Genomic DNA, 144,179 nt, shown 5'->3' with positions numbered 1-144,179 from the left:
TAATCGTAATTGTTTGTATCATATTATATTATAAGGTTAAACATTGTTGTTCTTTTATCAATAAAAATATAACCATTATACTACAGAATACAAACTACGCAAATACGCAATAAAATCATCAAAACACACTATTATGAATGTATATTGTATATAAATTAAATTTATTTGGAAATATGTAGGTTATTAAGTTTAGTATACCCCCTTATCTTTTTTTACTCACCTACAGTAAACAACTTATTAGTTATTACAGCTGTTTAAAAATCATTACTTTTCATAAATTATTAATTTTATTCTTCGGGTCAAAAAGCTTGAAAATGTAATACATAGGGCTTCTAATATATTGTTACAATGGCAGTTGAAAAATACATAGTAACAATTTTTTTTTATAATCATTCAGTCGAATTTTGGCAAATTACGTAAAAATCACGTATAATATGATTCATAAAACCCAATAACATAGTATAATATAAATACATATATATTATACATGTGTTTTAAACTATACAAGTCATCTGTCGTGTATTCACACATAAATCACTAAAAAATATTGCACGCAAAAAGACACCAACATATTATAGGCAATAATACTGTATCACGAACACGTGTAATACATTAATAAGGTCTCCAACCAACATATGTCGTAACTCGCAAGGGTCAGCGTTGTATATAGTACACCACCATGCAAGCGCCACTTAAATACTTTAATTATGTGCACAACATAATTGGTCAATGCTGTGGACTATTATACTGCACTTACAATATAACCAATTACCTAATTATATAATTATTGTAAAACACTGGTCAAGCGCAAGTAAGTATATCGTCACACGATATAGTATCATTGGTTATTGTATTATGGACGATGCGTGCGTTTAAAACTTTAAAATTTAATATACCTATTAACATTACTGTCTACTTATAACTGATGTAGTGATGTCGCATTGACTTTTATTTTAATTTCGAATTATACATTATGTGTCAATAAGTCCTCCACGCGTATATATAATAGTCATCTATAGTCAACATAGATACTATATCTACGATACAATTTTTTTAAGAGATCAAGCTGCTAAACCCACGAAATACGATAGATACCTATAGGTATGTATAGTCAGGGTATAGTTAGGGTATGTATATACCTAATAGTATATACGAACCGTATATACGAACCTGCAGTGAAGGATTTAGCGGTACTTTAATCAGAAAATTCGGACAGGGCATCTGCTTATGTTTTGTTTTAGGACCCATCCTAAATTATAGCCAAAAGATTAGGTACGTAACTTATATTGTCTCGACTATAGAAAAGTCCTAATACACGACCTTGGCCCCTCGTAATAGTTTTTCCTACTCGCATTTCAATCTTGAATCCGCCACTGATACAATCGATTACCGCTTTTATTTTCTGACAGAAAAAAAATGCAGGATTTATCATTACAAGTCTACAACCTATACATATCGAAAATGTATGAGTTTTCGTGTTGAACAAATCAATATATTATATTATACACTGCAGGTTTTTAATTTTAATTTTAAATTTTTTTTTAAATCAAACATACGTACAAATTTATGAGAAATAATATGTTGAAAATAAAATGTCCATATATTTTTTGACTCCGGAAAGTGAAAAGGATTTCGGCCTCGCGATTATAATATATAATGTATATAGTGCGGATACCTCATTGGGATATACCTAATATGTACCCTCCAAAAACATATGATATATTATTGCAAAACGCTGTCGTACACGCGTCTTATATATGCAATCCAGCTACCTATACGGTTAGGTTAGGATATGATATGATCAACAATATATCCAGACACAATTATATACGCTGGTGTGCCGTATAGATACGCCTCCGCGGTAGGATATTGAAATCTATCCATCATCGACCGCGTAGGTATATACACGCTGTACCACTATACGTCGGTTTGACGTAGGTACCGCGAGGAATGCTGCAGAGACTTGTACCTATACATTATATTATTTATTATTATTTTTTGTTATTATTATGCGCCCGCGCGTCGGTAGCCATACCGGCCTGTGCGTTGTATACCCGCCGTGCCGCAGTCGTTATTGCGGTAAATTGTATATTATATTATACGCCTAATTATTGAGCCCCGGGTGATGAGATAGAGATAGAGTGTGCGAGATTGAGAGAGAGAGGTAATCGTAATATTGTGTCGATACGTCACTCGTCACTCTTCGTCGTGCACACGACAGCGGCGAGGCAGAATAATATAACGCATATCATAAATAATAAAATATTACGTACCTACAATAACAATAATAATAATAATAAACGACGACCACGACCGTGGTAGACGACGGTAATGGGAAAATGGCTACCGGAATTATTGCTGTTGTCAGCTGCAGCAGTAAACGACGGCGATTTTTCATGCCCTCGGTCTCGCCGCGCCGCTGCAGTTCCCACTCATCGTCGACTTCGTTGTCGTCGTCGTCGTTGGATTCCACCGCTATAGGTGCTCGTTATTATAATAATATTAATAATGTATAATATATTGTACACGGCATTATTATTATTACTGTTATTATTATTACCTATATACTTTTTAGTGTTTTCGCTCCATCACCACAACACACACACACACACACACACACACCTATACGCGTTACACACTCTGGCACTCGAATTATATTAACAGCTTCCTACTTACTTATACTCACTGCAGCACTGCTACTGTAAGTTATAATATATTATAATATATTTTAGACAATATAATATATTATACCGCCACGGTGAACAGTCTCTCGTAATAATTCGTTTACTAAATTACCAATTATCACGACGCGCTCCCGTAAAATCCCGCACACCACATACGTCATAATATCTGTGCGTATATATATATATATATTGTAGGCCATAGCGTGTAATATGTACGGCGACAACGTGTTAGAATATACCAGATGTACAACACGAGTATCTGTGTGTACACGAATAGGTACTATTATAGTATTATAATAATATACGATATGTTATATTATAAGAATTAAGAGTGTGGTAAAACATTGACCGCCGGCGATAGCTGTCGTGTTGTATACGCGACCACGACACGTTTTACTACTATTTTAGTAGGTATTTTACCGGGGCTATAAAATAATATGTACTACACAGTACGCCTATATATAAATATATATACAACTATACAAGGTATCTCACTGGTCATCACCGACACACTCACCGCATGTAGTTTGTCGCCATAAATAATACTTTTTAATATTTTTGAAAGGCGATTTAGGAAAATGTTCCAGAGATTCACGCTTTTCAAGATTTAAGCAGGAGTCGAGTAGATCAGTCCGATCAGTATATATTAGTAATATTATCTTAGTTATGAGTTCAGCTAGCATAGGAGAGCCGAGCTTTTATGTATTATTTCTATAAAATATATTATAGTACCTACTACCTAATACCTATGAATAATAATATTTATAGTTAAATAAGAACTTAAATATGGTCTACCAGTCATAAAAAAAGTCATGAGAGGGAGGAGGGCCCGAGGGGTACGAGGGAAGTATAATAAGCCACGGGTAAAAATACAAACTTGAAACAATGAAATCTGATTAATTGTACATTATCAAACATAAAATGTGCCAAACAGTTATAATTTATCAAAAAGACATAAGCAGTGAGATTTTTTTGTAATTTTTTAAGTAACCTATAGTCTATTACTATGATATTGTTTTGACATTACTAATTATCTTTAGAACGAACAGCCAGTAACAATTCACGAGTTTTTAAATAGTTGGCAGTTACAGCAAAATGTTCAATTTGAACTTTGAAGGATATATTTTAAAGGAATTTCTCCTGCAGTAAATTCTTTTTAACAAAATGTGTTATTATATCGAATTTAAACTGCAAATGTGCCTACTATGTAGTAATAATGTATGTATATAATTATGTACAAAATTATTTTGATATTCATCGGTATTCGACACTTACTATTTAAAAAATGCCATACATATACTGGACACTGAATCCACCATATTATATTTTTATAATATATTGAACTGACATCCATGTACAATTATTTTTCAAATGAAATAATATTATAATTCATGGTATAATTTTTTTATTTAGTATAATACCGCAACACTGGTATTATATATTGCTAGCAATCTAATCAGATAATGTCTAACTATATTATATTGTTTTAGCAGTATCGAGTCCAATATCCCTCCGTATCCCATTCCTGGAGAAGTGTGGACCGTTCAAAATAAAATATTATCTACCCCCCAATGGTGACGTTGGTCTTCGAAAATGTCTGCTTTAGATTATCTCCGATCGAAAACTATTCAGGTCGCTATTCAACTCTGCGATCAAAACGAAAGAAATGACGTTCCTTTATGGGTATTAATACCCAATATTTAACCCATTATATTCGTCGCCACCTAAAATCGATTACGCAGTATAGCTTAAACGAATACAAATACATATCACTCGCGATCTATACAATAAATTGTTTTTTAATCGTAGGCACCTACTTAGCTACTTGTATGTAGGTAGCATGTGTATAATGTATATATAGGTACTAGATATACAATAATATACGCAGGAGATATAGAACAGCATTTAACCTATAAACTATAGTGACTAGTCTATATTATTATAATGTAATGGTAATAATATTATATGTGTATAATAGGCATATAGTAGAAACGTAATAGTGATGTGTAATTAATAAATTCGAGCTAAATGGCTATAATACGTTATATTATATAATATCTAGTGCGAGTCGTTAACGATCGTTTTATTCGAGTGTGTGTGTGTGTGATACTTATTTCTTTAAACGACTATGGCGGGCCTTATATTATATTATATACACGCGCAATTAGGCTCTGGACTCGAAAATAGATAGTGGGCGGAGAGAGATAGACGTGAAGTTAAATGCCGATTAGTCGAGTTTACGTTGTTAATTAATCGACCATCGCCGGAGCGTTCCTCTTCCCCTCAGTCACCCCAGCAGGGGCTGTTGCGCCGCCGAAGGCGTCTGATTTTCTAAATTGTATTTAGTTCCTGAAATAATGTTAGGTACCTATACATATAATATATTACTATATAAGTATATTGAAAAATTGTATTATTAGTTAGTACATAACGATATTATAACTCTATTCACATGCGACGAAGGCTCCTCGACATCGTCGCCGCCGTCATACTAGTACCTATACTACACAAGGTCGCCAAAACAACAACAATTAATATTCTGTTTCCGACAAATCTGCGATGAATAGCAACAATTCCACGAAATTTTCTAAACTGTCAACTAGTGACATAATGTTCGTCAAGCTTCTGTTGTTTCTGGAGACATTTTCCTGTCCGCTCAAAAACTGTAAACTTCAGAAGGTTTATAATGTTTTCTTTTTTTTTTTTTAATGATGTTTATTATTTATTTTATTTACAATGTATATGCCAAACGGGTAAACGAAACTAGTTAATTAATAAAACAATTCAAACAATAATTTTATAAATATAATTATGAATATAATAAAAATATACATATGTAAAAATATTGAATGTAGAGTAAATCTAGAAGGTGTGAGTCAGGAGGTAAATATTCTGAATATGTGGTGAAGTGCCCAGGTAATGGCCGTAAGAGGTGATGTAACTGGTGATAACGAAAGATAGCTTGTTACGGGTAGCGTACGACGGAACTCAAAACAAACTCTTACAAGACTCTTACAAGAAGGTCTGGAGCATCTAGGGACCCATTCAAAAGAGAAGAGATGAATCTTTGGTCAGATTCAAGGCGGCAGAGGTTTTGTTTTTTTATTTTTCGAGACCTTGTTTATCCGGTAAAGGTCATAGGTATATTGAATATTCTATATTGACGTTGACATGTCCAAAGCACAAAATATAATTCTATAGCTATAATAACACCAAATATTGTAATACACATTTTTATTTGGCACTTCATTTTCGAGCTAAGGCTACATTGTATTTTGGTTACGACAGGTTACTACAACAACTATCATTCATATTTGTAAGTTAACATTTTATACAACTACCAAATTCAATACAATCAGTAGTTAAAAAAATACCAAGAATTTTCATAGTGACCAAATATTAGTTTGAATTGAAAATAGAGATAACATTATGATCTTACACACAAATTAATTAGATGCTTAAATACATAAATAATAAGGTACTATTTTAGGTACAAATTATTGTTGAATTATTTGTAAATATAAAAAAATAAGGATAAATACATTTTCATTATGATCAATCAAACCTTAATAAAAGGTAACTAACTTTAATATATATAGTAACCTTAAGGCTTTAACCAATAATAAGCTGAATACTACACGTTTTGTCTATGTTGTGCGTAGATTAGATGGATAAAAAGCAAATAGTATGTTAACATTTTTAACAAAAATCTTGATGCAAAAGACAAAGAAAGGAATGAAATAAAGAATGCATGTCTATTGTCTATATTCTATAATAACACAATACCTATAGCAAAAACTGAAATCAATTGTTTAATGTACCCTGGTTTGAAGAACTTGGTAAAGTTTTTCACTATATTATACTTACAGTTAATGGAATGTGTAGAAATAGCCTGTATATACTTATTTACGTACAATTTACGAAATTTAGGTATTAATAATTGATAATTATAATTTATTATTCTTATAGCAGCAATACGTCTTATACGACACACTGGGATCACTTATTTCTCCACTATAGTATATATAATGAAGTTTAAAATAAAACAATTCTACACTCTACGGGGTGAGTGTTGATAATTCGATGATATAAATATATATAAAAAATATTTATAATAATATAAAAGATACATAGTTTACACTTTTGAAATATTACGTAACAGTATTTAACTGTTTTTTTAAAATTATTATTATTAAACATTTAAAATAAAACAAGCTGTACAACAATTGAATAATGTGGTACAATAAGTAATTTTGACTATATTATATAATTGTAAAAGACGTTAGAAACATGATGTAACATTGTAACCCATAGGCAATAGGGAACCTACTATAACAGTTTAACCTAACAGCCAACCTTATAGTACTATGGCATATTAACTATTTCAAATTAAAAAATTGTTTGGTCGCTAAATCAGTAGGTATTTGTTTTTATTCAAATTTGTTCACATAGCTGATAGCTATTGTTTAAAGTGATTTGACGAACTAACAAAAAAAAACTTTAATTATGATAAAAATATTGATGAATTCGAATAAAAGTAAGTATTTTAAATCGATTAAAATGAGAATCGACCTATCCCAAAAAAGGTTATGAATAGTAAATATTTTCTGGTACCTGTTTAATATTATAACTAAAACGGATTGTAATATTGGTTATTGGTTTACTTGAAGATCGAGAATTTATAAAATACTATAATCTATATAATCCTTTTTATTGAATAATTGTTGGGTTTTTTTTTTTACAAAACCATAATTATAATAATTACAAGGTGTACATAATATATTATTATACACTTAAACCTTTAATATATTAAATACATTCTTACATATCTTAATATTTATAAATTATAATAAATCGAATGGAAATAATTAAAAATACAATAAACTGATTAATGCCTAAAGGCTGTAATTTATTATGATAATCACCTTTCTTTGTGTTTCTAATAGGTAAGTATATAGGTCACAAATGCATTTTATTATTTTAACTGAACATAATTATTTTGTTACGTATTACGTGTCAAGTTTAGCTTTTAATGCTCAAGACGTGTTGCGATAATATTATAGGTATATACAATATACATTATATTATACATATGTACACGTAAATATTCTGTTAACGATAATTATTGTCATTCAACACTAATACACAATATATCATAGGAAACGACTAATTACTGTAAGTAATTACTAATTTGTAATATAATTACTAATTTGTAAATTATCATAAGAAAAATACAAACAAAAAATACTAATTATATGCTGGTATTTATTATAAACGCCGCGTGCATATTCCTGTAGTACATAACATTACGTCTATATACTCTAATTTATTGTAATCGCCGTGCGTAACGACCCAACGGCGACGATTGCCTCTATATAGGTTTTTTTTTTTTTCACGATTATTTATTGCGACGGCTCGTGGTGATTTGCAGCTATTTAGTACCTATAGGTATTTGCTGTTGTGACTGGCCGTGTATAACAATACAAACTATTATTATTTTACTACGCGCAGACAATATCGACAACCGTAACTATAATATAGTATGACTATACATATATATAATTTATATTTATACATAGTGCGGAGCATTAAAACTATTTAAAAGTGTTTAAGTGTTAAGCACCTGCTATAGAGTATACTCTATGGGGCAGGTATATACCGTGACAACGACGACGTCACCTGCGCCACTGGTTTTTTCTATTATACCATTCCTAATTTGTTACAGCTCGTGTTTTCGTATACGCTTTTGTTGTAAATGTCCTCTTAATAATATTTATTATTACCCATCTTTGTTTTGTTTTAATTTACAGTCAAATTATATTTATATGGTCGCTTGGCACTAACAATACTTACCTATAATACATTAACACCGTTGGTTACTTTTCACAAAATAATAAAATACCTACTGTATTGTGTTTTTTACAACCCGATATTCAATTAAACGATTTTCGATTAATCCGTTTAAAAATACCGCTCTAATATATTATATAGCAATGAGCAGTATGCACATTGACGTGCAGACTGGCCATCGAAACGGGAGCTGCGTAACAAATCATCATGGCCCACGAATGTGGAAGATATCGCTGTCCATCACATTGGTGGCTGCTATGGGGGAAGGAACCGTTGACCCCCTTGTTAAACTCCATGTCTGTATGTTATTTGTTAATTTGGTATCATATGCATAATGTATATTGCATATCATATAGTTAGTAAAAATATATGTATTTATCTAGTAATATTATAGTATGCTATTGACGATTGAAAGTGATAAGATGTAACGTGGACGCTGTGTATCATTTTATATGTTATTTTACTAGTTCCCCGTTACAGAGCCACCGCCGCCGGCCTGATAATTGATAAGCTTTCAATCGCCAATAGGTAAATGAAAATAGAGAGGGATACATTAATTAGGAGTTAGGGTATATCAAAATAAGCAAGCCAAATATACTTTAATTAGTCCTTTGAATTTTTATCTTACCCCTGGTGGAATTTTATCTTGCGGAAGCCTATATTACCAATACTCTGTTCCAAAAAAAGAAGACGATATTTTTAACTGGACCGAACCTGTCCACAACGGTCAGATCAGAACGTCATGATCATAGTGATTACGTTTGTGTTAAGGTACGCACTTAACACTCCAACTCCCGACGTTATTCAATTGGTAAAAGGCAAAGGGGGCCATTAACTTTGATAGACTTAACGGCATGGGGTTTCTACAAATTCCCTACAAATACGAATCTTTTCATGCCAAATTTTGTAATTTATTTACTTCAGTACATCCAAACATTGCAGTTTTCATTAAAAAATAAAAATGTATTAGCTATACAGAAGGATTAACACAAAAATAATATACTAGTTATAAATAAAAAATAGATTTATACAACGACTACCAAATTGATAAATATAATTTTAACTTACATTAGATACCTATAATTGTATTACATTTAATTTTATACCAACGACGACAATCTTTTTGTAAATTGTCTTACAGGGATTCGATACCGTGATTTTCTGTTTTTGTCTAACACACGCGCGACATAGTAATTTTAGACGTGTTTTTTGCCAAACACACCAATTGATCTAATGAAGCGATAAGAATTCTAAAAACAAATTTGAATTGGTCGTCAAGTCTGCTGGAAATCGATTTTCCCACATTTCTGATTTTTTGATTTTAACTTCTTCGAAAATTGAAATAGAATAATTTTTAAATACTCTTTTTTTAATATAACATTTTTAGGAATTTGGGGGATAATATCAAAAATGTGGGAAAGTCAATTTCAAGTAGACTTGACGACAAATTCAAATCTGTTTTAAGAATTCTTATCGCTTCTTTATATCAATTGGTATTTTTGGCAAAAAACACGTCTAAAAACGTCACGCGTGTGTTAGACAAAAACAGAAACCCACGGTATCGAATCCCCTTAATTATTATTAGTTTTATACTACTTAGATGTATATCTTATGTAATATAAATGCTAGTGATACATCGTCAATAGATTACGCTGTTTAGGGCGTTTCCAGTATTAGGTACCTATTTATTCTAAAATATTATTTTTATTTAGCTTTAATATAATATTATATTGTATTTAAACAATAAATAAATTAGTACAATAATAAATACCTATTATGTGTATTGTGTATATTGTGTGCGGAGTTAGACTAGATAGTTTAAGTTAACCATTTAAATATTGAAATTTTTAATTTTCTATACATTTCAACAGGTACCTAAGGTACTGGGTACTTACCCAGTATACCTATTTATGAACATTTTCATATTTATCTCCTGATAAGTAGTAATAATAAAGATCACTTGGCTCATATTGCCATTCTAATAGGTAGATTAACCTACATCGTTTTACAATGACCTTTTTAGTTATAACCTACACAAACAACCCCCCGTTACAGCCCATGCGGTGTGTAAAAACCGAAGCAAAGCACCGTGAAATTTGTCTCACGAAAACTTACACTCCCCCTCGTGGTTCGTCCGGCTTTAAGACTGCCTGTCATAAAAAAAAAACTTATAACTAATAATAATAACGACGAACGACGATATAATAATAAACGATCGCGGTTGATTTTTATTTTTTTTAATTAAATTTCCCACACCGCCGCGCTACCGCTTATAATAACATAACCCGGTGGTGTGTATAGTAATTATAGGCCAAGGTCAGCGGCGGCGGCTTCGGTTAATTCGTTGGAAACGCTAACGAGTATCCGCGACCGCGCCTCGGCCGCCGCCGCCGTGATTATAATTAAATTACAAAATATTACTACAAGGTACCCGGGCGGCGCGCGCGATATTATGATTATTATTTCGTTTATTATATTATGGTAATGAAGGACGCCGGCGGCAGCGACGACAACGATGACGACGACGACGACGACGACGACGGACGACGGACGACGAATAACTAGTTTCTACGCGCGCATCGTGCACCTACATTATATAGGTTCTCCGAGTAGATGTTATTATACGTAAATAATATTATATCGCAATGCAGGTACCTACTGTTATTACCTATTAGACGGTTAATTTTTTTTCTCTTGTGTATAGGTAGGTACACCCCTCGCCTACTCGTTCGCTACTAATTTTTCCATTATTATTCTCGCCGTCATTACCCCGTCGCCCACCACCGCCGCCGCGAGTTTGGTTAATGAAATTCTCCGGCGTACGAAATTGGGCGTAGTCCGCCGCCGCTCATCGGCACGATGTATAATATTTTAATCTCGGCACCGGAATATTCGGTATTTAGATATAATATATTATATCTAAAATAGGCATACGTATTATTTAGTACCTATATGGGTATAATATAGATTACCCTATCGCTGGCTCGCTTGCACACCCAGTCCGGGCGACGGGCCACTAATCACTGAAAATTATAATTATTATTGTACGTTTGTACGGATTGTATATTATGGAAATTAGAGAGTTCGTATACAGCTAATGAACCCTGCAAGTAAGTGTATTAATTTTGAAGACGCGCGGACGGGAGGAAATTTATTTTGCTTAGACGTACACATTCCTCTGTACGTCTGTACCGGTGGCTATTATTTGGGAGGGAAGGGTCTGGATAAAGATAGGTACAGGTCACCCCATCACAAAACAACGATTCTAAAAATATTTATGCGGACAAATCTTTTCTATAACCCACTCGTATACCAGTGTATTCACAAACTATGGTACGCGTACCACTGGTGGTACGCGGAAGGCCGTGTGATGGTTGTACACTAGTACGGGAGATTAACAAACAATTATTTTTACTCATGTTTTTAACAGATTTAATATTTTTTTAGGTTTAATGTAAATAGATACTAAATAGTAAATACTGATATATTGTTAAATGTACCAAAACTATTGTTTGTATACATTATATTATTATTACCGTTATAAATCTATTGACATTTTGAATAGTTCAATTTTTAGTCATAAGTGCCAAGTGGTACACGACTGATTCGTAATACACATGAGTGGTACGTGAAATAAAAGTTTGAGATCCTCTGTAGTATACGCACTATATAATATATTATACAATTTGAGTGTATATACTGTGAACACTGATGCGCTTGTAATATGCTTTACGTCGATACTGATCGTTTTTAATTTCTAATAATATTATCAAAACACCGGGAAAATTGATAAAATGCCAGATAAAACACTTTTTCCGGAAACGAAAATACCTATAGAGTACAGTCTAATTTTTATCGCTTGTGTTCATTTATTACATTTACATCATATCATTCATAACTATTGCCGGAAGTACCCATTACCTGTAGTGAATAATTCTATAAAAGTATAAAACACATACATGTTATGCATGTCAATAACATAATAATTGTTGACATCTAAATCTAATCTTTACGGTGGACCACATTTCCAGTAAAAAAATTAATTTTACCAGTCTAACCAGTTGTAACCAAAACACAAGAGGAAGGGAAATATTACAATTCGCTACTTTCTCCCCTTCCTATGAACATTGTATAATATTATTTATAATGTATATCAATTATTATTAAATAAAACCTCGGCCCCATTGACCGGTAACCCTACTGCCCACCATAGGTCATTACCTAGACACCTACACGTCGTGATTGACAACGTCAGCTAATCATGCGATTATCGTAATTAAATTCATCGTATTAATCGTTACATACATGTGTCGTGTATGTGTGTGTGTGTGTGTGTGTGTGTGTGTGTGTGTGTGTGTGTGTGTGTGTGTGTGTGTGTGTGTGTGTGTGTGTGTACAGCTGTATGCATTACGATTTACGAATTTTTACATTAGTTTTGGGTTCTATTACTTCTTTAAATTCATCACATAATCACATTACACACACTACGCTTAATTGTGTATTGTATATTTTATAGTAATATTTTTGCACAATTACTTACCGTTTACTTGTGTTGTGATTATTGGAGAATATCTACTCGCCACAATAATAATTAATCAATTATAATTTATAAGCCCGTGTATAAATAGTAGTTCTTACACATGTTAGGAATCAGGACTGCGTGTGACTACGGTACATAAAACGATGACCGCCAACCACTGACTGTACCTTACTTAATAATTGCTAGCAGTGGCCTGCAATGATCTACGACCTGAGTATTGTATAGTGTTGTAACTTGTAACTCGTAGGGCGTATTGACGTTTAGCGTAGCGCATGTTTAGGCCAACATGTCATAAAATCGTATATAGGTAATATCAAGAATCAAGATGTATCGGGACATAAGCATTATTTATATTAACTTAACTAATATTGGATTAAAAACATAATAATATAGTTTTATTCATTCACGTCAATCGCCTCCGACCTCCTTTTTAACTATAATAAACCTATTAAAATAGATTGCTAAAATAACTAATATTATATTGAAAAACAAAAAAAATAAGTGTACTACTTGGAAGGGCGCACATAAGGGGGTGCAAGGGGGGACATGTCACCCATCTAGACAAATGTGAGATGATACCTAGTATTTTTTTTAATTGTAAATAATCAAATATTTTAGATTCTGAGCTGAGCTATGAACGTATTGATTTTACAATGATGTGTTTTAGATTCTGAGCGAAGCGATGAATGTATTGGTTTTACAATAATGTGTGTTTTTTTTTTAATTTTTTTTTTTGTGTCTGTCATCACCTTTTAGGACAGTAAAAGTGCTTGGATTTTCTTCAACAGTAACTTTTCTGATAGGATAGTGAATCTAGTTGGTACTTTAGGGGGTCAAAAGTAAAAATTTCCCAATAGTTTTCAAAAGCGACGTGAAAAACAAAAGAAAAATTAAGGAAAAACGGGAATTTTTACGCAAAATCTGTTTTTGAGAAAATCGATTTTGGTTTTTGGTGTAACTCTAAAACAAATGACCGTAGGGACATGAAATTTTGACTGAATGTTTATAATTGTATTTCCTACACACCATAACATTTTCCAAATATTTTGACTTATTTTGAGCTGTTTACGGACATAAAATAAGTTTAGACCATTGACGCTAATTACTATAAAAACCGTAACCGAAATTGCTTAGAACATAGGCGACCTGCGAAGTGCAGAGTACTTATTGGTAAGTGCAGGTAACAGACCTATATAAAATTATATGTATGGTTGTCTTGACAACTGTCGTGCATAGTGCATTTACAACAACATACAAATAAATTATTGGGTTTCTGTGTTGCTTATTGGACCTCTCTTACGCCTGCACTATTAGTCGCATATAAATTATAAAGTGACGGTGGCGGTCGTTGCACTGTAGGGTAGTGCACGCGTGCATTACACACGAGCGATTAACCACCGCTTCGTTCTCAATCTCTATTGATCATCCACGTAAAAATGTATAATAGAATATAATGTGTATTATAATAGACCACCTGATCACCTTCAGATGTTATAATATTATACACGGGGCAACGGGGCGACACCGCTATTTAGAACTATATATTTATATAAAAACCTTCCCCGTATATTGTATATAGTTCCGGCCGCTCAACAACGACGACGATAATTAGACACTTGTAGCATTGATATGCATATATATATATATGACGACGGCTAGATAAGTAATGTCTTGTATAGGACGTAATTACTTACAGCTCATTGCCTCATTGCCTCATTTTTAAATCAATTTAAATATCTTCAAAAGAATTTAGTATAGGCTATTTACCAGCAAACTCGCTTTATAACAATACAAATCTAGTTTATTCGCCATACTAAATATGAAATATAGATTCATCACACGGATTAAAAGTATAATATTGATTAATGAATTGTGTATACGATTTAAAATGTATCCAGTTATTGAGAAACAACCAAATTTTTGCAGTCTTGTAGTATAATGTAGTACTATTAACTTGCAATATAATTATCTTGATCTTGTTTTCACTTAACTCGACTCAACTTGATACAATTATTTTCATTTAACTTGCCAAAGTTTAAGAATAATATTATGTAAAATGTATTGCATACCAATATAGGTAATTATATTCATTTGTATATCATAATAATATTTTTTTTGGAAGGAATAATAAAAAGAATGTGTATGCAGTTGTAAAATACATAAATTATATAGGCACTAACACAAGCGATCGGATCTATTATCTATATCATGAAGATTATACAGTATATCCTATAATAATATAATAGACGTAAAATCGTGTAGGTACATATTGTAAACAATTAAGGACAGGACTCAATAGCACTATTCGTCCTACTGATAAGTGATAATAATATTTAGTGTTGGACGAGTATTGTTTTTTAATTTCGAGTCGAGCCGAGTTCAAAATACAAGTACTTGACAAATGCCGAAAATTAAAAAAAATCAAGTATTCGAAAAAAGGCTCGAGTATTTTAAATTGTACTAGAAATAGATTTTCTAAACATTTTTAATTTTCTTTCATACAAACCTTGCCCTGAAAATTACTAACATGAAAATTTAAACTATCAAGTGTCACACCTTCCTGGTATTCAGCTTATCGGAAATATTTGGGTTCTTTCAGTTAATTATAGTTTTAACATTTATTGTTGAATAGTAATTATTATAATTATTTAAATTTTAAAAATAGTGAAACGAGTATTCGCTGCAGGGCCAGGACTCGATTGAAGTCGAGTACTCGTAACTACTAGTATAAAAAAAATGTTGTCGGGTCAAGTCGGGTAGTACTTGAACTCGACTCGAAAATTTTTCCAAAGTCAAGTACTCGACCTGCAACACTAATAATATTATTATGTGCCTATGTGTACCTATAATAATACACGTACGTGTATGTAGTTAGTGAGTTGGTCGGCATGCAAGTATACGTATATACGTCAAAAATAACAACAACAACAACAACAACAACAACAATAATTGAATATTTATTGTACTTAGGTACTACGCGTACATATATACAGCCGGGTCCGTATTACAATAATTATCGTCGTTATTTAATGATATTTAGTAATCGCGGGCTCGCGCACACATAATATATAATATATATTATTATTATCTACTACTATTTATGTATACTACACGCGGTATTTTCGTCGTCGTTATTATTAATCATCGTCTAAATTACATTGGCCCGCGGCGGTCTCATACCTACGTTATGTAGAACCGATGATGGACAACGGACGGACGGACGGACGGACGGCGGCGGCGGTCCTCGACCATATAGGTATCTCGACCTCGGGGTGGGGGTGAGACGGAGACAGCGCGATCGACGGAAACAGAGAGATCGTATGAGAGAGAGTTTGAGTGACGGATCGACGTTAAGAGAGACGGAGCGATCGATGGAAAGAGAGAGAGTGACGGGACGGACAGGCAGACTTGGAGATAAATGGAGAGAGAGAGAGAGAGAGAGAGAGAGAGAGAGAGAGTGAGTGAGAGGCCGACCGCAGCTAACTAACCGGCTAACTAAATCGATTAGCGCGCGCGCGAGAGAGCTGCTGCTGCAACCGATCCGTCGTATAATAATATAATGATGATAATATCGTTGCCGCTGCTGATACCCGCTCGCGCGCGCGCGCGCGCATGGCTCTTATCGTATAATAATATAATAGTTATTAACTCTCGAGTTCGGCAGCGGCGGCATTAAATATAAATTACACACGTACGAGCCGGCATATACGTGATATTATGACGCGTCCGTGTGTGTGTTGTGTAGTTGTGTGTGTTGTGCATGTGTGTGACTGTGTGAGTGTGTGTATGTGTTGTGCATGCGTGTGACTGTGAGAGTGTGTGTGTGTGTGTTGTGTAGTTGTGTGTGTTGTGCATGTGTGCGAGTGTGTTGTGTAGTTGTGTGTTGTGCATGTGTGCGAGTGTGTGTGTGTGTGTTTTATACTTATATACATGGGTAATAATGTGGATATGATATTATAGCAACTCATGTGTAATATATGTATATGTATATTATATATTTTGTTATAATATGCGCGGTTGGAGCGGGCGACGCGGAGAGAAAAAAATATTATTAAATTCGATTAATATTTAATAACCACCGACTGCGAGACGTTTGAGTGCGCGTGCGTGCGACCAAGTGTGTGTGTGTGTGTGTGTGTGTGTGTGTGTGTTTTTAGTTTATTAATATACAGCTGCAATGAAGACAACTACTGTAGATTATAATTTATAATAATATTATAATAACATTACCGGCGGAGAGGGCGACGTCCGATCAAAGCGGTCCGTCTGTATGAATACGTCAAAATATATTACAATATATAAAATATTTCATATTATTTATTCACATTTATCATTATTATTATTAATATGTGTTATTGATAATTGGTAATGAGAGTTTTTGCAAACGATTTGTATTGTACCTACATCTGTATAAAATATAAATAATATATATAGGCACCTGCTTTATACTTCGCCCGGGAAAAAAATGAACAAATATAAAATTCGGTGCTATTTATTCGACGTACCTCTGTTTTATTGTACTTACCTAAGTTCACGGGCAAACGCCAGCGTACCTTCACTTTGTGAAGTATTTCGAACGAGATATCGGTAAGCTATCTGCTATCAAACCTACGGACCACCCTGTTTAATTTATATAACGTTTTCCGTTTTTCCATTATTCAATACAAATATACAATACCTGTGTAAACCCAGTTGAAATTACGTGTTTCATGCAATATTAAATTTAATCGTGTACGTTTAAAAATTACAGAGTACCTATACATTTTGAATACTTTGAATTTGTAATACTCAAGATAAATATAAATTAGATCGTAAATAATTTCAAAAGAGTCAATTTTCCAAAACTTTTTGGTAAGCCATGGGATAAGTAGAATGTATACGTACAATTTTATAGCCATGCTTTCCCTAGAACAGGTGACATATAAATTGATTGTGAGAAAAATAAGGGTTTTCCAAAGAAATCTCCAGCACCATTTTTCATATCAAGTTCTCATGAAAATACAAATGCACAATCATAATAACTATTTTATTTTCTGTAACCAATTACCAATATCAACCCTTTAATAAACAAACGAAAAAAATATTCGATTTTCGTTACCCGAAACAAAATTATGTGTGAGTCAATTTAGGGGTTGAATTCCGTGAAGCAAAACATAATTTTTTTAATGGGACTCGTTCCTGAGATCAAATAAAAATTTGTTGATCCTGTATGTTTGATTTTCTGAAAATTGACAAATTAACTAATAAATAATAATATTAATTTTAAACAATTTCCCATCAGTAAATTATTACTCCTAAATCCTAATTCAGAATAAAACGTTAAACATATTTTTTTGCACAACTGAGGCCACTGAGGGGTAGCCGGATAGGTACCTACAACTGACAACACAGACGTCTTGAGGTAAATTTTCTGGAGAAGGAGAAACTATAAACCTTATATTTTTGAAAAAGACTTAAGACATAAACAATTTACTTATATTAACAGAAATATGGATATTAAATGGCACAGGGAGGGGGCAAGGGGACGTGTCTGGCTGACAATGAAATAAATTATATAATCTACTGTGGTCTGTGATGAAGTATATATAAGACATCCATCGCAGACCAAAGTTTTCTGGTCGATGAGATACAAGCATGTTACCACGACGATTGCTTAAGAGGATGTCAGCGCACTATTTGTTTTCTCTCTCTAGCCCACGCGCAACATAGACAAAATGCATTTGCGCAGAATTGTTTTCTCTATGTTTTTAAGTAATCTTAGAGTAAAATCACTCATTATCAAAAAGATAGAGAATAATATTTTTGAAGGAATGACATTTCGATATCTCTAAATATTGTTTCAAAACAATTTCAACATAATTTAAATTTTCAAAATTTTTTTGTTTATTTCAAAAGTCGAATACAAAGTCAAATAAATAACAATAAAATATAAAACCGATATGTCGGTTTAAATATTAATCTCTATATTTTTTGTAATGAGTGGTTTTACTCTGAAATTACTTAAAAACATAGAAAAAAATGTATCTGCGCAAATGCGTTTTGTCTATGTTGCGCGTGGGTCAGAGAGAGAAAATAAATAGTGCGCTGACATCCTCTTAAGAGGACGCTATACCCGTATACGTTGTCTCCGTCTTACATATGTACAACATAGCAAAAAAAACTGTTTTGCGCGGGATAGAACCACTTCCTCGGTATTTATAGTAGAATTACCAAAATTCTACAACGCATAGGGAACAATTTTATCTGTGTCGTAGCTTTTTTTTATTTTTTTGTTAGCATTTACCAATAATTCTTAATAATTAAATGAAAAAAACAAAAAAATCTTATGTTCTCAAACTGATACCTTTAATTTTATTTATGTTATCCTAATAATAAAAACGCTACGACACAGAGCTGTTCCTTATGCGTTGTGGAATTTTTCGTAATTCAACTATAAATACCAAGGGTTCAATCCCGCGCAAAACAGTTTTTTGTTTATGTTGTACATTTGTAAGACGGAGACAACGCATGCGGGTATAGCGTCCTCTTAAAAATCGAGCAGGACGTTTCACTTTTTCATTTTTATAAATTCCTATAGTCTCTTGTATCACTTTATATTTAAGTCATACTTTTACTATATACTAAGTGTATTTTTATTATTTTATTTTTGCGTAAATACGTTTTATCATGTTTAAATGGTTTTTAGTTCAGTAAACTCAGTGGCCCGTGCTAATGCTAAATGTGTAGACAATTATATAACAATAATGTTATTATAACACCTACGTTGTATACTATATTATATTATAGTTACACTGTACGAGTACGGCTGTTGAAAACTGCAGTGTTATTTATTAATGTTAACGCCCATGAGGGTTCAAGTACAGTATAATAATACCACAATCTTAAGTTTAAATGTTTAATACAAAACAAAATAGACATATTAATTATCTAATAATAGAGATCAATGATAGATGATTACTAGAACAAATAAAATACATAATTTAATATAAGAAATTCTTAAATTATTTTCTACTAATAAACGAGATCATAGAGCATATTATGGTTTTCCGCTAAAATATACACAAACATCCTTTGGGAAACTTGTTGTTAATTATCTGGGTCCAACTTCTCAAATGCCTACAGTGTACAAAAAAAATATTTATTCTGGTTGTTTTATTGAGAGAAAATTGGTTTATATTTGGCTGTTTTCAAATTTATAATATGATAGTAATTACCTATTAAAGACAGCGGTCGAAGTGGGGGTTTTTGTCTAGAATAACGCATCCCTCCTAAGACTTGTGTTGTAAAATTAAATATCATATTTATATTTATATATAAGAAAGGTTTTATTTTTTCGGTGAAAATAATATTGTTTTATAATATTGAGGCCCGGCTATCGTTGTTTAGTATAGGCAGTTTCGCCTATACTAAAAATGATACGCGTTGATAACAAATGTTACGTCATACTATCTGCCCGTATATCACAGAAAAATAACAATATTGATGATAATAAATAGGGACGTAGCAACTAACAATATGCTAAAATATCAAAACGTAATTTCTGACAATATCTTGTTGATAAGTGATAACTAATAAGTAGATGTGTAATATGTGCGAGTTGATCAATTTCTAAATTTAGCCCATGGATAGAATACTACTATGTTACTCCTTAAGTTTTTTTTTTATTTACTTTTATTACTTAATTAAGAAAAAGTGATGCTAAATTAAGTAGAAAAAATGTTTTATTTGAATATTAATAGATTTTGTTATATTACATATCATATTTTTAGTATTAATTACAATTTAACTATATAACCTTAAATCTATACAGAAAAATATTAGAAATAAAAATCAGTTTTGACTAAAATTTGAAAAAATGTATTTATTTGTTTAATTTTAAAGATTATTTATGATAAAAAAAGATTGTAGTGTTTTGATGCATAAACAAAACGTGAACTATAAAAAAAAATATTATACAAGGTGCAAAGAATGTTATAATGATATCAGGAAATCTAAATTGTAAGGCATCCCTCAACTTATCTTGAGCCATTTCGACCACTGGTTAAAGATATAATTACATTACTACATTTTCGTATTAAGTTAATACTAAATACATTCGGTATAATAACTTTTATCATTTTTGTTCTTATTAATTCCATATATTCAATTTGTTCATACTATTCTATAGTCGGTTTTCACGTTCTCTCGCTTCTCGTTTCTTAACATGTAAACACTAAACATAAACTGTTTTAGATTCTGAATGGAGCGAGGAAGCTAGTGGTTTTACAATAGTGTTTATATTTTTTTTTTTATATCCTGTATACAAAATGTCTACCAGATGGAGTGCTTCGATTTCAACATTTAGGTAGTACCTTCTTATATTTTAGCAAATTGAATCAAGATGGTACTTTAGAGAGGTCATTTTTCGATTTTCTCAATAGTTATTTAATGCCACGGGAAAACTACTGACAAATTACGAAAAACCGTTAAAATGGGATTTTAATTTCTAATGATTTGTTTATCACCCACCGTAGAAACGAATAAAAAATTATAATATTATAATATTAATTCTACTTAAAGGCTATGATAAATAGTAAAAATTTAAAAAAATCCAGACTGATAAACCGCTTCCACACAGAATCATTTTTCTTATACAATAATATTATATCATTGAATTCAAGTTTAATACAATCCGTTATACATTGTCCCACTTGTAATCTACTGTACAGCAGAGCGACATCCACTTACCCGCTTTTTTTTCTTCTATCTACATTATTAAATTAATTAATTATCATTTTGTTAAAAGGTAACTCTCTACTTCAGCGTTTCTCAACCTGTAGTAGGCATACCAGTACTACTAGTGGTACGTAGAACGCTCGTATGTAATATGCTAAGAAAATCTCCCTTTATAAAAAAAATGGAATAGATCATTCACATTATTCACAATATATATTATTTGGTTTTTTACAAATAAAAGTAACAGTAATTTTTTATAATAACAATTGTACATATTTAATTTAATTTTTATGAATTAAATACTTATATTATCATAATTTTGTGGATCCTAATAAAATTAATTTCAATACATGTAAAATAACGTATTCGGTATTGATATTTGATAAGCAAAAAAACGTTATTTGTCCAAGTGGTACATGACAATTATTATCAAACTGTGTAGGTGGTACGTGGATATAAAAAGGTTAAGAACCACCGCTCTACTTCACCACAAGCCATTAGCTTAAATGAGTAGATTTATTTTATTGTATTTATTAAATATGTCATAACTATATTTTAAATAAATAAAATTATCCAATCAAAAAAAAAAATTAAGGCACCTGGTGCTTAAGTAATTTTATACACAAAAATACGCTCTACTCTAATGACCCTGTTCTGTAAAATCAACCAAATTTTATAATTTTTTTTAATTAATAGAGAGTATTCTACAGGCCACATCAAACTTCGTTTTTCAATATTTTAATCCCAAACTTTATAATATTTCTTCAAAAATAATACAACTTTAAGCGTTTCTTTACAAATTATATTATATGTACCATTATTTCATATATGATATAAAATAAAAAATCGAACTTCAATGCGGCCTATAGGAAGTCTTTTTCTTTCAGATAAAAAAAATAGTTGTCAAAATCCGACAATTCTGGAAGGCCTGAGAATTATTCCCGTTAAGTAATTTTTTGATATAATACACCATATTATATCAACCCCGCTAATAGGTATTGGGCTGTAGATAAGTGAAAAAGCAGTATTATATTTAAGGTGGCAACTTAAATAAAATATTTAATTTTTAAATTTGATAGAATTGCGGAAATTTTGAAAATCTAGCACCAGGCCCCTTAAGTTTTTTCACAATACAATTTGAACTAAATTACATTTTACAATACGCATAAATATGAACAAATTAGTTATTTTTAGATAATTTTCAGTAAATTGTTTCTTAAAATTCTGATAATGGTGAAATTAAAGTATTAAATTTATCATATTGTTTACTCTTACTGCATACGTATTTAGCGTCGTCTGGAGTGCCCCAGGGGAGTCACTTGTCTCCGCTTCTGTTTTCGCTTTTTGTCAATAACGTTAGATAAGTTCTATACCACAGTCACTTACTGTGTTTTGCTGATGACAACAAAATCTATATGATCGAGACGACTGTGACGTAGGTACTACAGAGTAATTTGAGCCGTTTTGTCGAGTACTTCAACTTGTTATGACTATCTCTTAACATTTCCAAGTGTAAAGTTATGACGTTCAGCAGAAAACGATCCCCAATAGTTCACCCCTATACCCCTATATCTGTTGGGCTCTGTACTACTACGTGAAGATAATTATGTCATTAGCTTTGGGTTTAAATTCAACATTTCTATGGGCTCCAGTTTTCATATTGATATATGTAGCAAGGAGTTGAATACTCTTGGGTTCATAATAAGACTGACTAAAGAATTTTCCCTAAATAACACAGTAAAGGCGATATATTGTAATAAGACCCATTTTGGAGTACGTTTCACTAATTTGGGACCCACATACTGCAAATGGTTCTATTCAACTTGAAAGCGTTCAAAGTATATTTTTTAAGTTTTAGGTATTCAGTGTCCCCCTCACGATTACATTCCAGTTTCAAGGATTCTTGACCTTAAATCTCTAGCTGACCGTTGACGAATGTTAGGTAAAACTTTGCTAAGAGGTCTATTATCTAATGATATTGACTCTTCTTCTCTTTTATCCCTTATTAACTTTAAAGTTCCGCAATTTTCTACACGAACACCTATGTCCTTTCATCTTTCCCAATTCAAAAGAAATTATTTGAAAAAAGAACCGTTAAGACGCATAATATCTATTGCCAACGAGAATTCCCCATTAGTCTAGTCTAATATTATACTTACCGTTTAACTACTTTGTAAATTTTTTATTATCTTTTTAGCATCATTATTATTTGTATTATTATGCATTTTCTTATTCTTTACTTAAACTTTAAATGTATTTCCTAATTTTATTCAAATAGCACCGCCATAAATAAATATTATAATGGTAGGTATGGCTGAAATATTCAGCTATTTTAAGTTTTTAAGAATATTCATTAATAGGTAAATCTAGGTTTCATTACAAGAAATCAAATGTTGTCAAAACCAGCATTTATAAATTGGACAATGTGAGCTAAGATTTAGTATTATAAATTCTTAATGTATATTAAGTATTCACGTGTAATATGTGTATACGGTATACCTATAATTAAGATTGATGAATACTAATTTGTATATTTTAATAAAGTACCCATAATTAAAACCATACAATATACTTGTTGATCTAATTGATAAATGTCAAAGATTTATTTGAGTTGTAACATATACTGCTGCGTGTTAAACAATCTAGACAATCCAATCTGCATAATGTATAAATATAATATAGTATAATATCCGGGATCGCGAACTTGCTCGTTGATTATTAATAAATTATTATGTGAAATATCAAAAAATAAATATTGAAATATGAAATAGGTACTCTGAACTACATGCGGTAGACGGTGGTGTGTAACTTATTATTTTGTTTTGTTGGTTGGAGAGGGAACTGTTAATTACGAAAAGGTAAACATGTTTTAACTTGTTTTAATAGGTATGTAATGAACGCACTATTAATTTAATTTATAGAAGTACCTGTAAAAATGTAAAATATATAAACTCATTAAGGAAATGAGACGCGATGTCCATTTAGTGTATTTAGCAGATATCTTATACAATCGTACCTATATTACTATTGTACAATTTGATGATTATAAATGTTAATATATACCGATTATCGATTAGACAATATTAGGCCAGTCGTGATCTACAGGTGGTCTTATATATTATATTATATTTTCAAAAAAGAAATCATTGAACAACATCGAACGTGACGTGTCATATAAAATATCTAATGAGATTATAAGAAAACTACTAATAATTATGACATTAAGCACCTAAGTAAAAACAACATATTGGGGAGAGTTTTTAACCCCCGAGGGCCTACGCACGCTCTAAGTAATACGCCCCAAGGCCCTAATACAGTAATACGCCATTCGTCGTCCGATCTTATCGCTACCGCCAACAACTACATACCGTTTCGTTAAAAATTTTAATCAATTGAGATAATTAATAATAAGCTAAAGCCTGCAACAAAAAAAAAGAGAAAGCATTTTTAATCGCCAATTAATAAATTATGAATCAAATATGCAATGAAATTAAATCGATGACAATAAATGCGCAGATTGTACGTAATTTAATGACTAATTAGTCAATACTATATTGTATTATTATTTATATTGTACTTATAATATGTAGTGATGTATATATTATATAATATAGTATATGGTATGGTAATGACACTATAATATTATCATTTTATTTCCATTAGAACCTCCATTTATGGTAATATTACTTACGCCTACATTTTCTTTTAAAATAACCAGTAATTTTCTAATTTATTAACATTAAAAATAAACCTACACAAAATTTTAATTATATTTACTGATAAATGTGATAAAAAAATACTATTTATAAAAGACTTGAACCTTAATATTCAGCAATGTCTCTAGCATCAAAAATTAACGATTAATTCGTATCAGATGGTCCATATTAAAACGCTCATTTCGCCAGCCCCCCAATGAATGTAAAATTATATTTTTTTTGAGAGGTGGGGTAACGAAAATTTCTCCAGCCCTTTTATATATTTTTGAATTTACGGTTAAACCAATATCGCATAAATTCTGAAAATAGTCACACAAATTCACACTAATTTTCAAAAAAAAAAAACTATTTCAAAAATTGCATTGGGGGGCTGGCGAAATGTACTTCATATTAAACCATATACTATGAACATTTATACATTTTTTTTACTTTTTGAACGACCCTCGTATATTCAGGAATTTTTTTTTTATGTCGAATAATTTGTTCATTGGACTTAAGTAAATAAATCATAATATACAAATCCAATGAGTAATGACTATTGACTTATTTAACACTCAGTGCAACGCTGTAAGTAATAACTAATAAGTACCTAATAATATATAATATTATAATAATTAATAATAATAGACAATAGTAATATACTTATAAAAATTATATAAGTTGGTATAACGTAAAACAGTCTATATAATATTATGTGTACATTTCTTTTGAGTTTTGATTAAAATATATTTTCATAATTCGAAAAAGCGCTATATAATATTATGACAAGTGTTGTTATTGCATTTTAGGCAATTTAAATTTGTTTCAATGTATTTAAAAAAAACTGTAACTGTGAATTAATAATAATAATAAATAATGATGCAGTCATGTTTAATAAGAAAGAATATTGAAAAATTTATAAATTTTGATTGAAAAATCTAATATAAGTATATTGCATTTAAAAACACATAGAAGTAATAAAATCAATATGGGCTAAAAGGCAACATAGATGCCTTCATAGATACTTAATACTTTTATGAACAATTATCAATAATATAAACATATTAGCATTATAAAAAGATATATTTATGTACAATGCATGTTAAATTTTAAAGATTTTATAATTTTTTGATTTGTTTTTAATGTAGGTATAGTTTAAGTGTATTTTATAAGTGCAGTATTTTAATTTTTAGGACATAAATTAATTTTTTTGGAGCATTTACTTAGTCTTTTTAGGGGATCAATTTTCCAGCCTTACACATAAGTACAGAACTCATAAGTACTAATCATTTATATGTGAAAACGTGATACTAAATTATGGTAAGGACGGCAAAATAATTAACGATATTTAATTTTTTTTTCTTAAATCCCTGCAGCCACCGCAACACGTAATTTCATGATGCGTGGAGTTGGTGATGGCGTGGCTGTGGGACTATGCTGTAGTCCGCACCACTACAGATAGGCGACAGTCGAGAATACAGAATATACATATAGGTAGGTAGTTAAATAATGTACTCGGCGAAGGAAGTGGTGATGTAGGTGGGAGGAACAAAGACGAACAATGACGGGCAACGAGAGATAATAGATAATGTAATTAATTTAAACTCTAGATGGTAATTAATTTAATTTAAAAAAAATGTTTAATTTTGTTGCTATCATTATTATTGTAATATAGCGTGCAAATTGTATTACAGTACGTGTGGTGTGTGTGTGTTTGTGTGAGCACTCGGTTAGGGAAATTATCCGACGAAGGCGAGGCGAGGAGACGCATTGTGGCGTGATTGTCGGGCAATCAAGGCCGCCGTGGCCGCCGAAACGTCGTCGGGTATTTTTTTTCGCTATATTCTCCGGTCGGACGAAAAACATAATTAATTAATTAATTGACTAATTAACCAACTGTTCACAAAACTACCGACGACGACGATGACGACAACAAAGACGACGGTCAACATTATTACAGCAATTGTATACGATTTTCAAGGATTCCCGTCCTGCGTGTATACAATATCATATGCACCGGAAGTTCATACCTACCTAAGATTCGGAGCAGTTTTTCCGACTGGACGCGCCGAACAAGGTCTATTACTTAAATGGATACCTACTAATGTATAGTGCTGTATCATATTATATTTTACCAGCCGACGGATGATATATTTTCCCCGTCGAGCAGCATAATAATATAATAATATACACCGCAGACGGTACCGAATCTCGCGATAAATCGTTTCTGATGAATAGAAAATTAATCGAGTATACAGACAGTGTACACGCGTACGCTTATCCATATAAGATGGATTTAATCGAGGTACCTATTATTATCAGAGTACCTATAAAAGGTACCGCCGCACCGCACGTGCGTTGTGTACTGGTTCGCGTCTGTGTACATAATATGAAATTAATCGAGTGTCATAATATATCTCTTATACCTATAATATAATATTAATAGTAAATTATGTCTATCTATAAATAACCTAAATTATATTTATTTATAAATTAAATATTATTACTATATACATTTGGAACCGGCTCGAGCGGTGTGAATTTCGACGCTTATGACATATTACGGTAGACCACGTTCATTGGTAAAGCGCATAAATTGGTAGAAATCCATAAATATTATTTTTTACAATTTTTATGAATCAAATTTCAAACTTTGAACACAATAAGTGATAAATTAAGGCACCGTATAGACACTTAAATTTCATGTATCAAATATAGAGTGTCTGAGTGCAGACTATATAGTATAATAATAATAAGCTATTTCTTTTTTTTTTCACTGGATTAGTGTGTGGCTTACTCAGTGCTCTGTTATTAATATTCTTATGGACGTTTGATATAATTAACTAAACCAATCGTAGCACAAGTCACATCCTGAAAAGCAAAATACGAATATTTCAAGGGATACAGTTATTTAAATGAAGTTATAGGGCTCTTCGGCCTATATCATGTGTTGCACCGTGTAAAAATGTTCACAAACACCACGTGTGACGATTAAATCACCATTAGGAAAACAAACTATATAGTCCTCGTCGGTACATTTTGAAAATATGTACACATAATATTGTTTTAGACTTTAAAATGAAAAAAAACTAGCGTGTCGATGTACAACAAAAACAATACGTACATGTTCATAGGAGAGTAACATATATAAAAAGATGGAGCATACGATTAAAACAGTACAAGCTGGGATAAGATTTTTCCCGGTCGACGATAGAAAATAAATTCACACTGTATAATAAATGAGTGTAAAACGCTATGTAATAACATAATAATAATAATATGATATATATATTATTCGAAAAATGAGAAGTAAACTGGAGTAGCGGATGACTGCACCGCCAACAACTACCGGCGGCGTGGTCAGACGTGCAGTGCATTAGCTGTACGTAACGCGGAGTAAAAAATAATAATAAAAATATTAATAATAAAAATAAAAAATAATTATAATTATATTAAAATACGCGATAATAACACGGTAAATTTAATTAAAACAACCCGACCGACCGGCCGGCCGACGACGGCGCGCGTATAATCTCATCGCGCCCGTCGTATTCTAACGATATTGCCTACGTGTACATATATTATAAAATGCAGGTAGGGTATACCGCAAGCAGCACCGTCCGTGGTATGAGCACAGCGATTATTACAATATTATGGTAAATTTAATTAAACTATATTATAAGTTATAACCCGCGTGCGCCCGGCGTAATCTCTCACGCCAACGCGGATGATTTTTTTTTAATTGACTTTATCTCGTCGTCGTATAATACGCGTACACTCGATATAATATCATAATATTATACATATATTTAGCCATATCTCTTCGTATCGTCGTCGTCGTAATAATATTATTTTATTATTATTATTATTATTTTAATAACGTGTTCGAAGCGTACGGAAATTACGTTTTTACATATTTCTATATTAGACAATATGTAGGTACCTATAATAATATCATAATATTACGAATATTATATATTTAAATCTACGGACACTGCAGCGATGACTATTAATATGGCGGAGGGGGCGCCTCGTCACCGTCTCCATAATATACTCGTCCGCGTTTTTTTCGTTATTCCGTAGTTGATTATAATAGTATAATATAATTTACGTTATAATAATATTCTATACGCCTAAACTATACCATTAATATTATGTATGTTTTACACACCTATAATATACGCAGTATACGCACCTCATAAACGATCGGCGCAGGCGCATTTAACGAGCGGGGGTTTGATCGGCGAATCCCCCGACACATGCAGGCGGAAGCTACGCGCTATATTATATTACTATTATTGTTAATCATTATTAAAATTATTTACGGACAGAACTGATGGCAGCCAGCTGTTTACGCACTTAAACACCCAAACACCCAATGCGTATACGTGTAAATTTAAACGACGACCGGTACCGATATGGGTTATGGGCATCGATACGTATATCCGGCTGACCATTAACGTTTATGTTATTATAGACCTAATAATGCCTAATACGATGAAACAATAATTAACAGACATTCAAATTATGTGTCACGAAAATGATGGTAAATTATAAAATATAATTATAACTAAAATATAAAATTTAATTTTCAAATTTTATAGAATTGTGGACAATTTGAAAAACTGGCACCGGGACCCGTAAGTGTGTTGCTACAATAGATAATTTCTTCATAAATTGTCTATACTCTATAGTTTATGTATAATATTATACACTATTAATATCTAATAAAATAAGATGCAAAATTATGATTTTATACAAATTAAGAATTAAGAATTATACATAGAACTAAAATAATACACACTTGGCATACAATATGCGAGATCTCCCCTCCTAGTAACGGCGGGATATAGGATTATTGGAAGCAATAGCTTCATGTCTCAATGTCTGAAATGGGTGGGTGGGTGTATAAATATATATATAATCATAAGACCTTAACACAAATATCATGGCAAATATTATAATTAATAATTACTAATAGCCCCTGCTGCTAATTTTGGTTCAATGAAGAGTGCGGTGGTAAATTATTTAAAATATACAATAATATGCTTCAAAGCCTCCACAATTTCGCGCCGCCACTGTTCCCACCATCCATAACGTTATTGTACATAAAATAGTTGTTTTTGGTTATCAGAAAAGGTGTGTAAATGTTTATTTAAGAGAATGTCAGCGCAATGTTTGTTTCCTCTCTCAGACCTACGCGCTACGTAAATATAAAACGCTTTCACCTAAAATCGTTGTTTTATGATTTTTGAGTAATCTTAGAGTAAAATCAGCTATATAATAAAATTTAAAGAGAATAATATTTTTGAGGGTATGACATATCGGTTTTATATTTTATTGTTATTTGTCTTTGTATAAGACTTTCCAAATAAAAAAAAAATTTGTAAGTTTAAATGATGTTTTAAGATAATATTTAGACAAATCGACGTCTTACCCTCAAAATATATTGCTCTATCGTTTTTGTAATGGGGGATTTTACTCTAGGATTACTTAAAAACATAATAAAAATGATTCTGCGTACCTAAATGCGTTTTTTCTATGTTGAGAGTGAGCCCGAGAGAGAAAACAAATAGTGCGCTGATATCCTCTTAAAATATAGTGTGCAGAAAGTTAGTTGAAAGAACTGCTATTCCTGCACAAGCTTTGGCTAATAGGGGGCGCTGCAATATTGATAACTATATTAATTTGACAAATTGATCTAATGATTATATTTTTACTGTTGCAATAATGGTATTAATAATTCTATACATAGATTAAAGTATTTCAGTATCTTAGTATCATATTTTACTAAAAAAAGTTGATTACTTCGGTATTGAACGGTACTGTGCTAATTCAGTAGATATTACGGCCTACCGTTCAAATGGTATTTGAGGAGTTACCGGTATACCAATATAAGTAGATATACCTAACAAATCAAAAAACCATAAGCTCTAATTGATATAATAATGTAAATCATTATATACAATTAAACTTGGTTAACTCAATGTTGAAGGGACCGGCCAAAAAGTTTGAGTTATCCAAGAATTTGAGTTAGGTACCCACGGAAATTCTAGGGACCGGGGAAAAATTCAAGGTAACTATATTTCGACGAATTCGAGTTGAAAAGTTCGAGTTGACCAAATTGTACTGTATTACCAATAAATTAAAAAGGTATGAATACTACGGTAGGCACTGGCTAATGGCTACCGTATAATTAGAATTCAGTACCATGCATTAAAGTCTGCAGTCAGCCTAGTACCAAAATTCAAAAATTTGACTTCAAACTATATTGGAAAATTAATAATCAATTTGTAATAATTGGTAACAGCAAAATTAAAATTTCTAACTTTCCAGAGTCATCCATACTATCGTAGATGATCGAATTTTATTAAAGTTTATTATTGAGTGTCTAGTAATAAGTGCGTATTATACCAATTTACGTTCAGCAGTTCTCTGAAAGGTTCATTTTTTTTTAAATATGAGTTTGAATTTACCTATATCATCAAACTTAAAGGTAACAACATACTTTGTATTTTGTTGTTTTTTTAATATTTTAATTTTAAAACGCGTTACTCACATTTTTAAATTATTAATTTTAGACAATTTATGCTCATTCAACCAATGAAAGTTACAACCAAAATGAATATACTTACTAACTTACTATATACTTGATTAATAAAAATAGTATTTCGGGCAGTAGTAGTAGTAGTAATAATAGTAGTATAACGAAATACGAATTATCTGAATAAAATATACTCTAAATATTATAGTTAATATTATAGGTAATATTCTTAGTTAGAATATATTTTACCTTTTAATTAATTCACTTGACTCACATTTTTTGTAATTGACAGAGTGATATATGTTGATTAACAGTGTCCGTTTGTTATAATGAAAGCCATTAGCCATCGACGAAAAGTTTTTAGTTCTAATTATCGAGTGTGTATTTAAACAATATTCTTTTGAGTTATTAATTTACTTGTGCCCTATTTAACTGTACCACATAAATACAAATTAAATGAAGCGAGTTAAAATATTACGGTTGAAAATTTTCATAACGCGTTTCAAACAATATAATATTGGTTAATCTCTTCCAACAAACGACAAAATATGATTTTTCCTTAGAAAAAACTCCTAGAATTAACGAAGCTAAATGAGAATCGCTGAACGTACATTTGCCATGTTACTTAATTTATAGCACCAGCATCTTTATAAGAAAAACACTTATTTGGATGGTTAGTTGGAGGTCAACCATTTTAATTTTGTTGTTATAAATTATAATAAATTGGTTACTTATTTTCTAGAATGGTTTGTCAAAGATTTTATTTTTGGATGCCTGGTTAACCGTTAACGGGACCTCTTACATATTATGCCATAAATACATAGTAGGCACCTACCAATGAATTTTGCAGACTATGATAGTGATAAATAAAGATAGATTGTTGATAACCTAAATAACACAAAAAATGGTATAAATGGCATACATTTAGGCAAAAATGCCCCAAACACATTAAAAAATTAACTTAAAAAAACCAAAAAAATCTACTTGCCCAAGTGAAAACCACTTTATTTAAAAAAAGGTGGGTAAGTGGATGTCGCTCTGCTGTACAGTAGGTTACAAGTGGATCACTGTAATGAATGGTGTTAAATTTGAATTCAATCATATAATATTATTGTATAAGAAAAACGATTCTGAGCGAAAACGGTCAATCAGCCTATGATATTACCAAGTATATTTGATGATATTATTGTGAATAAAGTAATTTATATATAACCTATTTACATGGAGCCTTGTTTTAAATTTTCAATCCTTAGCCATAAAAGTTAAACATTTTATACATTTTAACTACAAAATAATAAATAAATTATAAATTTGATAAATGTTGTCAAAATTTGAACTTTAAATGCTTATAAAAAAAAAATTGTGCCTATGTATTTTTCATATTTTTCAACTGCTATTAGAACGATATATCAGGAGCCTTATATTACAATTTCACGCTTTTTTACCCAACAAATAAAATTTTATTGATATTTATAGAAAAAAAAACTAAAAAAATTTAAAACTGACAATGTCCGTAAACAGCTCAAAAAGAGTCAAAATATTTTCAAGATTTTATGGTCTATAGAAAATGCTAATATAAACATTCAGTGAAATTTTCAAGTACCTACAGTCAATAGAATAAAATACAAAAAAAAATTCAAATTTCAAAAGTCTATAAATAACTTAAAAAGATTTCAAATAATTTGAAAATTTTATCAATTATAGAAAAGTATAAAATAAACATTTAATGAAAATGTCTAGTACTTACGTTGAATAATTTTTAAATAACAACAAATTAAGAAAATCGTTAAACGAGAATTTGTTAATTTATCATTGAATACGTCTAACTTCAAACGCACATACAGAATTAGTTTGACTTTCCAGTAAACATTTTTTTTTTGATTGTAGGCAAATTTTGATATCAAATCTTTTATCTTAGATATACATAGAACATTTTTTATGAATTTCTAATCCGAAATAATTTGCCAATTTTCATGATTATTTTGATGAATTTTATCAAGATTTTTATCACCATTTTAATTTCAGACGCTCATAAACAAATAGTGTGGATTTATGTTCAACCTTATTTGAATTTCCACTAACAACTTATGAGGACCGTTGTATTACATTTTCAAGAGCAAAAATTATTTATCAGCAATAATTTTAAAAAAACTAATAAAACTCAAAATTTTTTTATGCTTTTAAAATATAAATAGTTCAAAAAGAATCACAATATTTTGAAAATGTACATATAAATTGCTAACATGTACATTCTGTAAAAATTTCATCTATAGATATTTTTGTAACAGTTACAAATTACAATAAAAAACAACATAAAAAATCTCAGTTTGTTGTTTGTTTTTACTGCAGACGCTTTTGAAAATTTTTGGGAATTTTTTACTTTGACCCCCTAAAGTATCAACTAGATTTACTTTTCTACCAGAAAATATGTTGTTGACGAACATTAAAGCATTTTTAATATCCCAAACGGTGATAATGACACAAAAAAAAAAAGAACATTGCATTAATCTCTCCGTTCAGAATTTAGAATGCATTATTAAAGCTATAAAAGCCTAGAAGTTTTATAGCCTAGAAAAGCTATAAAAATGTAAAAAAATTCAAAATTTAACTAGTATATTCTGAATCAAGGGAGCATGAAACGCATTTTAAAGGATTAAAGGAAAAAAATGGAAAATCCATCAACATCCTATGTTTAGTGATAAATAATAATGTCAAATTGTTATTTTTTTTTTTAACAAGGTCGATCACAAGTTCATTTAAGTTTGCCACCCCTGATGTATACCTAGGTAAAGTTATGTCGACGCTCCAAAATGTTATCAAGCTGAAGCACCCTGTGACTAACTCTACCGTTGCCCTCCCTCCTTTCCACATCCTTTAACACCGCTCTAAACCAGTTGCACGAAAATCTGAAATTGTACATATTGGATGCTGGCTCTCCTCAAATACCTCAAGTTTTTTCAGCTTAATATTATTTATTATAAACCGCACTACGACCGACGTTTATACTAACCCAACCTATACATGCCTATTGGCTATGATATAATAGGTATTCACTCGTCGTTTCAATCCGGGGCCGGGGACTTGCAGGTGTAGAAAATGTGTATGATAACATAATATCGTGTCTACCGCTGCAGTTCCGCCGCACCGAAAAAATAATAACAATAATAATAATAATGTGCTGTTGTTGTTATTACGGTGTGTTCCAAACGGCCAGACGCGGCGGCGGCGACCCGTGTCCGCAGCCAGCTTTATATATTGGTAGGGTGCATAATATAGGTAATATGGGTGCGAAGACGAAATACGTTTGCACGCGTTGTCTCTTCTCGGAATCGCCGCGCGCCGTCGAATGGGTTTCGTTCGCGGAATCGCTCGTTTTGCGGTCAATTTTTTTACGACCCGAACGCGTCCCCGAGGTAGGCGGTCCCGAATATAATAATATAATAATATTTATTATAATGCCTATAAATCCAATTCGTTTACTCCTCGAACATAATATAATATTATTATTAATAATAATATATTATAGTACAACCGACGCGGCGGCGGCGGCGGCGGCGGACCGGGTCGGCGGCCCGCCAGCCCGCCGACAGATTTATGTGGTGGACGATGGCGAGGGGACGACGTCGGGACGAGGTGGCGGCGGAACGTCGTTCGGCGGAACCTCTCCGCCGGCCACCGCCGCCGATGTTTGTTTTTACACAAATACAATTATAATAATAGTAATAATATTTACACACACACCCGCCGCGCGTCGAACAAACACAATTATAATAAATATTATAAAAATATATTATTCATAAACGCGGCGGCGGCGGTGGTTACACCGCGTAGGTATCATACACACCCGCAGCGCTCGTAATATGTATATTGTATATTATAATATAATGCACACAAGAATACAATAATTATTATTATAGCCCACGTCGCGGTCGTCTCTACACGACTTGGTCCACCGCCGCCGCCGCCGTCGAAAATTTATTACAATAATTTACTGCACACGAGTCCAACTCACTGCCCCCCCCCCCCCCCCACCACCTATCATAACATCTGTCCGTCTAATAACATTGTTCGGATAAATATTATATTATTAGACATTAGACATTACGCACATGTATTTATTAAAATAATGATATAATGAATTGACTATCGAGTATCATACCACAGCATACCACCGTCACTGAGGCATAGGATATAGTCGATTTTTTTTTTTGGGGCGGGGGGGTGTTAAATGTCGGATTTAGTCCAATACTACCTGACGGGAACATGTAAACTCTCCCGGGTCTACTTCAGTACTACTAAGCTAGGGGAGCACGGGGCCCCATTTGTATAACTAATACCGATAGAGTTTACTAGTTTTAAAAATTGGGAGAGTTTACCATACAATCGGGATAGCTTACCACCGCCCTTTAATAGATAAACAAATTCTTCCATCCTTTCTTTTTTTAAGGAATACTCTCATAAATTGAATGTTTTTATTTCCAGAATAATAATAGGCAGTCGAAATGTAAAAGCAGTTACGAAAATTGTATTTTCATATTCCAAAGCAAAATAATTTTGGTACAATTTTTATTGTTGTTTAAAAAAAAAAAACAAAACGTAGGAAAAAACGATAAAAAATAGTTAAATTTGTTCAAAAATCTCGCTAAATAAATAACGACTTAATAATACTATATATGTAAATGATAAATTATTATACTTCAAACGTTGATGCGTTTCTAGAGAAAACATTTTTACTGTTAAAATAATCGTCCAGTACCCACGTCCCACCTATTTAGTGTCTTCATAGATAGGTACCAACGTACCATTGTACCAACCAGTAGGTATAGTATACATTAGGAGGACTTTTTTCCGCGTGCACGGCGCCGCCAATTAAACCACCAAGACCAAGAAGAGACGGCGGCCGACAAAAATGAAAAAAAAGCCGATATATCGCGGGAACTCGCTCATAAAGTACACACGATATTCCCGATGTAATTTATCGTCTCGGTATACATTGTTACGTACGTAAACATTATCGTTACGTTGTAATAATACGATAATAATATTACCGGCCGTACAACGCGTCATAATAATATAATATAATATTATGCTGTGCGGGGGGGCGGCTTCGGCGGCGGCGGTCGAGAAAGCCAATTAGCCGCGCGCTGTACGACAAAACAAACGGACAGACGGACGGTCGGACGGGCAATAAATTAAAAATTAATCTCGCATTTACATATAATATAATATATATATACATAACAGTATACGAGATATATGCGCACGACGTATCGAAAAACGAAATATTTTTGTTTTATTTATTGGAAGGAAACGACGAGGAGAGAGGTACGTAATAAATAAAAATCCGAAACCACCAGACGACGACGACGATAATATTATTATAACGACGACGACGCACGGATTCCGATGACTTTTTGTGACGCATTAGGCGGCGGCGCCCGTTTTCCGCTTTGTACGCCCGACGAACGACAACTAGCGCGCGCGCCGCAGCCGCCGGCACTCCATTCCGCGGATATTATACGACTCTGCTCCGATTCGCGGCTGCCTTCGTGATGTGAGACGCAAGTACGAGACGCTATATACAACAACAACAACAACAACAACAATAATAATCATATCGTCGGCCGCCGTGTGGGAAAAACGCTTTTGAATGTTTGTGAGAGATTTTTTTCCATTTCGCTATGGGTAAGTGTAATATACAGATGATGTTGGGTGGGCCGATGATATTGTTTGTTCGTGATCCGGTCGAGACACGCGGCTCACCGTTCGATCACATTCTTCGCGGGTTACTTTACCGTTTGTCGCGCGAACACCTCTTTCCATCACAACAGACAACACAACCGAATGTAGTTATCACTAGGGGGGGGGGATGCTCGAAAGGCTTAGCCTTTGCCCATAAAAAAATCCCACAAAATAAAATATATTGTTCGTGTGTTAATTGGATAATTTTGTTTGGGGAGGTTTTAGCCCCGATATAATGCGATTGGGTCTCCGCACTTATATGCATACAACTATCGATTTTATAATATACTAATACAGTTTATTAAACAATCAATGAAACAACCTACGTTTACCTGCTGCAGTTCTCTTGATTTCAAAGCAATATCAGTAGGTATATTACATAATGTATGCACACTGGCTGTAGTTGCGCGAAAAGCCTTCTTCGTTCTATTGGATTGAATTGAGACAATTATGACGATAACTATATGAAGAAAAATCAAGAGACTACAATTTATTATACCCTATTTCTTTGCGAGTCTTACAATATTATGTCCCGGTTGAAAATGTGCATTAATTATATCATCCCTGGCTGAGCGTACCTATAAGTGTTCCGTGAGAATTACATTCATGCATGAACTTTTGAGTAATAAAGTTGGTTCATCTACCCTTATCTTTTTAGTCCTTGTTATTCTTTAATGCTCCTCGGAGGGTTTCTAGATATATTACAATTTACAATTATATATCATATAATATTTAAAAAATTACAATATTAAAAAAGGTGGACTAGTGGGTACCGCTCTCAGGGGCGTATTAACATGTTTCCCGCGTGCCGTCCTAAATAACTAAAATAATAATATAATATACTGCGCTAACTGAATTATCATTTAATTAGCTACTATAAAATATATATTAATTAGGCAAATATGCAAAAGATATTTTATTTAAACACTAAATACTATAAATTTGCTGCTGTAAGCATAGGTTAGGCTAAAAATTCTGTTTGATAAAAATAAATAAAAAATCTATTATAAAAAAAATTGATAAAAATCAGTTTGATAAAAAACCAATATTTGATAAACAAAATTATATTATGAAAAAACTATATTAGATAAAAATTAATAATTAATGTTAATTAATGGTTCACGGGCAAAACATTAACGTAGACTCTTTTTTTTTACTTTTGTCTGTAAAATTTATTATTTATCTTTTATATAGATATAACAGTCTTTGAGTCACACACTGCACACAGACTACTTACTTAGTACACTATACCTATACTTAACACGAATGGTTACAAATCACATAATGTCATTTTTTTTTTAGTGTGCATCTTATCGATAATTAGGGATTGATTACTAACGATGAGGGACGTACAAATAAAACATTACGAATGTCAAATAATATAATATTGATATTTATTGATGTTTGAATAAAAACTAAAATTTTTACTGATAAATAATAATAAGATGTATTATTACAAATTTGTTGAACTATTATGGGCCACAACAAAAGGGTTCGCGGCCGCATGTGGCCACAAGTAGACTATAAACTTTAAAAAGTTAATACATCTATAACACAACGTACAGCTCATGAAAGCACAGTGACAGCTCCACAGAAAAATCAAGCGATTGGTCAAAGTCGGGGGGCTACGTAAACTTGGTCCCCCGAAACTTATTTTTGACTCAACGGTTGCACATTTTTTCAAGTAGATTGCTAGAACATGCTAAAAGGTCACTAATTATTGGCATAAGTCCGAAGTCGGTAAGACAGAGTCAGGGAGCTAGCCCCCCGAACTTGTTTCCTGATAAAGTTGGTAAAATAAGATATTGCAAATATATTTAGTATAATCAAAAATTATAAGATAAGTATTATTTAATTTTTAAAATCTTATTAAGTAAAATAATTTTTTTTTAATTATTATTTTTATTTTTATCCGTGGGTACCTATAGAAATTTCTAATTTTATAAAATAGTCAAGGGCCGGTTGGAATACTTCACGGCATGTGCTGACGAAGTCCACGCGACTATGCCACATGCCAAATATGAGGCAATATACTCGCGTATTGTAATAACGTGTATAGTATAGTAGACTTGTATATATCTATATAGTATAAGTTAATCGTTAACAGTTGATTTATATGGTTTAGCCAATTTGTGTATTTTTATCCATCAAGTCGCTACGACTATTGCTGTAGACCAGGGGTCTCCAACCTACGGCCCGCAGGCCGAATCCAGCCCGCCAAGAGTTTTTCACTGGCCCATCAAGCTAATTAATGTTTTGAAAATAATATATTCATTATATTATTTTCATTTGGATTTTATTGTTTTAAATTCATTGAAATAATTAAATAAAATGAATTTATTATTTTTTTCCTCTGGTGTTATTCGTAACAGCTTATATTAGTAATTTATACCTATATATACATACTAAGTACTAACACTATAACTTATAATAGAAAAATTGGTTATAAAATAAAAAAAGCGGGTAAGTGGATGTCGCTCTGCTGTACAGTAGGTTACAAGTGGGTCACTGTATAATGGATTGTATTAAATTTGAATTCAATGATATCATATCATTGTATACGAAAAACGATTCTGAGCTGAGACATTTTGTCAGTCGGATATTTTATATTGTTATTAAATTTTATTATAGCATATAAGTTGAATTAATATTATAAATTACAACAAAATGACTAAAATCGTTATTTTTATTTTTATTCGCTTCTATGGTGATAAACAAAGCGTTAGAAATTAAAATCCCATTTTTAGCGGTTTTTTGTAATTTGTCGGTGGTTTTTCCTGTGGCATTAATTAACTGTTGAGAAAATCAAAAATTACCACTTTTAAGTACCATCTTGATCCAATTTGCTAAAATATAAGATACTATATGTTGAAATCGAAGCACTCCTTCTGGTAGACATTTTGTATACAGGATAAAAAAAATAAAAATAAAAAAAAATAAACACCATTGTAAAACCATTCGATCCGGCGCTCCACTCAGAATCTAAAAAATGTGTAAACAAACATTCATTTTTCTAAATAAATGTTATCTGTTCTTCAATTTCTTAACCGATTTATTCCTCTAAAAATGTTGGGCCGCGATGCCAATGCGCATCTCATTTTTAGCCGGCTGTAAAAAAAATTGGATACCCCTTCTGTATAGACTGTATAGAGTGTAAATACATGGTATTGGAATCCTTCGGGACTAAAATTACGCGTAGGTACACTACCTATCAATATATATTATATTGTATACAATACCTGCGACATGATCCTATATTATGGATCAAACTGTTATAATATGAGTACACAAAACATTTAGCGCAGCATCGCAGTCATCGTTAGTATTCACCACTGGCTCTGCAGCCGGGTTTAAGTTAATATTTGTTTTGTATCTGTATAATATTATGAAAAACCGAAAGACGCAGATTTTTGTACTGCACTGTAATAAGCTATAATAACGCTAATATTTTCCTGTTATTATTTATCGGTAGTATCATGCGTAGGTACCTGTGTTACACATACCATCGGTTGTAAGCACGGTTGTCGTGAAGAGGAGAAAAGAGAAATAAATAAAAACATAATATTCACAATAAAAATATATGCGTCGTTTACAACGCGCGCATCTTATATATTGTTATTATTGTTGTATTTTTAACAGAAAAAAATATGTACACAAAATAATAGGTATGATGATGATAATAATAATAATAATAATAATAATAATAATAATAATAATAATAAAAATAATATTATAATATTTGGCGAGCACGCAAAACAATCGTGTGCACCTGCCGTAAACAATCATGGTCGTCGTTAAAGTCACCAGCTTGTTACAAGGCAGGCTATATATTATATAAATTATATCTATATAGTATATACTTTAAACACACGTTTATTGAATGTTATATTTATAACACATTTACGCGAAATTGTTCACACGGCTCTGTTATAGTAATAATATAGGTATATATATATATATTTATTATTCAAATTTAAAATGTATGGTATTATAATATAATAATATGTATATGGAATGTAAATATATGCGTAATCGTAACAACATTGATAATATAATTATAATAAAAAAAATTGATCGTACGACATTTGTCGATTGAAACGATCATTAATAATTATTACACTTTAGTACACTTTCGTACATAGGTACATAGGTAGGTATACTAAAAAACATCCACGTGTAACAATAAATAGGATTAAGTACATGATAGGTATTACAAAGTTTATAATAAAATAATAATATGGGTTAACAAAAACTTATAATAAACTTAGGCTGATGATAAAAAAATATGTATATTCATTATGGGCGTAAAAGTATAATACTATAATGCATATATATATATATATATACATATGGTTCATAGATAATTTATGTACAATACTCACACGACTATTGGGACTTTGGGAAGTCGCATATCTCTACCTTTTATAATATACAAACGTCACGATGGACACCAAACAACAGAAACAAAACGAAAAATAGGCGACCACACGCGTATCACAAGTGCATTGAGATGATAATTGGATCACTTGGCTCGACGTCGCCCAAATATATATTTTCCCCTTAGTCTATAAGTACCATTATCGTACATTATACGATTATATAGATACGATGTGCACGTGCAGCATACCGCTTCTACATCGTCCCAATAATAGTGGTGTAATGGTGTATAATATATTATATTATACGGTAATACTATTATTACCACGGCCGCCGTATCCGTGAAAACATAATATTATAATATAGCAGCCACTACTTCATTTTTACAATTTTTAATTTAATTCCGCGTTGCACAAACAGACCATATACGGGCTACAGTGAAATGTATAATTATATTAGGTATATATATACATATTAATCGCGAAAATGCGATAGTAAGATAATTACATTATGATTATTACTACTATATACTGCAAGTCTACAACTATAATACATACTACTATACTACTACTACTACCTACTAGTTACAGGCACTAGGTATAAACACGATAATATCGTCGTCGTCGGTTTACTGTATAATTACAAGAAGTTTCGATTAGCGCGGGCTAACCTAATGCCAGACACCACTGCTTACTATAATAATAATCTCGGGGAAAAAAAATTGAAAACGTATAATATTATAATACAACATTTAAGCACAACGGTCGGATTTTACCAAGTACGGTTAAACGACAGTGCAGCTAAGCCATATAGAGACCTTATATATTATACTCATAGACCGGTCCAGTGAATTCAGATCAGATCCGTGATAGAGGACGCTGGTGACGGATTAAACTACAACTATTTTATAATAATATTATATTAAATAATATTCAATAATGTTATATAATATAATTTCGTGTGGTCACTCAGTAGCGCCCTATATCTCTCTGCTCACGAATCACGACCCACAATTTTAGAAAAATATAGGCAGAGCTGGCTTACGAGTCAATAGGTGGCCTATATATAATGATGGGGGGCTGTATGAACCACAAGTATGCCGTAAGATCTGCTGTAGCCGTATAATATACTATAGGTATTAATAGTATCTATATATGATAAATCGATAGCTCATAATAATAAAGTCGACCAAGATTACGTCGTTCTGTTTTCACGCCGTGTGCTAAAGTTTGGATAGTGATTTTAAAAATGTTACCGTTGTCTATAATATACATATATATATAAATATACCTATATACTATGTAAATGAACTGATGACAAATGTTTCTTTTAATTAGTTACGCACACATTTACACTGTGCCCATAGTATGAATATTATTATAATATTATGATCGATATGCATGACTTGAGCACGCACGTTAAGATTAACACTGTATCGTGGCTCACCCGAATTTTCTTTCTCTGCGTGCATTATTTTTCGAAATTTCCATCACGAGATCGTAATGGCAAAACTATAATAATATAATGTACAGATTTTCTATGCGCATATAGATAATAATATACCCAACCACCGACGTCTCAACAGCAGCTTACACAGCGGATTCGTGTGGGCGGTGTTTTAAAGCAGATGGGATTCGTTTATGGTTTTTAATTTGATTTCGTTTTCGATTCGTTTTGCGCCGCCGCGCGTCGCGTTCGCTTTTGAGCAACGTCACGTTCGGTTCGTTAAAATACCAATTACCTATCTCGTCGTCATTATATTATATTATATATTATATCGGGAAAATGTTGAGCGTGTTATTATTATTATCATTGTACCTGTGCGTAGGCATGTATGTCGACAGAACGTCCTTATGTATTATATTTTATTAGATCTATCTATCGAATGACTACTGCAGCGGAAGACACGATCGGGGCCAGTACAGATTGTGCCGCTGTTGCAGTTGTCGGGTGGGGCGCGCGTTCAAACCTAACCCATGCTGCAGCGGGAGGCGCAGCGAACGGGGGCGATTTCTCCGCCGTCACCGCCTCCCGTTTCATCGTTGCAGTAATTCGGAACGAAAGAAATAAAAAAACCCACCTAATCGTTATTAAATTTAATTATTTTACGGGAGCGATTCGTAAAATACTACGATAATAATATCATCGACGTGTATACCATACGTACCTACCTATATTATTATTGTATTGGCTGCTGACCGCCGGCGGCCGTTCCAAGACGGTGAAAATTATATTGTAATAAAAATATGAAAATACATGGACGGTAGTAGTAATAGTATCTATACATAGTCACTACAAATTACAGCCGTGTACTAACACCATGTGAAACATAAAACATTTTACAGTAATAATACGATGTCCGAGGTACAAACCATATAACTAATATAAAAGTAATCGCCAACACCTGCGCCTTACCGTCGTCGACCCTTGAGCCTAGTTTCCACTATACCGCGGTGTCTGGTATAGGGTTGAATATATTAAGCTTGAAGGTAACGCGTGTTGCCGACATGATAATGCGTTACCTACATTATATATTAAATACACCGAACACGGCACGACACGGTGTAGTGGAAACTCGGCTTTACAAACAAAACGTACTCGGTCATCGGTGCCTGTGAAGACAACGGTAATCGTGTTCGAGGCGATTAAGACGAGGTGGACGACGACAACGACGACGAGGAAGAACAGCGGCCACCGTTGGCATTGGCGGCATCGTCGCCGGCGTTGCTACCGCCGCGCAAGCGGATCTCATCCCGGTGACGGCGGGCTTTCATGCGGAGCGCCGCGATGCTTGACGACCGACGGTTTAGTTCCGCGGCTGCTGCTGCGGTAGCCGCCGCAGTAATCGGGTCCGCCGGACACCCGTCACCGTCCGACCCGGCCGGACTGCTCCTGTCGCTGCAGCTCCGACTGCCACCGCCCCCGCGAATCACCGCGGCCGGTGGTGACGTGGTCGACGAATCGGACCGATGTGGCGGTGGTACGGCGAGCGGACCTGACGGAAGTGGCGGCGGCGGTGGTGGCGGGTGCAGTATGGCCGGCGGCGTCGTCTGCGAAAGCGGTGGTGACCGAGCACCACCGACGACGGCGGAGGGTCGCATGGCGGCCGCAGCCATGGCCATGTTGGCCAGCAGACTGTTGAAGTGTTGCTGCTGCTGCTGTTGCTGCTGTTGATGGTGATGTTGGTATCCCTGACCACCGACGCCACCGCGAAGGTGTTGGTGATAAGCGGCGGCGTAAGGATGATGATGGTGGAGATGGTGCGCAGACGGTACAGCTGGCGACGCGGCCACCGGTGCCGGATGGTAGAGCGTCGGCTGGAGCGGAATTGTTGGCGGTGGTGAGTTGCTGTTGTGAGCAGGCGGGGTAGTCGAGGTGTTATCGTTTCCGGGCGGCGATCTCTGCTGTTGCAGCTGAGACGGATAACCACGGAAGTTAGCTGCCGCCGCTGCGACTGCAGCTGCAGCTGCGGCTGCGGCGGCTCCGTTACTGCGTTGGTGTTGTTGCTGTTGCTGGAGTTGGAGTTCCATGGCGGCAGCGGCGACAGTCGACAGGGTCTGCGACGTCGGTGGCAGTGGCGGTGATCTGCCTGCGCCACCGTTGCCCGGATGATGGTGCTGGTGATGGTGGCCACGCAATGCAGCGGCCATAGCGGCCGCGGCTTGTAACTGCTGCTGGTGATGATGGTGATGGTGGTGGTGGCCGGCATGCAGTAGATGATGACTGCCCAGACCAATGTTGCCCATTCCCAACGGGCCACCACCGCCCAAGCCCATGCCACCTGTCATCATGAACGGTGGGTTGGCCGGAAGCGGGCTCAACGCGGCTCCAGACGGGCTGTGACGGCCGGCTGACATGGAACTCGGCACGCCCAAGTACGGATTTCCACCGCCACCGCTGTACGGGTGAGCCTGTGGACCGACTTTCTCCTGTTTGCGCCATTTTGCCCGTCGATTTTGGAACCATACCTGGAACATGACATTAAAAATATTTTAGAAAATCGTGGACATTTATACATTTACACTATAGGCTTTAAAAAAAACAACAACATATTTTGTCAAAAAAATATCTTAACTGATATCAAACAAGCAGTTATACATTTAGTTATATATACGGTGGGTACACTATGACATTGCATTGGTATTAGTTAAGGCACCGAAACTATTTTATATAATATTATTATATTATGTATGCTGCATTGCAGGAAATGGATGTTTGCAAGATGATTTGATGTTTAAATTAGTACCTATAACATGGTCAAGTGCAGAGTGGTAAAGACATTGGAAAATATAGGTACATGAGACTATAAGAATGGATAGTATTTATTAATTATTTTTATAATATAATTGACTAATAACCAATAATAGTAATAAGTGCATACAGGCATACCGCATACTATGTTTTTGGCCCTATTTTTCATTCCTAGATCTACCCGAGCCTTTATACAGGTTTCACCAAGAAAGCAAGATTGTTGCAAAATTTTTGTATGTTCTCAAGATGATGTGACAAACAGCAATAATTTAAAAAAACAATTGTCTGGCAAAAAATTCATTACGTATAGTAAAAACAGTGATAACACTGATAACTTGCCCCGATCTTATGTCTACTCTTCTTTATTGTGAATCGTTAAGGAAATTACTTTTTTTAAAATAGAAATAGTTAATAAATAATACAATTTTAAATACTGTAAAGGATAATAGGGCTATACTAGTTTGAAAAATATAGCAGGTAATTAATATTAGATTAGATACTGAAATTGTATGTATTATTACACTAAAAATTAATTATTGAGTATTATGGATGATACACATGCAGGTAGCTCGCCTATCCAATCCGGGCCTGTATATACCTATATTATACTATGTAACGATTATAATGATTATACAATGATAAGGACCGCACGTACAAAACTTAAAACGCATGCACCTACCACTCCCATTCTTCTCACTCTAACCCACCCACAACATATAGCAGATCAACTTTCGTCTAGATACCTTTAACATATAAGAATGCGAATATTATAATTTATAAATATTATTAATATGAGAATATTCTAATATAATTTAGAGTGCTATTATCAAACTTAAATGTACAATTATTATTTGTATGGCAACTCATATGGGCTTATATTGACATTTTAATTTTAATGAAGGTTCTCATTTGAGAAATTATAATATTTTGTGAATATTTTAAAATGTTTGAATAATGAATATTTGACTAATAATAATGTGTAAATATTTTCTCATCATAATAATAAAATATTGTACGAAGTATATAATTGCATAAAAATGTTGACTTAATATTTTTATAAACTTACTGTAAAAATATTTTTTGAAAATATACAATTAAAATGTTTTGTAAATGTTTTTTATAAAATATTTTCAAAAATATGAGCTCTTGGCCAAAGAATATAACAAATATTTCCTAATTATTTATGCAATTTTTTTAAATATTTTGACAACCATATTATTTTCCTGAAAATATTTTTACCATAGTTAAGAAATATTTTTCTGATTAAAACTGTAATATTTTACAATATAGTTATAAGTTATAACTAACTATTAAATCAAACTATCAATAAAAGCCTGTCGGCTATGCGAGGTGCCATGGGCGATGATGTACTTACCGTTAAGTTATAACTTGTAGGTAATAGCAAATGGGTAACTATTGTATCAAAGCCACGTCAACAACAATATAGTAACAACACAAAATTGGCAAGTTGAGCGCGAATTCGTCGTGTTTTATCGTGAACGGATCAGAGAGAGAAAACAATAATGCAATTATGGTGCGCTGACATCACCTACGTATACCACGGTTATACCTACTATACATACTATGGTTATACGTATACTATGTACAGACAATAATATAATAACGGACATTATTATATTATTGTCGTCGACGCGATGTTAATTAAACCGGCGCGTGGAAATCTCACGCTTATTAACAACGCGTGCACCGCCTATATATTATACATAATACTTAACAATAATATTAAATATATAATATTTCATTGGCGTATTATAGTTATACAATGCACGGTACAGAAAACCGTCTCATCATCGCGTGTTATATAATATAATATATAAAGGTGGTGGTACACAGCAGCAGCCGGAATACGGCGGCAATACGCACCACGTCTAATCTAATCTAATCTAATATAGGTACACACGTAAGGTTAGTTGATGTACCTTATATATATATATAAGTTAAACTCATATACATTTTGTATTGTCCTGGTGGAAAAAAATGTGCGCGTACACAACACTCATGCTCACAGGAGCGCGGTCGACTATACACAACACACGTACCACATATGTGTGTATTATATATATATTATATGATATCATCGTTACGCCGGGTTAACCGCGGCCGCGGCGATATTTAATAACAATAATAATATAATAAATAACATTAATACAAAATATCGGTTGGCCGGCACGGTGTGAGAATGTAGAAAAAAAAAATTTTAAAAACGGACAAAAACGCCCAGTCATCGGTAACCAATTTAAACGAGGCCTCTCCGGCGCAGTGCAGTAGGTATAATAACATTATAATAACGTAATATACCTAATATATTATAAATCGTATTAACGTATCGCAATGACGACGACGACCGACCGACGACGGCGACGTTCACGATATATAGCTACGTACATAACTATAGTATAATATATGATACATATTACATGAAATGCGCGTGCGTGTGTTAAAAACCGTGGAAAAATTTATAATAATATAATACATATTATATATACACACACACACACACACACTCGCGGTATGTGTCGAGTACTATATTACATTATAACAATATAACACGGTATATTAAAAAGTATAAAAAAAACTTAATGCGGTGTGTTAAAAAAAAAGAAAAAAAAATGATAATAATAATACGAGGTCTACGATATGACGTAGGTATAGGCGGTACGCATTATTACTATTTATTATAATATAATATAATATATCGTGTTGTGTCGTCGATGGACAATGGACGGCGGTGGCGGCTGCCATATTATATTATATTATATTATTATTACTATATTGTTATTATAAGACTGGCGTGTGTGTGTGTGAGATGAATTCGCGAACGAGTACCGTTTAACGCGCGTTATACATACACGTACGCGATAATAAAATGCCAACACAATGTAATATACGGTTGTTTAGGCGCGACGACGCGGTTTATTGTGCTGCCGTCTGTGCTATAGTGCTTAATGCCTATACACATGATAATAGTAATAATAATAATAATAGTTATATATCGGCCGAATAATAGAGCATAATATTATGACGATAATGTGTATATAACATGTGTGAAAATTTCCACACACGCACATCACGCGCGCGTCATATAAATATTCCGTCCGTATAATTAAATAGATGACCGCGATGTTTTTTGATACGCAATTTTTTATGTCGAATTGAGAGACGGAGAGAGAGAGAGAGAGAGAGATCCCGCCGAAGGAGGCACATATTATTATAGTGCAGATATTTGCACGCGTCAAAATGTTTTTAAATATGATAAACAAATTTTATACGCGAGTATACCTAACACAATATTTCCGTTAACGGTTTTCCGCAGGATCGTTGTAATCGAACGACATTTATGTGGTAATATATTTAGAGTACCTAATATGTTAGTTATATTTTGATATTTCAAAATGTATGATAAATGTATGATAAATGTCAAGTGCAGTCTTTAAAGGCCCAAAATCAAATTAGCAATACTGTGAACAAATTGGTTACCAAAAATCAACACAATAATAGGTATATATATATATTTTATGTATTTAATGCAAGTTAAGGGGAAAAGAGAAGTTGGGCAAGTAGCTTACGAGTCTCTCCAATAATCTCTCTCTTATAATATCATAAGTCCTCATCAATTAGTAGAATTTTTATATTTACAATTTTTGTTTGCAATTTTGTCCCCACACACAGCAGCAGGAGTGGTGGTGGTGGCGGTAACGGTTACGACAAAATGAAGCCGGATACAATTTTACGGTCGGCACCGCCAAGACAAAAGAATTTTACTACCACCGCTGTGTAATAAAGCCAATAATGCGATTATCTTCTAATATAAAATGGTATTAAAATGTAAAATACTTATATTTAAAATTATATTTTCTTAATTCTGTGGATTATTCTGAGAAGTGGGATTAAGTTTTACGGAACTCTATACGATTCATGAAATACGATAAATAATAATAATAATTTATTTACGGAAATAAATTCCAATTACAAAAATATTGTAGTGACAGTTTGTGTTAAGTGCACATAATATGGGTTACAACTTAAAAGTAGTGTGAAAGAAAAAAAAAGTATATGTATACAAATCTTAAATATTAAATAACGATTTAAACTTAAAGATATTATATAAAAGCAGCATAATATGAATAAATAATTATATTGAGAGTATAGTGGTTATAAATATAGGTAGAAGAAATAAAAAGAGGGAAAATATGATATAGAAAGCAGAGAAATAGAAGAGGATAAGAGATGATTAGATCAAATATTAGACAAATTAAATAAGGTAGTGTTAAATAAATCTAAGTCTTTAGTTGAATTAGCTGCTGACATAAGTATATTTGCAGGGGTATATAGCATATAGTTTGAAGAGAAAGAGGAAAGATAAAAAGTGGAATTATTTCTGGAATTAGATTGGTTTACTCTTAAATTTAAACGTTCAAAATGATAAAAATATTGTGAATTTTTATCTTTTTCGCATACAAAATATTTTGATGGTATCGTATCTATAATATACATCATATTATAACATATATTGCGGTTGGAAGAAGCATATTATTTATTTCATGATTTGAAACCGTGACTACAAAATAACAAACCTAAGTACCTATAGGCGAATTAAATTAATAAATTTAGAATAATTGGATTCAATTCTGTAAAACAATTGAGTTTAACAGCCTGATCTTGCCTTCTTCTCTAGTTTCTCATGGGAATCGATTTTTAATATTTCAATTAAAATGTATTGTCTTAAAAATTAAAATATCCTATTTTGATTCTCAAATGTATAACAATTTGAAGCATTCAGGTACTTTGGTTTTATTTTAAAAAAAAATTAAACAGTTGTTCAAAAATCGACTTTCACACGATAACTTAAAAAATTACCAACGACTATTCAAACATTCTATACTGAATTAAAATCTGATCATTCTTTCTTTAGTAGGTGTAATTTTGTCCGACTGGTTTTGGTACTTAATTATGGTTCATCGTCAGAATAAAAAATTATATTTTACCTAATGCAATAATATGTAATTGTAAGTGGCACGTGCCAAATATATATGTGGTGTTGCGATCGATCGACAAACTATCGATTGCTACTCAATGCAGAACAACAGCACACGACTATATTATACTCAGGAGTAGCGACAATTTCCAATCGACTACTCTATTTGCAACAGGTACATATAGATCATAATATAGGTACCTAGATGATAAACGGAAATAAATATAATTTATATTTCCAATTACAAAATATTTAAAATGTAATCGAGACAATCGGGACTTCAGAATATCGAATTTACGCAATTTGAAAGGGCTTTACAAATGTATCTAGATACCTACATAATAATAATGTTATGGCTTACCCATTACGCTTAGTCACGACTAGTATATTATTATATAGGCGCACTATATATACTGCACATCGGGTCTCACTTGCATAGTTTCATCGTATGTTATATTATAGAGTATAATTACTAATTATAGTAGCCATCAGCTATAGTATATAATATAATATTCTATATGTATACGATATAGTATACATACACGTACACTGCGCACAATATCCATATTATATTATGTTGCAAATATAGAGGAAGAAAAAATAAAGAGACGTCTCTCGAATCTCGAGAAGGTATGTAACATTATAGTACTATAATATAATATATAATTTTCGTGTTTATATACACAGCCGAGAGTAGGCACAACGTGTTCGTTTTTGATTCACGAGCATGTCCCATCATTCGTCTGCGATATAATAGATTGGAAAGTGCACATAGACGTCACACTATATATAATATACAAACACACATATATATATATATATAGGACATTTTTGTGAATTCTCGGAAGTTTTTGGTCAATACGCCTTGTTCTGCGGGTGACTTGTCATATTATATGTTATTATTTTACATGCGAAAACGGCTTCTCTCCCACAAATGGAGTCGTCATGTTCCGTGAATGGCTATTATATGAAAATCGATTTCCCATCGACAGTATAATATAATATAACACAATAATAATATGGCATATGCTATTATAATATTTGATGATATTTTTATAATTGCATAGGAATCAATGATGATAAATTTAATAGACAGTACAGTAAAGTGTTATAATAATAAACATAGACGTTGGTTGGGGCTGCCGTCAGTTACAACGGCTCTATTATTGTTGAGTTTTCTTATATTATATATTATATTTCACAATGCGTTCGTCAATTTCCATATCTGCAATAGGTTAGCGATCGGGGAAACTGTCCAGTAAACGAATTCTTCGAAATACCATTTAAATATTAAGATTAAATAATATAATATAATATTGTAGATTATTATTATTATATAGGTGCTACGATGCGACGTTGCCCAAAAAGTATTCACAAACGAAAACACCGTTGCTGTAACAATATGATTAAAAATCAAAATGGGAAACCAAAATTAAAAGGGAATACCTATTGAGAAATCGTTTGCGCAAAACTTAGGATGGCTTGAAAATATGCAGCGAATGTGAACCTACCTACTTGAGAATGTATATACACTATACATAATATATTCGCAGATCTACATATTTGCGGTATGGATATGTTTTTAATTTATATTTAAAACTAGTTTACATACAAATTATATTATTGTAGTCATTTCGGAAACGAGTAATTCTAATTATCAATATTGCATACCTATATATTAATACAAATATGTTTGGTTTTTTTATTTCGATTCCATAATATACATCAAGGTGATCTATAATAATTCATAGATTATCTATGACCCCTTGAAAGTGTACATACATACAACATGTTTGTAAGGAAGGTGGGGAAGTCTTTGGAAAAAATCCAATCTATGTACACATTTTAATATATGAAAATTAATTTTAGGTGAAACTCAGTAACCCCCTCTTCCCTGAAATAATTCAAAGACTTAGTTACACATATGTATATTAATTTATACATAGTTAAATTAATGATCTTATGGACATTGAATATTGTAATAAAACAAACACATGTATACACCCACGTTATTTCAAAATTCTAAACTTAAATACCTAATTAAATTATATAAGTAACACTAAACACCACGTGGGGTGCGTACGTAAGTGTATAATTTAACTCTTAAGTATCAAGAATCGGTCCACCGAAACCGTGGTTCAAACTCGATACATTCTGTACTAAAATAAACAGGCTTGTCGCATTAATAATAATAATTATTATTAAAACCAATAGCAACCATTTATAAACAAAACAAAAATAATAATAATCTCAAAATCCCTGTTTGTGAACTTCCCTGGGTGGACTCTCATTTATCTTTTTTTGCGACAAAATGTAGTCTATCTCTTTTCCCGAGATCTAATCTATCTCTGTACCAAATTTCATCGCAATCGGATGAGCTGCTTAAAGGAACGCATAAAGGATACAGTCAGTTGTAAACATTTTTTGTCTTTTATATCATTGTTGTAGAAGTAATCTATATATTATAATAGATTATTTCTATACAGAAGTGATAGGATTATCGCGTTTCACTATCACCGTATGACGATGGCCGACTTAACAATAATGTAGTAAATTACGGCGAGATCAGCAATATTATATTTATACTGTCTATTTGTGTAGATATGAAATACTATGTAAATAAAGAATTATAGAGTATAAACTGTGTAACAGGGATCGGATCTTCAAATTTTTATTTTTGTAGATTCACTTTAGGAATTCAGGAGGCCATTAAAATAATTTATTTTACATGTTTAGCCAAAGAAATTAAAGACAAAATCAATAAATAAAATTAAGATAGTGAAAATTTTATAATTTTTTGCGTCAGTAAAGCTTATCCACGGCCTACCATTTAGTGACCCTTGCAGCTGTACTGTTGTAGAGTAAATTAGTAATTATTATATGATATTAAACCATATCAAATTTTTTTATATTATATAGGAACTTCTACAGACCACAATATATAATAATATAGGAAATATAATATATATATTTCTAATTTATATAATTACCTATTATAAATAAATGTATAATGAAATAACAATTATTTGTTTTACGTATATAAGAGCTGCCTGCCAAAAGTATTATATTATTAAAATTAAAAACAAATAATAATGAAATGTTCTCAAAAAAAAAAAACACGTTGGAGGGCATTATTATTTCCGCCTAAATTTAGTTTTCGTTTCTGTTAAATCAATTTTCTTCCAAAATTATCGTTTGAGATTTGAAAACCACTGGTCATAATTCAGGTTTTATGTTATTATTTTTTTTTATAGTATTTTGAAAATTATATTTCCGAAAATAGTACGTTTCCGCCCACTAGTGTGATCCAATTTCAATGATTGTTTATACAGGACAACAGATAATTGCGAATCATCCCATATACATTTCAACGATCAGTTCTACCATTCATATCCTAATATTAATATATTAATAACATTTTATGTCAAAGTGTTCAATCTAATGCTTATATACGTCATATAAGCAGTTCTAAATTAAATATCGAAATACCAAAAAGGAAAAACATTCAAAACAGATTAATTAACAAGTCAACTGTAATAAAAAAGTATTAAACCAGAACTATTACTCGTATGGAATTTTAGAAAACAGTACCAATTTCAAAAACTATTGAGAATTATTACTGTAAAAATAACAGTATCAAGAGTCAAGACCAGATAAATATCTATATATAAAATATCTATGCATAAGACGAAATTAAATCAATAGGTAAATACGAATGAAACAATTTGGTTTATGATGTAATTCGTGGTGGCTCATGGGTAATTCGAAGTGGTTCTCCAAGTATAATCCAGGAAGGACTAGATTTGGAGAAAACAAAAATTAAACCTTTTTCATTTTTGCAGAAACGAATTACTTCCCAACTCCATGCATACGCCCATATCCTTACCTATGGGCTATGTGTCTATGGCTATGTATATAATACGTCTACAACTTATGAATACAGGAAGTTTTGCAAATTATATACACCATCGCTCAGTAGGTAGGTATATTATTTATACAACGATAACGCACGCATTTCCGCGTGTTCGGGTCTAGTTTGCCGACGTCATACCTTATTATCAGCTGCATTACAGTATTATAGCATTGTTATTTATTATCATATTTCAATCTGCAATAGGGCAGATATTTTATAGTAATTAATCGAATTATTAATTTATTAATTTTTGTTTCCGTGACCTTAGACTCTAAAGAGTAAAGACCTAGATTCGATCCCAGCTGTGTTTTCTACCAAAATGCAACTATTATATGTATTCGTATCTTGTATTTCTAATGTAAATTGTATCGACTTCATCCTATATAGTAATCGGAGAAAAATAAATTCTGAAAACACGTGTAAAGTATTATCGAAGTTAAAGATAAAAAACATTATCTGTGTTTGTTTTTAATTTTTATAATATTTAATATTTATTTTATTTATTTAACGAAAATTTTTGAAGGGACCTAAATAAGTAAAAATTAAATCGTTGTTTCATAACTGTTGATATACCTACCAATATATCTTGTGTATATTACATCTGTTTTTTTTCTCTCCAATATAGTCATATAAATTATAGGAAAGATTGTATAGTATACATTTGTATGAATTATATTAGTAGGTAGATTAGAGGTTATAACTAATTAATCAATCATTTGATTTTCATGTAATTCTATTAATATAATATTATTATTTTAGTTGTAAGACTTGTAATACCAGAAAACATACTGAATAAATTATTGTGTGGACATGCGGTGACCAATTAATTATATTACAATTTATGATGGCGGCGATAGTGGTTTTCTTCTATATAGGTGACTTCATGTGTGTTTCTTACGATTTTAAATTTTAAAATAATTTTTTGATAATATTTTTAGTAAATCTATCAGTGCATTATATAATGCAGGTACTGTCGCTTTGTTAAACAACGAAAAAGTGCCTTGGTAGGTACTTATTTAACAAATAAACTACTTCTCGATGATCTACTGATTGAAACCATCAATTAAACGGATATTATGTTATATAAAACATCCCATACCAAATTCCAATCAAATACCCATCTCCTAAACTCCCAACTGTTATTTACAAAACACTTCCGGACAATCCTATGATATGCATCTCAAAAGCAGCTGGTACAGTGACATACTTGGCATGTAAAACTTAAATGTAAATAACTTCAACATCTTCAACTATACGAGGAACGAAGATGACTCTACAGAGTCTTCCTACAAGTTAACTCTCAGTTTCATACTAAAAGTATACATTTAAAATATTCAATAAACATATTTTCTAATAAAAGGTAAATTGTTATATTGAAAAGCGTCACACAAGGCATTTTGAATGTTCATAACTATCACACGTCATTTACATACTTGTGGGATTTTGGTAATTCTACTATAATTACAGAGGGACCATAGTTGTCCCGCGCAAAACAGTTTTTGCTATTTTGTACATTTGTAAGACGGAGACAACTCATGCGGGTGTAGCGATTTCCTAAGGATATATGAACCTCGTAATATTATAATTTATAACTTATAAGCTTATAACCTCTATATTGGTTAATAACTCTTCACGGTTAAAAATTAACCACAGTAAATAAACCATTTTTCATTTTTGTGAGGTGGTATGGGATAAACTTTAAATCAACCCATCCGTTAATGAACTTCGGATCAACTTCTGACACACACACACACACACACACACACACACACACACACACGGTCAATTAATGTGAATACAAATACATCGAGTATTCTAGTGTGTACACATTGTTATAATTCTTATTATAATAATAATAATATGTAAATAACGACGTCGGCCGCTCGTTATCTCGTTATTATTAAATATCCAGCGGCGGCTCGTTAGTGCTATATAAATGTTTTAATATCATTGACGACTGTACGATACAATAATGATAATATTATATAGGATAATCCGTTTAATATACGACAACGTACGGAACGCGCGCATAGAATATAAAACATTATAATAATATTATGTACTATACTCAAATGTAATATAGTCGCGACGGGGCGCCGGCGATGTTGCCCCGCAGCCGCCGCCGGCTTTTCAATAATATATTATATTATTATTATATAAATAATAATAAATACCGGCGCGCGCCCAATACATGCACATTATATTTACATAATACACACGTATACTACAGACTATACAGGGTGATTTAATTTGTTTTACCACGGTAAACGAATTTTTTCCTTTTAACTTTTAAGGGTGTAGATATCTGCGAAAACTTGTAAAGCAATATTACACAATATGTTTGCATAATGTGCACCTATGTATAACCTACACGCGACACGCCCTTGAGAGTAAATCCGTTGAATTTCAAAACGTATAGATCACGAGATGCCGGGGGATGTGATGCATTGGTCGGTTCACGATTTATGAAAAAATATCACCACTCTGTATATAAATCATACATACGCTGCCGTCGGGTCCCGAGTCGGCGGCGCAGCGCATCAACCGCGCACGCCGCGCTTAATTTAAAATAATATTAAAAACAAATAAACGACAACGAAATAATAAATACAAATAAATTACCGTCGACGGCGATGATAGTTTTAATAATAATAATAATAATAATAATATTATTATAATTGGAAACGTTAAAAAAACAAACGGCCCGCGGCGACCCGGCGCTATGTACCTACGTTGTACCTCGTTTCTATATTTTTTTTTATGTTTTTTTACAATACAATATGATAATAATGTACATGCGTGTAATATAATTATGTTACGTGTAGACTGTAGACGGTTTGGGTATACTACTAACCCCCCCACCCCCCAAAAAAAAAAAAAACATTTATTGACGAAAAACGCTTATATACCTACTTCAACTCTATAAAGAAAAAACACTGTCACAAAAACTGATGTTAAATTATTGACACGTGACAATGATTGAGTTCGGACGCAGGAAATAGTTATTAAGAAAACGAATCAAAAAAAAAAAAAAATGAGAACTATTCAAGCTTTCCGGAACATCTAACTTCGCGTCATTGCCCAGGCAATTATTACATGAACATCCTGGTATGTATCAAACAAAACCCTTCAATCTGATCTGAAAATCCGTAATCAACCAACGAAAACACCGTTCACTTTTTTTACAAACGCTTCCAAGTAAAACTTTATTCAAATCCCAATACCAAATCATCTCACAAATCACCTGGAACACGTTCCCTGGGAATTCACCCAGACTCTAACTACGGAACTGGTGTCGTGTTCCAATAACTAACCAAATCATCTGTAGGTGTATAAACTATGATAATTCCTTTTATGTCATTCACAATGGTATTCACGAATAAATAAACTAGACTTAAACCTATAGTATATATACTTGCATTTATGGTAATTTTTAAAATTAAACCAATTTTTCGTATACAAAATAATTAGGGATCGAAACCGTTTCAAATGGTTTTGGTTTGGGTTTTAGAACGGTTTTTTTAAGACTGTAGGTTTCAATTGTTTCAACTGTTTTAAAGCTTTAACATACTAAATGTTATAGGTATTAATATAATGTACAATTTATTTTACTATATTTACTAAACTAAAATACTAAATAGTAATAGTAAGTTACCTGTATTCTGGCTTCGGTCAGTCCAATTTTCGACGCCAGTTCCTCCCTATAACAATGCACAAGCCCATTTAAAAATTTTACATTGACTGTCAACATGTATGATGTATATATAGGTGTATTTTACTCAGGCCCACACAAATCATCTGTTTTCAATCAAATATATAGCCCGATATGTACGTAAATATTGTTGATTGTTTATTATATTTATAGTACCTTAGGTTTCCTAGTTGGGAAAAAAACCATTGGCCGACTCAGAACAAATAAACCCAACGAGTTTTTTTTCGAGGATGAAGACGAAAAATATCAAAAAAATATAAATCTTTTGAATTATAAGTCAGAAGATAAATTGAAATGAAATAAGATTTATAACAAACCAAATTCAGTAGCTAAAAAAAATAAAATTTTAAATGAATAAACATTGTTGTATATAAGTACTCACTCATATATTATATATATTATGGTTTATGACTGACCGGTAAATAGTTCCCATTTCATTGGGAAGTATAATAGTGTACATAATATAAAATTATATTATTATAGTTTAATATTATGTATAGAACAATATGTTATTACATGTTCCTTAACTTTTGGGTCACTATAATATACTCGTATAACGTACAATTTTTAATAATTATTGTTGATTGTTAGATTTAAATATTTATATACCGACAAACAAGCTTAAACAATATTATGGGTAGCCGGTTAGGTATACATCGAAGGACGTAAGAGATAAAGAGGTACATACATGATTTGAAATGCATAAATAGTATACTCGAATATCTCCGCCCACCTCTTAACCTAAAAATTTTGATTACGTTGCATTCTGCATATTGAAATTTACAAGTATTGCAATTTAATTCAGCGTAAATATAATAATAATTAGGGCTTAGCTGTTTATGAAATTCCATGTTTTTTCTATTAATCCGATTTAATGATAACCTAGATACAATATTATACAAATTCCATTCATGCTCTACTGAATCAAATGTTACCATTTTTTTATTTTGCATATTTTCTGGTTTTGTGATTATCAGCACAAGTTTTTGTATTATTTTTGAAATTAAAACAAACTAAACTTTTAAGTAGGTTAGGTGTATTGCGTACACATACATTTTTTACAGCATCATTTATTTTGTTCATTGGTAGGTATAATAATAATTCAAAATTCTATACGTTTGAAACTATAATAATATGTTCAAAAATGCTTACTTATGGCATTGATAATAATTGTATTTTTGATCAATGCTTATAGTTATTAAATAATTAATAGGTATATTTACCATATTCTACCCAATTTAAGCGAACGAACATCTAAACATCTCTATAAATCAACTGGACACTTTGTTTATAAAACTGACCCAGTCAACGAGGCAGATGTATACCTACCCCAATATATATAACGTTACACATAGATAAAGGGCTGTATAAAGCTCGAGGCACGTATAGCATTGCGAACTCACCTGGTGAACACGTCCGGGTAGTGGGTCCGGCCGAACGCCTTCTCCAGCTCGTCCAACTGGTAGCTGGTGAACGTGGTCCGGTACCGGCGCTGTTTCCTTTTGTTGGTACCGCCCGCGGATGGCGGGCCACCGTAGCAATCGTCCTCGTTGTCCGCAGAAGCGTCGTGGCCACCACCGGCGCCGCTCATGTCCACGATTCCGTCTCTGCCGTCACCATCGGCGTGGTCGTCGCAGCCGCCGTTTTCCACGTCGTCGTCCGCGCCGTTATCGTCGTCCACGGCGCCGCCGTAGTAGCCGGGCGGCGGCGACGAATAGTAATCGTAACCGACTGTTCCGGGACCGCGGCCACCACTACTGGCCGCCGTGGCCATTAACGACCTACAGTGTTGTTGTTGTTGTTGCAACTGTTGCTGCTGTTGCATTTGGTGGTGTTGTTGCTGTTGATGATGTTGCTGCTGCTGCTGTTGTTGTTGCTGCTGGTGTTGGAGCTGCTTGTGTTGTTGTTGCTGCTGCTGTTGTTGAACCACCATAGCCGCCGCCACGACGGCAGACCTCTCTCGCATCATGGTTGCGGCCATGGCCACCGCGGTGGCCGCTGCGGTGCGACGCCTGTCGTCGAACGGCACTGCTGCGTGCGTCAACGCACACTCTCCCGACTGCGGCTGGTCATCTTTCTGCAGTCCGTGGCTTTCGTCGGCCGACGCCACGGCGGCCACTGCCGATACTCCCGACGCCGATACCGCCGCCGCCGCAGCCGATACTGCTGCCGCCGCTGCTGCTGTTGAAACATAAGACACACAACATCAGTACACAGAAAAAGCATTAATTGATCGTAGGCACCTATATAGTGTCATGTACGCGCAACGAGACCTACAACGAGTGTACAATAAAACCGAGTTGGAAAAAATTTTACTACTTATTTATTCCAGATATACATTATAATGATATTATATTGTTACTGATTGTTTTTTGATGTAGTGTGAAATTTGACAAACCCATTGTGGACGTACAAAGAAATGCACAATGAATGAATCGTCATCTAAATTTATTACATTATCATATACATTATATTGTATAGGCAACATCGATGTGGTGTGGAAATCACTTAAAATTAATTATTCGGCTGCAATGTTGCAGAGTTAACCGAGTTAATATCTACAACTTTTAACTACGAGGTCGCGTTATATTATGAACGTACCTAACTACTTCTGTAGCTTGGGCTTAAAAATGCCCCGCAATAATCTCAATTTATGACCAATTAGAATTGGACTCAAGTTCCGAACTACCTTTGTTTCTAAACTGATGCAATGTGATAATATTAGAATTTAGTGCTCTTAAAAGTGAGATAGGTACTTTTAAACCCAATCCACAGACTTAAAAATAGTGTAAGTGAATTTTTGTATGGGGATTTACAAACAACGACTCCTAAATATCGTTATAATACCTATAGTTAAACGGTTTTACAAATAGTTTATTGATTTATTGTCAAGCAGTCGAGAGCCCAAAATAAAGTATATTACAATAATATTATTCAAGTACACAGTATAATATATTCGCAAGGTGCATACGATCGCAGGAGAGGTTCGAAGGCAGATTCGGTATTGGGTTTGGCAAAGAGCTTAGGATCTCGCCAACAATCACTGATCAGCCTGGGAATCACGAGGTTTATAGATGTAATTTATTAATATAGAAACAGCATGATATATATTATATATGTGTATATAATATTATAACCGCGAGGGCGGGATGTGTATACCTATAACAAGAAATAATATTATGATAATATAATATGCACGCGGTATATAATAATATGAACTATGGACACACGTCACATTATAATATTATATTATGATGGTGTACATAAATTGGTACCGCCGGGACGTCTGTTAATTATAGTTTATAAATATATGATGATATGATACATGACGTGGTAAAAATATATGTGTATTGAACTCGCGAAGGTAAATTGTCGGCGCAGCGGAGCGGTGTAATAATTAGTATAATAATATTGAGCGTACACAATATAGAACAAGTGCGGTGTATATGTGCATACACAATATACTGCACCAATATTATTATTGCCGTGGTATTGGTATATAATATTATTAATTTACTCGTATAGATTATTCCAGATTCTATACGTAGGTGTATAGGATATACATCGCGCGCGTAATTGATATAATACAATCTAACCGACGTACGAATCGTATTATTACTATATCATAATATATTATAATATTGTATTATATACATTATACATGTAATGGTATCGTTGTACAGTGCGGCGTGTACATACACATTATAATTATGCATTTATACATAAATTTAACGTCGACGAGTTGTTGTTTAACATGTACTATGCACATTACCCGATAAATTGCGATTATTTTTTCCATAATATATACCTATGTACATGAATCATATAATATTATGTATATTGGTATATTCAAGTAAGTACCTCCTACTCATATGATTTCTATATTGCCCGTGTCCTATATATCCTATATATTATACAAGATAATAGGCACCTTATATAGGCATAATAACAATAATAATATAATTTCGATCGATAAGCGAGCGGCAGTGCGCACGATATTATTACTATTTATTATATTATCGTCGATCGGAGACCGTATTTTAATTTACCTATAATATTATGACGCATGCATCATATTATGTATCATCGCTATGCGCATGCGTAGGAGAGATCACCGGCTGTCCCGATTATACTATACGCCTAGGTATAATAAATATACATATAATATTGGTATTCCATAATAGATTGTGATTTTTACTATTAGGCATTATTATTATTATTATTACGTTTCGGTCGCAATGGCGGCCGCCATCATTATCATAATATTATTATTATATTGTCCTCGTCGTCAAGACGCGCACGCAAACGCATTGCTGGGAGACATGCCACGGCCCGCGTGTCCCCACCGCGTGTTTTAGAGGCAGACGTGTGCGTACGACTTTCCCCCGACGACGAAAAGCCCGCCTATATCGTCGTCCGCAGCATCCGCAGACCTAATAATACATTATAATCTCTGGCCCGCCACCATATATTACGACATCCACACGCGCTCGGCTAGGCAGTACCTAGGTATATATAGATTTAACATAATACAGTACATATTATTATTATCATTGATTTCATGAGATAAAATAAAATCAATAATATTTGATATACAGAATATAAGTCGGGTGTATACATTTGCATGGTATGTAAACTTTATTTTATCTCGGATTAGCATTTTTTTTTTACATTTAAGTTCTAAAGTAAGTTTAACATAAAATAAACACTGCAGGCTTAAAATATTGGTCGAGAATTCATACGATACGGCCACAATAAATGTCTTTATTTTTAATTAACAGTATTCAATACTTATAGTCATATTATAACACTATTATAACTTTATAGAGATTTAGCTAATCAAGTAGTGCCCTTAAGATTCAATAAATTAAAAAATATATAGACACTCGAAACATTTTATATTATTTCGTGTATACGTGTAGATCATGTTAACTAAATTTATAGCTTAGGTACTTCGAATATGCAAAACACAGCATGATGCAATCGTAACAAAGTTCGAATACTAATTGTATTGTATTATATTTGTGCGCACTGCACCGATAATCGCATATATACCTATTAAAATATGTAATGCACGTGACTACAATCCGAGGGGATTATTAATCAGCAGTGTTTGTCAAGGGGACCCGCCGATTACGAATATTTAATCATTTATTTTTATCAGATGGAAATATTATTTTGCTATACCTAAGTATATTATTATGTGTATAACCACTGAGCCAATGGACTACCGTCGTATAACTCGTAAGTCGTAATATATTATATTATACTTAGGACTTCAGATAAACGAGAGTTGCGCAGATGCAGTGATAGCGATAAGATGTATAGATTAATAGATATAACTGCAGTTACAGGTTGATGGTTTTTGCAAAAAAGTAACTACAGTAACTCGATTACTGTGATAATTGATTATTATTTCTATGATAGTATATTTAAGGTCTATAATATTATATCTTATATGTATATTAAGAACTCTGTTTGAAAATGCTTATGCGGTAAACAAATCCTAACCTCTCCCTATATAACTGAATAACATCGTTTATACCTAGATACTAGACAGAAACATATATTAGCTACAATTATTATTATACTATTGCGACTATAATAATTAATAAGGATATTATGATATTATACAGTCGGATGGCTGTACTCTGCTGGACCGCAACCATTTCCATGGCGATCACTCGATCATCCACGCTGTATACATAAACAACACAATCACACCGACACAACTGATAATATACAAATTACAGACCCCAAAATATGATAAATGGGTTAGCCGCAGACGTGGACGGCCCCGCGAAAGAACCGGAAGACAAACCCGCGGCGACGCTGATCACGGCCATACTGTTGGAACACTTCGGCGACGGCCTTCCGGTGCACGCGGACGTGGTCATGGACACGGTCCAGTACCGTCTAGCCCGGGACGAGACGATGGCCGCGCGCGCCCGGCGGGACGGGTGCTACTGCGTGTGGGCGGACCGCCGGGCGTCGCGAGCGTACCGCTGGTGCCTGGCGCGGTTGGTCCGGTCCGGTCGGATCCGCGTGGTGTACGACTGCGGCTGCGGCTGCGGCGCGTGCCTGGAAGACGGCGGAGGAAACGAGTGCGCCGGAAGAGGGACTCAAAGGCCGACGAAATCGGCTGCAATATTATGAAATCGTGGTCGCCGTGGACGCAGAGCGTTTGCAGTCATAAACATACCTCTAATTACAAAGAACCACCTCCAATACAACTTAAGACTCTTATCATTCTATAATAAATCCTACTATAATTAGATTTTCAAGAAACACGAAAACAACAATTAAAATTTTTTATTTTCGAATTCCGATAAATTAGAAAATAAAATGTATACAAACACTTTACAACTATAATTTACTATACTTTTCCGTACTCCGAGACTACTTCTTTAATAAATATTATTATTTATTACTGATCAACATTCAATGGTGATTTATACGTGTAAACAAATATTTTTTGACGTAATTTCTAGTGAACGCTCAACGCTGGTACAACTATACTGTCAAATACTCAGAACCTGCAGTTGAGTAATTAAACGTTATGATTATAATATCGTTATATTTTACGAAAAAACGATTGAAATTTGTAAACGTAATTATAACGGAAAGCCATAATCAAAAATAATTAAATACCGCAAAACAAAATATTATATTATGTATAATTAAACAAAACATAACACAAAACGTAATTCAAAGAATTTCATTGGATGAAAAATAACGCAAAAGGAAATAATTTAAAATCTATTTATTTGAAAGTGATAATGGTTTCGTAGAAATATTTATTTTATTTATATCATTAGAAATGATTATATTATATTCCGTATCCGGGCCATTTCCTACCATATTAGTTATTATTAATACATTTAATAGGTATTTGATTCTAAATAACGATAAATGCAAAACTTGGATAACGGTTTAATTCTGAATAACAATAAACTCAAAAATGGTGTAACGTTTTAATTCCAAAAAACGATATTTGCAAAACTTGGATAATGGTTTAATTCTGAATAACAATAAACTCAAAAATTGTGTAACGTTTTAATTCTAAATAACGATAAATGCAAAACTTGGATAACGGTTTAATTCTGAATAACAATAAACTCAAAAATTGTGTAACGTTTTAATTCTAAATTACGATAAATGCAAAACTTGGATAATGGTTTAATTCTGAATAACAATAAACTCAAAAATTGTGTAACGTTTTAATTCTAAATAACATAAAACAGAATTATTTTTTCAAATGCAAGCCTTGGCTGTAACCCTTCCACAAAAAAATTCTGGATACGCCACTATCAAGCAGAGCAGTCGATATATTACGTGTATACATGATTATAATAAATATGTAAGATGCAACAGTCATTTATATTGTTTAGCTTATTGTCTTACTTAAAATAAACATAGTAATAGAGTATTATACAAGAGGCGAACCCTCAGTGACATTTATTCGAAATTTATGCAACTCTATGCTGTGGTTGTTATGCATTATTGTACAAGGCTGTTAAAATTATAATAATTTGAAAAATGTTCAAGATTGGTAATAAATCGATAATAATATGATTGTTTTTTTTTTGTTAAATTTGTCTCATATAATATAAAAGTCTTATTTATGACACAATTTATTATGGTTATAATTTAAATATATTAAAATAATCAGAAATCCGAGATATTTTTTTAGTAATAATATTTTGTAGTTGGGTTACCCGTGTGTATATTATATAGTAACACGTTACTATATAGTATTATCTCGAATCTCGATATAAAACGGATATAGCGGCAGAATATAGCGGAAATCCGTTTATTTAACGGAAATGATCTATTTTATGGTCGCGCGGGCAAAAGAATTGGCTTTAGACGAAACGAAATCAAGAGACAGATATAAAATATTCAGTTTTACACGGATTTTGACTGCATAAAATTCTTAAATATAATACGTCCTTCTGCAGTTCCATGGCTGCTAACAGTTGTCACTGCGGCCACTGTGTTTTTCAAACAATTATAACTAACAAGTATATATTTTCATCTCATAGCTACTACGCAGTCTTCGTTTCCGGGTGTTCTATAGAATCGATCGAGTTATACTTGTAAAAATGTTGCAAATGGTCTCGCGGGACTCAATAAAAACAATAACATGACGTAATAAAATATGTGTCAAATATATCAATATAAATATATATTAATTTTATAACCGTGGAGAACCGATATCTCAATATCTGTTCATTACACGAGTTTATTCGAGTATAAATAACGATGTACCTTCCTATATGTTTGTATTATACCTAGCTGATATAATAAGATATTATTATAGACGCTGCACGGTGGACAAGACAGTTCGACGAGACGGCAAGACGAGTAATGCACGGTCTCGTGTTTCTCCGTCAGGTAATAAATAATATATTACAAAGAACCAAAATATAATGCTGGTGGTGAAATATCAATTATCAAACATAGATACGTACTATAGCCTACAGGTAAACGTAAACTCTACCGACATCATTTACTACTTACTTCAGCGTGATATTACGTATTGTCACCACAGATAAAAATGAATGCCATCAATATTTATCACACGAGAATTTAATAAAAAGCATTAAAAACACATGAGCCAATGTCCCACAATCACACGGGCCCATTATTTTCATTGTTTTGTGTACCACAAAAATCCAAGCCCCATGTAAATTATTGTTTGTTTCTCTTCAAGAAAAGGCAAACACTGTCCTATATATGTCTTGCATAAAAAATACGTGACCCCGTGGTTGATATAGGCATTGAGATTTCTCATTTTTATTATTAGCTTACGATTTCCGAGAATATTATATATTATTCGTAGCGAAAATAAACCATATACTAACTTATATATAACACACAACGCATATACAATATGTTATATATAATATATATAATATTATTATACTTAATAAGTTTGTTTTTTTCTTTCGGGTATTTTAATGCGTATTATATACGTATATACATAGTTCGTACATCATACTATACCAATACATCAAACGCCCATTGCACACGTGTATGGGACTAGCCGCATGAAACATTGATTTAAGATAAATATCAATGTAGAGAATTATAGTGTCCGAAAAATGTGAGAAAAATAATGTGGTTTTTGTGCCAATTCCCGAAATTATACATATGTTATCCAACACGTGTGCGGACCGCCACACGTATACAAATCCCGAGTGGTGTAAAATATATAACATTATAATTTATAACGAATAACTGTCAAGGCAACAAATTTACGAATTGACGCACACGCACTTAAAACCAACATAAATCCAATTACAAAGCGGCAGTGGTATTTAAGTATTCTGTAGCTCTGTTGAATTGTGCAGTCCAGAATTAACTTTTTACTACTTTTACTATCAGGTGCAATAATTAAATATTTTTATTGAAAAATATATTAAATGATTTTAGTTTTCTAAATTATACGAATATACGATACACGCCATATACCTACCTTTAAAGTATACATAGATACTTTCAAATCAGTTAACTAGTAATTTTATATTTGAAAGATTATTATACGAAAACTTCTTTTATGATTACTGCAACTTCTTATACTACTGTAGTATCTTCTCACTGCCAGGCAAATTGTAATGATATGCTATGTATCTGCGCATGCGCTAATGCATCGAATGTGACTGAAAATAATTTACAGCACTACCACTGGAGTCAAGACATGTGAGAACTATTCATAAAGGCTAGAATATTATAATATTAACATATTTAACATACACGTATGAAACTTAACCCAAGAAACACAAAAATGACCAACATGGTCACAATGCCGATTTTATTGTCAGTTAAGTACCTATCGAATATGAGTGACAAATCGCGAGGAGATGGATCGGAAAAACATTCAAAAACCTAAAGTGATACTATATAATAGGGTCAGACATGATGTATAATATGACTAGACATGGCAGGAGCCAAGAGAGTGTTTTATTAAACAAACCGAATGGAACGGCTAGGTCTGCGGACCCGAAATAATATAAGATATTGAGTGTTTCGTTTCGAACAAAGTATGGTATATTATGTTATTGTTATACATTATAATGTATATGGGCGCGGTATATAATACGTCTGCGCCGGCGACAATTATATTACAATTATTGTCTACGAGGCAACATATATATGACATTTAATTAACACAATCGGCGCCGGGCTAATATACACACGCTCACACGCATATATACATTTATATGCATTATACATGTATACTAATACTAAACTAATACCATACCTGTACCGGTCGGGCCGTCTTTACTCTGTGTGTGTATAATATTAAGTACGGCTGGCGCCATACCGGCGGCCACCAAACAACACGTGCAACGTTATCGACGACGCAAAAATACAAATATTTCATTATTTTGACGACAAATCGACGCGTATCACATAGTTGTCCCGTGCTAACACCCAACTCGGCCCTGCAGAAAACCATAGTGTCAAAGGGAAGCAAAATAGAATACGGTCTAAACTCAACATATATTTATGAGGCGGTATGGACAATTTGACTATCATCAACACAGTCGCCGTGCACCAATATAAAAAAAGAAATTGCATTACGATACCTTTGCGGTGATACCGAGTACCTAGGTATATAAATTATGACGCCCTAATCGTCCAAATTACACACCCTTCGCCTGTCGACCCCGACGAGACCTGTTCGCGAAACGACGACTCGTTGTGGGCGTGGAAAAGTGACAGCTTGAGCGACACTGTCATTCCGTCGTTTACATTTACAGTATAGTCGCTACTGCACCAACGTATCGTCGTTGGCAATAATACGCCGACGACTTTACACCGTGACGAGCCGCAGCGGAACCGGAAACAAAGTGTACACACACTCTCAAAATATATTTATATATGTTATATTAAATACATATTACACGCGGACAACTTGTACCTATATTTTAGTAACGTTAATACGCCTAATATAATTCCGATGGCAGAGTTTGGGTGTGAGAGGAGCCGGGCAGGTGACCGTAATTAGCCGGCTTATAATTTCCCGTCTGCGATGTCACGTCGTCGTCGTCGTCATCACCGCATAGCAGTTAACGTGACCATCGCGCGATACGAAACGTAAAAAGTATATTAGTGAACACGAGTGTGGTATACGCGCATCTATTATATTATATACCTACGCATAGTTGTTACGAATGTATGGCTATATTATAATAAATAATAAGCCCAGTATGGCAGTATAATATGGCATAATACACTCGTAAACGAAAAACGGTTTCCTTTAAACACACCGCACCCTCGGACACTATATAAGTAGGTACATACACCACTGCGGACCGTTGTTATTTTCCTTCTCGTTATATTTTAATGCACCATACTTAATCCAATTTTCAGCGTAAGTACCGTACCGTGACACGGTAAATGCCACTATAATATATCCATAAACCCTAGACAAATCAATTTACAGCGACGCAGCTTCACTACTTTTCAGTTGTTGTGTGTGTAGGATATTATTAATTATTATGTATCTTACAAGTTACAATCCGTCTGAGATCTGTCTCTTCGACCAATATTATGTCCGTTCCCGACTAAATCTCAAGAAATTACTACGGCGTCGTGCGGTACGAAACTTATAGTAGGTAAGTATGATAGCCTTATATAAGTACATAGGTGGTAATGAATGCAGACAAGCCAACAACAATATTATGATATGTCCAACGCTGCAACGTCCATAGTATATATTTTAGTTTACTATATTACCTATATTTTATATTTATTCGTATGGCTTATAAGAGATTTACGATACCGTAATACCGTGTTAGTAGTGACTTAGTACAATAATATTATAATATGTTATTATTACAAAGGGAGCTGCTGTTAAATTGGTTTAACCTAAGATCATTCTTGTTATTTATCCACATCGCTCGCTGCATCATGTTGTATAAATATTTTAAAGTTAATTTAAAAATAATCACCATTGTATGTCTAGAAAATTAAAACTGTTAAAAAAATGTCGAACCGATTTTTAATTAAATCGATTTATCGGTTCCGTAGTAAAAAAAAATCAAGCGTTAGTACCTAATATATATACATAATATAGTAATAGCTTTAAGATTATTATAATATAAAAAAAAAATAGTAAGTAGATAAAACGAAAATTGACAAGGTCTTTCCGTACGCGCTATCCATAAAATATTATTATTAAAATGTATTATCGTATCAATAAGTTCCTATAGCGTTTGATAATTATTAATAAATAATAACATAGATTTGGGCTTTCCTCATAATATCATTTAATCAACGTAATTATCATAGCCGTATAAGGCTGAAAATGGATCAGTCCATCCGTATGGTTAGCAATATTAAATTTAAAACTCGAAAAGTATCTATCTAATTAAATTAAATCAATAAAAAAGAAAATTTTACTAACTACAATTAGGCCAATACGACCATGTACTTCAATCATTTAGTATATAACATTGCATTAGTGTTATTTTATTTTAGACTTATGATTATAAACAGTGGCGTAGCCGGGAAGGTGTTTGCCATCCATTGTATTTTGTTTAATACATATTATATAGGTTAATTATAACAGCTCAATATACTATTGATCCTTTGGTGTGCCGTGTGTATTTACCACCTCCATCGATAAATCCTGACTAAGCCACTGCAGCAGTGCAGCTCATAAATGACGTACTTAAATACAAATAAACACAGTATGATCTCGATAGTACAAACTAGTTATTGTTAACAAGGTTCAAATTATACTAAAATAATACCATTGATTATAAATATTAGTATTTATAATCAATGATAATATTATACTAAACGCCTATTCGTATTAAAATAGGAATTATATTATGATACATATTTCTAAATAAATATCAAAAATATGATAATTTATTATTTTTATTTTGGTATATTTTAGGTAAATAAATAAATAAAACATTTTCTCATTAACAGAGTGGAGGACGTAGACATACAAGTATACAACTAATCATGTGAAAAATCATGTTGGGGTCCGGCGGGACGTGGAATCAACCGGACACGCCAAAATGCACAGTGTGGCATCTACAATTAAAAGTTAAAATTAATGTTTAAAACTAATTTGTTTTTAATGCGTTTTAACCGGACCACCAAAACGTATAGGGTATAATATTATTATAAATTACCAAATTCTTTTAAATTATTATATTATATAATAACCGTACAAGGTATAATAAATGTGTTTAGGTATGTGTGGATATTTAGGTCAATAAGAAAAAGCAGTGTTATTCAGTTTATTTGACCATTAGGCTAGGACCATTAAGGGTTCAGATTATCGTGATTATTGCATACGAAAAACAGAAGGTACCTCATTAGTCATTTGTCTCATTTAATATAATATGTATTATTAATTTTTCCTATGTTTAATAATAATTATCAAAAAAACTTACTGCTATACTTACAACACAAATATTTTTCTCAGGGATACAAAATGTAATATTGACACAGAGTCATAATAGCCTACCAGTCAATGCCCAATGTGGTCCTGTCAAAAATTAATTTACCATGTTGCGCGATGTTAGGTATACGAAGATTTAGAATCATCGAAGTGAAGTAGTATCATCATTCATCACTTATTTCTATGTATTTCTAATTCATTGAGTTGTAAAGACTAGAATAAAAAAGCATTCATAACATATTCAAAGTTAATAAAAAGAAAACAAAATAAAAATAATGGTTGTTTTTCATCTTAGTAATTGCTGTGGGTATAAAATAATATAATCATATAAAATATAAATTATAAGTAGTAACTAGCTATTACTAGCCTAATAAACTATTTTTATGATCGATTGATGCTCAAATGTTTACGTTCAGCCGTAAGTAATAGTTACACCTAATATTATAAGTTATAACAGTTTTTATTTATTTCGTGATATTACAAAAAATAATAATCGTAGAAACTTGAAATATTCCACAAATATTTAAATAATCATTTTTTCTATATACCTACAATAAAATGTAAAAAATCAAGTCTAAATTATATGCTGTTTTAGTATTTATAATTTTCGAAGTTTCTAGTTATTTTTAAAATATTAATAACAAACTATAGGTTCGATTAAAAACCTTGAAAACCTAATATAAATCGTGCATAAGTTGTTTCTATAGTAATTTAAAAAAAATATTTATAAGCATTTGAAGTTTGAATTTTGACAAAATGTAAAATTTTCAATTTTATTAGGTAATACTTGAAAATTACAAGATTCTGCATAAGGCATAAGTAATCCCTATTGAAACCTAAATATCCAAAAAAAAATGTATGCACAATTTATTCTTTTTTATAGACTTTCGAATATTTCACTTTTTGACAAAATTTAAACGATTTTAGATCGAATTTGAAACTTTTATGATATTATTATATTTTACTATACACTATACAAACAGGGGTTTCAAAGTACCAACCTTATACATGTGAGATACATTAATATTTTTAAGTAACTGGTGTTCGAAAACAATTTATTTACGTAGGTAAAATACCTAATCGAATACCAATTCGTATACTATTTATATTATCACACGCAGCATAACAATAAATTGTTTATCTAATAATATTCTTATTTTATTATATCTCCATCGGAAAAAGTACGTTTTTCATCGCTAATAAATACTTTACTTTTTATACAATACGTAAGAGCGTGTTTAAGATAACACACAAGAATACAAGATCAACCGATATTGAGATAATATTAATCTTTTATACGATTGACCAATCGATTAGGATTCGAAAATTCAAAATATTTAAATTGATTTTAGCTATTGTAGATTGATTTTAGCTATTGCCTATGTATACGCCCGCATGAACGTCGAGTCATATTGACTCAAAATATAATAACAATAATTATTTATAAAAAAATAAATATATTACACTATTATAATTTATAATAAATGCGATTATTTTGGTTAAAATTAATTGAACCAACAGTATCACTAATAGTCAAATAAATTACTAGTAACAATATAAATGATAAATATATTATTTTAAAATATGCTAATATATAAACTGACAGACCTATCTATTTCAGTTCATAATATAATATTTTCGTACATATAATGATTTATCATTTAATTCAAATTTAACACATCCACTACAGTGACTTGCTCAATGACGAGGTACACTTGATATCTATATATAATAAAATATAATATATTGTATTGTATTATATTGTATACAGTGGTCAGCACTTCAGCAGAGCGATATAGATACTCGATATTTTTTTATTATTTTTTTGGACCATGCATTTATACTTTTTTCTAAATATTAATTTATAAATTGTTCAAACTGACAACATTTTTTTTATATTGTTTACAATATTAGGTCCATCACCAATGACAAACACAACAAAATCAATATAAAAAAAACACTAAGACTATTATGCGTCCAATAATTGCTTCAGAATCATGCAATACGATTTGTATTACACAATACACATAATATATGGATTATAATATAAACAGGACATAATGTACCTACCTACTATATTAATTGTAGTTGATTATTAACGGTTAAGTGTTGTAATCATCAATTAATGGAGGATAATTATTAATTTCCATAAAACCGATAAATTTGAGCAAACAGGAAATATGTATCATAACACCAACGTGTTATATCATTATTATATTATTGCTTAATATTTTATGTAACCCAATTTACGGTTTTTTATAAATTTAAATAATATTCGGTACCATTGTTTCAAATTTCAATCGTTTTATAATTAATAATTATAGATAATATCCACATTTCCAAAACGTTATAAAATGTATCAATGTCATCACTCATCAGTTATCATCAACCTGTACAAATCTATTTAGAAAAACATAACAATTGTAAATCTTTATATTTTATTATTATACTATTATAAATCTTATATTATTTCAAACCCCAATTTTCAGCCAATGACCAATTGTACTCGAGGCCACTTTTTCTATGATGGTAAAAACAATTTTATATAATATAAATTTAAATATTAGACAAAATATAAACTATAGTCTATAAAGAATAATACAACCAGCTTGTGGGATATGAATTTATTAAATTTTTTTCCTATATTTAGCTAAAAAGTTGCCCAAAATATCCTCCTAATTTAATTTTTGATTTGTATAATATTATATTATTATTACCCTTCGCCTGGGCTATTATGACTGTTCAACTGTCGTATATTATCTCATTAATTTGTAGGTATAGTATATATTAAGATGAATGCGTTTACAAGCGTATTTTTAAGGAGAATAAAATAGAAATAAGTAGTTTAATCGATATTATAATAATAAATTATAAATAGTTATGTTTTGTAATTGATTATTTTATTTATAAGTATAAATATAAATTGTATGTAAGTGTTATTTACGAGTACAGGTACATGATTTAAAATATACCATTATGAAGTTGAACCACGCGCATTATTGATTATAATAATTAATAAGTATACCCTTATATATACGTATTTTATATACGTACCTAATTTTATAGTAGTTGTTATATTTTTAATTTTATAACTAATGTTAGTATACTTAATAATTACTTATACATTATAATACATTATATTATATAGTAGATACCTTCATAAACCAATTAAATCTATTAACGGCTAATTTATTAATATGATACTGCCGGTGCACTATTTCTCCAACTTAAACTCAACATCTATAAAACGCGTTCACGCTAATTTATTTTTATAGTTTTTGAATTATATTGGAGTAAAATCACCAATCAAACAAATTATAAATGAGAATATTTTTGAAGATTTATTATATGAGCTCTGTATTGTAATTATCAATTCACTTTAAGGATAAGAGTTTATTTTAAAATACTAAAGAATAATAAATAAAGAATTTTTTGAGACAAAATGTAGAGACAATTATTATAATATCAAAGTCCTAAATATGACAACATTCAATAGGTAATTAAACATTAATAGTCAATGATAATGATATAAAAAAATATATTAATATGACGTAAATATGTCGTAAATATGCAAATATATACGGGCTTGGCTTACACTATGTTAGCATCGAGGACATTTAAAATTCGAATTCGAACAATATTTTATTATATGTATAATGTGTATAAAAAGAGTTCCGTTTATCCTCAAATTTAACGCTGAATATCTACGCGTTAGTGTATATTAAGATTTGCGGCAAGTGACGGCTATTTTTTTTCTCTGTACCATCATATAAAGAATTATAATATATTGCAACAGGTGTAGGACGGATACCTATGTAAGTGAAATTGGCTTCTTGTTTTGATACGGCTTTGGCTCGCTAAAGTCGAAATAATGTATATTATAATTTATAATATAATGTCTTATTGTCTCAATCGATGTTATTACCGAAATAAATACTAACAGTAATGAGTATTTTTAACGAATTTTACTCAGTGTTTATACGTGTGCGATGAGAAGCGCCGTATTGTTTGAATACGATATTTGTTTTTTAAGTGCAAACACTTGTCGTAGTCCATCGCCGACTGCACCATTACTATAACATAAGACTATATTATATAAGTACCGCCAACTATATATGTATAGGATGCCACCTCTATATTATATACAGAACTGCAGACCGCCGTGTGTGCACTGAGCAGTTGTTACCGTTTAATATAATATTGTAATTATCGTCGTCGGGTAAAGTGTATCGTCGTGTATGCGTGAACCGAACACTGTTATTTTACATATTAATTATAAGACAATTGCATAATTAAAAAAAAAAACAAAGAAAAAGTCACACAGTGTTGTATATTATAGGTATATAACCATTAATTCATACATATAGCGGGCCGTGAATGATATGGAGTTTTTTACCTATATAATATTTATTACTCTATATTAATCGGATAGCCCATTGAGGGTAAAATACCACTTCTCACTCTGTATACCAAGAGAAACCAATTAATAACTTTGAACGGTCACATTAGGAAATTGGGAAGTTTTGGGGGGCCATCAAAATACAAAAAAAGTAAAGGTAAAATCAAAAAATCAAATTGAAACTTGTGAAAACTTCATTTGATTCACCATAAAAAATAATTGTTTAAAAATATATTTCTGGTCGGCTGGTAAGATAAAATTGGTCCATGGGCTGCCATTTAGAGACCCCTGCTATATACGGGTTGGGACTATAAGCCAAATTCATAAACGAACTAACTTACTAACCTAACCTATACAGTATAGTGTCTGATGCATATTTGTGTGCGTGCATGAATCTCTGCAGACATATCACACAACGCAATGGCATATCTGATGACTAAACGATGACTAACATGGCTACATAAATTAGAAATTAGTATAAATATTGTTAACCTATTTTAAATAAGGTAATTGTTTTTGATATGAATAAAAAAATATTATAATTATTATTTGCAGAAATAAAATGTTCTGCGAAAAAAATACGTACAATATTGAAATTATGTTGGAATTTCGATCCCAATTTTTACACACTGTATACTACAACGTCGCACTCTGCACTCGTGCAGTCGCACTCAAATATTCAATGTATACGACACGACACCGGATATAATGTGAGTATTTAGCTTTATGTTCTACAACGTAAACTGCGATTAAGTAAGTTGTACTCGTAGGTATAATCGAATTAATTAATAACGACGACGGGATGTGTAATTTACTTAAGTGTATTTTTAATACACGTATGTTACGACTTATGTACCTACGACTTACACGACTGTGCGTAATTATATAAGTGCGCAGGTGTGTCGTGCTGTGTGCATTCCGCCGCCACACGCACCGGAAGGACGACGACGACGACAACGACGACTATATTATTATTATTATCATCATCATAATTATTATTATGAGGAACGCGGAAATTCGCACGATATGAATTTCGCACGACGATAATTAATAATAATATTATTGTGATTTGTGAGTCAAAACGAGAGTTCAAAGCGCGCGCTGATACTAAGCATTATCTCTTCAGTGGCACACAACCTTTTTTTAACTAGATTTTTTCATTTTGATGAGAAGATTCAAATTGATATTATTTATGCGTGTAACATGTGCGGTTATTTGTCTTACTTACATCAAAAACCAAAATCCAAAACCGATTCCCGTTTTTCCTAAATTTTTGTTTTGTTTTTTCCTGCGTTTTTGAAAACTATTGAGAAATTATTAAGAAAATAATTTCAAATTGGTCAAATGCAGCAACTAGATTCACTTTCTCATCGAACAAGATACTGTAATAGTTGAAGACAATCGAAGCTGTGTTACTGCCCCAAACGGTGATGACAGACACAAAAAAAAAAACAAAACACCTATCATTGTAAAATCAATACATTCATCGCTCCGCTCAGAATCTAAAACAATAGATACAGAATGATACGCTATTTTAAAATAGTAAAATGACAAACCTATTATTTTTTCTTATTTGCAGATGAGCTACTTGCGTTTGTATCTTAAACATTATATTGTTTTAATTTAATACGTTTCATAATAAGACTGATTCTTTACACTTCATCTGGACCGCGATAACCGATATTGTTTTTTAAAAGTTATAAACGATAACCATTAGAGCTGAAAATGCTCTTTCAAGCAGATAAGTTGACACGCAAGAATTCGCAGGTCATTGATAATTATTCTGAATATTCAGATTTAATAGAAATCCAAAATGTATTACATGCAATTTCGTGACTTTTTTAATTCGATGTCTATATACTGGGTTTATAATAGATCAAATTAGCCTTTCATTAAAACTATCTTCAAACGTAATTTCATCGATATTGAAAAAAAAAAAGATTTCTTTGCTATCGTAAATACCCATCTGCAGTTTACACGTCAAAATCAATATTCCTAGCTCTGATATCGCGTATTTGCGTGTGGGTACTGCAATGAAAAAAGTGAGCGTAGTAATGTGTAGTGTAGTATATAGTACGTCATACGTGGTAACTACTAGACACTATAATGTAAGATTCAAACCATATGCGACGTAGTAACAACCATATTATGACTGTGCAGTGAGTTTCGTGGAACACAAAAAAAAGTTCACGGTCGTCGCCGCCGCGGAGAGAATTTCGTTAATCTAATAACGAAAAAACAAAATAAAATAATAACGTAATAATCATTCTCGCGATCTCGGTCGTCGCTCGCGGGAATTTATTTTTAATCTAATAACAAAAAATAATAGTTATAGGTACCTTCGTACACCACCCCTTGACCGCCATCCCTCCCCCTGCCATAACTCGACGCATACTCGCACGTACAGTACCTACACACTCACACACACACACATATATATATATACATATAAAATATATTATACACGTTTTGAAATTACTTTTTGCGGTTTACTACGGCGGTGGAACGATTACGACACGTTTATTATACTGCACACACACACACACACAAATTTGGTCCACGACGCCTTGCCGCCCGTATTATAATACACTTTCGATGCTGCCCCAGATCGTATGATATTATTATTATTATTATTATTATTATTGTATATATAATTTCCTATACGTGTAATTTTTATTGTAACAGTCGTGGTGTAATCACGTAATCAGAATAATGATATAGTCGGGCGCGCATATATAATGCGTACACGTCGGCAGTCGTGTATAATAATATATGTATGATATAGTAATAGACATTAGGGACGTCTTTGGATGAACCAAAGCCAAACGGAACAGAAACGGCGGGAAGAAGAAGAGGATAAGAAAAAAAAAATCACATATTAGAGCCTGGCCGCTGCCACCGACACAGTCATTCGTCGTATACCCCCAACCGCACCGCAGTCATTATACTATAATATGCCGTGTAATATAATAATAACAATAATAAAATAATGTGCGTGTGTGTATATAGGGGGTGCAGGTACCTATGCATTATAATATTATTTACTACGTAGGCATTATGCTATTGTATGAGCTGTGCAGAGAGTTAATCGAATTACGGTGACGGCTACAACAGAGGACGGGAGAAGAAGACTAAAATGGGTTGTATACGACGGATATGGGAGGGATCGGGCACGACCCGCGGTGATGATTTACCCTCTACCGCTAATTGTGCATCGGCTAATATATTACCTACCAATAAATTGCGTTATACGGGGTGAGCCTTGCCGTTATTTTACCGTTTTATCCATTCGTTGTATATATTATGCCGCGTGCGGCTGGCTACACTCGGAGAGAGCACCGCGAATCACGCTGTATATATAACACTTAATGTGTACAAAAGGGTAAGGTGATGATAAAAACGTATTCTTGATTTCAACGGCGCGACCACGGTATACCAACATGTAAACATAATATATGGCCACTATTTATACTAATTACTGTCGTAATTTAACCTCCATTCAACCCTCGTGACCCGACGACGATATGCGCGGCACGACTATATTGTTGTGCACCAAACTCACCGCCTAGGATGACACACGCACACGTGCACACTACATCACTTCCAATCCCCTCTATATTATGTCTATACATTATACATGTTACTATAATTCTTAAAATTATCGATTTAATATGCAGTAGAAAAAAACATTACTTACAACCCTATACGCCTCGTACATAACGCGATGAACATAATGGTTTCTATGCGGTTAAAATAAGACAATTTATATCGATCTAACCATGTTATTTTTTTTTTCAAATAGCTTTCAGTGTTGAAACGATTTAGCTCGGCAATTATCTTAAAATATTCAAATTAAACGAATTACGAAGCACCACCGATCATATAAAAAAATATATAATCTGGATTAAAAATGAGCGATGGCGTTTAAAAACTACGTAAAATCATTGATAAGGTTGTAATAAGGATTTGAGTAATGAGTTTTAACCGATTAGAAATCAATAAAAAAAAATAGAAGAAAAAGAATTGGATATTATTCGTATCTAATTGAATTATTTTTATTATATATTTTAATATTTATATACTGTATATACATGTATAATGTACCTGTATATAATTATTATTATATAGGTACATTAGGGTAGTCCGTATATGGTAGTTCTAAAAAAAAATTATATTTCCGAGGTTACACCCCCTAGATTGGTTCAGTTGGGCATAAAAATGAAATATTAGAAGTTTCAAGACAATCAGAAAAAGTTAAACCGTGCCACAAGAGCCCCAACTTATTTATTTTTGATTTACACAAATTATTTTAAATTTTAAACTCTGACTAATAAAATATTTATTTTATTCAAAATTTTGTCTTACATTATTTGTTTAAAAAAGTATTTTCTAAATTTTATATCCTTTACTATTTTTCATAGAGTTATTATTTTACATACAAATAGTGTTTTAGGAAAAAATTTGTTTATTTTTATAATTTTGTGGATAAAGAGTATTTCGACATCCAATATAAAACGTTTATTTTATCAACTATAAAGTTAAACTAGGATTCTTAAATTGTTCTAAGATTTCACATTGCACTGTACGCAATAAGTTATTATATACTAGATATATCATATATGCCGTAATGAATAATATATAATATATATTATATTATACATATTTTAATAGTATGATATACCCTAAGTATGGACGGTAATCAAGTATAAGCGGGTTTTAGGATTGTTTAACTTGTACATCACTAAAAGAATATTTTATTCAACAATTTATTTTTTACAAATATTTCTTGTTACGATTAAAAAATGATTTAACTTTGGTTTCTATACATTTATTGTATAACTAAGTATAACTTTGTTTGTGATCCAAATGGCTTGTGCATTGCAATAATCGACTTAACATTTCTAAGCTGATATTTGTAATATAATATTTAATATTATAATGTTATATTATAATAGATGTGTTGTCAACTTGCAAATCGTCTTAATGTTGCTTATATTAAAATTAAAATTAAAGTATGTTTTTTATTTTCAAATAAATATTAGATTGTTGTCATATTATACATTAATAATATGACATCAATACAATTGATACTTAAGAGTCACATAAGGTCCGGTCCGACCAGTCTTGAATTTTATAAAATCCTACCAGGACCGTGCAAGTCTTTAATACTTATACAGCAAGGATCGGGTGCTCGAAGCATATCCCATAAAAATATTAATTTATAATATGATATGAACGAGATCTCGTAAGTTCTGCTAAGTCCGGAAGAAACCAGACCGCGCTTATTATGTTAAGCGATCACTTCGATGGAGTTTTCTATACAGATTTTCAAAATAACCTTTCAAAGCTTATACTGTTTATTATATTATGCTCCGGTCGCGTTTGTTTATTGCGTTTATGTTTGTGTGTGTTGTGCTCGTCGTGTTGTTTTATTAGAGGGCGCGCCGCGCCGGCAGTGGCGGCGCCAACATTACAATCACAGCCGTCGCCGACCACCCTTGTCGACGAAGCAAAAACAAAGCGGCGCGGCAACGATAAATATACTTCTGAGTTATACCATAGTATAATATGCGTTTGTGTAGTAGTTCTGGTGGTTTTACGGTGTATCGCGGTAATTACCAGTATTGGGTGAACATCGTAATTATAAATTATATTTTCAATATTAACGTATAGAGATTTGACACTCCTATACTCCTATATTCTGTTGGCTTACACATTGAAATCAATGAATAAACTATTTACACTTTACAGCATTCTCATGAGTGTACAACTTAACCACTAACTATACTATAAATGTCCTAATGTCCTATTATCAATTATCATTTGGATTACTGGCAGTCATAATAAAACGTTCGGTGCGTTATTTTATTACATAATGGAAATGGACCATAATAATTATTATACATCGTGTATTATAGCTGTTTATAGTATACTAAATGTTATGTACCTAGGTTTAAGGTTATATTGTGTAGTACACTTGTAAAACTTAAATTTAAACGTTGATGAATAAAAACGTTATAATGTGCGAGATGAAGCCACTCAACAGCAACAGTACAACTAGGTTTAAGAACTCCTCGATTTCAATATAGGAAGGTACATAATACATTACAGAATAAGATTTTATTAACATAATTAATAATTTGATCATTTACCACTAATAAACCATACCTGGTTCATGTTAACGGACTATTTTAGGCGTTTAGGCCTACCTAGTCGTATAGATACTATACAGGCCAGGCTGATTTTATAAAATTTTATGTTTAATAATAATTAGTCAAAAATCATAAGTTATAAGTTATAACCTATAATTAAAAACTATACCTAATATTTTAATTTACATTTACTTATAAAAAAAATTAAATTTTTAAACATTTTACGGGCAGTGGCCAAATTTTGAATACTTTAACCATAAAATAATAATATTTATGATTCTAATGAGTTTTCTATAGCATAGGTAGGTATACGTTTTTTAATTATTAGTTATTATGATTACTACTGTTACCCCCACTCCTGGAATTCAGTTAGTTAGTTGTATAGTTGATTATAGAGTAGACCCATGAAAGACCAATGCACTCAGGACATGATAGCATTTATTCGCACATACTACTTCCATAGTTATTTTCCCGACGTTCAGTGGCTGCAATCTGCAGTGTAAGCATAATTTATAGAATTATTTCGAAAGTTCGGTTTCCCTTATAATATTATTATCGGTAGAATTAGTTCTGGAGCGTATGTCATATATTTTTTTTATAAAAAACGAAGTGTTAAATATTGTGAAAACTGAAAACATTACATAGAGTTCGATGGTTTAAGATAAGTCAAAGTTTTTTTTACCAATTTTAATTTTAATAAAATAAAATATCAAATTTTTTAGTAATAAATGTAGAATAAACACTACACATTTAAGTACTAATTCATCATAGAATAACTATTAAGCTTCGATAGACGATAAACCTATTTATATTTTCACCGTTCCAAGCCCTGAACATAATATATTACGTGTAAAGTGTCCATGTGAGTACACTTCATATTAAATAACAATATACCAGCTGAATTAATTGACTATTCGCAGAAGTAAGAAATTAAGTACGCAGTAAAGTACTAGGTGTGTAAACGTTACAAGTATAGAATATTGTATGAAAAAAATATCGAGGTAAATTAAAATGTATTTTCAACAGTTAACTTATAAAGGGCTGGAAATACATTTATAAAATGTTTTTTGTGCGCATCGTAAATACTTTTTCGTCTGTATCCATTCTGATTTCTGAATGTAATATTTATTTGAAAGCTAGGCACCTATACAATAATCTGGATACAGTCATTCACGTCGATTAGGCAATTACTAATTAGTTTGTAATAAAAAATAATTGTTCACAAATCGGAAACGAAACGAAAACGGAGAGCGGATCCGGTCGCGGGAAAATCGCGATAGACGGGACGCGGTCATAAAAGTGGGGCGGCGCGCGGTGATGGCGGCAATAGCAGTGCGGACGAGGCGGCGACCCGCGAAATTTGTAGCCGGGGAAAAAATTGAGGGAAAAAAAAGCGCGCGTGTGGCGTGTACCCTATCATTATAAGTTATAACATACGCCGCCGACGTTATTTAATTATATTATCGCACAGTATACAATACTTATGTATGTGTGCACATATTATATGACTGCAGTTTTACGGAGGTTGTCCCACCTACGTCCTATGCGTACAAAATAAACGGGAAAAAAAAAACCCGAAAATATTGTTACGAGCTGTTGTGTTGTGTGCAATTATTACTACAACAGCTATGTGCACTACAATACGTATCTACTGTTGTTTGAGCGCGCGAGTCCGTTTCCGGTGTATATGTCGGTCGGAGTTTTTATATAATAATAATTATATTACTGAGTCGGTGCTGGGTGGCGGACGGGGGCTGGTGGGGTAATAGCTATACACATACACACCGATACGTATAGTTATAATAATAATAATATAATCGCCTCTGTCGTTGTTGTTGTGTATAGGTTGTTTCAGTGTTGGCTGGTAGTCTCGTACATAACCTAATTATATTTACGGCCACCGCCACCGCCCTTCCTTTCGTCGAACCCGCGTACCACCCCGCCCTGCAGTAATATAATTATATTAAATCGCATTATGCCGCCGCCGCCGCCGCCGCCGCCGGCCCCTCTCATCTCATCCTCACCACCAACCACCACCACCACAGTGTACGTATATGTAATATTATCTTCTCGGCGTGTTCATCCAAATTAAAAAATTATTACAAAAAATAAAAAATAGTTAACATTATTATTGCTATGTTATTATTGTTATTATTACCAACTAGAACAACTGTACCTACTACCTATACTGTACGTCTAACCACTATTATAGGTTGCCGATGGGCGATAATCGGACGCGCATACAGGAAACAAATATATAATATTATTATCGTACCTGCATAATAACTGCAGCGGCTGCGACCCCTGTTATTATCATATCGTGGCGCGAAGGTTGGATGCAATGACAATAACACGAAAACTCAGAGGAAATGGAATAAAATACGACAGTTCAGTTCGACGGCGGTAATTGATACGCATTTGTTCGGTTTTAGGTACTCGAAGATGATAATTTATAATAAAGTAATAGTTACAACGTACCATCGGAAGACACCTTCGAGTAAATAGTGACACCCTCTTTACCCCAAAATTGTCCATATCCGAACCACTTCTCTTACGGTTCAGTCGAATGTCATGTCCAACCGTAGCCGGCAGATTGTAAATGATTATTACCGCGGTATAAACACAACGCTACAGAGCACCACGACCGTTTTCACTCGGCGTCCTTTATATATCTAGGTGGCTTTTTGGAGTGACGATTAGTGGCCCCACGCGCCCTACCGCCACCTATACGGTTTTTAACAAGCGCAAATTTATTATATAGCTTAGGTACGTTTTGGAAAAAAATATGACACTCGAATCAATTACGTTATTATTAGAAAATTAATCATTATTATACCAATGATCAATCTGTTACATAAATTATAAAGTCCTCTATTCGAAAATTTGTGTCGAGATTATGGGGCAATAGTAAATTCTGCAGTCGTCTCACTGTTTTATATACAAATGGGGATATCGTTAATTTAGTAATATCGCTATTCGCACTTAACTATTCACTCACCATAGTAAATAGTCATTGTGTGAATAATTCCCTATTCGTATTCAGTTAGAAACTCATTTTTAAATTTTGATTTGTTGTAGTGTAAGTAACTACAATATACTTTCCTACAATATTATACATACTTTTTGAGACAGAGACAACTGATTTGGTTTTTGAGATTTTGACCGTATATTCTGAGCAACCAATGTATGTTAAAATGAATCAGCGACTTCGCCCTATAGTAGTTGATCTCTATATTTCACTCTCCTCTATTATAATAATTATTTGTCTCAACTCACTACTATAGCATTATGATAGTAATAATAAAAATAATATTATATTCGGAATCTACCTACTAGTGCCGACTGGACGGATTTGGTACTTACTATATAAGTACAGGTTAGTAGATAGTAGGTACACTTGTTAGTTGTTAGTTTGTTACTATTATAACAACGCTGCTGCCGCGAACGCGTGAAATCACCCGATTTATATACATAAATATAGATATACACTCATATGACTCATAATATAGACACTCGTCTAATTTGATTAGCTACATTACACACATATTATCGCTACTACTAATTTTACTGCTTACAGCATTTACTGTAATTACTTTTGGATTAGTCAATTTCATACACACACAAACGCATTAATATAAAAAAGTAAAAACCATGAAAATATAAACGCAATGACGTGATGACTGGAATTTACTAAATATTTGTACAATTATTTACTGACAATAATTGTACTGCAGTTTACTATTTTACCAAATTAAGTCCAAATATCATTTTTTAATTTAATGTTCCTGTTTAATTTTTTATTAACACATGCTATTAAAATAATAATATTATGCTCATATAGTTTTTATTTTGTTAGTTTGGTAAATAATAAATATATATTAAGTATATATTTTTTAAAGGGGTGTAATGATTTAAGTTCTATAAATGTAACTTTGCAGTCTAATTAATTAAAAATATACATAAAGTTAATTAATTTTTTAAAAATAAAAATTAATACTATAAATACATGACTAGTTAATAAATTATAACTATTAATAGGTTAGGTATGTATATTGTTGACGTTGCAAAAACTGTCCACTCTGCTGGTTTTATTAGGTAGCGTACCATGCGATTTTGCGTGCGTATAATCAAATACTTACTACATATTTGTGATTTTTTGCATATTATAATGAATTTGAAGAAAATTATATTTGTTAGAAACAATGAAATTACTCAGATTAATATTTTATAAGTAAACATTATATTATTTTAATGAATCAATTAAAAACAATAACATTAGTATTATATAATATTATATTCATACAATATTAACCTATTCATTGACGGCTAGTGAATGTAAATGTTTAAAAATATTTGTATTAGAATAAATTATTATTATTATTATTATGTAGTTAATGATAATATTATAGTCGGAAACAACAAAATGTACCTACTGTGAACAGCGAGAGAGAGTGGATAAGGATAAGGAGAGTGGAAATTTGAGAGATCCAAACATAATATGGTGGAGTGTGTATTATTTTTAAATATTGTACTAGTATTTACAATTTAATTATTTAAATATTAAATAGATACCTTTCATGATTAGTAGGTGAATTTAATTATAAATAAAATACATTATAGTTAGCATTTTGATAAAAATATAACATTAAAAAATGTAAATTATATTAAAAATCCAGTGGATATTGCGACTGATTTGGTGGTTCAAATCTGTTTAATCTCAGCACCGGTATCCGGTATAAAACTGGATATCCTTTTCGGAAAATGGTCCGGCGAGGAGCACAGTTTTCTGAGTTAGATCAAATTTATTGAAAATTGCTTTCGGCGATGATGCTGTTGTATTGGGATTTTTCCGAAACTCTTCGGTTGTATATTTACAGGAGGGGATAGAAGACGCCCCCTATACAACGTTTATTGTAATGAATGCGTCGGCGGTGCGTACTATTTTAAATTTCACAATTTAATAATAAGTACATTATAAATTATTATAATATATTATCGTAGTCACCACGACTATAGTGTCGACGTGCATACCCGCGTGGCTGTGTAATTGTCCACGGTCTCGGTCAGAGCGATTCGTCTCTATATAATCATACTAATAATTACCTGTACCATAATGTAGTATAATATACCTATAATATACCTAAATTATAATATGCACTCAAGTGTCTTCGTCATTTGCGACGGCGGCCGACAAGACGTCGGAGTCGCAGCCTGGCTACCGCCCTGATGGCGACGTTAATAAAATAAATTACTGAGGTATATTATGTTATTATCATACGAGTAGGTATCATATTATAGTCTGAAAAGTAACGGCGTATCGGTAAATTGACGGTAATAAACCAGAAAACATATTATCCATTCGTGACGATCTAGGGATAGATAAATTTTAAAATTTGACCGGAGTGATAAATGTATTGGTTTTACAAAGATTTGTGTTATGTGTTATGTGTCATTAAAAATGATTCAATTTTTAGAGATATATTTTCAGTTATATGAAATTGTCAAACTTGTTAGTTTTTTTTCCATTTATGTAAGATAAAATGTTTGTTTTAGAGTTAAAAAATTGAAAATGTACCTAATACAAGATTCCTTATAAATTTTTTTAACTGGAAAACAAAAAGTTTGGTGTAAAGCTACATATTACGTTTTTTATAAGCGATAAAGTTCAAATACAGTTCAATAAAGTTCAATACATATTAATACTTATTTATTTTATTGGATATTCTGATATTCAAACGTATAATAATGATTTTTGTTATTTTGTTATCATTCAAAAATATAATTCGTAAGGACTTCAAACTTTTTGTTGCAATACGTAAATTATAGTTCATTATATATTATAATAAAATCTTCAAAATATTTAAATTAATTTATACCATGCATTAATTCACAACGTTCTTACTATTGTAAATTAATAATAATAATGTATGCTAAATAATATTATGATTTATAATAATTAATGAGGTATGACACATCGATAAATAAATATAATAATGTGATGTTTTTGCCAAAAACTAGTTCAAAATACTGTATTAGGTACTAATAGAAAAATAAATTAATAATAGCATTATCAACATAATATTATAATAAAATATCCTTAGAAATATGGTCCAGAATCTCCGGTCAGAATCGTTTTCATTATACCTATACAAAGATTTATATTTTAATAAGCAATTAACTAATAACACTAACGAATTACTAAGACATAGGTAGTAAGATAGTAACACTTCGTTACGAATGATCGCTGCACACGTATATTATAAATTATAATTAGTAATGTATATTTTATTTATTATCAATTATAATCTATTTATTCCGGTCGATCAACATTTATTACTCTAAAACAAAAGAAATATTCCAATTTCTGAGTATTTTTATTTAGACAATATTTAAAAAAATATTACAAAATTTTTTTTTCAAACTAATATAATAGGGGCTAAATCAATTTTACTGCCAATGGAATTATCCCAATATTTTATATCGACTCTGATAAAATCTCAAATTTTATCAATCAATTGTGTAGGTACAATATATTTTATTATTCGTCATTTTTCTATTACATATCAGCTCAACACACATCATGTTATAAAAACATACGATTCCGTCAGTCCGACTACGGTTTACGAATATTTCGGGATTCAGAATAACCCGAAAGTCCACAAATATGTCGCACTCTTTGCACTACTCACATTGTATTTTTATATACGTGCGTGCATTATTATTATTTATTATATTCCGCACGCTCGAGCGCGGTTACAATAAAATGACATTATTACGATGTACAATAAATTCCTATTATATTGTTGTTATTATTACTATTATAAATTATAAATAATTTTTTTTATTATCATCATTATGGATAAATAGCCACTAGGCAATGCTCTAGCCGCAATTGCCAATTAGTCGTGTCTGCTCACTGGATGGGTCACTGTTCCGAACAGTTCTCGCATCAACAGTCACTCGTTGGGGGGAGGGGGAATACTCACTGTATTGTATTAATATTTTCAATTATTTTAAAGCAATGATAACCATCACGTCATATTCACATAGTAAAAGCTCAATAGTCCAATTTACTGTGTTTTTTTATAACCCGAACCGCTCATTATATCAGCCAATTGTTTTTAGGAAAAAACAGCATTACAATTTACATTGTTTAAAGTAATTAAAATAAAGAAAAAATCGAATTTCGTCTTATTAGTTCAAAATTGAAACTGTTTACTTATGAAAGAATGTCCATGTATAAATATTGACTATTGAACAAACAATGCGTCTTATTAATAAATTCTATGAGTGGAGAAGTGGACCACACATTTCTATTGTCATTTCACTTATAAATTATGGTAAATAAAAAACTACGCATTTATTTTGTTTGTACAAACAAACATATTTTTAAATTCACTAAAAATTACACTTTTTAAATAACAAGTCACATTTATATTTATAATTTAATTCATTTTATGCAATATAAATGTATTTTGTACCCATAGTTTTATTACAATTGTTTTAAATATTAATTAAATTGAAAAATAATCCATTATTTGTCCCGTATTTGGAAAGTATTAACAAAGCACGGTAAAGAAAAACTTATAATTTCTCATAGTCATAAATCATAATAGAATGTATAAAAAAATTGTTAAAGTGAGTAATGCAAATTACAATTTTGTCGAATAATGGAAAATTAAATTAATACTAAAAATAGTTTTAATCAAATAAATCTTATAATATGCATATTATAACTGAAATTATATTATTAATTTAAAAAAATATTATTTTTACTTATTATGCAATGAAAAAATTGTTTTATTATACTATTTATATACTGTTAAGAACCATTGATAAGTGTTTTAATATAATGTATAATGTATAGTATTGTATTGTATATAAAGACTATTTATTATGCAGAATATAATATGTTTCCACATAGGCATCTAAAGGAATGTGCTGAATTAAATTTTCGATAGGAATACGGTTGCGACTACTTGGTGTACTGCGCAACAGTGCAACATCGTCTCGGATAATATGATAAGGACCGTTAAGGTCGATGCACCAAAGAGCTATTTATATAAAAAAAATTGGTTTTAAACGACATTTTAAAAACTCCGCGCAAAAAGCGTTTCAATTAGTTTTGAACTGTATTGTAGAATTGACAACGAATTTACGAATCCGTGCCAGAAGTGGGCTCTCATTTTTAAATGAAGAGAAGCAATCCGAGTCCGCTAGATTAATGCATTATAAATAATAATATTAGGACGCAGTAAAATAATTCTGCGTAATGGTATAATAATAATAATAATATTATTATGTCCTATTTATAATGTATTTGTAGAAGTAAAAGTGCTCAAACAACGATTAGCAGCGTTTCATCCGTTCAGCTCAAAACGACTATGGAAAAAAAACCGTTTACACAGTCATCTCTGCGGCTTAACCCCAAAGTCACAGTCGCGTCATTATTTATAATATCGCGTTTCAGTTTGTTGTACATTATAAGTAACGCGTACCGAACACGCGCGCGCGGTTACGATAAAAACGATATTACACATTCCATACGTGCGCACGCATTATTATAATATATAATAATAAATAATATTATATCCATCTACCTGAGGCATTGTATTATTGTTATTATTATAATACGGGCGCGACGATACTCGTCGGTGGTGGTGTGCCCCTTTTTTAGCCGCAATTAGTCGTGTTTGTTTGCGTTCGCAGTAGGTGGCGGCGGCGCGGCGGTACACAGCACGAGCTCGTCATCGCCGTTTACCGCACCGGCCGGCGGGGCCGTTCTTCGCGGTGTGGCGGGCGGCGGCGGTCTTGTTGGTTTTTTTGGTTTTCCGGATTATTATTGTTATTATTAACGTAATGACGAACGCGGCGGAAAACCGCGACGATTATTATTATTAATGCCGTCGTAACAGCTACGACGATAATAATTGGTTATTATTACCAGCTCGTCGCCGTCGTCCGTAATGTTTGTATTTACCTACTTGTTTTATTTTATTTTCGCATCCAACCGCGACCGACCTAACTCTTCCAATCTAATTATTATTATAATATATATATATATTTTTTTTTTGGTTCACCACCGCACGTTATTATTGTACAATATGTCGTTCGTATATTCGTATCATCATCATCATCATCATAAACCGACCGCGACATGGACGTTGGAACGAGTCCGCGTCAACGATCAGCATCGACAAATAATACAATATAATATTAATATTATTATGATTTATGACGCAATTTGGGGGGGGGGGGGAAGCTAAAACTCGACAAGACCGTACATAGTTTTCGTTGGTTTTATTTACACGTCTACCTCGTGCATATTATTAATATTGTGTTTCTGTCGTAATTTGATTAGTGGAACACAATAAGTAATAAGTACATAATAACCATCGGCATTCGTCGGTGAGGAAACAGAAAAAAAATTCGTCTGTGATCGGTGACAGGAGCATTTCATTCATATTGTCAATCGTCATATTAGTCAGGTACTACTCGTATAAAATATAATTAGTGTGTTAATTATTTTCTTATCCAAAAAGTGGACACTTTCTTAAAAATATTAAGAATTATCGATACGGCGATACGGCGATACCTATTATTTATTTATTTAAATAAATATTAACGTGCATAGGTACAATGGTACAATGTATGACTTAATTTATAACACATAAAATAGTGACATTGAAAAACGAAATTATACAATTTTAAGTTAATTATGAAACGTTTTAATTTATTTTACTTTAGTATTACCATATTTATATTTATATATTTAAAAGTAAATAACATTTGAATACTAGGTTTACTTTTTATAAAATATATTATATTTATGAGTCTATTAATTGTATACATTATTAATTATAATAACATTTTAGCTAAAAGATATTAACAAAAAAAGAGTCATGGCGTGATGTATGAAATACCGTAATGACTACCGTGCTATAACTTTTATACCTTAACAACTGAATAATGATAGTAGTCAATAGGAGGTGAAACCCACCTGTCAATAGGGCCGGATTTAGGACTAGGCTACCTACACTATAGTCTATAGCCTGGGGTGCCACGACTTGAGGGAGCGATGCGCGACGCGGTCAGCAAAACTCTTGATTTTTCATATCATAATAATACAAATATAATAAAAACAATATCAAATTACGAAATTTGTGAAAAAGAATTATTAGAAATTAGAACTATCACAAATATCAGAAGCTTATACTGAACTTGATAGTCTATTTAGTTTTCTTTCAGACTAGATATTCATGTGCCCAAAAATATTAAAAGAAAGAACTAAAAGATTAGTTGAAAAATATTCTAATAACCTATAAGACGAGTTATAATATGACTATATGAGGAATGTTTACATTTCAAACAATTTTTAAACGTGCTTGAAATTGAAGTCGGATAAAAAAATCTCTCATGTTTTTGAAAATGTTAAGAGGAAAAAAATTATTGCAACGTTTTCAAATTTAGACATTGCTCTGAAATGTATTTAACAATTAGGTATTGCATCTAATGCAACTGGTGAAAGATCGTTTAGTATTTTAAAGAGAACAAAAATTACCTAAAGCAATTCAATTTCAGATACAAAGGTATCCAGTTTGGCATAATTTAGAGTAAATTCAGAATTACTTGAATCGATGACAAACCAGGATTAAGGGGAAGCAAGGGGGACACGGTCCCGGGGCCCATTGGTTTTGGGGGCCCATCTTTATCTCCAAAATATATTTTTTTTAACGCGTCCAATACAGTTATCAAAAAAAAAAATATATTATTTAAGTAGGTAGGTAGGTAGTAGGTACCTATAGTAAGTAAATTATTATTAATAATTATAAAATAAAATTGTTCTCAATTTTATATCACGAAAAAATAATATAAATAATGAACTCTTTGCCAACAATTTTGTTTTTTTTTTTTGAGCATTTTAGATTAACGATTTAAGTATATAAAAAGTAGTTATAAGAAAAAATTATTTAGCTCTTGTAAATTAGGTATTTCAGTTTAAAGTATTAATGCATATTGTACTAAACTTTAGAGGACCATATATAGTTAATAACCTAGCGAACCAAAATTGATCATTTGACTGTCAAAATGATCAAAAAATATAGTGGTTACCATTTGAAAAAATAAAGTCGATTTTATTATTGATACAACTGCGTGTTTAAAAATGTTATAAAAAAATTTCCTGTTAAAAATAAAGAAACACGTCTTTTTTGTTTCAATGAAATTCCATATCATCGCCATAATTGTTAAAAAAAACACCCTCGTACAGTGACATAAGATGCATTCTGTATAATTTTTGTATAGTAAAAAATTATACAATATAATATTAAGTCGTTAATATGTAATGATACAATTATTTTTAAGTTAAAGTTGAAAGGGGGCCTACTAAGTGTATGGCCCTATTGATCCTTAATCTGGGCTTGATCGATGGACTTCGACGACTTAATATACGTTTGCAGCAACTAAATCAAGGAAGCGCTAAATATAAACATTTTATATTATTAAATATTATAAATATTTATAATTTAACAGTGTACCTACATTTTTGGTATTTTTATTAATTGGTAATAATTATACCTATTTATTACTCTTGTAGTCTTGTTTATTGTATCTTTCTCCAAACAATTTCAATACTTAATTTTTTTGATTGACTTTAATATAATTTTAAATCAATCAATTATATATTTTTATATAAACAAAAATTGTAAATAAATTGGGAGGGGTTTCTAGTTCTTATTCCAGCTATATTTTAAAAAGTAGATGCTTTTGTTCTATATATTAACCTGGGGCGCCCTTTAGGTAAATCCGGCCCTAGACGAGGCAATGACTCTATATAACGATATATTCAAAGATATAATGGTTTCAATGTCATAACTAAAACTACGATGTAGAAAAGATATTGTTGTACAGAAAATTGTCTGTCGTGACTGAAACCATGAACCATAGATAAGAAAATGTTTTATTATAAATTGTTTTAATTATATACAAATATAAGGTAAAAAAAATTGTTGTTTGTCATTTTCGTGTATTTGGGACAAAATTGAGATCATTTAAAGAAAGGGGGGACGCGGATCTCAAAAGCTGGGTAAAACTCCCCCCCCCCCCCCCAACATAGGTCCCACTGAACATATTACACTAGCGAAGAGGTACGGAAATTAAGTCGGTCGTTGTTTATTAATATTATATCGTACTGAAATCGGAGGCGTGTACAACTTAGAATAATATTATATACGGGGCCGTCTGTCGTCAATGATGTTTTACAATAATAATATTATAATAGGCGTACACAATATTATTATAATGGGCGCAAGTGGTCTCGTCGTCGGAGACAGATTTCCAAGCCACAGCGACGATTACACCACACCACACCGCACCGCACGTGTATCAGTCACACGAGATACCTCTTCAACTTCCCGCGGACCCGCACGTCATGGGCACGCAATCCCATTTCTTTCCTTCAACCGTCTCTGTCTACCAGACCATCACCTCATCTCTCTCTGGCCGTCCGTCATTCTCCGGTCGTCGACGGGTGCTTATTAGCTTAATAACAATATACGGTACAGAAAACAATGACACTCGTCGACGTCGATTATTACACACACGATCGCGGACCACTAATTCGTCGGGAGGTGTACGCGGCGCATCATGATGCCGAGCGCGTGCATTATTATTTATTACGAGACTTCGGAGTGTACAATGTGTGTGCGCGTACATAATAATAATATTATATATTATTACGTCCGATAGCGCGCCCGCTCGCGGTGAAGGAGAAGACCTCCGGTTTATAATTTACTCGGTGTAATGCCATTGTGGTGCACCACGTCGTGATCGCGCGGCCATTATCGTGTGTATTTGTTTTTCTGATTTCCGATGACGAGAAGTAACGAAACACGAGATCATTATTATAATAACGATGGGCTTTATACGACGGCGACCGCGATAATGACACCTATAACCCACGATCGGTACCTATGCGTGTGTGTTTAACGACGCAACTTAAATGGAAATCGTTCGCCAAGACGGTGTCGCTGCGGTCGAGAGTGTTTGTTTTTGGTCGGAAAACCGTCTTATAAACACGTAGTGTACAACACGGCCATTAGGGGCGATGGTCCGTTCTAGTGCGCACCTACCTATCCGCGTGTATATTATGTATTAATATAATATTATAGCCCATAGGAATAACCGCAATCGGTCGCTGCCTCTGGCCGACATCGCGCCGTGATTATAATAATATTTTAAGTACCAAGTACGTATGCAACGGCCGCAGCACGACCGCCGCCGCCGCACGATTATTAATATTTAGCAGAGATGTACAATTTTTTTTTTTTTTTTGGGCGTCACGCGCAGACACGACTCGGACCGCGGTTGAGACGGACAACGCCCGGCGCTGAAGAAAAGCACGTCACTCTTATTATCATTATTACGTGTGTGTAGTAATGTGTGTATTGCAGGCGGGCGTGCCACGACAAGTTCTCGTATATTATACGCATATAAATACTATTATGTATATCTGACCTGTTTTTCACCTGTACTATATAGCATGGACAAGAGCAGGCCGGTTGATGCGTAAAATCGTAATTCACAAGTGTCGATGTATGCATATTTAAAAGCTGCGCGATAATGCGCCAGGATGATCGGCGCACTACTTGGAATATTTCTTGGATTTTAGGCGAAGTCATAGTTTTATGGATTCCAAAACGTCACGATTTCGAATTATCTACATAATATTGATTTTTATTACAATCGGAAATTCTGAAAATAGGACCATTGATTGATTATCCACTTTTTATCAAAGCTTTTTTACCGGTAAGATATTACTTATAATTTTAACTTAATTTAAACCTTGATTGTGACACTTATTGTGACTAATTAGTATATGGCATGTGTAAATGTGTTTGTTAGTGAGCCATACGAAATAAATAAATAAAACCGATGAGATCGATTCCTTACACTGCTTTCCCTAAGAAATCCCAGAGTTCACCCTCGCCAGATTAGATCGCGTCAAATGTACCTTATTCATTTCACTCCTCCAATATTATATTACCTATAGTACTTTCTATCAAACTATGTTAACACGTCTATGCGACTCCAAAACGAGGACTATCGCTTCCCGGTTTAAACATAATTCTTAATTTTTAGTTTTAAGTAATTAGCTTAATAAGTAATATTGTACACAAATTAAAAATATATTGCAACGCCGATCTGGCCATAAAATTATTCAAAACAAGTACAGGGCAAGGTTTGGATGGATTAATTTTACATCTGAAAAGGCTAACAGCTTAGCTCCACCAAGCCCTATAACCAATTATCCATGTACACGCAGACATAGATAGTAAACCAGTCAACTAGTGATGTCAGCCGTCGCCAAAAAAATGCTATGTTGGTTGTTGGCAATATTGTATAGACGTGTAGTATTATCACCTGATAAACCAAATGTATCATTGTATTATATCTATATCTGTGTATTATTATCACGATAAAAATTGATAAAATAGCCCACGACCTATATTATGTTGAAAAAAGTGGCGTCGCATACGCTTGTCATAGTAGTTAGCAATTTAATTTATTATCAACATCTGTGCATAATATATATATTTGATGTCTTCGGTAATACTCGACGCATGAAGTAAGCAGCTTAGCGCGGGGCCACATTGTAATTTTGTCGATGAAACATTTTATCATCGTTATGGTGACGAAAAGAACAGAAACGGGCTTCGGCGAAGTTCCAGAGTTGTAACGATATAATAATATTATTATTATTGTACGCTATTATTGATAGGCGTATCGTCGTCGCCGCGTTGTGTATCGACGAATCTAATAATAACAACAACACTGATCGGCGGCGTAACGAGGATTTCCTGCACGCACCGAGCGCCGACAACGTCTGTGTACAATAATAACAATAATGGTGAAAAAAAAAATAATATAGTAAAACACGGCGCGACGAGCGACGGAGCGCAAACCCTGCGCCGGCGGTGGCGGCAGGTGTGCGACGAAATTATATTATTAAATATAGGAAATGAGTAGCGTCAGTCAGTCAGTCAGTCAGTCAGCGGCGGCGTGTATTGCGCCCGTGTGCGTGTGCTGCACCGAACGTCGAACGACAATAATTACATATTTTACGCTTGGCGCGCGCGCGACCGCCCGCCCGCTTTACACCAAACGCACTCACACCACGACACGTCGGTGTATATTATTATTATTATTATTATTATTAAACCGGTGCACAGTCCGCCGCGGTTCATCGGCTCAGCGCGCCGGTTGTACGTATAATATACTATCTATATAATATACTCAAATAATGTAAATTATTATTAAAATATATAAAAGACGCACTGTAAAACGACGGCGGCTGCGCGCTTGTCGCACACGCGCGCGCACGGGTTTTTCCCTAATGAACCGTGCCGCGGGTTTTCCGTCCGCCCGGTGGCCCGTTAAAGTTAGTTAGTACGGGTACACCACGTCATCGTGGGCGGACGGGCGGGCGGGGGTGGGTGGTAATTACTTCCGCCTCCGCCGCCGGTGGGAATACACGCGTGTAATAATATGTATTATGTAGGTATGTATATAATATAGGTACTGCTACTACTACACGGGTATGTCGATCGCGATCCGGTTGGTTTGCTATTCGATTTCGATCGGATCGTCGTCGGATCTCCGCCGACAGTCGGTGCGGCAGTCGTCTCGTGTTGACAAACAACATTGTAATCGTGTCCAACGACGCGGCTGCTGTAGTGTTGTAGGTACACGCTGCACTGTACATCTTTCCCAACGACAGCCTGCGGTTACGATACATATTAATATTATACACTTTGTTCGTAGATAGGTATACCGATTATTGGCGATTATCGGTTGACAACCGGTCGCGCGCGCCCATGACCTGTTTGGTCGAAGTTAAAACGGAATTGTGGTCTCGGCATAGGCCGCAGAGATTTGAAAGAATTGTGTAGGGGCGGAGGTTGGTATTTCACAGGGCAAAGTGTTCCGCTTTACACCCCCCAATGCATAAAAAAGTGGTATCATGCTATGAAGCGATTAACTTCACCACTCCGTGGTTATTATGATGTCCATCATGGAAAATTATACAGTCGTTGAATGAAAATTATATTATTCAAAACATGAAACAATTATTTAAATAATGTCCATTACCAAAATCTATAAATACTATTACACTAACTCAAAGAGCAAAATATTTCGATCCTTAATGATATTATATATTTGATCTAAGACCCTAGCAGTATCGTTTATTAACATAAAACCATTAATTCTTAGATCAAGATTATTATATTTAATTATGTATTTGTGGAGTTTCTGAGACACAACGGGGAGCTCAATAGCTTCTTACTGGAAGGTAAGAATATAGAAGAGAAATGTTAATATGGAAGACCAAGAACACGTTACATAAGTCAAATAATCAAAGATACAAGAGTCTGACTATACGAGTTACTATAAACTATATACAAATTGTATTGCTATGATTATGATAACTAAAAAAAAAATGCATTTATCATATGTTTTGCCAGTGAGTTCTCTATTTACTGAAATGTCTATTTCTAACTAAAGTCTAACTTATACAAGTGGTACCATAAAACATAAATCGTAGAACATTTTACTCAGTGGCGTATATTGGGAGGGGGGTTAGACCGTTAGGGATTCAATTCTCCCCGGAAGTAAAAGTCCGTGTGTGTAGAATTATTATTATTAATTATACTGTCGAGAATTCCGACTCAGAATTTCTATACCCCCCTAATTATATCTTATATACACCTTTGATTACCTACTTATATTGTTAAATAAATAAAATTGCATCCGCATGGTTGTAACTTTGTGGGTTTAATTAAATTAAATATGGTATTCATTTTTCGGTATTCACTATTGTGTCATATAACATTTTTGATAATGAAACAATAGACGATAAAAAAAACGGCGGTACCACGCTAATCGAATAGCTTGATTTTAGTACAGGTACCGAGCTCAATTATAGAATGCCAATATTTACAGAATAACCAGAAAAAAAAGCCTGTTCGGCTGTTCGTTTTATATTTTGACCTCGAAACGACGATGAAAATCCTTGGTATGAACCGCATAGGATAGTGCGTTATTTTTTAAAATGTATAACATTATAAATTTCAAAATTTTATCATTTTGATTAATTGTAAACTTCTTCCTGAACAGTCGTTAATGTAAGTTTTTAAAAAAATCTTTGGGCCCCGGCTGATTTTAACCGTAAAAAATATACAATAGTCAACTCTTGTCTCTTGGCATCGACCTAAGAAGTTTGTGTGCTCGGTGCCACAGTTGGTGTATAATAATGGCAAATATGCGCGTGATTAAATCCGTCTCGTTGTACACTTTTGAATGTATACACTTTCGTTAATTTCCAATAATTTGGTTATTACTTGGTTATTTACTTATTGCTTATTACTTATTATAAAAACCGTACCACAGTCCGCTGTCCGCACAAGCCACAACTATTCTCGTGTTCTTCAATTTACAGTCGCTGTCGAATAACTTGACGGGACGACGACGGCGCGAACGCGCAAAACCAGTGGTTCTCACTTCTCCGCATTATTTTGTTGTTAATTACAAAATTTGTTGGTAAAAATATTAATACTTAAAACTGATATTATTATATTATCGTTAGTTTAAAACCGAAAAACGCCGCAGACGTTTCGAAGTTAACTGTAAGCGTTTACGTAGTAAAAACGCGTCCGACGACTGCGTTTCGTCGTGTACTCTTGTATACTTATAGGGTGTTTGTTTTTTATTTCACCGTTATCGTCACCGAGGAACACAATAATTATAATACAACGCATGACGCGGGTTTTTCGGTATCGTCGACGGTCGTCGGCGAGTGGCGACCGGCTTGTAAGTAATAGCGGCATTCGTAGACTGATAAGGGCGGCGGCGACGGTGCGACCAGTTTTTTTTAAAGTTTTTTATCGTACGCGACGGCCAAGATTGTCGCCGCCGGAGTTGTGGTACGGTCAACAAGAGCGTGCGTGCGTATGGTACACTGTGGTAATGGATAAACTGGTTTCGCCGCCGAGAGCATTTACTATAATATTAATATAATAATAATAATAGATGTAGTAGTAGTATTATTATTATTATTATTATTATTATTATTATTATTATTATTATTATTATTAGTAGTAGTAGTAGTAGTAGTAGTAGTAGTAGTAGTAGTAGTAGTAGTAGTACTGTAGTAGTAGTGATAGCAGTACAAGACTTATACACACTAATACACTATAAAGTATATCGTACTATACTATGTATATGCGACGCGACTATATTATACGTATCACATTCGTATCGATTAATTGCCCGGGTCGTCTTATGCGTTAACATCATTACACGCATTAAAACATACATTAATTTATATTTTTCGGGGTCGTCCTCGTCGTCGAATTACACATACGGACATTAGTGAGATTACCTATACACAAGCTCGCAGACACGAGCGCGCGCGCGTTAATAGATTAAATTTTTTCGGGTCGTCGCCGTCGCTGTCGTCGTCGTCGTCGTCGTCCGTAGTATACGCGACCGTCCATGTCTCGGTCTCTCTTGCGTGTACGGTATTTCTGTACATAATACATATTAATAATAAAATAATATACTTATATATACCTTATGTTTTTTTTCTCTCCTCGTGTGATATATAATTATTATATTCATCGTGCGCGTCTGTTTATAATATATAATATATATATATATATATATAGTCATATGGAATTATAATGATAATAATATGTGAGTCCTGTGTGCTATTAGGTTCGCGACCGCACGCCCAAAACGTTAGTCGTCGTCGTCGTCTTTGTTGTACATAATATTATCATACATTTTTAGTATACGGACTGCAATACGAATGACGCTTTCGTTTGACGTGTGGAAATAATAATAATAATGGAAAATTTTAAATGTAAATCCGCCGGTCGACGAGTAAGAAGACTGCACGAATATTATACTTTTATGTGGACGTACAAACATATTAAGCCGGCGCGGCGACGAAAATCGAAATAATTTTCGAATATTACGCACATTATTTATTTCGTCGTCTACTCCGTATGTTATACTTTACAATAATATGTGTGTGTCGTTCACTCGGGTCGTACGCCATTTCAATCCGTATGTATAAAGCAGAGCGTGTGGTTATAAAATATAATATATAGGTACGCTAATACGCTATTCCATATTATTATGTATATATCACAATACTCCGTAATCGTTACATACAGATATAGGGTATAACAAAAAGTACTACTTAATAATTAATGCTAATTTACTAATTGTATAAGATCTTTTGTTGTAATAAATATTATTGAATTTATTTTTTAATACAATTAAGTAAAAATAATCAAACAGAATCTTTTAAATATACTATATATTATTTAGTGGATATTTTTTTCTGAAAATGTTGATCAATCTAATCCTAAATTCAAACGAGTAGTTATTAAAATGTTTAAATTGTGGATAATAGTAATTAAGAATGAGTTTACAATAGTATAAAATATATCTAATATCGAATCTAGAGTATTTATGTTACATCATTATTTTCATACAATTTATGAAGATTTATTACATATACATAAACATTTATTGATAAATTAATATAACTCCCTAAAATTTCCAAATCAAAATAGGCTCCATATACTACAAACCCATAATTATGAATCTATATTAGCCTTAGCCCTTAGCACTCAAAGTTAAATAACTCAAAAACTACTAGTTCGAATTTTGATTTTGATATGTCAAGAAAAATTTCAAAACAATTATCCGTTAAATAATTTTTAGTAAATAAGGGGGGGTCCTCATTTGAAAAATAGAAGTTTATATCACCACAGGACACACACTTTAAGTACCTAGTACAAAAAATCTTAAGATTTTAAAAATATGGTTATTTTAAGTAAATTTGAAAATTTAAAGAATCAAAATTTGAATAAATTCATTATTAAATTACTAAAAAGGAAGTGTACTTGGCTTATGTATTTATTTAATTTTGTTGAAATATGAAGTACAAATATAATAAAATATATAGAAAATGTACCAATAGTTTCGAAACTATCATTAAATGAAAGAGAAGTATCTTATAATTTTAAAATTGATTGAACAAAGTTACTTTTAATTCAAGCTAAATCATTTTTGTTGACCTTCCTTTTAATAAATCCTAGAATATAAAATGCATTATACCTACCATTTTACAATTTTTTTCGTCAAAGATATTACTGATTTTATAGAACCGAAATAAGGAATATTTGACCCGCTAAATAATAACAATTTGTTAAAAGCTAATACAACTTAACACGACGGCGCTGCTTCTATAGCTTCTACAGTCTACACGGTACACGCTATTTTCGTTTAAAATTAAAAATTAAAATATAATATATCATAAATCATACACTTTTCATGTTTATAGTTAAAACATGCAATAATAATGTAGATACTTGAAATAATATGAAGAATTCTTCATTAACATTTCTAACCAAATTTGTAAAGGGACAAAAAAAAACATATTAACATTATATATAAATCTTAGTCCTATATATACTTATACATTTGGCCAATTTTTAAAATTGGTAAATATATAAATACTAAAACTAATGTGGTAATACAGTTAATTTTATGATTTATCATTGTTTATTAAACTAATTTCAAACCTTTACATAAAACATTTTTTTTTTATTTAATTAATCAACGGTTTCGACTTACTAAATGTTTTTACTTCATTTCGAATCATTTTCGTACCTAATGGTACTCATTATTACTTATTAGAGACTAATATAATATTATTCAATAATATACGGAGTATATTTAACAAAATTAACACTAAATATGTGACTATATACGAGCGTTAAAACGTATGAATAATAATGTCCAATTTAAGTAGTTCTACTATATAATACAATAAAATTATTAGCTCTACGTCCAAAGTGTTAATAGTTATTAAATTAATATTTTTTATTGCACATAATTTGTTTGGCACTGTTAATGATTAATTTCAAACTTCAGAATAATACGATGTTCAGTAGTCAAAATATGTGATAAATTCCTATGATAATTAATTAATGGGTTAATTGGACGCCAAACCTCAAATTGCAGTCATTAAAGAGCTTTTTAGTTTTTATATGCGCCTTGCGTATAAAATATAGTATTGTACAATATTTTAACTGTTGGCTAGCGATTCTCTTAATTCTTGTTGTCGGAGGCCGGAGCCATCCCTGGCTGAATCGTATTTTACGATGGCGATAGTAACGAAAATAATATAATATATTATTATGATATTATTATTGGTGTTTTAGTTATAGTGAATTTATCGCCGTCACCGCGATGGAATTCGGCGGCGGTCGACCACCCCAGATTACTAGGCGTCCGCCACCACGACGACCACGAAGGCGAGACTGTCGTATAATTTATAATATTATACATATGTAATATGTACACAAAAGTATATACAATATATACGTGTAAATGTGTAATAGTAATTAAGATAACAAACGCTCGTACGAGCATTATTGGTCTGTTGACCGACGTCGTTCCGGTACGTCATCGATGTCATATATATATATATAGTGGCGGAGAACAGTCGATTTGGTATGCAATATCGTTGAATATTTTGGTGATTTTGTTCGGTATCCACAAAATCGTGTCGGTGTTTCATATCACACACATAAAAAAATATACACCGGTTAAAATGTATAGAATCTACTTATATGTTTATTATAGTATATTATATTATATTAACTTGTATTATTATATTGAATGTGTACAGTAATACAGTTTTAACTGTTAAGTATTTAAATGTGATAATATTAATATAGGTGTAGCATACTGATACTACCTGCAGACCTGTAGTTAGTAGTTATTACTTATTAGACTATATTATATTGTATGGCTATTATAGCAACACATTATTACATTAATTAGGTATATAAAACATAGCATATAGGGACACAGTGCTAAATCACAATCATTAGTTCGAATAATATGGCACCAATAAAAATTTGACAAAACGTCATTTCCCTATATTTAATGTTTGTTATTAATAAATCACATTTGATTAAAACTCATATTTTATATACCAATAAGGTGCCTAGTAATATTAGTATTTAGTAATATCAGTCCCACATTTTTAATATTATCTCCAAAATTCCTAAAAACGCTATTTTAAAACATAGTAATTAAAAATTGTCAAGTTTAAATTTTTGGAGAAGTTAAAATCAAAAAATTAAAAATGTGAAAAAGCTGATTTCAAGTAGACTTGACGAAAAATACAAATCTGTTTATAGAATTCTTGTCGTTTCATTAGATCAATTTGCATTTTTGGAAAAGAACACGTCTAAAATCCGTGTGTGTTAGTCAAATACAAAAAAATAACTGGATGGACATATGACGTCTATAGACGTACACATAAAAAACAAATCACGCTGCGCTGCTCCATACACCTTATACTAATAGACGGAGCATGGGCTTAATTTCAGCGGGCCCACGTGAGTGTGCTGTACGACTATTACTCAATAAAAAATATGGTTTTTTAATTTTGTGTTTTAATAATATATTATTATATAAATAGTAAATAAACATATTTTATGTTGTCAGAAATGACAACACTGCTATGGTAATGGCCGTGACCGCTCCACTCAACCCCGCCAACCAGTAATGATCCATCTATGAGTATAACTTATAAGGTCTATACGCTGCTCTCGACAAAACAATCGAAAATATTAATCGACTTGTTATGCAACACCACATAAAGTTGGTCACAGGGTAACCATCGTATAACTTCTATTATCATTTTTCGGACAAGTGCTTCTCACTCTTGTGGTCCAGTTTAGATGTCCATTTTAACTGGACCCGTCAAAATGCAGTGTAGAAACTCATACCAACCTCCAATAACTTTAACAACTCAGGTCTCAGAAAGTACCCACCCCAATATTTAGATGGATCATGATTTAAAAAAAATATCATCTACTTAACAATTTACACTAAAAAGGGTGGTTTTCATTTGAAAAAAGTAGAACTCGATTCAGCTGCATACTGCATAAGTATAGGTTTCTATTGTATACCTTGTTATTGTGCTCGCTGTAATGGATTGGTTTAATTTAAATTCAATGTTCAACTGTAGTACGATAAATATTATGAAAGCGAAACGTGGTCAGAACAAAAGGTGATGCAGAGAAGCTAATGATCTTTGAAAAAAAGTACTCCACCGTATCTATATGACCCTATATTGTTGAAAACAGAGAATATTGAATTATTGAAGAAGAACAAATGAGGAAGTCAGTTATTTCAAAAACACGACATAAATATCAATTACCAGTAACAAAAGAGTAGAATAAACAGCTCATTCATGGAGAGATAATGGTATATTGTTATTAGTAAATAAGACGCGTACTAACTGATATACCGCGAGAGTCTTGCAGTATCGCAAGTTTTTTTTTCCCAGAAAAATATTTAAAGTAGGTTAAATGTATTTATTTATAACGAATATAATATTATTGTAATGTATAATACAGAAGTATTATTGTACGGTTATCGATGTTCGAGGAAATTATGAATTGAAATAATATATAAAATATTTGAAAATTCGTTTGCATAAGCTTGCGTGGAAAAATATGCACCGGATGGTTGCACCATATAATTTTTTTACACCGGTTTGGACCAACGATTTTCTTCTATGGTACTGTGTCCCAGTTAGCAGGTACAGAATATTAATTGTTTTTTCCCCAAATCGGCACAATCGTTTATGTGTGAGCACTGAGCAAAATAACATAGTAAGTAGGTATACTAACAAAGTCGCCACTGATACGATTTATTTATAAATAAACAGTAATATATTTTATTTATGTCTGTAATATTCGTAAATACATCTCTATTTTGAATATATTATATAATAATACTATGATAATATTGGCATTATAATATTTCTGTATACTTTAATACAGTCATATTATATACCATAGTATACTAGTATAGTATAGATTAGGGGTTACCAAATATCTATCAGTGGGAAGAACTTTATCTGGCCAGTAGAATAGTAGAATAGTACAAGAAATTATTTTTTTCAATGGCAATGTTTTCATTAATTTTCATTTAATTTTTTACTTTATTCGGATAAACATGAACAAAATATTTTGATGGTTATCGAAAACTTCTTGAATTCTTAAAGTATACCTTCTAAAATATTAGGTAATTGGTGATACATAGTGGCTTATACGTGTATATAAGTAGTATTTCATTGTAACGTATTAAAAAAATTGTTTATATCACGTATATCAAACCACTGTAACCACAAAACACAATTTAAACCATTATAATGATTTATATTATGTTATATTACAAAATTATAGGAAAACATGATATATTTATTTAGTACAAGTCATACTTGATGAGGATTTGATTTAAAGAATTTGTGTCTTAGTCCTCCTCAAGTCCCCCTATTTGCGCCCATGTCTATAAATATACTTCAAAATTACAAAAATAAACAGAATAAATGCATTATTAAAGAATAAAAGAGACCATATATTTGTGTAACTAGGGGGCTATGGGGGTTCAAACCCCTCAGTAAGTTCAATAGCCCCAATTATTTCAGGTGGAATATTTGCAATAACTCTGAAATACTGAATAATGTATTATTTACAAATGTAAATATATAAAACAATGCATTACTTATATATTGTATTCATTTTTAGTTGATATAATATAATATAATAAATTGCTGTATATTTTATTTGTTTATTTAATCCACCTACAGAATTATTTTTTTGATATGGTAAGAAACATTTTATTTTTAATTTGTCGTGTACAATTTATTTTTGTTTTGTGAGTTTTTGTTTTACAATTTGAACTTGAATAAGCACTTTTAGATTTTAGCCTTATAGGTGGTAAATAATGGTTGGCTTTTGCTAAAGACAGATATAGACTATATTGGGTTTTTAGAGTTCGAAAATAAAATTGTTCTCGTATTTGAAAACAAATACCTATTATAGGTCTCAATAAACGGTAAGTGGTATGTACAACAAATCTAAAATCCGCTACCTCCAACCACACCAAGATTAAAAGCTCTAAGTATCGTGTATGACGTACACGATACACCTATAGCTAATATACTAGATACCTATACACGGAACCATGGCAGTATATGGCACTGTACATGCGTGTGCGATGTTAGAAAATGCCAAAGGGCTATGAAGTATAACTAGTATAAGGTGTAAAGAAAAATTAGGTGACATGGAATTCTAACTTTTTAAAATCGATCGAGTATACCCCAATTACGTATATAAAAAAAAAATTATTAATAATTTTGCAGAAAAAAGGCACGCAAACAAAATGTTTACCAGTTATGTAGATTGTAGGCACAGCACTTTATTTTATTTAATATATACTTCAGTTTTTAATGAAAATATAGATAGTACTGATTTACATAAGATCTTATTATTTTAGAAATAAATACTTATTCACAATTCTGATACAATTTAATGATAAAGGTGTAATTTTTTTTTACACAAGAGTCAAGGACCCATATTTGGGATAAAGTATGAACTGTTGAATCACAGAGCTGTGTTCCGATGAAATGACTGGTACACCTAGGGCTGGCGGTATTTTCGGTATACCGGTAACTACCGATATTTTATAATACCAGTATACCACAAATCGGTAATTACCGTTGTTAACGAAAATACTGTGCGACGGTAGTTACCGAAAATACCGTATACCTAGGTATCTACTTTTATTATTTATTATTTTTTTATATAAACGTATAATGACATAATATAATATTATAGCCTTATCCTAGGTTGGAAACTTGGAAACACTAATAAATTTGCCAAGGTATGGTATTTTCGATAATAACCGAGATACGATATTTTTGCGTTGGGACATAACTCATATTTTGTATCCTTTATATTGCACATAACTGTACTATAATATATCGAGTATTAACTAATAATATATTATATTATTGTACCGCGTACGGGTGCAGGCGTTTAAGTCTTCTTTCTCAATAATTATCTCTTGTTTAATATTATGCGTAATATGGTATAAGTATATTATTGTGCTCTTGTATTAGTTACTAACGTTCAATTAATTCAACTTTATTAGGGGCATACTCGGCCGCTCGGGTAAGCTAAAAAATGGCCGTCTCCATAAAGCTAAAACTCTGACAGTTGTCATAAACATAAATTATTACCAACTGGACTAAAACCATAATAATATGCTAACTACATAATATAATATAGGTATAGTATAAGTATAACATACACTAACTAGTAACTACTAACATCAATATTATGAAAATATGTTCACATATCAATACTTCACACGGCAATACGTCATTACCCGTGCTATTGCACACGCTCATAATATTCCGATCTGTAAATCGTATTATTCGCGTGTCAATGGGTACCTAATTAACTCTAGTATGCCCGTGAAAACGAATTCGTATTTGATTATAACCCTAAGTACCTATAGGTAGATGGGGCTATACAGAAAAACACTCTGCAGTAATCTCGCTGTATTTCTTGTATAAGATTTTTTTGTTATAATTAGATTATTATTAGCCATTAATGTTTATACCCTTTTCATAAAATATTACAAATGTATTGAATTAAAACGCATCTTCCGTATAGATGCGTAGTTATCATCGTAAGTACCGCGGCGATAGGTAATATATAGTCCGATAGTCGTACCGTCATATTATATTCATTTATTGTTCTCTGTGGTTTTTATAGTGTCATAGGACATAGCATATAAATACTGCAGAGTGCAGATTTACAGCTATCCATATAACAATAAAACGAGATAATTTTCACTTATTTTCGTTAGAAATGTATATTTTATAAATTAACCTTAAACTTTTTATTACTTGCATTTTTTCAAACAATCAGAATAAAAAAAATGTAAACAGAGAAGCATAATAATATTATGTAAATATAACTTAGACAGTAATTATATTACGATACTAAATATTAAAATATATTACTATACCTACTAACAAAATACAAACTATGAATCAACCGCATTTTTTGAAATAGCATAAATCATTTTTGTTTTCAATATGCAACGTATTCGTGAACGTCTGTTTGCAGAAGCAGATGTTTTTTTTTTTAGGGTTTTCAATAATAAATGTATGTAGGATTTTTTATTTACCTCTCCGATCAATCTCTCGTGCCCTTGTCGTCGTAGCAGCAGCAGAAATTGCTGTTGCTGCCATATCACTACTTACGTTTTATATACATACAAGAGATATGACCATTATATTTTATGCGAATTTTTTTCTTACATAGCTAAATAATAAAACCACCGCGTTAGGTTCACTTTACGTATATTAACTATGTACAATGTAGGTACATGATTTATCTATACAATATTATATTATATGTTTAGGTGTCATCAGAACCGGCCTTACGATGGAGCGAGGTCAGGACAATTTTTTTTAGGCGATAATAATAATAACTTTACAGTAAATTTTTTTAATATGCTAGGCCGAAAATATCATATAAATATAGGGCCCCGCTGGCCCTTTCTTGAGGCCAGCCTCTGGGTGTCATAATTGTTGCATTCGCAAACCATGAATCATGATATTATATTTATTTAATATACCCCTTAAAATAAACTATGTAATAATACGTAAGTATCATTATTTTCAATGTAAGCAAGTTTATCGGGATTTTTGTAGATAATTGTTGTACCTATATTTATACATGATTTCAGCCCACGGAATGATGTGAAATGACGCAGATACATGTTTCACTGGTGAACGAATTTGACTGACAAATAAAAACCCACTTGCATAGTCTAGTCAGATTACATTAATAATAATAATAATAATAATAATAATATAATTTTTATTAGGTATTATAATATAAATATTGGTGATCTTAAATACAATGTTATTTGCAATTGCCACTTATCTTTATATTAGTACCTATAATGTAAACTACAACTATAATATACCAACTGTTAAAAACACACTATACCTAATATTATCAGTTTACAATTTTACGTACGCGTATGTTTTGGACGACACACGATGTCATGCATATGACGTCTCCGTCTTACATATGTACAACATGGAAAACACTGTTTGCGCGGGACAATTTTACTCCCTCTGTATTTATAGAAGAATTACAAAAATAAATTCCCCAACTCACGCGGAAGAACTTTATCTGTGTTTCTATTATTTGGATAACATAATACATTTAAAACAAGATTTTAAATAAACGGGTTGAGAGCATCAGGTGTTTTTGTTTTTTTCATTTAATTTATTTGTTAGTGCTATAACAAAATTAAAAAAACACTTCGACACAGATAAAGCTCTTCCCTATGCGTTGCAGAATTTAGGTAATTTTACTATAAATACATACCTATAGTGAGTAAAATTATACCACGCCAAAACAGTTTTTTTTCCATGTACTAAATTTGTAAGACGGAGACAACACATGTGGGTGTGACGTCCTCATAACATAATTTGCATTAAGGTAGGCATACAACCAGGGCCCCCACAAGGGGGGAACTGTTAGACCTGGAGTACAGGGGCTCGGCTATTTTAGGGGCCTGTTGAAATGGATTTGTAATTTTTGAAATTATGAAACTTTGATAGGAATACGACTTATTTTATGATATAAATGAACATTTTAAGTATATTTTAAGTAAAAATCGTGTATGGGACACTCGCATCGCTTGTAATGGGTTATATTTTATTGGAAAATTTGTATAGGGCCCACAAATACATTTAGTAAAGGGGCCTGAATACAACATAGATTTATCAATATTATATTTATATAGGTACACTCACCGTGATCGCCTCGGTCGTCGTCGTCGTCACCGCTGCCGTCTACGTCCCTGTCGCGACGGTTGCGAACGGTATCCTCGCCGACCAGACTCCGGATAGAAAACACCGACTTGGCCGGTCTGCCGCCACCGCTGCGCCGGCGACCGTGGTTGCCGCCGTCGTTGGAGTCGCCTCCGCCGCCGGAACTGGCCCGCGTGCTCAAATCCATGACTACGGCCACGCAATGGTTGCGGGTCTCCGAAGCAATCATCGCGTTGACGGTGCAAGTGGTACGGGCCTGGACGGTGCCGATGACATTTATCGCGGGCGCGATGCCGACACGAAAAAACCACACGCGAGTGTACACGGAAACGGATTTTGATATTTTTATTATTATACAATATATAGCTGAGAGTCGTGGACTGCAAAGAGATTATAACAACTTTTTCTCTCCGGTGTTTCCGGGCGGCCGGGACCAAGACCGTCAATAAAAATGTTTTTTAATACAATCGGACTGATGTAGGATTGATTGACCCGTACGTGAATGAACTGTTTTATTAACGTAATAATTAAATAACAATATAGCTAGAGTACGAACGTATGATAATAATAATATAAAATAACGCGATGTATTGTCACAATATCACTGTACGCCGCGAGTGAGATACGCACGCACTACCGCCGCCGTTGCTGCCGCTGTACTGCGCGTGCAGACACTGTTCACGAACGCGTTATAATAATAGTAATAATTAGTATACACAACCACAGCAACCTGCTGCCGCCGGAGTAGGTATACAATTAATGGTACATGGTCACAACATGGTAGTTGCGCTGTTACATGGTTGTAGGCGGTAGTGGTGGTAACGTTGTCGTCGGCGGCAGTGGCGGTAACCATGGTGTCTGTCTGGAGGAGGAGCGACGCCAACCGACCAATCGTTGGCAACCTCAGGATTCCTCCTATATAATAAATATTAATAATACCATAATGTATACATGGATCTGCAGCTGCAGCAACCTGGTCGTTATTCGCCTAGTTTCAGTAGGCTAGTAACATATAAATTCATCGGGGCCGGAGTAGTGATGACAGAAGGGGCAACTGAGGTTAAAATCCCCAGGTATAATGCTAGTGGGACAAAAGTATTTTAACGACCCGTCTAAAATTAAAACTTTTACCACAGATATTTTTTGTGATAATAATGCTTTATGATGCTGCATTATCTTGATAGACGTTCAACAAAGTGTAAACAACTTGGTTAAATTATAAAACATACTACTGTAGAAATAAACCCAAAAACTCATCGCAAGAACTTACTAATTAATAATTATTGTTTTTGTCACGCCTGCACCGAAATCTTAGTTTTCGTTGACGGTTGAAGCATTGGAATGTGACCTTTTTCCGTCCATCTGGTGGTAAAATGGAAATCCCCAAAAGTGCAGGGCGTGCATATCACTTGTATCCTAGGTACAACCAGACACTGAAATCTATACCACGGTCCTTACAAAACATAAACTTTTGGTTACATAATATTGTATAAATATTATAACCTCCTTGCATGACGCGTAAAGATTTGTATTCCATGAAATTGTTTTCGTACAATAATCTGATTGTTGCATAGATCCCTGCAACATATGGTGCATAGTGCAATATTAGTGCACAGTGCATTACCTTGGCCATGATTAAATTTTTGTATTCTTATTTTATTTTAGTATAGTAATTAGTATATATACTTAAATCTATACCACGGTCCTTACAAAACATAAACTTTTGGTTAAGTACATCTTTATAATATTCATAATATTGTAACCTACATGCATGCGACGCTTACAATAAATAAAACCAAATCGTTTCTTTCATGAAATTTTGTTTTTGTAGAATAGTCTGGTTGGTGCATAAATCCCTGCATTACCTTTCCTGTGATTGATGAACGCAGATGAATGACAAAAATAGTATGTGTGACTCGTGAGGGAAGGCAATTTCAGTGTTGGTGAAATACGGAAATGCAAAATATAGTATAGTATGTTTATTTAAGTACCTAATTTATTTTAATGTAACTACAACTTACAAGTTAAGAAATAATATTTCATTACTGTAATTATCTTTGTAATTTTTTTGGTGATTATATTATATTTTATAGTTGATTCTGTATCAGCTGTTATATATAACTGAATAAAACAAAACAAGTATCTAGACAAGTTCCTAAATTTGTTGGCTTCCTATTAAGTTTACAACTATAGGTATAAAGTATTAAGTGATATGATTTTTCAATGGAAATATTACTCAGTGATTTTGAATTTATACGTTTACTATTTCTTATCAACATATTATATCTAATTTTTATTATACGAACAGTAAAAAAAAATTATTGGTAGTACCGAACAGTTTTTTATTGTTGAAATTAAAATATTATTTGTCCATTGCTCATAATCATGTGGCTATATGTTCTTTATATTATTATTATTTGACCCTCCGGGTTAGGCACCATATGAAAAAATATTTGCTGAGCCAGTGGCGGATCCAGGTGTAGGGGGAAAGGGGGAATTCCCCCCAATCGCCGTAGTTTCCCTATGTTTTACACCACGTTTAGCCAATTTTGTAATCAATTTTTGTACTTTTTGTATTTTTGCATATAGTTTTAAATTTTAATCTTACAATTGCATAACATAGAAAATTATTGTACCTTCTGAATTATTTATTTAACTCAGTTATGTTTAATTTTACAGTGAATTGACCTATTTCCAAATTTAGAAGTAAGAATATTATCTAGTCAATGACAAAGGTTTTTGATATTTTAATTGTAAAGTGAGTTATGAGTATTTTATAATAGTAAATTGTTTGTACATTTTAAAATGCTCATAACTCACTTTTAGAATAAAATATAAAAAAAAAACATTTGTCATTGACTAGAAAATAATGGCACTATAGACTAATAGGGACATCGCATATCTTAAAGAAATACCTTGAACTATAGAGTACTATATGTCCTCTAAAGCCAAATATAGCTAGGTAATGCCTAATATAACTATTTTTAAAACCAACACAAGTTGAAAAATTAAAATAGCTAATAGGTAAGGGTAGGTGCCTACTTTAAAATTGAATCATAAAATATATACCTATACAAAACGCCAACAGAATTTGTGTTTACTTGATTATAATTTATATTTAATATTAGGTGTATAGCAATATAAACTGTTGTTTACAAATACAATAGAACAATATTTTCGTACCGATTCTTATTATAGTTAATTTACATTTATACAATTTTTGATTTGTATTTTTCAGAGGAGACTATAAACTGTCTTCGAGTAAATAGTTTTTTTTTCGTATTTTATTTTATAATAAGTTGTATAAGTGCTTGATTAATTTAGAATTATAATTCATTTAAAAATAAACATAATATGAAAAAAAACTTTTCACTCGAGCAGTTTTTAATTTCCTCTTAAAATTCAATACGCACACATAACATTTCTATTAGCTATATAAAAGTATAAACTGTTTTGTAAAAATCCAGTAGTACGCAAATATTCTGTATTATAGCGTGTGTAAGATAATACAAAATACTATACATTCAGGTTGATACGACGGCCTCTTAAACAAAGTAGTCATCATACATGGTATTTTTTTATGATAATTAGAATTTCATCAATTAACTTTACTAACTACAAAAAGTTTCAGTGGAGAGGGGTGGGGTTGAACCTTCCAAAATACAGCCTTTGAGTCAGGTGCTGTGATGGTGATTTTGTATAACATTAGTAATTATATTCTTTTTTAATTATTTAGTTATGTCCGGTTTATTATTAATTATTATTATTTTACACGTCACACTTTATAGTTTATATTTAGGTGTATCCATAATTCAGGCGTGCCCAATCTTTTTCAACTCACAGGCCACATTCGAAATTCATATTTATACAGTGGGCCAAATATAGTTTACGGTTTTTTTTTCATTCTTTGAAATACAATAAATATTACATTATCCTTGTTCACTGAATATTTCCACGCTAGTCACTATAGTTAACAATTTCTTTTTGTCATTAAAAACTACACAATTGAAAGGTATTTTATAATAATCCTTAAAAGCTTATTAAAATACAATTTTTTTTTGAACTATAGTTTTATTTTATACTACCAGCTAGGTCCTATAAAAATTATCTAATTTTATAAAATTTTCACGGGCCGGTTGGAATACTTCCGCGGTAGGGCACGCCTAATCTATATTAAAATACATATTATTTTTTTTAGCAGTTATTTATTAAACTATTTAATTTTAATATATTATTCGTGATACTTATAAATATTTTAACAAAATGTATGTTAAATAAGTGATTATGATGAAGACAGATTATAAGTTATAATCAGTTGGTCTTTTTACATCATTGATTTTGCATTCTTGCACACCCTGAACAAGAAATGAGGAAACACTTATGACCTCATATTATAACCTCAACAGATAATTCAAAATATATAAAACACATGTGTATGAAATATTATTTACACGAGATATGCCGAGATTTGAACCGTGAACCTGCGGTAACTTGGCTGACGTACTACACCTTATCACCTATAACCTACTTCACTTATCATTTAAATAACTACTGCATAATATTATATAGATAAAAACATCTGTATTTGATTTTTATGGAATAATTTAGTGATTTTGATTCTATAACGGACGTTAAATATTAAAAAATAATATTGTGGATAATTATTGTTTTCATATACCTACTACACCACCAATCACTATGGAGGCAGATATTTTTTTCTTTCAAAATATACCTACAACAGCAGAATTTACAAACACTCATAAGTCTTAACTTATAATATAATTAGGATTTGCACATGTAATAAGAATTATTATTATTATTATGAATATAGTATACCTTATAATACTAAGTTTGTACTTCAATTATTTAAACTCAAATTTAAATATTTATAGACTCGCTATTGTTCCTAATTTTATATTACGTATATTTTGTTATTTATTTTTTAATGTAGGTATACCTAGGTTTAAATTTTTTTTCTGATCCCGTCCATACAACATGTATGTAGGTATACGCCACTGGCTAGTGGCTACTATGTTAGCTAAATCTATCATATAATTGTTCTGCCACGCCGAGACAACTAATTGGATTGACTTCCTTGACCGATCGCGTTAAATAATCCGCATTTCGCTGATATATAATATATATTGTATGTATACGATTATTATTTATAATAGGTATTATTATACTAGCTGTATCGAATAGTATATATAGCTATTGTTCGAATTTTGCTAAATCTGGTTAGGTACCTACTGTGGGTTAGGCAAGTAATCTTTTAAATATTTTAATTCGTCACGGTCACGGTGTAAAATATGCACAAATGTACAATGTACATAAGTATATAGGTAATAATACTGAATAATAAAGTATAAGCTAGTACTGCGTAAAATGTAAATATGTAATACGGTGCTAGTCTTTTTTTTTCTTATAAGTAATATTAGTAAAGTTAGTCAAAAATCATTCTATATACCTAACACCTACCTACGTGTTAATGTGTTATTATTCATTATCAATCACATACCTAGGTGAACATTTTGTTTTGTGTGGGAGAAGTCCAGTAGCGGATCCAGAAGTCATCTAGGAGGGGACGAATTTTTAAAAATGTAATTACCTTTTTGTTTAACCAAATATTATAATAAAAAATAAGTTAAAAAGAAAGTTTAAGGGGGGGAGGGTCGTTCACTAATTGTATCCGCCACTGTAGAGATTAATCGTTTAGTCTGTATATTTTCCGAACTTTAAACCGTAAGGAACAAAATCCAAAATACAACAAAAAATATCTCGTCATTTTTCATTTGAAGCAATATTTCTGGTAGAAAACGTCGTCCGTAATTATTTAATATTATAAAATCGTGAAATCGTACGTTTTTTCTCCTTTAACCGCTTTTATTTCGAGTAGCGTTTTGAAAATCGAAAAATTAACTCTTTAAAGTACCAGCTCAAGAACATTACCTTTCAGAAAAGATGCTATACTTGATACTTTTGAGCAAGTTTAGAGGGAGAAAAAGTGTTTACAGAATAAAAAAGAAAATAAATAAACATCATTGTAAAATCATTATACATTCCTCGCTCCGCTCAGAATCTAAAATGAAACAAAATAGATTATAGAAATAAATTACGACAGTATCAAAAATAGTAAATATTCGTAATAACACAAACAACATTTAATTTTAAAACCACTTATTTTAAGTTAATATATTTATGCATTTTCCTTGAAATTTCAATGGAGTGAATGTGAACCCCTACAACCCACTTTTGTATGAGCATATATTATATATATTATATCATATTATTGTTGAACAGAATGTTATGATACTAACCATATTCTGAATTTCTGATATTTTTTTTTTTTCAATTTTTTTTTTATTAGATTTTAAGGCTTTGACGACTGAGGTAATTAGCCTGTAAGGTTGGTAGGGTTGGGGCAGTAGGGTTGGGACTGTTGGTACGGCCGGTTAGGAATAATTTCTGATATTATATTCTACCGGGAATGTCAAAATCAAAGTATCGTCAAAACCTGGATAAAAATGTTATGTGGGCTGAAAAAAAAGCAAATCCACTATAAAGTATTTCCTAACTTATTTTAGGTGTGAGAATTAGTGATTTATAATCTATATATACCTAATCACCAGTGCCGGCACTAGGTTTTGCGGGGCCCTGGACATAGGTAATAGGTACCCAGAGGAAGGCAAAATTCTAGCTTTTTTTAAATCAGGATTTTTTTAAATTAATGTGGTTTTTATTTGAATTTCAAACATTAAAGATAATAATATCAAGTTATTCTTTTTTTTATTATAATATGTTAACAAAAAATTATTTACAAATAATAAAATAATATGCATGTGTTGAAAATTATAAGTTAATAAATTTGTGGGGGGCCTATTATTTTATTCATTTATATTTATTTTAATAATTACAACTTATATAAACATCAATAAAAAAAAGGTGGATAAGTGGATGTCGCTCTGCTGTACAGTAGGTTACAAGTGGGTCACTGTAATGGATGGTGTTAAATTTGAATTCAATGATATAATATCATTGTATAAGAAAAACGATTCTGAGCGAAAACGGTCAGTCAGCCTATGATTTTACCAAGTATATTTGATGATATTATTGTGAATAAAGTAATTTATTTATAACCTATTTACTCGGAGCCTTATTTTAAATTTTCAATCTTTAGCCATAAAAGTTAAACATTTTATACATTTTTAACCACAAAATAATTAATAAATTATAAATTTGATAAATGTTGTCAAAATTTGAACTTTAAATGCTTATAAAAAAAAATTGTGCCTATGTATTTTTAATATTTTTTAACTGCTATTAGAACGATATATCAGGAGCCTTATATTAAATTTTCACGCTTTTTTACCCAACAAATAAAAATTTATTGATATTTATAAAAAAAAAAACTAAAAAAATTGAAAACTGACAATGTCCGTAAACAGCTCCAAAAGAGTCAAAATATTTTCAAAATTTTATCGTGTATAGAAAATGCTAATATGAACATTCAGTGAAATTTTCAAGTATCTACAGTCATTCGTTTTTTAATTACTATAAAATAAGAAAATTGTTACATGAGAAATCGAGTAAATATCAAATGTTGTAAAAATATAAATTTCAGGCGCTCATAAAAATTTAATTTAAGTTTCTTCTAGACATTTTTTTTTTGATAAAGGTAGACAAACTTATGAGTAATCTTATATTACATTTTCAAATCTTAGATTTAAAAAGAAAAATTTTTATGAATTCTAAACTTAAAATAATTTGCTATTTTTCGTGATTTTCCGTATTTTGTCAAAATTTGAATTTTAAATGCTTATAATTAAAAACTGTGACTAAGGATTTTTAATTTTTTTCATCTGCCTTTGAAACAATAACCTAGGAGCCTTCTATTAAATTTTCAAGCTTTTTTCAAGCTCAAAAAGAGTCAAAATATTTGGAAAATGTTATGGTGTATAGAAAATGCTAATATAAACATTCAGTCAAAATTTCATGTCCCTACGGTCATTTGTTTTAGAGTTACACCAAAAACCAAAATCGATTTTCTCGAAAACAGATTTTGCGTAAAAATTCCCGTTTTTCCTTAATTTTTCTTTTGTTTTTCACGTCGCTTGTGAAAACTACTGGGAAATTTTTACTTTTGACCCCCTAAAGTACCAACTAGATTTACTTTCCTATCAGAAAAGTTACTATTGAAGAAAATCCAAGCACTTTTACTGTCCTAAAAGGTGATGACAGACACAAAAATAAAAAAAAAAATAAAAAAAAATTAAAAAAAAAACACACATCATTGTAGAATCAATACATTCATCGCTTCACTCAGAATCTAATAAATAAAATCATCAAAATGTTTGAATGATATAAAAAATTGTTTAATATCTAAGTACGCGGCGACGGTAGACAATAAACTACATTAAAACTAATCCTGATACACTAGATACGCACGCAGTAGGTACATTTTATTTAATACAGCTATACCTACTATACCTAAACTAAATTGTAATAATAATTTCTTAAATAAAAACTTAATTTAAAGTTTTCGGAGAGCTTTTCCAAACAAAGAACAGAAAAAACAATAACTCTAGAGATAATAAATATTTATATTATTAATTATAGTATACTCCTACAATACTCGAGTATCCTCAAAATATTACTCCTTCGTCGTATCAATAACGATTTACTTTGTACTATGGCTAAATTTAGATATAATTTTCCAAATAACTAATGATAGAAATAATATTAATATTATACATGTGTAGTATATAACAATAAGTCAATAAATGTATAGATTTATAATTTGTTAATATAAAATATCAATGTGTTTCGCGGTATTAAGATGATAATTAAAAATCGCGGGGCCCTTTATCAAGCGCGGGGCCCTGGACATATGTCCCATTTGTCCTCCCCTAGCGCCGGCACTGCTAATCACAATAAACCTACATATCTGTTATATTATTATTATTATTTTTATTAATATATTACTACGTAGTACATTGGAAATATAGAGTTAACTTATACACTTACGTGCGCACCACGCGGGGTTAGCGATCTACCTTAGGTATATAATCTATCTAATAATATACTGCTCGCTTAATCACAAAAACCTAATAATAGAAACGCATTGCCATGTCAGTTAGTAATGTAATATAATGTACCACACGGTGCACACGCTCTCTTTTTTTTTGATAAAGGTAGACAAACTTATGGATAATCTTGTATTACATTTTCAAATCTTAGATTTAAAAAGAAAAATTTTTATGAATTCTGAACTCAAAAGAATTTGCCAATTTTCGTGATTTTTTTCTTATTTTGTCAAGATTTGAACTTTAAATGCTTATAAATAAAAACAGTGACTAAGGATTTTTAATATTTTTCAAATGTCATTGTAACAATATAGTAGGAGCCTTGTATTAAATTTTCAAGCTTTTTTATCCGACAAATAAATTTTTATTGACATTCATAGAAAAAAGCTAATAAAATTAGAAACCAGAAAATGTTTCTAAACAGTTCAAAACAAATAAAAATATTTTGAAAATTTTATCGTATATAGAAAATACCAAATATAAACAGTGAAAAATTCATGTATATACGTGCATTCGTTTTAAAATTACACCAAAAACTAAAATTCAATTTTGTCAAAAACCGATTTTGCGTAAAAATTCCCGGTTTTTCTTAATTTTTATTTTGTTTTTCCGGGCGCTTTTGAAAACTATTGGGAATTTTAAATTTTACCTCCCAAAAATACCAACTAGTTTCACTTTCCCATCGAACAAGATACTGAAGTTGAAAATCGAAGCATTATTTCGACTACTAATCGTGTACATAGACACAAAAATAAAAATATAAAAATAAACTAAAAAAAAATAATAAAAATACACACATCATTGTAAAATCAATACATTCATCGCTCCGCTCAGAATCTAAAAAATAATAATAATAAAAATAATAATATTGTTCCAAATAAATGAAATAACAATCCGGGCGGCTGAATACACACGTTAATTAATAATTATACGCACGCACGTGATTATTACACAAACACCCGTCGTGTTTGGTGAAGACATTAATATAATAATATCTACAATATTAATAATATTATGCGTACATATTATCGTAAACTTACACGATTAATAACAATTATTAGCGGCTTTTTTACATTTTAATAGGATGCGGTAGTGTTCAGTCGGCGAGCGAATGGTTACAAACGGCTCCAGTGGTGGGGGTGGGGGGGTGTTGGTGGTGCAGTGTGTAATCATTAATAGGTAATCTGGTAATCGTCGTTCACTCTTTCATTCGCAGCGGGCGATCGCCTACCCGCAGTGATAAAAGATCTCACGCCGCCGTCGTAATTTTGTTCCAAAATTATAATATATGCTTAACGACAAAATAATATAGATATCCGGCTAATTTATTTGTAATTGTGCGGTAATACGTCACAGTAAAATTTCACATTCCTTGTTATGGACTGCGGCGAAGGTAAGATTTCCGTGACCACATTTAACAACAATTTACTGTTCGACCATTTTTTGAATCAATTCCATTGCCTACATAGTTTTCTATTGATCTCCGCGTATAACAAAATATTTACTGTAACTTATATAAACTCATTAGAATATTTCGCACAAAATTGTATAACAATTAAAAAACTTAAATTAAATTAAATGTTTTTATTGTAATTATAAATTACAGTGAAACCTCCCTTATGGATACTTCTAAATAGCAGACATCTCCAATAAGTAGCGTATATAAATTTTTGACGACCGAGGTCCGAGAGTGTTCAGTATATTTAGAGGTTTCACTGTATTATGATGTATTATAGGTACCTACTAATAAATAATTTATAATTTATATTTGATTCTTATATAATAGTAATACAATATATTAATATAACATTGATTAAATATAAATTTATATTGTATAAATTGTAATGACTATAATATTATAATGTGGAATTATTTTACATTTTTAATTCAATTGTTCATGTTCATAACTGAAAACTGTGTTTTAAATAGGTCCTACCTATACATTAGTGGACATTTTCAAGAAAGTGGTCCTTTAACTACGCAAGGCACAAGCAGGGCCACTTAACATATTTAATATTTTAAAGGGGGGTAAATGGTGTTAATCACAATTTCCCGACTGATAATTAAGAAAGTACCAACTATATTTAATTATGCACCAATACCACGATTAAGATTTATTACTTAGGTAAGAACTAAGGTAAGACTTAATAGTTTAGAATAAGATTATTACCTTAGCAGTGGTGTATTTACGGGGGGAGATTTGGGAGATATTAACCTTGACCTATTTTTAGCTTATATTTAATATATTATGGTTATTTATGTTTTGCCATTTACTACTTTATCAGTAGGTAATAAAATGTTAGAACGTTTGCATCAGGGAGGTTATAGATAAAAAAGATAGATGTGTTCATGTATTTTGAGTAGAGGGAGAAAAACTATATTTCACCCCTCAAATAAATCCTAAATACGCTACTGTACCTAAGAATAGCACATAAGATAACAAATTTTTTTAATTCTTTGAATACTTATTATGTATTTTTAATTTTTATGAGAACCAACTCATATAATCATCCAAAAATATTATTATATACATATCTTATATTTCTATTATTATTAGCATTGACAAATACGTATTTAATTAATTTGTGGCTGATGTCTGATAACTAGCAACACTTTTAAGCATACCTATAGGTATTCAGGTATTCTAGTCAATCCTAAGACCGTGTAAAATGGGAATGAAATTTTAGTTGGTTGAATATAATATCAAAATAATTTGAAAAGTTAATTTAATATAATTGTATTCAGAAAAGTATTTTAATATTTAACTAATCTCTGAATCTTTATTTTATAAAGCCATCGGAGAGTTCTAAGGATTGAATTTTCTCCACCACGCCTGTCCTAAGTATAATCTACATACATTTAGTTTGGATTGTGGAAAAACTGAAGATGCTGTCTACGTGAATGGCCTTTCAGTCCTCATTCGATTTTCTATAAATCAAAATTATTGTGTGTAAGTTTAAATCAGTTTAAATCAGGAAGTAGGAAAAAACTAAAGGAAAATCATTTATATGTTTTACACCATGAAATGTAAAAACTGATAAAATAATTTAGGAGAACTTTTAAAAGTTCAATCAACAAACAAGGTTTTTATTTAGCCAATCATCTCTAAATTATGTGTAAGACTATTAATTTTTATAAAACTCTTAAAATAAATAAAAATAATGATACTGTTATCACTTTTTAACAATAGTCAAATATATTTTTATAACGTATGCAATATATTATAATTTATAATGTATAATTGAATATACATATTATCAAGACTGGCAAGTTAATGATTTTTTTTTAACTCAGTTAAGTTAAGTTAATATGCACCAATAACAAAAAGTTAATTCAGTTAAGTTACAAGTTAATACACACTTTTTGTTAACTTTTAATTTAAGTTAAAAAAGAATTAATTTGTTTTTTACAACGCTAGCGTACTTAATTTTTTTCAAGCTCAAAACTAAATTATAGACGTATTATATTATAGTGTTTATACTTAATACAGTATTTCCATTATATAAGTAAATTAGACATTAAATTTAATATGTTTATAAACAATGTAAATATGTTTTGCCATGAAAACGAAATAGACTGAAATATAATAAAATTAAAAATAAAATAAATTAACTTAACTTACTTCCTAAAGTTAAAAATTAAATCGTTAATTTTACGTTGATTAAAAAATAAATGTAGTAAGTTAACAGTTAAGTTAATAAAAATCCAAAAGTAATTAGTCAAGTTTAATTACAGTTTGATAGAATTAAGTATTATTTTGCGATCGTGATTCATTTCATCGGATTTTTCATTTACTTTAAAAGTACTCAGTGGTGTGTCTTGCAGTGTGGACGTTATGAACGTATCTATATTTCTGATTGGTGTTCTTGATTGAATATATTTATTATCGTGCATTTGTGCTCTTTAGCTTCTTCGTCTGTATCCGAAATATGTAATATCATTCAATCATAAAAATAAAGAGAAATAAAATAAAATAATATTCTTATTTTGGCTAGTCTAATAATTGTATAAGAGATATTTAAAAATGTTTGTGTACAACTTCAACTCCAGATGTCAATGTACCTATTTTATATGTGTTGGTTATATAGCTATTCCATTAAAATTTATATGGTATATGAATACACGTCATTGCTTACTAGTTTACTACGGTTGAAACTTGATAAATGAACTGCTTTTGTTTGTGTTTCATTTTGTACTAAATTTCCAAATGTAATATTCAAAAAAATGAGAAATGGTAAAAATGTAATGAATTATTACAATTTTATAAGGTACAGTATATTAAAAACTTATAATTTAATAATGTTAAGTACCTATATCGACAATCTATTAAAAACAAATATTTCAATATTTCAATCCAAAACAAATAGTTCAACAATAGTTGGTTTCATATTTTTTACACACGGGTATAGTAAGAAATACCTAATATATACAAATGTCAAATATAAATTTTATTATAATATACATTATATTATGATAATTTCGAATGACCATTCGATAGGGTGAACTTGTAATAAGTTTGTCTATCGAAATAGATTGAAAATGCCTGTAGGGAGTCGGGTAGGCAACCAGACTTGCATGTACCTACTGACGGTTTCTGACAATAACTGTATAAGAGCGCCTTACTTTGAGATTGATAGACAATTCAACACACAATACAACGACTACTACGTGGGTAATATTGATGACAAGGATAGGAAACGATCAGTACGTGAAAACAAGTGAACCAGGCTATACAACAGGAAATATAATGAGGCTTTAAAACAGAGAAGAGAGGTATCAGTTATGAACCTAATAAATAAATACTCACCGAGTTGCAGGTAGAAGATAATTTATTGGTGTAGCCTATTGGTACAAATTAAAGTGCATGGACAATATACGCGAAACGAGAAAGAAATAAAGAACACACTGATTATTGTGTATTTTTGTCACCTCAATTGTGACGTCAATGATTATTGTGACATCACTTAAACAGTGACGACCATAAATAAGGAACGGAGGTACCTACGGATGAATAAAAACATTAAAAACAAGTAAATTTAAAAAGGAGCTGCTGCATTTTTATACTAATTAAACAATATCAAAAATCGAAAATCCATTTCCTGCATAAACTAGAAAATATAATAAGGAATTCAAATAATGTCCGTCAAGTTGGCACCGGCACAATACGCTAGGACTATACATCTGATATAAAAAAATTGCTAGGAATTTGCTAGATTTTGCTAGGTCATTTTCAGAATTTGCTAGTATTTCGTTTAAGTGTAAATCAAAATTCAAATATGCCGGTGCCAACTTGACGCAGCACCGGCACATTGTCCGATCGGCTCGAAAGTGGTACCGAAATATTGCTAGTCATTTGCTAGATTTTGCTAGGTAGTTTTTGGAATTTGCTAGACTTTATTTTTTCCAGTAACCCAGAAAATGGAAAATGGCTCAGCACCGGCACATTGTCCGATCGGCTCGAAAGTAGTACCGAAATATTGCTAGTCATTTGCTAGATTTTGCTAGGTAGTTTTTGGAATTTGCTAGACTGGTTTTTCCAGTAACCCGGAAAATGGAAAATGGCTCAGCACCGGCACATTGTCCGATCGGCTCGAAAGTAGTACCGAAATATTGCTAGTCATTTGCTAGATTTTGCTAGGTAGTTTTTGGAATTTGCTAGACTGGTTTTTCCAGTAACCCGGAAAATAGAAAATGGCTCAGCACCGGCACATTGTCCGATCGGCTCGAAAGTGGTACCGAAATATTGCTAGTAATTTCCTAGATACACAATATTTTTTTAGATTGACATTTGTTTTGCATAAAAAAATTAGCGGTTTATGCAAATCTATAAGTATACAAATACATTAACATTATTTATCTACTACGTATGAAATATTATGATAATGTGATTTAATATATTTTCCATATCAGGTTTAATTATTTAAGTGATAACATATTTGAAATAAACTGGTTTATTAAATATTAAAATTATAAACTTTTAAAAATTTGAACGAATTTTGTTCATAAGTTTCTTATAAAGAGTAGTCGTCATATAAAATAATATTCAAAGTATAAAAAAATGTAAAAAAAAAAAATGTGTTTACCTTTTGTTATTTTAGATATTTACTTTTCACTCGTAAAAAAAATTAAATGCCTATGTTAATTAAATAATTTTATACAATTTTGTTATTAGGTTTTAGTGTTTTACGTCATAACATAAATTAGAATATTATGTGGGTTTATAACTTGTTGTGGTGAAATGCGTGTGGTCTTCTTCTTAAGATCATCGTGAAGTTCCCATTTGTTTGATCTTTTTATGTATGCGTGTAGTGACCCATTGTTTGGTTAGCTTCTAAAATATTATTCCCAATGCAATTATTGACGATGCCTAGTAAGTTGAACCTTTAAAAATTATTAATTAAAATTAATCTATCATAAAAATATTTATTATGTAATAAAATTACATAAATATTATTTTTTTAGACATAGATATTTTATAGCTATACAAGAATAACATTTTTGTTATCTTACTCGATTTTATTTATCATTATAGTTGTTGGAATTTATGATATTTTGCAATTTGCATCTCCATAATATCCCAAAAGATCAACGTCAATAAATATATGAGGTTCTACTTCATGCATTGTTTCAACATAACTACTACATGAACTACAAATTTCTTGTCTGGTCGATAAGTATTTATGTAATTCTGTTTCTAATATTTCTTTAGTGAATCCTTTTGTACATATTATTTTCAAATTCGGGTTTAACAAGTTAAGATACTCATTCTTCTACTGACCATTTATCGTAATTAAACATTTAACTTTTTTACTAGATATAACTTTTAATTGTTTAATGAGACTTTGTATATTGCATTGGGCATCATAACATTGTACACCACTCATTTCAGAATTTAGGCTCTCTAATATTCCACTTATTTTCAAAAGTTCGTATCTCTTATGGTAGTCTTTTGTTGAAGCTCCATGTATTGCAATCGACTTACAAAATTGCAAAAAATCGTTACTCATATTTTCAATATAGTTTTTATATTTTGTAAAATCATAATAGCCAATGCAGATTACCGATAGAATAGTATCAAATGCACATGTATTATTGACAATAAAAGTTTTGTTTTTATTTTTTAATGGAGTAGATATACTGCCATTTGTCATGGAAACAATTTTATTTGATCGTAATTTCGATTTATTAAGTATGTTCTTTATTTCTGGGTAAGGGTCTAAATACTTTGACGGTCTTTTCTTTTTTAATTTTTCATTATTTACTTTCCACGCCAATTTTCTTCTCGTAAAAGACTTATAAAGGATTTTTCCGATTCAGATTCAGATTCATTAGACTTTTCATCTTTATTTTGATTTTCTATAACACATAAAATATATTTCTTATCAGTGTGTTGTAAAGGTTAATTAAAATATATATATTTATGTTTTTACCCAGATCAAAATTATTGTTTTTTTTAACTGAAAAAAATAATTGAGTTATCTGTGTCAGATCCGTGATGATTTTTATATTTATCAACAACTGCATTTGGACTTTCTAAAATACATGCAATATATTTCGATAATTTGTAAAGGTTAATTAAAATATATATATTTATGTTTTTACCCAGATCAAAATTATTGTTTTTTATAACTGAAAAAATAATGCGGATAACACAATGATATTATAATATCATAGACATTAAAATAAAATAATTGCAAAAAATTTCAATAAATAAAATGTTGCCTTTTTCCATTTTTATTAATAATTTCAATACTACAATATATTAGTATAGTAATCGTTATATTTAGATCGCAGACTGGGATATAGGACTGTCGAAAGACATTGATGGAGGGTGTGGGGGGGACTGTAGAACAAATGCGATTGTTGGGTAATGTACACACTACACTGCGTTATGTCTTGGTGATCATAACTAATCGTAAATAAAATACTTCCGTACTCTTCTCAACCAATATTATTTGTGTACTATAATAATAATATTGTTGTACAGTCTTGTAACAGTCCTGTATGATGTTTTTGTCTGTGATCTAGATTTATATTTGTCATGTTTATCATATTAGCAGTAAGCATGATATTATGTGATGATACCACAGAATAATATATAATATGTAATGTTTGGCAAAAAAGATTGATTAACATAACCTCCTATGTGATGAAATATTGACAATTTGTACACTAAATACATATTATAATATATTATATTAAGTTTTTTACTTCAATTTTTTTCAGAATAAAAATGTATATTTTATTACGTTTTTTAAATGTATTTTCATTAATCATTGATGATTTGTGATTTTTTAAAATGTTTTTCGTCTCCTGAAAAATTAGGTTTAAGCACATGGGAGATTTTTTCGTGTCAACGGCGATGTATTGCGTGATCCATACAGCATGATACCCAATATACTCAAACATTAAAATGGTTTTGAATGACCCAACATATTTGAATCGTAAAATTCCTGGTATGATTGAGCTACAAATTGTAATATGTTGTTTCCAAATAGTGACTGCTTATTATAAGAGGTAACCCACAAAAAAATATAACAATTTCATACACGTAAGTAGTACCTATCTATTTAATAAAACACTAAAAAACTTAATAACTAATAGCACCTACGAGACATAATACAAGACTTCAAATTTGTTGAGTAGAGTTAAACGTATTTATTTTTATCTATTATACCTCATAAGTATTGTTTTTATTGAGAAAAAAATTATTAAAATATTTTAAAGTCTATTTGACTTAGAGCTGGGCCGATAGAACTTTTTTCCGATATCCGATATTCCGATGTATTTTGCCGATATAAAACCGATAGCCGGTCCGATATTTTATTTCCATGAACCGATATAAAAATACTTGAAAACCCGATATATTTTTCAAAAACCGATACCCGATATATTAACCGATGTAACATTTAAATCATGTGGCATATCAAAACATATTAGATTTCCGCTACGATAAATAATAACAAATTAATAAATAATAAATATTAATAATTTTACAATTCTTTTATTTTTTAATTAAATAAGTGGACAAAAAAAAAACAAATAACTGAAATACACATAAAATAGTATAAATGTATAATACTATAATAGTAAATAGTTAATTTATTAAATAAATTATAAAATATAACGTCTATACATTTAAAAATTAAAAGTTTAAACTAATAAGTAATAGGTAACAATGTAACAATAAGTAACAATAAGTAATAGGTAACTCGGACAATGTGCCGGTGCTGAGCCATTTTCCATTTTCCGGGTTACTGGAAAAACCAGTCTAGCAAATTCCAAAAACTACCTAGCAAAATCTAGCAAATGACTAGCAATATTTCGGTACTACTTTCGAGCCGATCGGACAATGTGCCGGTGCTGAGCCATTTTCCATTTTCCGGGTTACTGGAAAAAATAAAGTCTAGCAAATTCCAAAAACTACCTAGCAAAATCTAGCAAATGACTAGCAATATTTCGGTACCACTTTCGAGCCGATCGGACAATGTGCCGGTGCTGCGTCAAGTTGGCACCGGCATATTTGAATTTTGATTTACACTTAAACGAAATACTAGCAAATTCTGAAAATGACCTAGCAAAATCTAGCAAATTCCTAGCAATTTTTTTATATCAGATGTATAGTCCTAGCGTATTGTGCCGGTGCCAACTTGACGGACGTATTCAAATATGATTTAAACATTAAAATCAGGCTTTTGGTATTGGTACTGGCTGAATATTTCTTCCGCTTTTTGAGACTTTCGTGTTGAAACTTTTTCGATCGCAAAATTGTGTGACGTGTACTGCGCATATGTACGTTAATGATTTTCAAGAACTTTAGCCGTAGTTTATCTTTGATTGCATAAAGAGTTTAGGGAACTCACGCACGGTGTTTTAGATATTAGATATTTTAATCCTCAGGAGCTGCTATTATGATATGGATTATGCCAAGCCATGGTCGTTCGAACAATTAATGTTTATGAGTTTGTGTGGACCGAATTTGTGTGGAATTCGGTACATCCGTGCATACAACTACAATATATAATTAGCACTCGGACTCGATACATACAGTATAAATGTAGAACCCGTTTATTACGATGCCGTGCATAACGATATTCCGGGTATACAATGATTCCCAGCCATGTACTTGGTTGGTTTTATATCTCACGTCTAGTATGTTTTTGTCATCTGGATATAACGATCTCATTCTTTAGGTCCCTTGAAGATCGTTATAAGCGGATTTTGCTCTACTTGTTACTCCCCCCCCCCTGAAAAAGTTTTCCCATACAGTGGCGCGACCAGGATTTCATTTTCATACACATACATACTGATGTACCTGTATTATGTTTTACTGTATTAGAATTACCATATCTACCTAAATTATTTTGAAACTATGGTGATTGTGGGGGGGGGGCGGAGAAATGCCCCTTTTTTCCCTCCTCCTGGATCCGTAATAAAATTGCTAGGACGCAATACAATGTAATCAAAGTATATGATATTAATATTGATAATATTAATATTTCCCCAAAATTCTTTAAATAAAATGAAAATATATTTGTGTTTTATTCAGCATGTAAATGCATATTTACTTATGTACTTTTTTAGAAAAAAACAATTTGTTAATTTGTATATAAAAATGTTTATGTTGAAAAATATTGTTTTATTTAAATTGTATTCTTTTATAATAATACATATTACATAATGTATCTAAATTTTATATTTATGATTTTCCTCATTTTAAAATTATACAACATGTATACAAGATTTATCAATAAATATTAATAGCCGCATGAGTTCACTCTCATTTAATACTTTGAAGGTTTTAGTGGATTTTATTTGATTCCCTTTCCTATGAATTTTTTAATTATGTATAGTTCTGTAGAAATATTCAGCTTATCTGATGTTACGCATATTTTAAATTTCATTACGCTTGGGAACAAGTTATAAAACTATTAACTCTGCTATATTATATTACGTAGAAAACTAGAGATACAGAGCCAATTCATAATACAAGATATAAAGAAGTGTTGCAATAAGCATTAAATCTCAACATTATATAAAGTAGGTATTAAAGGACTAAGTAACAAAGGGAGAATAGTATAAAATAATTATCTTATAATTGTATATAGGGTAATTCACTAAGCATGCTCACCCCTATTTTTGCATTTAGTAATTAATTCATTCAAATTAGGAATACAAAATAGATTGTAATATTAGATCTAATATATATTACACTTTAATTATTTTTACTAATTATAATATTTGTTGATCGATTAATGTTAATTAGTAACATTTTTAAATTATAGCCTTATATCTTCCAAACCTTACATCGTGAACCTAATTGTTCTTGGTACCTTGATAAAGCTTTAAATACCTAGCAAAAAACTACTCGCTTGAATTTTCATTTAGATACGTTAAAATGTTCGTTAAATAATTTACAGTATAAAAGGTTGAATAGTAAGTGTGAAAAATCTAAATAATTTTAAAATATGGTCTTGAAGTATATTTAACAATCCCCAAAAATGCTTGGTGAATCACACTGTATATATTATAAGCAAATGATATTTTTTAATGATTAGTTTTAATATTGACCAGATGCAGATTTACAATATTCAATAAAGTATATTAGGTATCTTGTATATCATAATGAACCTTCTTACAAAAACTGTCCATACTATACTTTTCTATATTGTTTTATGAACAACAATGTAACAAGGGGGGACGAGGTGGCAGAGCGGTCTAACGCGACGGATTCGGCACAGCCGGTCCGAGTTCGATCCTCGACCACCGGGCGGCATTTTTCTCCGTGCAAGTCACGGGGTCCGGAGAACAAGTGCCGCCATCCCCCACCCGGGCATGGCAGATACCTACGGGTGCCCAATCAAAAATTCTGCCAAACCCAACACACACGTGTTCCTTCCCCTACCGACACTAACAACCCACTAACAAACCACTACAGCTAATGTCCGAAGCTTAAGATCAATAAAAAAAAAAAAAAAAACAACGTAACAAGTCAATAAATTATATTATATTTAATTTATTTTTAACTGGGTTATTTTTAAATTGAAATATTATACAGTTTATTGACTTGTTATAAACCATACATATATTATAATGAACCATATTTTCCTGTACCTATTGTTTTACCCTACTATTTATTTTTGCATGAAGATTTATTATGATATCAACTATTAAATAGCATGTTATTTATAAAACATGCACACCTACACAAATATAATGTTTGGTGGATCTATTCTGTAGGTCCCACATAACTAACTTACGGTACTTTGAATATAACGCATTGAATAATTAATAATTTCAAAATCGTCTGATATATTTTTGTATAAATGCATTTTAATTAAGATTTAAAAGTACGTTATAGGAACTCGCAGGTTATTTGATGTGTTGGGTGAGATGACCAATTAATGACATCAAAATAAAGATTAAGCCGATAATCAATTTGATAAAACAAACATTATAAATTTGGAAACATTTAATTCCTCAAGTTTCAAATTATTTTTATCAGTGATAATAAATTTATCTACAAAAAAACGAAATTAAGGTTAGCTAATATTATAATTTATAAACTGTTTTCATAACCAGATTTATTAACAGAAAAAAACAGAAAAAATCAAATATTTTACTCATAAATTGCAAGGCTGGGCAAGTTAATGATTTTTTTTAACTGAGTTAAGTTAAGTTAATATGCGCCAATAACAAAAAGTTATAAGTTAAAAGTTAATTTAACTATAGGTAAACTCAGTTAAGTTAAAAATTAATCCACACAAAAAGTAAATTTTTTTATACAACGTTTTTTACAAAATCAATTTTGGTTTTTGGTGTAACTCTAAAACAAATGAACGTATACACATGAAATTTTCATTGGTCATTTATATTAGCATTTTCTGTACGAGATAAAATTTTTAAAATTTGTTTTGAACTAATTAGGAACATTTTCAGTTTCCAATTTTATTAGTCTTTTTTTCTAAGGATGTCAATAAAACTTTATTTGTTGGGTGAAAAGTTTGAAAATTTAATACAAGGCTCCTACTATATTGTTACAATGAAATTTGAAAAATATTAAGAATCCTTAGTCATAGTTTTTTTTTATAAGCATTTAAAGTTCAAAAATTGACAAAATATGGAAAATACAAGAATTACCAAATTATTTTGAGTTAAGAATTCATAAAAATTTTGCTTTTTAAATCTAAGATTTTAAAATGTAATACAAGATTACTTATAAGATTATTTACCTTGATAAAAAAAATAATTATTTTGTAGTTAAAAATTTATAAAATGTTCACATTTTATAGCTAAGGATTGAATATTTAAAACAAGGTTCTACGTAAATAGGTTATATATAAATTACTTTATTCACAATAATATCATCAAATATATTAGTAATACCTAGGCTGACTAGCCGTTTTCGCTCAGAATTGTTTTTCTTATACAATGATATTATATCATTGAATTCAAATTTAACACCATCCATTACAGTGACCCACTTGTAACCTACTATACAGCAGAGCGACATCCACTTTTTTTTATTTATTAACAGTGCAGAAACCAATATTTTTTGTATTTTCATGTAATTACACAAAAAAGGTTTGTTACAAATTTTTACCTCAATATAGACAATTTGTATTAAATTATTTATTAGCTGATCCCGTGCACTTCGTTACCCGTTAAATGTACAAACTGTATATGACTAAATGACAACCTTTATTAAAAGTTTTATAAACAATTAAGGCTATTTCTTTTATGAATTATCACATTCAAATTTTCATTTTTCGTAAATCCTTTGATGAGATATAGCTCCGAAAAGTTGGGTGGTTTTGGGAGGTGTGTGTTAGTAAATGACGTGTTGTAGTACATAGTCAGTAGATAGTAGATACCGTAGTGATTTGGATTTTTATGCCCCTGCAGGGTCAAAGATATTACACTTTTCAAATCATTTCAAGGACAGTAAGCTTAAATTGCGCCCCTAAATATTTTGCAAAATGCCCATTTGGCAGGGTATCGCGCAATTCACCCATGACTGAAATTGTTTTCCAGCACGAGCCATACATACTATTTTTGTCACGCCTCTGCGTTCATCGATCACGGCAAAGGTGTTGCAACAACCGGACTATAATTTTGATTTCATATTTCATGAAAGAAACGATTTATTCAAAACGGTTTTATTTATTTTAAGCGTCATGTATGTACGTTTTAATAATATAAATATAATAAAATGTAACCGAAAAATTATGTTTCGTAAGGACCGTGATAGATTTCAGCGTCTGGTTGTGCGGTTACGTGTGATATGCACGCCCCGCACTTCAACCGTTATCGAAAACTAAATTTTCGATGCAGTCGTGACAAATAATAATTTACAGTATTTAACGTTGAATAGAAAGAGCAAAACATCTCATGAATTGGAAATATGGTCTTGAAGTATATTTAACAATTCCCAAAAATGCTTGGTGAATCACACTGTAAAGATTACAAGCAAATAATATTTTTTAATAATCAACTTTTATATTGACCAGATGTAGCTTTAAACATTCGAATACGATGGGCTCAGAGGTTCTAAAAAATTAATTAATAAAGGACATAATATATACGTAGGAGTAATAGTTTAATAATGATTAAATAATACATATAGAACAATATAGTGCATCGATTACATAATATAATATGAAACCGTTAAAACAATATTAAATTCCTCTCGGTGGTGATTAGATGTCTATATTATATAATATAATAGGGTATTATTTTTTTAAGAACAATAATCATAGTTGAAAATATTTTAAGTATCATAATACCTATTATTTTAATTATACCCCAGATAGCATTTTGTAATGATAATATTATAATAGTATTATAATAACGTGATACTAATATTATTCGTGATTATAATGTTATATTAATATTATTAAACGAAAAATTACTATCTGGGACCTAATCTCTCGGCAGGCGTGCTGGTGGTGCCGTACGAAACTTACTTGCACGTTATGTTCAGTTCCTGCTCGATTAGCAAATCGCATTCCTCTAAATAACCTCCATTTTCGAAGACTTCTTTTCTGATGCACACGAAACACATACTGGTACAAATGCACGTCCTCTTCGGGTCCGTGCAACCCGTCTTGCATTCTTCTAAGGTGCAATACTGTTGTCTGTTGGTCACCTAATTCGATATCACACGTGAAACATGTATGTACCTACCATCGTATCTGGTCATGCACAGTCTGTTTTTATCTTTGTGGCACGTATCAGCCAGACAATCCTGGCACGTAAAGTAGATCGTGCTGGTCTCCTTCGATTTGATGGGCGAGTTCAAGAAGAAGAAATTCAACAGTATCGTGAAAGCGAAACATCGTAAACCACCGTGAATGGGCACGGTAGCATACGACAGAAACATATTGTTGTTGTTTTTGTTGTTATTATCATAACCTATATTATATTCGGTACGATATCTGTTATTTCGGAATCTGCTCCTTGGTCGGTCGAAATTCTTCGGTGAATGAGTGTTTATATATTATTTATGTGTGTACATATAAACTACTGCAGCGATAAGTATATATTATAGGTGCAGAGTGTACCTACGGTAAACGATATTATAATGATGATTATAATATTCATTTGTGTGCATATCGTTTTTATACCCGGCAAACGAATGCCGGTTACGTGATTGTGGCGTCGTGTAATTGTTGGGATCTAATCGAGTCTAAATGTGGGTGGTAGGATTACGCAATTGGCAGTCGAATGATCACGACTAACTTTCTACAATATTTAACTTCCGTCGTACAGTATGTGCCAAAAGTCCCCGTATCGCTCTAAACTGCGATATAATGGTTGGGTATGATCAAATATTTAATTAAATGACGAATCTGCTTGCCAGATTTCAATATTTATGACTGCGATATTTTTACATTTATAGAGCACGACAGCCGACAAGTACCACATTTGTACCACATTTTAATACGACACATATTATTTTGTACAAAATATTTATTATAATAATTGAACAGTTTTACCTTTAAGTCTTAGTAAAAAAATAGCAAGGCATAAATTATTAGCTGGCATAAAACATTCGAATACGACGGTCCTCAAAGCTTTTAAAAAATAAATCAATAAAGCACAAATTATATTACGTGATAGAATAATAGTTTAATATTGATGAAATAATACATAGAATGATTTAAGTGCACCGATTACATAATATATAATATTACAAGAATTTATCACCTTAACTATAATATGTTATGTATAATAAAATAGGTAATACAAATGATACAACAGATAAAATCGTAAAGAGTATGGAATAACAATAATATAGTTTAGACCATTTTTGTATTTTCGTTGTTTTTTCCCCCCCAGCGAACACATTTTTGGGAACGGTTGACAATCAGACCTATATAAATTAATAATATTACCAATCGGGAGCATAGTTTTAAAAATAGTTTACGAACTATACATGCGTCAAAATAATAACGACGACGGTTCGCTGCGACCCGGCGGGGGAGGCTATACGTATTGTACGAAAATATAATGAGAAGTAAAACAATTAAAACAATATTAAATTCTTTACGGTGGTGATTGATTGAATGCGTATATTAAAACTATATAATATTATTATGTAATGGGGTATTATTTTTTTAAGAACAAAAATCCTAATTGAAAATATGTTTATTAAGTATCATAATATTATTTTAATTATAATTTCACGGCGGGCGTGCTAGTGGTGCCGTACGGAACTTACTTGCACACTACGTCCAGTTCATCAATGGTTGGCATATTGCATTTCCCTAAATTAGTCTTTTCGATGCCCTTTGCGATGCACACGTAACACGCGTCGGCACAAACGCATGTCTTGCTGAAGCCCTTGCACACGCTCTTGCATTCGGCTTCGGAGTAGAACTTTTGGTTGCCATTTTCGGGATCACACGTGAAACAAAAGTACCCGCCGTTTCTGAAAATGCACGGCCTGTTCAATTTTTTGTGGCAAGTGTCAGCCAGACACTTCTGGCACGTATCGTAGATCTTTCCGTTCATCGCCGATTCGATGGGCGAGTACATGAAGAAGAAATTCAACAGTATCATGAAAGCGAACATGGGCACGGTGGCGTACGACAGAAACATATTGTTGTTATTATCTTAACCTAGGTACCTTGGTATGTAATATGCGATACGATATCTGTTATTTCTGAATCTGCTTTTTGGTGGATCGCTTGCAGCGGCGACTAGAAATTGTTCGATGAATGAGTGTATATATTTAATATTTGTGTGTGTATGTGTGTATATATAAACTACTGCAGCGATAAGTATATATTATAGGTGCAGGTGTACGATAAACGATATTATAATGACGATTATAATATTCGTTTGTGTGTTAATATAGCTGATTGACTGGCATTTCGTTCGGTGTGCATATCGTTTTTATACCCAAACGGCTGCCGGTTACGTGGTCGTGGCATCGTGTATTTGGTGGGGTCTAAATGTGGTAGAGTTATCCGGTTATGCAATGATTGTTCACGACAAACTTACTATAATGTTTAACTTTCGTCGTGTAGTGTGTGCCAAAAGTCCCGTATCACTATTATATATGCTCAGTGTCAAATACACTACGTGGTGATAGCTAACAGATGCTATTTTTCAACAGCAATTTATTTGAAATTGATGACATAAAATTACTATTTTCTTATAAGATTATCGACGATAAAACCACTCCTTTAAATCGATTTATGTGCTGGACTCTAGGCGCAAATATAAATCAGTAAATACTATTTATTATCAATGGTACCTATTAATAAAAGATTCTTTTAGATTCTGAGCGGAGCGATGAATGTATTGATGTGTGATTTTTTATTTTTTTATTCTTGTGTCTGTCGTCACCTTTTATGACAGTAAAAATGCTTAGATTTTCTTTTACAGTATATTTTATGACGTTATATTATGTCTTTTTTTTATGTACCATCACAAGTTTTTCTTTTCACCCTTTTACCCTCACGGCTAATTATTGTATATTATTTAATTGTTATTAGTATTTTATATACTTAAGTGTTTTTTACTTTTGAAACACTACTTACATGTGCAAATGAGCTATGGTTAAAATCATTAGTTAATTTAAAATATTTTTGTTTAATCACAATGTATATTTTTCAATTAATACAATAAATATACTTCAATTAATACATAACAATTAACATTTACAATAATAATACAATTATTTTAACGACAATTTATTAGTTTCCAAACACTCCAGCTTCTAAGACTACTTTCCGTAGTGATTGCTAGTATACAAGTTGCTTCTTTTATCGTTGAGTAATCATTATTACGAAAAGTATTGACTTTTAACCAAATATTTCTTTATTTTATTTTAGTTTCATGGTTTCTATATTTGTATAAATGTCTAATATTTTTCCCACTTATGTTTATCATGTAAACCACTATGAACTATTGATCTTAAAATTACTTATACATGGCCGTGATCTTTCTCTGTACTGGTATATATTGGAACCATGATGTTATACATCTGTAAGTTATATTATATATATTGTCTAGCTTGTATATAATGCCACTCGAAAACATTTGGAGGCTTGTATGATGGAATAATAATGATAAATAATATTGTGATAAGGTCGGTGTTTTCGATACAAACGAATACCCAGTAGTAGTATAAGTGTACTATAAGTGTACTACACTCCTATAGCACACCCATTTCAAACTTCACAATAGTTCATAAAAGAAAACAATGAGTAAAAAGTTCACAAAATAAAAGGATTACAAAAGCTCATAAAATAAAACAATGTACAAAAATCATCACAAAAAAATAACAATTAACTTTAAATAATTGAAGCAAGTTGATTTATAATTTATTAATTTATTTAGGCTAAACTATAACTACTTAATTTAAAAAAATCAAATAAAAAAAGGTGGGTAAGTGGATGTCGCTCTGCTGTACAGTAGGTTACAGGTGGATCACTGTAATGGATGGTGTTAAATTTGAATTCAATGATATAATATCATTGTATGAGAAAAACGATTCTGAGCGAAAACCGTCAGTCAGCCTATGATATTACCAAGTATATTTGATGATATTATTGTGAATAAAGTAATTTATATATAACCTATTTACGTGGAGCCTAAGAGCCTTGTGTTCAATTTACAATCTTTAGCTATAAAAGTTGAACATTTTATAAATTTTTAACTACAAAATAATTATTAAATTATAAATTTGATAAATGTTGTCAAAATTCGATCTTTAAATGCTTATAAAAAAAAATTGTGCCTATGTATTTTTAATATTTTTCAACTGATATTGTATTAATATATCAGGAGCCTTGTATTAAATTTTTACACTTTTTGGCCCAACAAATAAAACTTTATTGATATTTATTGAAAAAAAAACTAAAAAAATTGAAAACTGACAATGTCCGTAAACAGCTCCAAAAGAGTCAAAATATTTTCAAAATTTTATCGTGTATAGAAAATGCTAATATGAACATTCAGTGAAATTTTCAAGTATCTACAGTCATTCGTTTTTTAATTACTATAAAATATGAAAATTGTTACATGAGAAATCGAGTGAATATCCAATGTTGTAAAAATTTGAATTTCAAACACTCATAAAAATTTAATTTGACTTTCTTATAGGCATTTTTTTTTTTTGATAAAGGTAGACAAACTTATGAGGAATCTTGTATTACATTTTAAAACCTTAGATTTAAAAAGAAAATTTTTACGAATTTTTAACTCAAAATAATTTGCTAATTTTCATGATTTTTCCATATTTTGTCAATTTATGAACTTTGAATGCTTAGAAAATAAAACTGTGACTAAGAATTTTTAATATTTTTCATCTGCCTTTGAAACAATATACTAGGAGCCTTCTATCAATTTTTCAAGCTTTTTTAGCCAACAAATAAAATTTTATTGATATCTTTAGAAAAAAAACTAAAAAAAAAAATGGAAAATGAAAATGTCCCTAAACAGTTCAAAATAAATCAAAATATTTTGAAAATGTTATAGTGTATAGAAAATGCAAATATAAACAACCAGTGAAAATTTCATGTATCTACGGTCATTTGTTTTAAAGTTACACCAAAAACCAAATTCAATTTTGTGTAAAAATTCCCGTTTTTCCTTAATTTTTCTTTTGTTTATCTTGTCGCTTGTGAAAACTATTGGGAAATTTTTACTTTTGACCCCCCAAAGTACTAACTAGATTCACTTTCCTATCAGAAAAGGTACTGTTGAAGAAAATTGAAGCATTTTTACTGCTCTAAAAGGTGTTCTCAGACACACACAAAAAAAAAAAAAAACACATCATTGTAAAATCAATACATTCATCGCTCCGCTCAGAATCTAAAATATTTTTGGTGTTATTTAAAATAATCTAAATAACATTTTGAAAAACGGAAAATATATTGAACTAAAACACTATTTAAATCGTTAAAAATGTCTAACCTACAATCTTGAGATTTTTATGAAAATTAAATATTTCAATGTTTATTCAATAATTAATAATATTGAACTAACAGACCTATAGAAAGACCTATAGAACCTATATTATTAAAAAAAAAAAAAAAATATATAGAAATTGGTAATCTAGATCTTCCAGCTTTAAACTCTTCAGTGTTCTACTTGAAAATAGTTGTTATTTTATTTCTGAGTAAGAGATTTCATTTCTGAGTATGTTACTGTTTCACTCATGTTTTTTATTTTTATTTTTTTTTTTATTTTTATAATATTTATACAATCTATACTTAATTACTTATCACTCATATTAAAATATATAATACACAACATATATACATACATACAATACATACATTTAACATTATTGTTGCAAATTAAAACTCTAATATTTCTAAAATTAATATTATTTTAAGTTATAACAATTTGTTATTTTTATTGCTTGCCTACAGGTTCAAGTTTGGTCTGTTAATAAACATATTAGAAATTGTTTGCGATTCTTTAGTGATTTGCACTAATTTGCATTTTGCACCAACAATTTTATTTTTTTGGCACGTTCGTTTTTTGCCGAACTACTCATTTAATTTTTTTTAAGACATTAGATATTTAAGAAAAAAAATAATGTAAACACAATAATATACTAAACTAAATTCAACACAATAAAGAATAGTAGAATTGTCGTAGTACACAAATCTGAAATCAATTTATCATTAGAGTGCCGATCGGTTGTTGTTTTTAGAATTTGTGTTAGTTTTTAGATTTTAGAAATAAAACTTAATGATGTTAATTACTACTATTGTTGAACATAGTACACACAACAATAATAATTTGTTCCTTTTCCTTTACAAAACACATATATTTTATACTATACAATATACCTACATAGTATATTACATACTACATAAAATAATAACCTACTAATAATACCTACTTTCATGCAAGTCTCCGCATGCGAATAAAATCTAAGTATAAATTTATATATTTATATTAGTTAATAATATTAATAATTATGTTGTCACAATATAGTTCGCTACGTTTTACACACAAAATACTTAGATTTCCAAGTACAGTGGTAAGTGGTTCTGGGGTAACTATTTCGTCAAAAATTCTTAATCTAATATATAGGTACACAAAATGTATTATTAAATGTTGCTTTAAAATTCTACACAATCTAGTACCTATATAATATTATAATAAATTCTTCAAAACGTAAATTTTGAATATATTAAAATTAAATTTTACTTTTAAATTAAGTAATAATTTTTAAAATGTTATTGAACACGTAATTTATCTTCTTAATAATTGAGTTATAAAACTTTTACCAACTGGGAAATGATCTAGATACGCTTCTGCTTCGATCCTTGAGTTACAGTACAACCTCTCTAATCTGCCACCTTCTTGACTGGGGGTGTGGTCGGACCGCGAAAAAGGATATCAGAATATAAGTACAGAAACATTTGAAGAAAAAATTTTATCAGATGTATTTATTAAATTATTTTAAATTACATACATATATTAAATTATATTATTATAGTCTTATTGTTGTGCTACCTAGAGACTTATCTTACATTTTTAACAATTAATTTATCATTGCTTTAAAATTTAAATTAACATATACTTAAAACCATAGACCTAATTGAAATCTCCAAAGATCGAAGCAGAAGTGTCCTTTGATTTTTTCACAGCTGGTAAAAGTGTATTAACTCAATTATTAAGAAAGTAAATTATGTGTTCAAAATTTGAATTATTCGAAAATAAATTTGGCGGGAAATTTTCTTTTGTCAATTTGTCAATCGATACGTGACTTTTTTGAGAACATAAATTTGATCTCGAGGCTTGGCTGCGTTAAATCTTGAAGACTTCAAGTCGATACGATTAATATTGAAGGAGTTAGAAATTCAAGTGTTATTTAACAAACTATAAATCTAAAGTTTAATTTTTGAACTCAGATCAGCTATGATAAAATATCATAAAGTACCTACTTGAGCAAAAGTATTCAAATTCTTTTTAATTACTTAAATACGCGTATTTCACATACTTTTCAAAACAAGTATCTGTCTTTGAATACTTTTAAAAAGTATGTTTTCTAGTAAGTATTCTATTAATTGTTAAACTAACATTCTGAAAGATTTAAATAATAATTTAACTATAGGTATTGTGTTCCTGCAGAATACAGAATATAATATAGTGTATATATCGATAAAGTTGTGTACTTATGTTACACTTATAAGTTTAATATATTTACAAGTCTTATATTTATTTATTTATTTTTTTGTTTATTATAGTCAACGAATAATACCTTTTGGATAAATTTGGTGTCCACAGAGTTAATTTGAAATTATGTTAATAAATCACAACCATTGTTATTACTTATTTGTTAATTGTTTTCAAAATTTACATTAACAGTAATAATATATAAAATAAAACTGTCAAATTATTTACTCTATTGTTAATGTATACGTTTAAAGTCTGTGTAAAAATATTTCCTTATATGTCTATAATATTAAAATCTTATTATTCAGTGCTTGGAAGGAACGCGTTCAAAGGAACCGTTCCTTTGATTTCTTTTAGGAACTTATCGGGAACGTAGTTCCTTTTTCATGTTTAAGAACGTACTGGAATTTCGTTCACTTTTTTGAGGAACATGAACGGTTTTTTTCTTTCTATTCTTCGTTCATTTATTTTTAAATAAAAGTTATTATTATTTTTAAAACTAAAAGGAAAAAATATATAGTTTCTTTTAAAATTTAGTAACTTATATGGATAGCTATAAAAATAAACCTGTATACGATATTATTGATACCTAATGTTTATAAAATATAAATTCTGTATTTCTGTCGCGGTG

General features: G+C 31.6%; 2 protein-coding genes and 2 pseudogenes across 2 annotated transcripts; all 4 read right to left on the bottom strand.

Moving 5' to 3' along the window:
- Positions 1–44,874: 44,874 nt before the first annotated feature.
- Positions 44,875–112,547, bottom strand: LOC132934933 (neurogenic protein mastermind-like). The gene is given in 5 exon segments (XM_061001359.1): positions 44,875–45,185; positions 45,188–46,115; positions 58,963–59,008; positions 60,423–61,200; positions 111,795–112,547. Coding segments are annotated over 5 exon segments (2,172 nt in total). The 5' UTR covers positions 112,042–112,547; the 3' UTR covers positions 44,875–45,012.
- A 14,531-nt stretch (positions 112,548–127,078) lies between these two features.
- Positions 127,079–127,902, bottom strand: LOC132953594 (uncharacterized; annotated as a pseudogene).
- A 2,667-nt stretch (positions 127,903–130,569) lies between these two features.
- LOC132953592 (uncharacterized) lies at positions 130,570–136,277 on the bottom strand (annotated as a pseudogene).
- Positions 136,278–137,211: 934 nt separating this feature from the next.
- Positions 137,212–138,236, bottom strand: LOC132937350 (uncharacterized). Its single transcript, XM_061004172.1, has one exon. It carries the CDS (start codon positions 137,996–137,998, stop codon positions 137,615–137,617), a length of 384 nt encoding a protein of 127 aa, XP_060860155.1. The 5' UTR covers positions 137,999–138,236; the 3' UTR covers positions 137,212–137,614.
- Between the last annotated feature and the right edge of the window lie 5,943 nt (positions 138,237–144,179).

Source organism: Metopolophium dirhodum, chromosome 1 (assembly GCF_019925205.1).
Source record: "Metopolophium dirhodum isolate CAU chromosome 1, ASM1992520v1, whole genome shotgun sequence".
Lineage (NCBI taxonomy): Eukaryota > Metazoa > Arthropoda > Insecta > Hemiptera > Aphididae > Metopolophium > Metopolophium dirhodum.
This window is presented reverse-complemented; position numbering and strand designations above follow the sequence as displayed.

Bases quoted from the DNA above. Each gene is read 5' to 3' on its own strand.
- LOC132937350 (XM_061004172.1), bottom strand. From the start codon at position 137,998: ATGTTTCTGTCGTACGCCACCGTGCCCATGTTCGCTTTCATGATACTG.